We start from the raw sequence: 144179 nt of genomic DNA, 5'->3' as shown, positions 1-144179 counted from the left end.
TCCTCAACGTCTGGACTAAGAATGAGTTCTAGCCAATCAGGAGCCGACTTTACTGGCTCCTGATTGGCCAGAATTCATTCTTAGTCCAGACGTCGAGGAGGAAACATCTCTGAAGCTCTGAAAGTCCCGGAGCCCGGCAGCGTAAAGAAGAAGAAAGAAGATAAAGAAATAAGCCCTGGAAAAGAAGACAGAAGACACAAGACCATCCATGGAGGACCTGGTGAGTAGGATTTCCTTCCACAGGTCCACCATGGATTTTCTTCAGACAGGATGCCGACCCCGGAGCCGCCGACACCGGAGCCAGCGACCTACCGACGGGATCAAGATAGGTAAGTATCAGTGTGTGTGTGATGTGTGTATTAAACTTTTATTTAAAATTTGTGTCAGTGTGTTTTGTGTACTATTTTTTTAACTGTGGAACTACAAGTGCCAGCGGGCCCTTTAATGCCCAGCAGGCTGGGACTTGTGGTTCTCCAAGTCCCAGCTTGCTGGGGAGGCTTGCTGGCACTTGTAGTGCCACAGTAAAAAACAATAGTTTAATCTTTTTTTTACACTTGAATCAGCCCGATGCCCACCGCCCAGGGGCATCGGGGACACCACCAGGCTTCAGCCTGGTCAGGTAAGTCCTGGAGGGGGGGACCCCTTTATTGGGGGGGTCCCCACTCCCCCAGAGCCCCTGGCCAGGCTGACTAGTCGGTAGGGATGAATGCTTTGGCCGGGGGGACTTGCATAAAAAGTCTCCCCCCGGCTGTGGCATTACCCTGCTGGCTGGTTTTGCCTGGGGCTGGTTCTTAAAATACGGGGGACCCCTAGTCATTTTGTCCCCCGTATTTTGGGAACCAGCCCCAGAGCAGGAGCCTGGGGCTGGTTGTTAAAAATCAGGGAACCCCTATTTGTCGGGTTCCCTGATTTTTAATTACCGGCTCCAGGCTCTGTCAGCCTGGTGCTGGTTTCGGCTGTGGGGGGAACCCCACGCCGTTTTTTAATTTATTTATTTTATTTTTATACCGCAGCCTGCACGGATCTGACTGATCCGTGCAGGCTAAAACGAGAATACGACAGGAAAATGGTGTTCTATTTTTCTGCCGTATTTTCGTGGACAAAAGCAGCCGTATTTTCTATACGGCTGCTTAGTAAATCAGGAACCACCATTCTTTTGAATGGTGATTTCTGTCGTATCCTAACGATGGTGTAGACATTCGTATTTGTAAATACAAATACGAATGTTCCATCCCTAGGACTACGAATTGTTGTATTTTGGGGATAGAAAATCCCGAAAATACAAATTCGTAAAAAAAGGTGTATTTCTCCCTACGAATACACCTTTTTTCAACAGTTCCATATTAGTAAATTTCCCCCTATAAATCCAATCAGAATATATAAAATACTCACTGTTTGAAAGCAGTCATTGTGTTTTCTAGATTCTCTCCCGCACCTTAAAAAGAGATAAATACATATGTATGCTTGTGTGCACTACTTGTGATGTATACAAAACTCATATACCGGTAAGTTCTGGCAATGGAGAAAGAACAGACAGAGGGCGGTATTCAATCCCAGCCAATATTTCCGCCTGTGATATTAGCGGCACTCGCTTATTTAATGCTGCAGTTTCCAACAAAACAGATCCGACTTTAAAACAAGTCGGATCTATTTTGCCGGACACAGCCGTGGATTGACGAATTCAATGACGTTTTTTGGCAATCTGTTTTCGCCGACACGCCCTCTTTCTGACAGTCGACAGACGGGACAACGCGTTCTGTAGAGTTTCAGTCGAGCTGAGCGAAAACGGCCCGAGATTCCGACTGTTGGTGCGTTCCGACAGTTGGAATCCCAGATTAAATACCCCCTTGAAGCTTAAATGTAGCAAAAAATATCACAAATGTTTTATTATCTTAGTTTTAAAAAGTATTCACACGTAGTATGATTTTTTGTGAATCTTAATATCAAAGCTTTGCTTTTAACACAAAGGAATTAAGGAAGAGATGAATAAATGCCAATATATATATATTTATTTATAAATAAAACACCATAAAAAAAAATGTCATCAATTAAAAACAGGCAGTTCTCAAGTATGAATTTGTGAACATGACGGCAATTAGATTGTTCCTGCTTTGCAACAAACACAAAGACAATTGTTGCAGCAATCACATTACTGTGTTCATGGATATGTATTATACTGTAGGTCTGATTTGGATCGGGCGATGGGGGTTATTCTGGTTCACTCGCAAAGGCAAATTCCTTCTCAAATGGACAAAACCATGTGCACTGCAGGGGGGCAGATGTAACATGTGCAGAGATATTTACATTTGGGTGAGTTATTTTGTTTCTGTGCAGGAAAAATACTGGCTGCTTTATTTTTTACACTGCAGATCTGACTTTGAAGTAAAACCCCACCCAAATCTAATTCTCTCTGCACATCTTACATCTGCCCCACCTGCAGTGCACATGGTTTTGTTCATTTGAGAAGGAATTTGCCTTTGCGAGTGAACCAGAATAACCCCTAATGTGTATGGGGCTTTAATCTAAAGGTGCCCATACAGAATCAAACCATGTGTACATACCTTAAGCATTTTGACTATCAAATAATACTTTGGTTTACATAACATGTTGACAGTGTCTATTTCTTTTAAAGTAACCGTGTATATTTATCCTAAGTCCTAACAAGCCCCCAAATCACTCAGTTCACAGCCAATGTGATGCTAAGCTGCATGAACTGCAAGGCATACAGTTCTATGAAATATATGGTACAGTTATATATATACCATTACGTGAAGCTGGTGACAACTGCCAAACTGTAAGTACCTGCTCAGGAAGTACAGTATGAAGTACAAAGGACTATTGTGCTCACTGTACATTTAAGATCTGAGCATGCAAACGCAAACCATTTCAGTTGAAACCATTATAATGTGTTTGCCTGTCTTTGAATACTAGAAGACTCTACCAAGCTGTGTCCTACAGCTATACATTCCCCCACACAGGCTTTTCCAGCTCTGACATGAGATAGCAAAAAAGTTGCACAACACAGTAAATCAGAGCCATCTGAGGATTCTACAAAGTCATACTGAATGTGTGAAATCTGCAGACACGTGCAAGTGCTGCGCTAAGGAACAATTACTAGGAAACTACATAACTACCTAATACATTTCAAAGATGCCTTTATAAACAGACTTGAAAGCTTTCAGAAAATTTCCTGACAGGTAGCACTTTTTACTAACGTTCTATCAGGCAAGAATAAAATGTGTCCGTAGAGGCAAGACAAAATCTGTAACAAAATACAGGGGGGATTGACCAATCACCAAATAATCAGCATAAAACATCTGTGTGCACTATGGTAGCAATGGAAGGTCTGCGATTTGTCCTGAAGAAAACTTTCTCTTATGGAATTTTTAACTTGAACGTCAGTAGATTTTCTGACGGTTGGCAATACTATTCACATCAGGATGCCATTCACTACAATAACCTGAACTACCGTGTAACTAACATCCATTTCAAGAATTTAATAAAAGGTTATTAGTCTTCATATATTATCCCAGAATGCCATACTTTGCCAATCTCTATAGCAACCATTACTGTATATACAATAGCAGCCTTTGTTTAAGGAGTGTAAGCTGTTAGTAAACGGCAAAAGAATGCAGACAACTTTGTCCAAGCTTCAGGAGATCAAGGCTGAATTATTACGCTAAATCAAAGGGGATCTGCTGCAAAGATGTAATAGAATTATACAATGTAACTACACAATGCAGGGTTAGAGGTGTCGGTATTTTCCAGTGACCTGTCGCCTATTAAAGCTCAGTATCAGCCTCATTATTAGGCGGTTAGTTCAGTCATATATACTGCCAAATATTGGAAAATACTAAAGAAAGGAAAATAAAGAAAGTACAACAATTGCTGTATTTATTTTTTATTTTCATGGTAGTCGACCATACTGGCTATCCGTACTCATATAAGAAATAAGGAGCCACTTGGATGTATCAATATTCACATAAATAGACAGAGGTCTGCAAGGAACGCGTCTCTGTGTTGTGCTTGGAGTAAAGTGACCACATCAGCAGTCTCTTCACTTATGTAATGGGACACTCACCCGGTAGTTTTATTTTTGAAAAATGGATGTAACTCATAGGCTACAACGGGCGAACGCCATCTGGAGATGACATTAGCTGTGTGGGAAAAAAGTTTGGTAAATCTTACAGCTCTGCCAACCCCATAGAAACCAATAGGGGCTAAATGGGAGGGACTGTAACAGATATGGAGATATAAGGTTTGCCCAAATGAAAAGGAGACTTTTTCTGTAGCGGCGTGGTATCTAATCGCAGTGGGTTTGTGTGTTTACCGCTAGATGGCGTGGAGTTTTTTCTCAGTTGCGTATGTGTAGTGAGCGGCTTCAACTCAGTTTCATTCCTGGAAAGTTGCTTGCGCGGTTAGGCACTTACAAGGGGGGTTTAGGGTTAGGCTGCGGGGTTAGATTGAAGTGGCGGGCTATGGCAGTAAGGTTTAGGTTCTAGCTTTGGGGGGGGGGGGGGGGGGGTTAGTGTCAGGCTGTGGAGAGGAAGGGATAGTGTTAGGCTGCTGCAAGGGAGGTTTACAGTAGGGGGAGAGGGTTATCTTACTAACGGAGCCCCTGTCGGGATACTCCATATCGGGATGCTGCCGGGATATCATATGTATCCCGTCTCATGCGTACATTGGGGCTAATTCCAATATGCTCTGTGGGGATTATTCACATGTAGTTGGATTTGCTGTTTATCGGATTATCAGTACTCTGCATAGGAGCAGGGCTGGTTCTGCAGGTGTGTGAATGTAGTGGTGTGTAACTTACACACTACAGCATGCTATATGGGGGCGGCATCCATTTCTCCAAACAGAGGTGTGTTACTGCCATTTAGCTAAAAGAAGAGGCCAGGGATCTCCATGCAGGTATATTTCCTGTCCTCTGATACACAGGAGGGATCACTACAAGTACTTGTCAGTGGAGTTCTTAGTTATTGTTCTTAGCAATGTTCAGTCAAGTGATATCATCTAAAAAAAAACTTAAAACAATATAAAGTTTTACGGGTAACAATAGACTGTATTTACCAGCATTTAGTCAGTAAAGTCCAAAATACATTGGCATTTCTATAATGGGTGCAATGTGTGTGGTGCACACACCCTCCTTCCATGTTTAATTACTTACCTTTCCGGAGTCCCATGTTGGGTGCTGCAGCTGTGCCATGTTTCCGAAGACCTGCGCATGCACAGTAGACTCTGGCACAATGCCACATCCTATTGCACCATGAAAAGAAGGGGGCCCACCGTTTTCTGCACAAGGGCCCTCTCCTCTGTTAAAATGTCCCTGTTAACGGGCCTTATTCTGGTTCACTCCTTCTGGCAAATTCCTTCTCAAATGGACAAAACCATGTGCACTGCAGAGGGGCAGATGTAACATGTGCAGAGAGAATTAGATTTGGGTGAGTTATTTTGTTTCTGTGCAGGGAAAATACTGACTGCTTTATTTTTACACTGCAATATAGATACAGATGGGGCCGGGCTCATCTTTGCAGGGAATGGCGATGGCGACGCCATTCGCCATTCCCTGCTCCCGCGCCATCTGTGTGTCGGAAGGGGACGCGCGCGCACGAGGTGCGCGCGCGTCCCCTTCCGACGGTGCTGCCGTCCCCTTCCGACGGTCGCCCGGTGCCCACACCGGGCGCCCGCACCCCCCCACAGCCTCCTCTGGTCCCCCCAGCCCCCCTCGAGCGGGAGGCGGACAGTATTGCGTCCGCCTCGCCCGCCGGCCGGATACTGAGACGCACGTGCGTGGGGGACGCACGCGCGTCTCAGTCAGATGGCGCGCCGTGTTGCTGGCGGATCGCCAGCAGCATGCTGCTGGCGATTCGCCAGCAAGCATAAGGCCTGCCCTATCTGTATCAGTTTGAAGTAAAACCCCACCCAAATCTAACTCTCTCTGCACAAGTTACATTCCCCACCTGCAGTGCACATGGCTTTGTCCATCTAAGAAGGAATTTGCCAGAAGTAGTGAAACAGAATAAGGCCCAACACACTTTAATCTGAGGATAAAGATATAGGGCCAGATGCACTAAGCTTCAAAAGGGTACTTGTGTATTATCACGGCGCCCATCGCATCGCATACCATAAGGCATACGATGGTATGCGATGCGATATCGCGCGATGTTGTACAATGTCATACAATTTTAAAATTGTATGACATTGTATATGGCATACAATGCCATACAATGCGATGGGATGCGATTAAAAATTGTATAAGCACCCTAAAGGGTGCTTACAATGTTAAATGCACCCTAATGGGTGATTACAATGTTAAATGCACCCCCACGCCACCCCCCACTATAAACGTGAACCCGAAGCGTGGCGAGCGCAGCGAGCCCGCGAGGAGCAGGGGTACACGTCCTACGACATTTTCATACCCCCACTATCCACGTCGGCGTGGAGTTGATTATATAAAGTGTGGCGAGCGCAGCGAGCCACCGAGCCCGAAGCGTGGCGAGCGCAGCGAGCCCCACGAGGACACGCGCATAACTTCACACGTATACGCGTCCCCTCGCCACGCTTCGGGCTCGGTGGCTTGCTGCGCTCGCCACACTATATAAAATCAACTCCACGCCGACGTGTATAGTGGGGGTATGAAAAGGTCGTAGGACGCGTACCGCCGCCCCTCGGGTTCACGTTTATAGTGGGGGGTGGCGTAGGGGTGCATTTAACATTGTAAGCACCTATTAGGGTGCTTAAAAGCACCCATTAGGGTGCTTATACAATTTTACATCGTATACGGGGCAAAATCGCATCGCATCGCATGCAATCGGGTGTATGGCATGCGATGCGATCAAAAATCTGGTGACTAATTATCGTGGGCGCCGTGCTAGTACACAAGTACCTTCAAAAGTGATAAAATGGAGAGTGATAAACAGCCAGCCAATCAGCTCCTACCTGCCATGTGACAGACTGTGTTTAAAAAATAACAGGCAGGAGCTCACTGGTTGGTTGTTTATCACTCCCCATTTTATCATTTTTGAAGCTTGGTGCATCTGGTCCATAGTAAAATGTCCATAGCAACCAATCAGATGCTAACTTTCATTTATCCAGTACATTCGACAACAAAAGAAAGCTAGAATCCGATTGGTCCTCTTGTTCTCTTTAGAAGGTTTGATAACTCTCCCCCCATGTCTCTATGCGCCTGATTAAGAGATTAGAAAATTGGTATGGAAATGGAGATGATAACATCTATGGCTGAATTATTTATCATTTGGTGTCACCCGGCAAGGAGGCGTTTCAGTGACATCATCAATAATTTGGCTGTAAAGAGAACACTGTGTTTGCAACATGAACCTTTCGGTCATCCGGACAACGAGCATCGAATGCCTTGGTTAATGTGTCTCCTTGAGCAAGGTACCAGATTACTTGTCCTTGAAAAAAACGGAGAAGTTGCAAATAATTAATCAGCAACTCTAAGCAGGTCATGTCAGCTGATTAAACAGGAGAAAACACGAACAAGTCACAAATACCCTTCAGCTTCTACTTCTTATGGCAATTAATATTCTACGGTCGGCTATTGAGCCACGGCTCAAGTTCCACCAGGAAAAAAGTGACCAGTACATTTATATGAGCAGCCTAGAGCAAAGAAAGTCATGGTACAGTTACACGTATAATGGTATGACTACACATTATGGGGGAATAATCCCTAAATTAGTAGTTGCTCACCCAACATGTCTATATGCTAAATGCAGCGAGTTTACAAATTTGTGTTGAAGAGGGCTCAGTAAGACTTTGCGGTACTTGTGTAGTTTCACGGCGCCCAATATATCGGATGCGATATCGGGCAATATATCAGATGTGATGTCGGTGCGACCCGAAGCGATTTTTGACCTGCTCATAACCCCACTATCCACTACGCATGGAGTTGATTTTATATAGTGTGGCGAGCGCAGCGTGTCACCGAGCCCGAAGCGTAGTGAGCCCTGCGAGGGGGCGCGGATTACTGCGCTCGCCACACTATATAAAATCAACTCCATGCGTAGTGGATAGTGGGGTTATGAACAGGTCAAATATCGCTTGAAATCGCATCGATATATCGGACGATATCACATCCGATATATCGGCCGATATCGCATCCGATATATCAGGCGCCGTGAAACTACACAAGTACCGACTTTGCTGTGGCTCCAAAGTCTTGGAACTTCTATGTCATTTCTTTTATTATATGACCTCAGCAGGTACGACACCACACAGAGATCTCTTTGCTTTCAGACAGCAAATGCAGGGTCGCACCGGGAATTTTTAAACGGTTCAGTCCCGGTGTGACCCTCCATGTCATGGCAATATTTCCGGAACAAATAGTGGATATGTTGGCGCTGAACTTGTTCGTCTCCATATCCAATAAATTCTGGATATGGAAATGTAAATAAAAGAAAAAATTGTGTAAGTGACACAATGTTTTAGGCCCCCATTTATCATTGATCGCATTTACAATGCGATCTGGGGGGAATATTACCGCCCAGCATCGCATTGTAAAATGTGATCATTTCGGGCAAATGTATTACCTGCTGTGCACAGGGACAGGGCTCCGAAAGGAGCCTGTCCCTGCGATGCCTGTAGCCAGAAGCTGGGCGGTCTGCGCATGCGCGGTTATGCGCTGACCCCCCCGTGACCCCGCTGACCGCACTGCCGCTCAGGCAGTGCGATATGTTGCCATAGGCTACAATGGGCTATCGCCATATCAGAATGGCGATAGCCCAGGGGTGCGATGCCGGGCTGCCCGATGTTGATACATCGGGCAGCTTCGCATCCCCCATAGAAACCTATGGGGGATGGGTGCGGCCGGCGGCGCTGCAGGGGAGATCGCAGCAGGGATCGGAGATTCCTGCTGCGGTCCCTCTTAATACATCTCAGTGCTACTTAATATTTGCGGTTAACCCCTGAAAACTGATGTTTTCTGGGATTTAACCGCAAATATTACTTGATAAATGGGCCCCTTAATATGCAAAATAAAAGGTGATTTGATAGAGGGACCTCAGAGCTCGTAGCAAAACTCACAATGAAGTGGGAGTGACCATGGGCCTTATTCTAGTTCACTCTGACAAAATCCTTCTTAGATGGACAAAACCATGTGCACTGCAGGTGGGGCAGATGTTACTTGTGCAGAGAGAATTAGATTTACAGGATAACCCAGGTAAAAAAACCAGTTGACGATGTACCAAATTAATGGTGGTGATGATATAATTCCAAGTGCGTACCGTACTCACTATAATGACGGAGGGCTTAAAGCCTATAAAGGTTTCTTTCCTGGAAATTCAACCAGGAAACACCTCGGGTGAAAACATAAATGGGATTACCCAAGAAAAATCCGGGAATAGTGCATACTGTACTCACTAGGTGGGATGATTTTTTCAAACACGTAGCGGTTTCTTTAAATGCCGGGAGATCACTCAGTCCTATTGGTGTTGAACCCCATAAGCATGTGGATATGATAAAGAAAATGGACTGGTTTCCTTATCATACCTACATGCTTATGGGGTTCAACACCAATAGGACTGAGTGATCTCTGTGCATTTAAAGAAACCGCTACGTGTTAGAAAAAAATCACCCCACCTAGTGAGTACATCGGGGGCAGGGGCAGAGGCAGCACTTAGAGCTGGCGCTGCTCCAAGTGCTGCCTCCTCCATAGTGTGAATGGGAAACCCTTTTACATCACACTAATTACCGGGTTGAACCCGGTAATTAGCTGCGATGTGAAAGGGATAGGACTGTTTCCTTTCACTGGCAGCCGGCAGAGTGTGGAGGAAACGGACAAATTTCCCAGTATAAAAGTGCACAGTGTATGTAGCTTGACTGGACAAGAACTGTGGCCATCGAGAGGGAAATTTATCAATTCTTGAAGAGAAATAAAGTGGAACAGTTGTCCAATCAGTTTCTGCCATTTATCCAGCACAGCCTATAGCAAACTGTTGGTTTGGGAAACGTCTCCCATTGATCCCTCCAATCTGTTGGTGCATGAACTGAACATGCCCTGTATTAGATCCAATAGCTACAGTAGAATGGGCATAATCATTGTTCTCCTTTTCCTAGTGTCAGTGTGGAGTTCTGAGCAGATACCTTCAGGGAGCGGGGACAAAAGTAGAAAAAGTAAGAGATTTCTGGTGAAGGCCGTGGTGCAAAATGTTTATGGAGCCCTAAACCCACAGAGATGCACACATCCACCCACGTCCTCAATTAAATCTGCATTTACACAACCGTATTATCTCATGACCTACTTATTACAGTGGAACCTCCCCCAAAATGTATATACTGTATATAATTATCTGTCCTCTCATCATAAAAACCTATGTGGCTTACAAAATCATTTATGGCATGCTGCCATGTTGTTCAGTCTGCCTGGGCCTGCCTTCCCATAGGAAAACATCCACGGTTTTTAGCCTCCTCCAAAAAGTTGCTTCCTCATAACATCTATCTTTTAGAATTATCTTAAATCTAAGTAGCCGTAACTGCCTTGTTTGGCTTGACAATGGCTTCTTCTCTGATAGACTGCCATGTACCTGGGCCCCATACCTGCTGACATAGAATGCAATGTCTCAGCCCAATAAATTTGCTGTGCTGGGACTTAATAGCATGGCCCTAGGGAAAATGCAATGTATGGTATGAGAAATATGCAAGATAAAGTTGTATTATTCAGGGCCCCTTCTTTTTTACATATGTGCTTGCATTAATGGTTATACTGTAGGAAAAAGAGCCTTCAAAACTCTTTGCCATTACTTGCCCTCTCCAAGGCGGGTGCGTGTGGCATCAGGGCACACTGACACGGTGTGTGTGTGTAAGGGGGGTAGTCACAGATGTGTCCGTACAAATTGTGTGTGTGTGTGTGTGTGGGGGGGGGGGTGCAGCAGTTGCGTAGCTTTACACTCAGCCGCTGCGACCCAAAACATGGTGGCCCCCGGCCCCGTACTTGCCTTCACAGCTACAGTGAAGATGTTGCATCTATTCTATACGGGGAGGGACCCTGCATTTGGGGTTCTTCACAAAACTACAACTGATGCTGAATTAGGCCTTTACTAGACACAATATAAATGTAATCCTTCATTCGCACATCTTCCCATTCCAGAGTCCAGAGAAAGTGGCCAAACTGGTTTTCACTAAATTGTGCAGCAGCCCACAAAGGATGTACTGTAGCTGACAAGAGCTAGACCTACAAATACACAGGGTTTAGTTTAGTATAATCTAGTCACCACGAGCATTCACTGCTGGCCGCTGCAGCACCAGCATAAGTTTCTGTTTTCCTTATTTACAGCAAAGAAATATATACAGTTACCGGCGTCTGCAGAATTGCTAAGTGGTCGTACATAGAGCCAGCTCTGCACACTGCAATGCAGTCATTTAACTACAGTCTCTGCAATTTGCAATATACTGTATACAAACAAGAGGAAGTCATCCAAGGAAACAAAGCTTATCTTATATAACAGCATATAGGGTGTTGCATAAACAGGCCCTGCCCACCATGGGGGTTATTCAGGTTTTACATAAACATCCATTCGCAGCCTTCGGGAGAACACCCACATCATTCGATGTTCACTGACCATCGAATGATGTGGAAGGCGCACGCATATCTAAGGTTGCTCTGAGCAACCATAGATGTGCATGTGCCCTCGGAGGGAAGTGGGCAGGTGGTGATCTGGTGATGTCAGCTGCCCGCCCCCAGCGTCATCAGTCCATTAGCATGAGAATGCCCAGCGTTCTTATGGAAACGCCGGTACTCTTTACCTAGAACGGCACCCATCGCGACCATCGCGACCATCGAATGCACTTAAAATCGGGTGCGATGCGATGGCCGCGATTTCCCATAGGGACCAATGTTAAAAATCAGATTGGACGCGATTTTAGTGTTCAATGCCTCAATGCCCGCGATTTTTACATAGGAAACAATGTTAAATGGGCCACAGAGCCCAAATAGTCACCGTGAAGTCTGAAATGGCCCCCACAATTGTTAACGCCACCCCACGATCAACGTCAACCCGAAGCGTGGCGAGCGCAGCGAGCCCGCGAGGGGCGGCGGTACGCGTCTTCCGACCTTTTCATACCCCCACTATCCACGTCGGCGTGGAGTTGAGAATAGAATAGTGTGGCAAGCGCAGCGAGCCACCGAGCCCGAAGCGTGGCAAGCGCAGCGAGCCCCGCAAGGGGACGCGGATACCTTCACAGTTATACGCGTCCCCTCGCGGGCTTCCCAGGTGTCCATGGCGACGCGGACACCTGTGAAGCCCGCGAAGGGACGCGTTTACCTGTGAAGGTATCCGCGTCCCCTCGCCACGCTTCGGGCTCGGTGGCTCGCTGCGCTCGCCACACTATTCTATTCTCAACTCCACGCCGACGTGGATAGTGGGGGTATGAAAAGGTCGGAGGACGCGTACCGCCGCCCCTCGCGGGCTCGCTGCGCTCGCCACGCTTCGGGTTGACGTTGATCGTGGGGTGGCGTTAACAATTGTGGGGGCCATTTCACAGTTCAAGGGCACTATTAGGGCTCTGTGGCCCATTTAACATTGTTTCCTATGGCCAAATCGCGGGCATTGAGGCATTTAACAGTAAAATCGCGTCCAATCACCCTTTTAACATTGATCCCTATGTGAAAATCGCGGGCATCGCGTCGCACCCGTTTTTTATGTACCCGCGATGCCGGCGATGGCCGCGATTTTTTACCCCCGACGCCCGCGATTCCAATCGCGGGCGCCGTTCTAGGTAAAGAGTACCGAAACGCCCATGAAACGCTGGGAATTCCCATATCCAAATTGGCTGCCCCGCCATTCCGCCCCCACACTTGGGTGCGTTCGCCATGGATGCACACACCTGGCGCATGCACAGAAATGACCCGCCATCGATGCCCTTGCGAATATTCTGGTCCGTGCGAATGGACAAGAATAAGGGCCCATGTCACAAGACTCAGAAGGAGATGTCTTACCCTCCACAAATGTATAGGGGCACATTTATCAGACAATGGGGCAGATGTATTAAGCCTGGTGAAGTGATAAAGTGGAGATAAAGTAGAAGGAGATAACGCACCAATCAGCTATGTTTGAAAAATGACAGTTGAAAGTTGATTGGCTGGTGTGGTATCTCCTTCCACTTTATCACATCACCAGGTTTAATACATCTGCCCCAATATACCGGTATGTATTTCTCCACAAAACATTTAGTATTACCTAAATTTATTAAGTAGGGATCGCAGCAAGTATCACTGATACCTGCTGCTATACCTCCATTTTCGCCAGCAGCCACATTCCATGAAGGTTTCTATGGGGGATGCTATGCTGCAAGATTTTCCAATATTCAGAATGTGAAGCATTCCCAATATTGACTCCTGCAGCTACTGCTTTCTTCAGCTTGTGGTAGCCATTTGTAGCCTATTGGCTACAGATCATGGCTGTAGATCCAGCAAAGTTCCCCAGGAACCCTCTCCACTGGAAATGGCCTCTATGCATGGAGGTAAGCATAAATGTGCATGCGAGGCAGAGGGCGTGGTGTTACCCAGCATGCAGCATATTGCCGGAGCTCCTTACTTTCATCCAATATTCATCCAGTTTGCCTGACGCTGGTAGCTGAATTTTTGCTGACATGTAGGGAGAACCCTTATGCACAACCTGTGACCCTTTGGCGGTGGGGTGATTGCAGCAATTACTGTTAATGAATTTAAATCAAAACTGGATACATTTTTGGCCACTAATGCTGCTTTCAGACCGCATAACTGGCTTTGACCCTGTATTTGGAAACGTTTCCAAAAACGGGTCTGCCAGATAAAACCCCTTTCACACCGCAGCACTTAAACGGTATATTACCGTTTAAGTGCCGATTTTTTGACACTGGCAGACCCGTTTTTGGAAACTTTCCAAATACAGGGTCAAAGCCAGTGCAGCCTTCAGCCCTCCCCTCCGTGCAGTTCCCCCCCCCCTCGCGTGTCGACCGAGAGCATGTCGACGCCCCCCGCGCATGTCGACGCCCCCCGCGCGTGTCGACGCCCCCCCACCCCGCGTGTCGGCCCCCCCCCCCCCCCCGTGTCGACTTACCCCGTGCCGGTACCTCCGTTGTGGACTGCAGCTCAGTATGCTCGGAAAGCACTTATGAAAAAAGTGTCTTCCAGAAAATGGCTGCCCCATAGGAAACCCTGTTTAAAAAAACTGTCTTCCGTATGGGGGGCAGCCATTTTCTGAAAGACACTTTTTTCATAAGTGCTTTCCGAGCATACTGAGCTGCAGTGCCGGGAACCACAACGGAGATACCGGCACGGGGTAAGTCGACACGGGGGGGGGGGGGGGGGGGCGCCGACACGCGCGGGGGGTCGACGCGCGGGGGGGCGTCGACACGCGCGCGGGGGGTGTCGACACGCGCGGGGGGGGCTCCAGTGCTGTGAATACTTAATGAGCGCTCATTAAGTATTCACTGTGCTGAATTTAGGACCCAGCTCATTGGCTGGGTCCTAAATACCGTTTCTGAGCCGATTTTTGCGCTAAAATACCGGTTCAGAAACGGGTAGGACCCTGCATTTTAACCGGTTAGAAAAAACGGCATTTTCTAACCGGTTAAGTGGGACTGGACCTTTCAGACCGCACACATTACCGTTTTAAAACGGTAAAAAAACGGCAATTTACCGTTTTAAAAGTGCGGTCTGAAAGGGGCATTAGGGAATCCTATAGATATGACTTGCTCAAGTCAGTAGTTACAAGTTAGATAGGATCAGGGCTATTTTTCAGCAGGCTCCAGCAGGAACTGAGGCCCTTATTCTAGTTCACTCTTTCTGACAAAATATTTCTTAGATGGACAAAACCATGTACACTGCAGGGGGGCAGATTTAAAATGTGCAGAGAGAATTAGATTTGGGTGAGTCATTTGTTTCTGTGCAGGGTAAATACTGGCTGCTTTATTTTTACACTGCAATATAGCTCTCACTTTGAAGTAAAACCCCACCCAAATCTAATTCTCTCTGCACAAGTAACACCTGCCCCACCTGCAGTGCATATGGTTTTGTCCATCTAAGAAAGAGTTTGTCAGAAAGAGTGAACTAGAATAAGGGCCTCGGTTCCTGCTGGAGCCTGCTGAAAAATAGCCCTGGATAGGATGGACTAAACTAAAGTCTTTTTTCAGCCTTAATTACTATGGGGGTTATTCTGATTCACTCCTTCTGGCAAATTCCTTCTCAAATGGACAAAACCATGTGCACTGCATGTGGGGTAGATGTTACTTGTGCAGAGAGAATTAGATTTGGGTGGGGTTTTACTTCAAAGTGAGATCTATATTGCAGTGTAAAAATAAAGCAGTCAGTATTTTTCCTGCACAGAAACAAAATAACTCACCCAAATCTAATTCTCTGCACGTTACATCTGCCCCCTCTCCCATGCAGTGCACATGGTTTTGTCCATTTGAGAAGGAATTTGCCTCTGCGAGTGAATCAGAATAAGGTCCCGTGTGTGGCCGTGACCGGAGTCGCTACACAGGGGGTGCCACTGGTGGTGTGAATTGGAGGTGAAAGAGACATGCAGCCGTGGTCCCATTCAGATACCATCTTTGTGGTGTGTCAGCCTGGCCCTTTTACCCACTGCTGGGAGCTGCTGGCCACGGCTGTATCTTACAGTTATTTTGCAACTTATCCTCATCTTCCTGCCTTGGGGATGGTCTCCTTGTATTGAGTTGCTGGCACATTAGCTGCCCATACTCCCTATTCCTGCTTACCTAATACTTCTGAGAGTGATGTTGGTGTACATGGAGGGGGAAGGCCATTTCTGAGAGCCCTGTATTCCTGTTTGAATGATCTCTATGCTGTAACATACAATCTGCTTACTGACTTTGCCCAGTTCAGTCAGCCATTCAGTGTGAACTTTAGGTCACTTGATCGGCTTCACTTGAGACATCTGAGGACACTCGAGGCACTATCCTTTCCAGCTAATTGGTAAGCTCCGGTGGCGTGCTAGCCACCGCCATCTTGTCACTCATTTCAATTTTGAGTGTCACTTTAACATCAATGATGTCTGGCTTTCTACAACAAATACTCCAGACAAGTAATACCTCCACTCAGAGGCTCCTTGTTAAACTTGGAGATATGGAAGCTGAATCTTTGAGTCTTGCTAATGTGGTTTACATATCGCCTATGCCAGCACAGTTCCCGGATTTGTCCTGCCAAAAGGAGGCGTCTCCTATTACCACGACTACCATTTTGGATATTGAGGACTATTTACAGATTTGTTACACAGCTGTAGCAGCGGAATTAAAGCTTCAATACGTTCTATTTGACTGTTCCTTATACTTGTATGCACATCCTGGGATGGATGGGACAATTTTGGGACTCTCATCTTAGTACTCTGTTTCTTTATATGTAGTTTTATGTATTTCTTCCTACATATACTGGGCTAATTGAATTTGCTTACATATTCTTTCTCCTATGCTACCTTTATATTGTTATAATGCTCAAGTCAGGCTTGACCCAGGTATGGCCAATAGTTTATTTCCCCAGTCAGTCCATGTAGTTATTATGTTTATATAGTGTTCATTCTAGCACCCGCCATCTGTGAAAACCCATGCAGTTCTTCTTCCCTGTCTGGGGTGTCGCTGTCTGCTGTAGTGCTTCTTGCACAGTGTGATCTGTATATCAAAGTCAGTAACAACACCACAGCAGACAGCGACACCCCAGGCAGGTGCTAGAATGAACACTAGTTTATTTGCGTTGATGGGAGGGGGGGGGGGGCGGTTGATTAGGCTAGTATAGATTAGGGTCGGTTTTTGGGAACTAGGTATACCAAAGTTGGGGATAGGTTATACAGAGTGGGGGGTAATGGGATGGCTTTAATTTTGAGAGGCGGGGGGAGCAGTTAGGGATCCAAGTATGCCTAGGTTAGTTTTAGGTAATACTGGGTGGGGGGTATTGGGAAGAAAGAAAGGGGGGTATTAGAGAAACTTTAGAGAATTTTGATGTTTGGACAGATGATAGTGTCTTTCATTGTTGCAATATACAATTGTTATCATACCTTATTTTTAGCTTAGTTACGTTGAATGGTAGCTTTGTGTAATTGTATGCTTAGAATCCTATGACTGAGATATTGTGTATTGTTTCTATTTGTATTCTGTAATTCTGTATGTCTCTTGTTCACTATCTCGATATAATGATTATCTATCATATTTACTGTGGGTTGTTCTTCACAAAATGTAATAAAAAGTACTGAATGAAAGAATTGTGCATACGCAGCACCTCTGACAATACACTCTGCACATTGCAGGGACAAGCTCCTTTCAGAACCCCTGTCCCTGCCTGTGCTGGGTGACACATTCACATTCACCAGATATGATCGTATTCTGCAATGCCATCCTGGGTGCTTATATCGCAAATATATGAAGTGAAAAAAAGGGGAGAAATATATCAAGACAGGTTCTGATGTCCAGCAGAGTATTGGAGCCCCTCTGGTGCATAATACGGTTATTCTTTAATAAGGCGCTGAGTGACTCCTGGGTCAGACAGCGGCTGTAAGCACCAGACAGAGGAGGAGAAATACTTTGATGTGAAGTAACCATTGAAGGATTTCTCCTCAGGGGCCATATTGTTGGTACAGCATGGTATGAAAACCACAAAAAGTCAGTCAGAAACCCATGACAACCCAATCATACTTCATTTAAAACAAATTGTACAGTGTGTATGCACCTTAAGAGGACTATTGGCCAGATGTATCAAGCTTCAAAAAGTGATAAAATGGAGAGTGAAAAACAGCCAGCCAATCAGCTTCTACCTGTCATGTTGTAGGCTGGGTTTGAAAGATGACAGGTAGGAGCTGATTGGCTGGTTGTTTATCACTCTCCAGTTTATCACTTTTACATCTGGCCCTATATCTTTCTGCACTCACTTGCTGTGCTCCTGCAGTTATTTATCTGGTAATGCTCTGGAAAGGACAAAGCTCTTCTGATGTTGCTGGCCAAACAAGCAGCTGTCCACTCAGAACTGACGTAGTACAGTCTGAAGAGGAAGTAACAACAGCTGTAACCACAGAACACGCAATGGCCAATAGTAAACTATCTGGAGCAATGAACCAACTATACATCTGCAGACGCTGAACAGGAAACCTGAAGAAGAAAAAAATACACAGAGCAGGATTAGCAAGTCTCAGCCCTGCAGTCACTATAAATGTGAATATTGTTTGCGAGCAGTAGATGATTTCGCAATACAGGCTTGTTACATAGGATGGATGGGCCCAGGATCAGCCACCCATACATTCTCCTCGGTAGCTGGGTCCAGGGAAACAACACTAGCTATGTAAGAACGGGATACGGTCATTGGGCCACATGCATGATGGTCGACAAGCATTAGGTCAACATGCATTTAGGTCGTCATGACTTAAGGTCGACATGCAGGAAGGTCGACATGGTCACTAGGTCGACAGGGTCATTAGGTCGTCAGGGTCATTAGGTCAACATGTTTTTTTTTAATGCGGTGGTACGTTTCGGTGTCCATGTCGACACGACATGTGCCGACAGGTGGTATTTCATGCCCTACCATACACTAGGGCGCGGTGGGAGAATAGAATAGTGTGCCGAGTGCAGCGAGGCACCGTGCCTGAAGCTTGGCGAGCACAGTGAACCATGCGAGGGGACGCAGTGCTAGGTTTTAGTGTTTATGTTGACTGTGTTGACATTCCGTAAAAAAAAAAACATGTCGACTTTTTCTATGTCAACCTTACCCATGTCGACCTAATGACCCTGTCCACCTTACCCATGTCGACCTTATGACCCTGTCCACCTTACCCATGTTGACCTAATGGCCCTGTCGACATAAAGTCGTGTCGACCTTCCTGCATGTCGACATAAATGCATGTCGACCATAATGCTGGTGACCTAATGATCCATAACCGTAAAAACACCCATTTCAGGTTTCTCCCAAGTAATACATGACTGGTGTCCGTGAAATAATAATTAAAAAAAAATTATATTTTTCACGCACTTGTACTAAAAATATATTTTGTCCAAAACTTTTTTTTTTATGAATTTATGATTAAACGTTAAGTTTTAATTCAAAGCGTGCCCCCAAAAAAAGAGAGTACTTTTCTCTTTTTCTTGTTGCATTATATATTACTCTCAGGGGAGCACCTCCACAACATTTATTAGTGCAGAGGCACCAGATATATAAAGATAGTGGATTATCATATATTACATATATACTGTACTTTAAACTAGATGTGGTACTAGTGCACAGGTTCTCTGTCCCAATATCCCCTTGCCCATGTAGAAACTAAAAATATATTTGTCAGCTCATAGGCCCTTATCCAGATCTTATCGCAGTACAAATTTGTTTGAAAAATGGGCAAAACCATGTGCACTGCAGGTGGGGCAGATGTAACATGTGCAGAGAGAGTTAGATTTGTGTGAGTTATTTTGTTTCTGTGCAGGGTAAATACTGGCTGCTTTATTTTTACGCTGCAATTTAGATTTCAGTTTCAACACACCCCACCCAAATGTAACTCTCTCTGCACATGTTACATCTGCCCCACCTGCGGTGCACATGGTTTTGTCCATCTTCCAAACAAATTTGTACTGCGATCAGATCTGAATAAGGGCCATAGAGTATATAACCTAAACCAGCGAGTGTAGACTACAGTACCCATAGTCTTGTAGGTCATGGGAACAGATGGAACTGTGCATTGTAGCACTCTCTTGTTGCAATTCAATAGCGAGTCACATGACAATGACTTCCCATGATACAATGGCTCTTATTTGCACAAGGTTTTCTGTGTTGATAGGTCAGGGAGCGACATTTCTTGGCATGGCAGCATTTCCCATGATGCTCTGGGAAGGCTGCCCACCACTACATACACAATACAAATAGTTCTAATTTTACCTTGTTAGTTACATAAAATAACGGAATGGGATCATTCGTCAGACTGCATTTAGGTCTACAGTCATTAGGTCGACCCCACTAGGTCGACTGGCAGGAAGGTCGACCTGACTTAAGGTCGACATGGGCCAAGGTCGACATGACATAAGGTCGAATTTGCATAAAGGTCGACATGAGGAAGGTCGACTGGTCATAAGGTCGACATGGGTTTTTCACTGTTTTTTGATCCGAATGTCGACACAGTCGACATGGACACAGTTGGCAATGAGAATCGGAACCTCGCATCGTTCGCTTCGCTCGCTATGCTTCGGGCACGGTGCCTCGCTGCGCTCGGCACACTATTTTATTCTCCCACCACGCCCTAGTGGATGGTAGGGCATGAAATACCGCCTGTCGGCACATGTCGGCTCAAAAAACAGTGAAAAACCCATGTCGACCTTATGACCAGTCGACCTTCCTCATGTCGACCTTTATGCAAATTCGACCTTAAGTCATGTCGACCTTGGCCCATGTCGACCTTAAGTCAGGTCGACCTTCCTGCCAGTCGACCTAGTGGGGTCGACCTAATGACTGTAGACCTAAGTTCATTCTAATAGATGACCGCATCCCAAAATAACACCAGACTCAACATACACATTGAGCCGACATGAAAAACTCCTTTACTTGTAATTACAAGCCCTGCACTGAAACTCCCTCAGGAAGCCTATGAACAAATTCCATCAATGCACATACATATACTGTAAGCGAAGCATTGTTAAAGATATATATTGGGTATACACTTTAGAAGATATTGCCATCAATATCGTTCAGAAGCCCCTTTCTGGATGAGATTGATGCCAATATCTTCTGGTGTGTATGGGCCTTTATGCAGATGTTTTGTCCATTTTCCAGCGTTCGGGAGCAAATGGTCAATTGTAATTTGTTCCCAGAAATTTCCAGATTTGCATTCCAACCAGCCAGATTGGAAAGATAATCTTCTAGTGTGTATGGGCCTTTAAACACCCCAAGGACTGTTGGCTTACAAATGCTGCCATTACATTACAGTAAATTACCTCCAGATGATGGTATGACATAAAACAATTTAAACTACCAAAGACAAGCGGCACCTTGGAGCCAAACAATTTATCATTTTAGGTTAATGCTCCCTGGAAACAGTGTCATATTAGATAGGACGCCTTTTATTTTGTAATCTGTGTTTTGCAGTGGTCACAAGATCACCCCTATTCTTCACTTTAAGTTATAGCACCCTCTTCTGAAGGATTTATACCGTAAACTAGGACTTTCCTAGAAAAAAAAGAGACACGGGGACCCTATTTAAGGAGTTAGATAAGTTTAGAATTCAACGTAACAGCCAAAGGCCTCAATATTAACATGCAAAAGGGCCAGTCATTACAAATGGAGATAACCTTGTTCAAAATGTACATGGCATTAGCAGACAAGCACCAACTCCTATATTCTGATCACAAGGAACCCTACTCTGTCATTTACTGGTCACAGGGATTTCCTACCCTGTTATTTACTGGTTATATTGATTTCCTACTCTGCTGTTTGCTGATCAATATAATTTCCTCCTCTGTTATTTGCTGGTCACTAGGATTTGCTACTTTGCAACTTGCTGATCACAAGGGATTTCTTCTCCGCTATTTGGTGATCACAAGGGATTTCTTCTCTGCTGTTTGCTGATCACAAGGGATTTCTTCTCTGTTATTTGCTGACTACAGGGATTTTCTATCTCTGCTATTTGCTGGTCAAAAGGACTTTGTACTCTGCTATTCGCTGGACACAGGGATTTCCAACTGTGCTATCTGCTGAACACACACACACTGTAGAAAAGGTTGACACATGAAAAGGTTGACATGAGTTTTTTTTTTTTTTTTAAATGTAATTTTTTTGCACTTTTTTTTATACTTTATCATCCATGTGGACTACAACTGTGAATAGTAAAGTGTGCCGCCAGGCGTGAAACAGGATAAGCACAGCCAGCCATGCGAGGGTATGCATTACACTAATTTGGGTCCATGTTGTCAGGTGTCGTCATTAACACAAAATTTGAGAAAAATCCCATGTCGACCTTTTTCGTGCCAACATTTTGCTTCCGTCGACATTTTGACCATGACGAACTATTGCGTGTTGACCTTTTTTTTTCAATGTAGACCGAGTGCATGTGTCCACCTTTTGACTGTTGACCAATAGGGTTAGACTGTCTATCTAATTATCCACACCCTTAGTCAGTGTTACAGTGCAGTGTGACATCACCACATTGCACACCAAAGGAAGTGTATCATGACACAATCATAGTGAAATACATATACTAATAGAGGCTGACAGTACAAAGGACAACCTAAGATCAATCAAAACCAAATGAATAGCCTCATATAACAAGCCAGCCCTCTCAGGGCCACCGTACGGCTCACTGGTGACATTTAATACAAAGAAACATGACATTTACCTGAGCTGACTGCAGTTTGGCTACACAGCTCTGACACACTGTGGATGGGAGTATACTGAATGACACAGAACAGCAGTGTGGTGCCTTGCATCTGTCAAACACAATGCTGACAATAAACATACCCGGATTGCCCTCCATATTCCATATTAAACATAGTAGCTTAGATTTCTGTTTAGAATAAATCAAATGCAGCCACCTGATATAGAAACACTGGCGGAGCCTGGTCAGCCATGTATCACAGCGTTCCACTGCCGTACTTCATTTATTGCTATTACTGTTCATCTGAAGGTCAAATATTGTTATGCTTCTAATGTTCTTGTTTTGTGTCCTTTAGACATAGTTACAAATGAAGACAAACTCTGGCACTAAAATAGTTACCATTCATCCATGTAATAGGTGTATATATTATACCATGCATTATAATCTGTTACCTATCACTCCTGGCATCTGCCAGACTGCCTGACAGAGCAGATGAATCACTGTGTGCAGCTGTGTCTGGTGAGTCCCAGCACTGCCCACCTGACTCCTCCGTCCCAGGTAATTATAGCAGAGTGGGGAGACAATGACCTGGCCACAGGACCGCCAGCGAGCTGGAATCCTTGGCTCCAGCCACTTTGTACTGCCAACTTATTTAATAGCAACAAAAAAAACTTGAGTGGACCTATCGCCTACGACCAATATGTATGAGAGTAATATCTATCATTTAACAAGGGACTTGTGATACAATGTGGCATGAGGCACTTATACCTCATGATTGTATGGCCCTTATTCAGACTGATTCGGTCGGGCGCGAATTTGCACCGGGACCGATGTTTTGCGTATGCACTGTGTATAAATGTTTGCGCATATGTACGAGTGGTCTGGACCACCCGTACATTTGGGTGTGCCTTTTCCATCATTCCACGGTCGGCAACCATCGAAAGATGTGGGAAGTTCCCACTGGCATGCGAATGGTTGTTTATGTAAAACATCCGTTCATGTGCCGGACGACCGAACTCAGCGTGCAAATGGGTGACGCCGGCAAACCATTCACAAGGCGGGGGTTAGTGTGACTCGCAAGGGCCTAATTCATGCCCGAGCAAGTCAACCTGAATAAGGTCCTATATGCATGCCCGACTGGAAGTACAAATGCTAGTAGCCTTTGAAATTCTCATACCCCTTAACACTTTGATAAGGAAGCAGTGACGTTACCAGGGCAGTAGAGAGCATGGCATAGACCAGGTACTTTTCAGGGGGTGTGGCCTAATTGTGTCAGGTGTCCATGCACTAACAATAAAACACAAAATAAATAGTACTTCAAGCACTGCCCTGACCACACTGCAGCCCAGCAAATAGCAGCATGTGCTGAGTTGGGAAGAGCTGCTGCAGCTGCCAGGTAACAAATATCCTACTGGGCCCCTCAATTAGACCTGGGCCTGGGAAACATCCAGTGGCCCCCTCTCTCGACAACACTGGACGTTACTAGTCCTGGTAAATGAATAGCTTTATGCCTGTGAATACTGGTTCGGACCACAATACATTCTGTACACTAGGCTATGTTACAGCATTCATTCACCACATATGCCTGCACACTGTAGTGTAAACTATACAGCAGGCATGTCCAAACCATGGCCCAACAGCTTTTTTGAAACTACAAGACCCATCATGCCTTGCCACAGTTTTGCTATTAGGCAATGCTAAAACTATGGCAGGGCATGCTGGGATGTGTAGTTTCACAACAGCTGGAGGGCCACAGTTTGGACATGCTTGCTATACTGCATCCAAACACTGGGATTGGCTGCAAAATGTAAGTCGCCTCTTGAAGTTTTTGTTGATCATTAGAATCATGGAAGTTTCCAGAAGTGATTGTGCTACATACACACTGCAATTAGCAAATGACCCCTATTGTAACTAGAACCATGCTAGTATACACCCATTACTTAATTACTAATCACAAGAGTAAGTGCAGGTGTGCAGCATCATATAGTCATTTGTATATGCGAGGCGGCCAGGGCTGTCACATCCATCTGGGTCACATAAGTGTCATTGCGTGCTTGACGTATCGTGTACAATATGCAGTGCAGCTGTGCCCTCTATCACACTGCTTCTTAGTTCATGGCAGGCTGCAGCTGTTCTTATTTTACTTGGGAGATCAAGTGGTTTGTACAGATTTGCCAGTGATGCTAGCCTCGTGGTAGTGTGCACGTGTGGTGGTATACATAATGGATGGCCATACCAGGATATAAGCAGAACAGCATGGAACATCTCTGCGCACTTGCTGTCCGCCAACTCTATTACAAAATGCAGGCATTGTTTTACGTGGCAGTTGCACTAGTTTATAAAAACAAAAATAACATCAAAATATATTTTGTGCCCATAGATAAAATAGGTCTTGTGTAGCCATTTTCTTTAAATTATATTTTGGAGTTCTGAATAGAGGGCCTTATCCTGATTGCTTCGCTCGGACGCGATTTCGAGCAGTGTTCCGATGTTGTGCGTGTACGCATGCGCAGAACCATTTCTGCACATGTCTATACGCAGGGACCGTGCAAACTCTGAGAAGTCCGGTAGCCGAGTGCTCGCTCCTGGCCTTCCGTGCAGGGGGTGGAGAGGCGGTTGCGGCCTGATCAGGGTAATTACCATATGCGCACGCCTTGCGTTTCATGGGCGTTCCCATAAAAACACAGGACATGCGTATGGAAATGCGGTTGTGACTTGCAGGTGGGGGGCGGGCAGCTGACTTAACCGGATGTCAGCTGCCCGCCCATGTCCCTGCTTATCTTCACTCATATGTACAAGTGGTCTAGACCACTCGTGCATGGGCGAGCTCTTTCCACACCATTCAATGGTCGGCGACCATTGAATGATGGGAGAGGTTCCCACAGGCATGCGAATGGATATCCACATAAAACATCCGTTCGCATGCTGAGCGGCCGAATTCGGAGTGCCGATCCACTCACTAGGCGGGGTTTGGTACATTTACTTTGGCCCGTGCACGCGTCCAAACGAAACGATCAGAATAAGGGCCATAGTCACTGTATCACCCCGCCGGCAGATCGGTAAGTAGCCCAAAAGCTGCAATGGGCTACTGCCCTCTCAGAACAGTGGTACCGGGGCCTGAGGAGATGCTGCCCAATATATGTACATCAGACATAGAAACCTATGGGGGATGCGGATGCTGGCGGGGCAGGAGTGATCACAGTGGGTATCGGAGATACCTGCTGCCGTCCCTTCGTCTTACATGCCGACTGTACTTAATATTTTCCGCTAATATTCTAGCCGCAATATTATTAGCCACCAATTTTAAATGATAAATGGCCCCCTCAGTGCTTCGACTGCAACTGCTTAGGGAACTAACAAAATAATACAAGTTACAATTTGGTGATTTATAGTTTATATTCCTATATTCTGTAGCAGAATGGTGTTCTGTATAATAATAATAGGTTAATAACGTTAATATAAATATTTGCGCAATGCTAAATTAAATATTCGCCCACTGTCAGCAAGATTCCTTTGGAGTTCTCTTCTAGCATTACTACAGTAAAACACTGAATGCTTAATACAGTCTCGGGTGAATGGAAATCTGTTACTCAGCAGCATTAAATATGCAAACAACCTGCAGAGGGCTTCTGTGTAGTGAATTCAGCAGCTACCACACATGCCGCTCTATCTGCAATAGAGAAATGTTCACAAAAGCCACCCCAGCTACAATTGATATTCCAGGACATTACAGTAAGACATGGCCAATATGGGCCGCTGTGGAAATATAACTCACAGCATTAACTGCCCCTCCGAGTAGGCGACCTGCCAGCCAGAACCAGCGGCCATGCTGGAACTTGTAGTTCACATCACCTGTAGTGTCACAGGATGTCTACTATGTACAAATCTGATCGTGTCCTATTAAAAATGAGATTGTGCTATAATAAAGGTAGCAAAATGATGTATATATTTTCTAATGTGATCTGCAGTCATTGAGGTGTAATGAATGGAGGTGCTAAATGCGTGAAAGCAATGCATAGTGATATCTGTGATGCTGCTACTGGTGATGATGAGGATGGGAGTCCATGCAATGCTTAGCACTACGCTTCCTTACCTCCCCGGTGTGATATGTGCCTGCATCGGAACTTCTGCTGTTTCCTCTTGTGCAGGAGGCTGGGGAATTTCAGGAGCAAGGCTGAGGTGACCATGTACCCACCCAGGGTGGTCAGCATGTAGAATACCACCGACATGCTGCAGGTGCCCTCCTGGGAGGTGTGCTGCTCAGCAGGGATGCTCTGGTGATGGGGTAGCTGAGTCAGGAGGTGCTGCTGCTGCTGCTGCTGCTACTAGTAAGGCTGGCTGCTTTACTGGTGTGGCATAGCTGACTGGTATGTGATCTTGCTGGTGATTGCAGAGGGATCTCCTCCCAGTGATCCGCTGCTCTTGTTACTCTGTACAGCAGCAGTGCAGGATATTCTGTCCATAGGAGAGGACTAATCAGCCTGTATCCCTAGAAACAGAGCAGGGGATAAAGCAGAGAGGGCAGATCTTTGCAGTGCAGGGACAGGGGCACCTTGCACGGAGGTGTCATTGGGAGGCTGAAGGTGCAGCTGCAGGAGAGAGGTGTGCTTGATGTCCCTACTGCCACACGGTGGCTGCTGGGTGTGTAAGTTGGGTGCAGTGTCTGTGCTTGCGGTGTGCCCGGCAGGATGGGTGCACTGCAGCAGCAGCTTCCTTCCCTAGCCGGTTTATCTGCACTTGTCACTGCCAGGGCACTGGCGCAGGCGCACTTCCGCCTTGTCAGCACAGCACAACAAAGAGCCCGGGCACGCATGCGCAGTACCAAGGTTTCCTCCAAGTTTATAGAAGCAGAAGCTCTGCTGCGGTGGTGGAGGTGCACACAACACAGTGCAGTGATCTCTGGCTGCTGCACACTGCGAAGCCCCTGCTGTGCTCGGGGTGGACATTTTGCAAAGCTGTGCATTATTCAAAAGTTCATATAATACAATAAGAAAATTAATAAAATGTTATGAGACTTAATTTGTATCGTAATCAAATGACAGGAATGTGACCTAGCTGACCCCACATATTACAAGATGGACATATTCCATTATTTATTAGTGACCTTACAAAGCTGCGTGGAAAACAACAATTCTCCTGCCTCAGTAAAGCCACTTTTACACCAAAATCCCAAATTTGACCCGATATTTGGAACATGGTTCCAATCCGGGTCTGATACAGGATTTGGCCTGTTTACACTGCGTGCCGACCCGGAATATTCCAGAGTCAGCACCATTTACTCTGCACACGGGGCGGCTCTTGGAGACAACATCATCTCAAAGCACCGGGACCGTAAGGCTGGGGGCAAGCGCAGCACCAAGGTAAGCCCCCAGCCTTCGTTCACCCCTAGCCCCCATCCGCAAGGCGAATGGATGCAGCATACTGGCATCCATTCACCTCCTACCTAGCTCCGCTGCTGTCTGCACAGTACAGCAGACAGCAGCAGAGGCTGTGTGCACCCCCCTGCCCAACCTTCAGACTGACCGCAGGATTCTGCAGTCAGGAGGTTGGGCTCCCCCATTGGTGTAAATGGGAGCCAGGTCAGATTACCCAGCATACCTGTTTACACTGCCCCACCACCCGGGTCCTCACCAGTTTCCACCCAAGACCTGGGTAGGATTCACAGGAAAATGGACACTACTGTGTGCTGGTGGGGAATGCTACTCCTTGCACTGACCGTCTGGATTCCTTCCACCTTCATTCACCTTTATACATCATGATAATACCTGTCACATGCAGCATGACTTTACTTACTCAGTCACATGTATGGGTAGAGAGAAACTGACCCCTAGACCCAAAAGGCAATTGTGCCTATGATGCTACTGCTATGAGGAATTGCCAGCCCTTAGACCAGGGGTAGCCAACTCCAGTCCTCGAGAGCTACCAACAGTGCATGTTTTCCAGGTCTCCTCACAGAATCACAAGTGAAGTAATTAGCTCCACCTGTGGATCTTTTAAAATTTGTTAATCAGTAATAAGTGCACCTGTGTAGCTGCGAGGCGAGCTGGAAAACGTGCACTGTTGGTAGCTCTCGAGGACTGGAGTTGGCTACCACTGCCTTAGATAATACAATAATATAGCAGTTTTGTAATATGCACTTAGAAACATAGAAACATAGAATTTGACGGCAGATAAGAACCATTTGGCCCATCTAGTCTGCCCCTTTTTTTACCCTTCAGGTAATCTCAACCCTTTTTGATCCTTATTTCGTTGTAAGGATATTCGGTACTCTTTACCTAGAAGGGCGGGCATCGCATGTACTAAAAAATCGCATGCGATGCGACCGACGCGATGACCGCGATTTCCCATAGGGAACAATGTTAAATGTCCCAATTGACCCGATTTTCCATAGGGAACAATGTTAAATGTCCCAATTGACCCGATTTTCCATAGGGAACAATGTTAAATGGCCCACAGAGGCCAAATAGGCACCCTAAAGTGTGAAATGGCCCCCCCAATTGTTAACGCCACCCCACGATCAACGTCAACCCGAAGCGTGGCGAGCCCAGCGGTACGTGTCCTACGACCGCAATTTTTTTTTTCCTTCTAGGTAAAGAGTACCGGATATTCATATGCCTATCCCACATAAATCAAATTACAATAAGCTTCAGCTACAATACATTTATTTTAAGAACATCAAATATGACACACATGTATACATTAATACAGTAGATTATAAAATGGTTGTACCAGACTTTAAGGGTCCAATTCAATTATTCATTGCTCGAGGCTGCGAGATGCGGCACATATTTTACCGCCGGATTCATAGCTTTAAATGTACATTCTCATGAAGCTGCATGAAAAATGCACAAATCCAGGGTTCCCAAGCTCTCAGCCGATCAGTGCTTCTCCATTCACATCACAAGTGTCAGTTTGTTATTTTTCCATGATGCCATGTATGCTAAAAAGTAGTGTAGAGTCTAAATGGGCATGGACGTGTTATCCATATGTGGGCAGCGGCTTGAAGCTAATTTTTCAGGAGTAAGATGTGGTTATCAGTGAGTTGATGGAAGAAATATTGGGGGAGTGTCTGAGGGCTAAGTAGGTGAGAACTTTGAATTAGTAAACGAGAGTAGAGTTTAAATGGTGGAAGTAACTGGCCCAGGTAAGATACTGGATATTGGGGAGGAGATTGTGGTCTCAAGGGTGACACTCAGGATGCCGACATGGCGGACACTTATAAGGAGACGGCAGATAGCCAGGTTTTCAGAGAACAAATATAAGGTGGGATAGGAGGGAAGATCGAGTGGAATAGAATAGGACTGGTTGGAGCAATATGAAAATATCCTCAATTTTATATTCAAGTATATTCTGTCCTATTGTGCAGTGCCGTGGATACCTTGTGGCACCATATAAATGAATTAAACAATGCCATGAATGCTTATGGTGTGAAGGACATGCAGAAAGAGAGAGTTGACAGTGGCAGAGGTCCAGGAGGATGTGTATACAGAAGTGATTCCTAGATTTGGTAGAAAGTAGATAATTGATGAACTTTAATGAAGGCAGAGTGAAACTGGTAGAAAACAGGTAAAGAGTGTAGCGAGAGGTAAGACCACCATATATATGTTGTGTCCATATAGTTGTTTCATTTCCAAAACAGCTGGGGAATGGAAGGCAAATCATTGTTAATGTAACAGGTGTTCAGTGCCACCTAGTGAGCAATTTGTAGTTATATTCCTGGGTCTTACAACTTATCTCTCAGATGTGAGAATCTTGTCATATATGTAAGGTATTTACCAATTGTCTGGCCAGACCAGATATTGAACTTTTTATACCTATGCCGTAATACTAATTCACTAAAGTGCACCAATAGGACGGATTGCATGCATAACTTTACAGGACTGCTTCTTAAATTACTAATCAAATTGGAAAAGGACATACTGCAAAAATAGCGACCTGTCTGCTTCAATAATGGCGAGTCATCTTATATAGGTATTGTGCAAACTGACTAATATGGAACAATCGTATAGATTAAGGGCATATAATAATATTGGTTATAGGAATTGTTTTATGGATGTTTTTCAGTTGTGTATTATTATTACTACTGTGTATATGACTATATTTGCTTAATACTGTGTAATACTATAAATACTAATAAGTGACTAACTAAATTCCAAATCCATTGCACAGTTTTATTGTTGTTTAGTAATTACCCCACCTGCTTTCAGACAGAAATCCTCATTTTTTGAGGGTAGATGCAGAGAGCCAGCCTCAACCACTTGAGTGGTATGGCCGGAAATTTTCCGGGCTCAGCTGCGCTGCCGGAAATTTCCGGGCATACCACTAATATCAAGGTGTGCGCCATTGGTGCATCACCTGTCCGGGCACCCCCTACCTCCTCTCCCCTCCCGTCGCTCCCCCTCACCTCTCTGCTCTGGCGATCGTACGCCGGAGCTCCCCTGCCCCGCCGCCATTAGTTGCAGGGAGCAGACGGCAGGCTCTGTGATGTTCAGGGTGGCTCAGGGAGACCCGTGTGCGCTCAGGAGTTCAGGCGCCCGAGTCCTCCCGAGCTGCTGCGAACCTCCGCGAGCCTGCTACCTGTGGTCACTGCTGACTGTGACTGGCGTCTAGGGCAGTGGAGCTCCGGTGTTTGCGGAGGTGAGGGCCCTACACTCTGTGGTGGGTTTGGCTGGGGCAGGACAAATCTGCCCTGGTAGGTTTGTCCTGCCCCAGTAAAACCCACCACTCAAGGCGTTAAAGCAAAAAGGTGGTATAACAGATAGTACAGATTATTTCCTGCTAATAGGCTTTCCTCTACTCTACCCTGGCAGCATACTTCTGGGTTAAGCCCTCCTGGGTAGATATCTGGAAAGAAACCCGAAAGACCCTGCCCCTATATAAAGGACCTCCTCCCCTGGGCTCTGTGTCTTACATTTTTCAAGCTTTATAAGAAATCATACAGTAATACAATAATAACATACACTCCCCCAATACCATGGGTCTTCAAACTGTGGCCCCCCAGATGTGCTGGAACTACATGTCCCAGCATGCCCTGACAGTTTTGGCATGCTCTTATAGGAAAATATTTGGCAATGCATGTTGGAACATGTAGTTTCACAACATCTGGAGGGCCGCAGTTTGAAGACCCATGCCCAATACCCTTACTCCTCAGGGCTGGGAAAACGGCTGCCATGGTGAAGTAGAGGAAAGCCTATTAGCAGGTAATAATCTGTACTTTCCTCTATCTCCCCATGGCAGCATACTTCTGGGTATACCCTAGCAGTTACCTCACTGGGTGGGTACCAAAATCATATCATAATTGAAGGATACAGGTTACTTTCACCTTTTGCTTCTCTGTATATGCACAGTCGCTTCTTTTTTCTCTTTTTTTTTTTTTTTTAACTATTGCGCTAAGAATTTTTCTTCCTGATCTAGCATCTTCATAAGCCACCACATACACTCTGTAATGCTTGGTGAATGTATGTACTAATGACCAGCAGGCTGCATTACAGACTTCTTCCAATGATGCCGCCCTTTTTTCTGCCCAAGACGCCGCTAAGGCTCTTGTTGAATGTGGCTTAAGGTACGTACACACGGGGCAATATGATCGCTGGCAATATATTGCACAGCAATCATATTGCTCAGTGTCCCGGTTCCCACTCTCCTGGAGCTATTCGGTTTCTTCTTGAGGTATCCGCTATCGGATTCTCTTTGCCAAAGATGAAGACGGCACAGACTCCCATCGAAGAACTTTCGTCGCTTCTAGCATTAGGGTTTTGCTTCTTGCTCCCCGTTGCTTGTGTATATACGTCACGATCGATTGGTTGTCTGACCTTATCATAACCTCCTTGTTTATTAAATGACTCTGAAACTTCAGGCATGCCATCATAACTGCCCTCATTTCTCTTATATTTGAGTGGGCTTGACTCATCTCTGCATTCCATTCTCCTTGTGCTGTCCATTGCTAGCATATAGCCCCCCAGCCTGTTTTGCTGGTGTCTGTTGTCACCATAATTTGCACTCCTGCTGCATAGGCTCTTTCCTGGCTCAATCTTTCCATGCTGTTCCACCATTTGAGATCTGCTGTTGCCTCTTTTGATAAGCAAATCTTTTGCTTTGAGTTTTTTCCATCTCTGTCCCACTGTCCTAGAAAACAGTTTTGTAGAGACCGGATATGAAGTCTGGCCCATGGTATAGTGTCTAACGCAGCTGACATGAGACCGAATTTTCACATGCATTCTTCTGAACGGAAGACTTTTTCCTATAAGATTCCTTACTTCTTTGTTCAATCTTAAACGTCTGTCTTCCATTAACTTTATTAGCATGGAACTTGTGTCCAGGATAACTCCTAGATACTTTACCCTTTGTGAAGGCTTGAGGTGACTTTTCTGGTAATTTATTAACCAACCGTGCCCTTTCAGGTAATATAGAACCAGCTTTGTATGCTGAATCGCCTGTACTTCGGTTTGTGCCATAATGAGTAGATTGTCCAAATACGGTCAAATTGACACCCCCTGTAATATTGAGGTTGCCCACTAGTACTACCAATATCTTTGTAAGTTCTGGGTGACGTTGACAGGCCGAATGACAATGATGTGAATTGGTAAGTATTTCCTCTTAACCGAAATTGCAGATATTTTTGGTGTCCTGTAAATATTGGAATGTACAGGTAGGCATCTTTTAAGTCTAATTTTGTCAGATGGGCTCCTTTTTCGAAATCTGGATGAATCGATCTGATTGATTCCATTTTGAATTTTTTTTTTTACGTGAACATACGTGTTTAGCCTTCTTACATCTAGTATGGTCCTGAAACCCCCTGAGGGCTTTTTTTACAACAAAAAACCTTGACTGCCATCCTAGGTTTTCTTGTTGCTTTGAGACCTTTGTGACTACACCTTGGTCCACCATTACTTGAAAGCTGCTGAATAGGGCCTATCTTTCCTCCCAGTTCCTTGGAACAGGGGATTTTTCTATCCAACCACCCTGCAGAGTTACAAATTCTATTTTGTAACCAGAGGATATGGCCTCTAGGTCCCATTTGTCCTTGGTCAACTGGTGCCAGACTTGTTTATAATGCATTAGCCTGCCACCAACCCTTTCTCTGGCGTCATTGTGTCTGACGGAAGGCAAATCTGCCTTCTCTGCCCCTTTGGCCACGAAAAGTGGTTCTATTCCCGAACCATGGCTTCCGAAAATTTCTATCAGGTTTATAAGCCTTTGCTTCCTTATAGTCTGTTGTTGGATAATGAAGACTTTGTTGAATTGACCTCTCCTTGTGGTCTTTTCCTGCGGTAACCATACAGACTTGCTCCCAGAAATTTTCGTTATAATTTTATCCAATTGCTGGCCGAACAGGTATTTTCCTTGAAAAGGTAACAATATCAGCTTATTCTTTGACGAATTGTCAGCCGCCCATGGCTTTAGCCAGAGGGCTCTTTTTGTTACTGCCATTGTTGCGTTGGATCTAGCTGCCAAATGCACTGTCACAAGCGGAGGGTTGGATGGATTCGCGTGAGGGTCAGGAACCACACTTGAAGTAGCAGAGGTGGGGTTAAAATCGGGCAGGTTTAATAATAGACGGTTTTATGAAGGTACATTGATACTTCAAGGTACAAACAGTTCTCAAATACTTCTTTGAGCAACTAAATAAAAGGAAACTTAAGATCTTGCAACTTGCAATATAACTTGGAAAAAGTTCCGGAGGTACTAGGCGTGAAGAGACGTGAGGTTATCAGAGGTGATTTTTCACTGGAAGAAGAATGGACTGGTGGTAGAAGAGAAGGTGGCGCCTTTGAAGAACAGGAAGATCATGGAGGAATGGGATGATAGAGACGGTTGCCAGGTTACTGAAGGTCCGACCAGGGGATGGTTAACGCAGTACTGTGCTTAGGCAAATAATGGGCAGGCTGGATTGGTACACAGACACAGAAACTGAGGTGCCAGGGAACAGGGACAACACTTCCATGAACAATAGAATGATACCAAGCTGGATTGAGGGACCAAATGGAGCCAGGAGTCTAAGCTGCTGCCGGACAGAAAGACTTTTTGCACTGATGCTGGTCAGCTCTTGACAGCCTACCTAAATCCCTAGGGAGCAGCACAGTGGGGAGGGAACTACACTGGCTGGCCCAATAGCAAGGTTGCCCAGAACAGAGGTGGAAGGCCACCAATACGACCGTTGCAAGAAGGTTAGAGTTTTCTGCGCTCCTGGGTGTCCGGCAAAACGTGAGGCATGAGCCCATTTGAGAATTTGTTCACGTAATTCTTTTGGAATATGTGTTTTCCCGGGGGGGGGGTATTGGATTAGAAGTCGTATGGGCGAAGACTACCGGGTTTAGTATGGTTTGTGGTTGACTGTTTTTGTCTGAAGTTGAATCGAAGGAGAGTGCATCAGCTTTACCATTCTCTGATCCAGGACGATAGAGGATTTGGAAGTGAAAGCGCTCGAAGAAGGTTGTCCACTGCGCTTGGCAAGAGGTGAGACATTGCACATTACGGATGAATGAGAGATTCTTATGATCGGAGTAGACTGTAATTTTGTGTCGGACCCCTTCTAACAGATACCGCCATTCTTCGAAAGCAAGTTTAATGGCTAATAATTCTTGTTCGCCGATAGAGTAATTCTTCTCCGCTGGGAGGAATTTCCTGGAGAAGTAGGCACAGGGTAAAAGCTTATTGCCCTTGCCACATTGTAGAAGGATCGCTCCTATACCCTCCGATGAGGCATCGACCTCCAAAAAGAAAAGCTTGTCACAGTCTGGTTGAAGAAGGATGGGAGCTGACATAAAGGCTAATTTTAATTGCTGAAACGCTGAAATTGCCTCAGGGGGCCACTTGGATGGATCAGCTCCCTTGCGAGTGATAGCAGTGAGAGGTGCGGCTATGGATGAGAAGTTGCGGGCGAATCAACGATAATAATTGGAGAATCCTAGAAACCTCTGTATCCCTTTGAGAGTGGTAGGAGTTGTCCAGTTTTGTATGGCCTTGACCTTGGCTGGGTCCATCTCCAGACCAGACTGAGAAAGAATATGGCCAAGGAAGGGCACAGAAGATACTTCAAACACACACTTCTCTAACTTGCAGTAGAGACGGCTCTTTCGAAGATGGGACAAAACTTCTCTCATGGTCTGACAATGAGTTGCTAAATCAGAAGAGAAAATGAGGATATCGTCCAGATAAACTACGATGGAATGATAAAACATGTCTCGGAATATATCATTGACAAATTGCTGAAAGACGGCTGGAGCGTTGCAGAGTCCGAATGGCATAACAAGATACTCATAATGTCCGTCCCGAGTGTTGAACGCTGTTCCACTCATCCCCTGGTCTGATGCAAATTAAATTGTAGGCACCACACAGGTCCAACTTGGTGAAGACTACGGCTCCTTTAATCCTATCAAACAACTAGGTGATTAATGGTAATGGATACCGATTCTTGATAGTAATATCATTTTAGACCCCGGTAATCTATACAGGGCCTTAGGGATCCGTCCTTTTTTACAAAGAAAAACCCAGCACCAGCAGGCGATGTGGAAAAACATATAAATCCTTTCTCCAAGTTCTCTTGTATGTAATCCGACATTGCCTTAGTTTCTGGGATGGACAGCGGATAGATGGTAGTGTTTTACCGGTTAATAGTTCAATGAGACAGTCCCAGGGTCGATGAGGTGGAAGGACATCTGCTCCTCCTTTACTAAAGATGTCCCTGTAGGCCGTGTATTGAGGTGGTAACGAAGATTCAGACTTGTTTGGTAATGTCTGTCGGAACAGAGTTACTTGAGGAAGGCCGGAAGAAAAACAGCATGTTCCCCAGTCCTCGATTTCCATATTTTCCCAGTTGCCACGAGGATGATGTTTGGATAACCATTATAACCCGAGGACCAGTTCATGGGAGGATTTAGGAGCAACAAGAAAGTCAATCATCTCTTGGTGCAGAACACCCACTTGAAGCAGAAGAGGCATCGTTTGACAAGACACGAGCATCTGGGATTCGACTGCCATCAACTGCCGTTAGAAAAAGAGACTGGAGTAATGGCTTGGTGCTGACGGAATGTTGGGCACAAAATCCATCAGAAAGGAAGTTGCCAGCAGCTCCAGAATCCAGCAGCGCTCTCAACTGCACCCAACCACGAGGAGGAGTGAAAAGGGCGACTAGGATGGAGGAGTCGATTGAAATAGGAGAGGTGACTAACACTCCCAATCTGGCCTCTCCTCTGCCGATTAGGAGAGACCATTTCCCGGACGACGGGGACAGGACATAACCATGTGAGAGGAATCTGACTGGTCGAAGGTCGAATTCTTAAGCGATCAGACTGGCTCCTCCATCTGCCTCTCCTGGAAGCGGGGATCTACTTGGTACTGGTTTCCTAGCACGGCCACACCGATCATGATCGTGGGCATCGTTAGTAAAAATCGGGGGCATCGCGGCCATCGCATGCACTAAAAAATCGGGTGCGATGGTACCGACGCGATGCCCGCGATTTCCCATAGGGAACAATGTTAAATGCCTCAATTTACCCGCGATGCCCCCGAATTCCCATAGGAAACAATGTTAAATGCCTCAATTTACCCAAATCATCATAGGGAACAATAGTAAATGGGCCAGAAACCCCCAAAAACACCCCTGAACAGTGAAATGTCCCCCCAAAAGTAGTTTATGCCACCCCACGATCAACGTGAACCCGAAGCGTGGCGAGCGGCGGCGGTACGCGTCCTCCGACCTTTTCATACCCCCACTATCCACGTCGGCGTGGAGTTGAGAATAGAATAGTGTGGCGAGCGCAGCAAGCCCCGCGAGGGGACGCGGATACCTGTGAAGCCCGCAAAGGGACGCGTTTACCTGTGAAGGTATCCGCGTCCCCTCGCCACGCTTCGGGCTCGGTGGCTCGCTGCGCTTGCCACACTATTCTATTCTCAACTCCACGCCAACGTGGATAGTGGGGGTATGAAAAGGTCGGAGGACGCGTACCGCTGCGCTCGCCACGCTTAAGGTTCACGTTGATCGTGGGGTGGCGTAAAATACTTTTGGGGGGACATTTCACTGTTCAGGGGTGTTTTGGGGGGGTTTCTGGGCCATTTACCATTGTTCCCTATGATGATTTGGTGAAATTGAGGCATTTAACATTGTTTCCTATGGGAAATCGGGGGCATCGCGGGTAAATTGAGGCATTTAACATTGTTTCCTATGGGAAATCGGGGGCATCGCGTCTGGACCATTTAAGCCTTTTTTAGCCACCTGTGACAGACGCGATTTTGACTTTTTTCAATGCATTTCAATGGGAAAATCGGGGGCATCGCGTCGGTCGCAGACCACTAAAAATTACACCCGATGCCCGCGATTGTGGCCGTGCTAGGAAACAAGTACCATCTACTTTATTACACAACAAAATGAATTCTTCCAGTGTAGAAGGCATATCCCTCGTAGCCAACTCGTCCTACAGGCGCCCGGAGACACCGTTCAAGAAGGCAGATTGTAAAGCCTTTTCATTCCATCGCAGCACAGAAGCCAGTGTCTGGAACTGTACGACGTACTGGCTGACGGGATGGCTCCCCTGACGGATTCTCAGGATCTCCATAGCGGCAGAAGACACCGACCTGGCTCGTCGAAGATGCAACGAAATGTAGTGATGAATCCAGGATAATCTGAAAGAAGAGGGTCGGAGCGTTCCCATAAAGGGGAAACCCAGTCTAAGGCCGAACCAGTCAACAGGGATACAATATAGGCCACTTTGGAGTGGGAAAATTAAATGGCTGAAGAGTGAAGTGAACATCACATTGGTTAAAAAAAAAACGACAGGCCTTGGGTGAACCGTCAAACTTGTTTGGTGTAGGTAGATGAAGATGGGCTGATGCCACTATGCTTTGGAGCAAATCAGTCGGAAGTCCCTGAGACCCACTCAAATCCATTGGGTCAGTGCAAACGGTCACAAGCGGAGGGTTGGATGGATTCATGTGACGGTCAGAAACCACACTAGAAGTAGCAGAGGTGGGGGTAATCAGGCACGTGAAGAGACGTGAGGTTACCGGAGGTGATTTTCAACTGGAAGAATGGACTGGTGGTAGAAGAAGAGAAGGTGGCGCCTTTGAAGAACAGGAAGATGATGGAGGAATGGGATGATAGAGACTGTTGCCGGGTTAATGAAGACCCGACCAGGGGATGGCGAGGGTTAACGGAGTACTGTGCTTAGGCAAAGAATGGGCAGGCTGGATTGGTACACAGACACAGAGACTGAGGTGCCAGGGACAACACTTCCCTGAATAATAGAATGATACCAAGCTGGATTGAGGGACCAAATGGAGCCAGGAGTCTAAGCTGCTGATGGACAGAAAGACTTTTTGCACTGATGCTGGTCAGCTCTTGACAGCCTCCCTAAATCCCTAGGGAGCAGCTGCTATTGGCCGACCAGCACAGTGGGGAGGGAACTACACTGGCTGGCCCAATGGCAAGGTTGCCCAGAACAAAGATGGCAGTGCCGGCCTCCGCACGCCGCCAGAGCCCTGCATGCCGGGAGGGTCCTCCTCATCCCGCACCAGCAGCCCCCTTGCCGCCCAGGACCTGCCGCCATACAGGAGAGTCGCCGGCGAGCACAGAGGGGTAAGAGACCCGCTGCGTGCCGCCAGCGGCTCTCCTGACACACTACATCTAAAGAGGCGTCACAGAGAAATACCACCGCTATCTGTATATTCTGAACCACCTTCATCAACTCCGTTCTCTTCATTGAGTCTAACATATCAAACTCAAGGTCTTGACACCAGGATCTAAAGACTCTAGATGTATGTTATCACCATTGCTGAGGATGCCTTTATTGCAGCTCCCGATGTTACATGCGGCTTTCTTAAAGTCATCTCTATTTTTCTCTCCATAGAGTCTTTAAATACATTTGCATCCTCGAGTGGAAGAATCGTTTTCCTTGATATGCAGGCAATAGCGGCATCTACCTTGGGTGCCTACTCCCATGTTTTAACTTGTTCTGGGTCAAACGGATACATCTTTACCACCCTTAGTGTACTGACACTTTTTTATCTGGGTGAAGCCACTCCTCTTCCACCACATCTTTTAGTGTTTTGCATAATGGAAATTGCTTCACCTTTTTCTTCTTATCTCTAAATTACAGGTCTTGAAGTTTCCCCTCTTCTTGGGGGTTTTCAATATTAAGTGACAACAGGTTATCAAGTAGATCTGGGTTAAAATCTATTTCTTTCTTTTTTTTTATAAATAATTCCCCCTCTTCTGCTTCTTCCTCTGTCCTAAATGCCGGACCTGCCGCAGACTCATCTGAATCTGAAAGTACCTCCCTGTTTCTTTTTGCAGGTGCTTTTGCCAAGTCCTCTTTGGTGACAAAATAATCTGCAAGTGCTGTTTTTAACATTGCCACCAGCTCAGTCATTTGAGGCGTCCCCATCTGCTGGGACCCCTTACATTTATCACAAGTAGAACCTGAGAATTTCTCAGGTAAGTTTTTATCACATAATGAGCACTTCGCTGTATGCAGCTTCTTGTATTTAGCCTTAACTTCAGCTTTCTCCTTACTGGTCTCTGACCTATCAGAAAGCCAAAGTAGTATATAGGGAATATTCCTCTAATATATCCAAAAATATAAAAATACAAAAATACTCCAAAATATACTCCTGGCTTACCCTGACTTCATGGGCTGCTTTTTCTCATCCTGCATTATTATACCAGTAAAGCAACACTGTTTGTGCACTGCCAAAAGGAAACACCTTGGCATAAGAAACTTGAAACATATAGTAAAGAGAAAAAAAAACATTGCCCCAGCAGCAGCGCTGCTTTACAGGGCCTTACCGCAGTCTGCTGGATAAAGGGAGAGGTCTGCAGCAATCTCCAAGGTTTGCAGACCGTTTTTAAATGATGTGCGCCCGGCGATAACGTCAGATGCCGTCTGACACACAAGTGCCTGAGCCGGCGTCCAGCCTGGCACCGGACGACGCTCCTTGATGACATCAGACGCTGGCTGCCTGTTTTCCACGACACTCTCCAGTGCCGACGCCTATATCTATAATCAGACGCTGGCTTCTGTAAGTCCCACCGCCGTCTATTTCCATTGGACACATTTACCCTAACCGCGCTGGGCGGCAGGGTCCCTCAACAGACGGACACCCCAATCCGCTCTTGACAGCATGGGTCAAGGAATCTGATGCCTCATTCCCTTACTGCACTGGGCAGTGAAACAGGACTGCAGCTTTTAACAGGGTAAGCCATCCATCTACCCCGAAAAAAAAAAAAAGACACAGAGCCTTGTGGGGGCGGTTGTTATATAGGGGCAGTGTCTTTTTGTTTCCTTTCCAGATATCTACCCAGGAGAGCTTAACCCAGAAGTATGCTGCCATGGGGTGGTAGAGGAAATTTAAATTACATAAATGTTAACAAAGTTCAGGAAAGAAGTATTTTCTAAACAAAAGAAAATTCGGTACTTATGTAGAATCTGGGCGCCCGATATTTTGATTGTATGCCTTAAGTTAAGGCATACAATCAGATGCGATGCGATATCGCATCGCATACGACCATATCGCATGTGATGACCCGATTTTTCCTTAGGATTCAATGTTAAAATGGACTGAGTCCATTTTAACATGGAATTCAATGGGAAAAAGAGGTCCTTTTCATACCCCTACTATCCAAGTGGGCATGTAGTTGGATATAAACCTGTGGCGAGCGTAGCGAGCCACCGCGCCCGAAGCGTGGCGAGCGAAGCGAGCCCCGCGAGGGGACGGTATTCTGTGTCTGCTCGCCATGCTTCGGGCTCGGTGGCTCGCTACGCTCGCCACAGGTTTATATCCAACTCCATGCCCACTTGGATAGTAGGGGTATGAAAAGGACCCCTTTTCCCATTGAATTCCATGTTAAAATGAACTCCGTCCATTTTAACATTGAATCCTATGGAAAAATCGGGTCCATCGCATCGCATTCGATTTGGTCGCATGCGATGCGATGTGCCCGATCCGACCCGATTTCTAAATCGGGCGCCCAGATACTACATAAGTACAGAAAATTCCAGAACAAAACTAAGTGGCACTAACGCATTGAGATCCCAAAGAGGAGTGCCATGTGTAAATTTACCCAAAGAGTATTAGCATAGCTATTTTAAGCTCCATGCACACACTTTTCAACTTATAGAGAAAGGTGGTTTGGTAGAGGTATAAGTTCAGAGAACAATGGCCATTTAACTTTCTGTAACAGTACTTCTTTAACAGGACATGATGCACTGAACATTCGCCAACAAGAAAATATTCTGATCTTTATTTTAGCACATTATCAAGTACACAATTACAATGTCATCTCAAATCCCTATATTGATTTCGGTTTACTTTTTATACAAAATTGTACAGATAAGACAATACAATATTTTACAGGCTGTATCTAGTGAATAATTTACATAAGTTCTTTTTACAAAACAAAAAAACTGTACCTCTTAGAAACAAAACAAAAAAACATTCAAATTATGGAGCACTTGCCAAATATAATTCAGCAAAAAAATTTAAACCATGAAAACAAAAAAAAACAAAAAAAAAACACATACATAAACAATAACTACAATCTCTTTATACAGGTGTGTACTTTACAAAAGCCAATTAGATTGAATAATGTATATATATTTATAAAAAAAAAAAAAAAAAAAAAAAGGATTACATTTACATCTATACAGTCCCGTTCTTGTAATAGTAATAAAATTGAAGCTTTACGTAAGATTTTTTTAAATTTTTAAAAATAGCATTGAAATAGCGTTACCATTTAAATAAATCTGAATGTTGGGAATACCACACACTGCACTGCAGGTATCTTCCATGTGACCTCTAATTCAAAGCAGTCTTAGTAACTACTAGACATTTATTAAATACATTCCGGTAATATAGAGGAATATGAAACACTTCTTACAGTACAAATCAGTTAGAGAATTGCTTGCTCCTCTCATCTCATTCTGGCACGGTGCTAAATTTGCTTCATTTTCTCAATGGTTTTAATTTCTTCAAGTTGAAACGTAACAAGAAATTTCACGAGGCAATTTGTGCATCAAAACCTATGAATTTTAGTGTTAACTGTGCACAGAAAAAGAATAATGTCTTTATAAATATCAAGTAACAGATAATGAAGTATTTTGAGCACACTGCAGTATCATAGTATTAGTATAAAAGGTCCTTGGGTGAAAGTGCCTTAAAAAATTACAACCCCCCCCCAAAAAAAAGACATTCCTGGGAGTAAAAAAACTAAACCGAAACAAAAAAAATGAAGCGCATTTCGCATACACATAGCTCACAATAGACATTTTGTAGTTTACCGTTGCCATATTTGTTTAGCATGCGTCCACGGCTCAAAAGACATTTGGTTGATACTCAGCAAAACACGAACAAAAAGTTATAGTAAAAAAGTGCACATTTGTTTTTCTTAATAACTTAACACCCAAATTAAAATTAACGCCAAAATATCACAATTGTAAACACAACCTTTAAAACTACCATTAACACTCCATGTGCCTATTTCTTTCTTAAAAGAAGAGCAGGAAGAACATGTATGAATCACCGTCAGTAAATACTGCATGCCAGTGTTGTTCTTAAAGTAAAGGAATATATCTAAAAGCACTCTCTTACGAATAGTGGCTAAAAAAGTATTCACGGATATAATACGATATTAGGATCCATTGTACTGCACTACATACTTTCCAAGATTAACCAGATGATTTAAATAAAACCGTTAGAAGCTGTCCACATTTCCTACTTCAATGCCAAATCTATTAAATATCTCTATTTTGAAGGATGGTTCAAACTTCCCACACTGCACTGATGCATATTCCGCAACATCAAGATGCAGTCATATCTAGGAAAGTGTAAAAGGTTAATGATAAAAAATAAAAAATAAAAAATGTTTAAAAATGTTTTTTTAATATAATGTCCTTTTAATTCATTTTTTTTTTCCCCCTAAAGAAAATGCATAGCAAACATGCAAATTGCGCATGAATAACACTGACAGTAGACTGCAGCAACCCAGTATAAAGGAGGTGGCATGGTATAATAAAAAAAACTTTTGGTGAAATCTAAAGTTTGAGCTGTATTCTACATGTATTAGAGACTGAATATGAACACACACAAGCTGGTAAGATTTAAATTATTATTACAATTTTTTTTTTTTTTTGCAACATTTAGGTTTTCCTAATGAAAGGAGGATACAATAAAATGTGATATGGGTTTTATTTAAGTAATACATTTTATTTACATTTTGGGGGGGTTTGGGGGACACAAATATGGAGAGCCTGTTTGCCGTAAAGCAAATGTTATATCAGGACCAGCTAATGTGTTAAAATTCCTTATTTTTTTTATTATTTTTAAGAGGTGTTTAATTTTTGGTAAATATAGAAAACCATGCATGTGAAATCCGTGCATCCAGGGCCTGTTAAACTTTTGTCAGGATTTCTACTGTGGAATTTATAAAGTTTCACCAAGGTCATGAAAGCTACAACTGGCTTATCGCTGGGTTATATAAAATACTTTCACACACACAATTAAAAAACGATTTACATGATAAAGGCCAGTAACCCCTAACAACCAGATGAGATGTTTGCGGTAACTTTGTGAGCTGTATGAGAAACGGTTGCTATATTATGACTGGTTGGTAAGAGAACACCACTTTCCATATAGGACTCCACAGACCATCACTTTAAAATATCATGGCTCTGCCAAGCAGAAATAAAATGTTGAAGTTCATACAAAACGTACTACTCTCCATACAAAGCTTCTGTACTGTTTTATCGTCTTTCAGCAGCAAGCAAAATGCTCGTGTCAAGGATCAAATAAGCAAATTTAATAAGACAGCAGTTGATTTTCAAGGGTAGACAGATTTGAAAGAAAAGGACTAAACCATCTCCAAAAGCCTCCCCAGTGGTGCAACTTTGTTGATTTACTAAACAAAGTGCAGAACTGGAATATTTAAAAAAAAAAAAAAAAAAATTACCTTAGAGGCACATCGACGAATAAAAGAAAAACAAAAACAACAACGGACACTATCCTTTACAAGAACGGGTATACACTTTATCAGTTTTCCGATAAAGCTCATCATAGAGAAAGTCACACTAAGCTGGCCTCCTTGTGATGTTTCATTGTGTGTTGGTTCTTTTCAGAAGGCCGGCGGAAGCCTTTATTGCAGAAGTCACAGCGGTGGGGGTAGTCTTTGGTGTGGATGGAGATGACATGGCGCTTAAAACCAGAAGCGTCTGTGGTGTTGTACTCACAGTACTCGCATTGGTACACTTTCTTACCACTGTGAGTCTTCATGTGCTTTTTCAGTTCTATCTGCTGCCTGAAGCCCTTACGACAGCGTTTGCACCTAAATGGCAACTCCTTAGTGTGGACAGAAAGAATGTGTCGACTCAGCACAAACGGGTCGGCAATTTGGAACTCACAGTGCCTACACTGATGCATCTTTTTGCCACGATGCGCAGCTTCGTGTTTTTTAAGCTCGGAAGGCCGGTGGAAGCCCTTGTCGCAAAACTCGCACTTGTGGGGATAATCCTTGGTGTGCACGGAAATGATATGTCTTTTCAGGTCGCTAGAATTAGAGCTTTTGTGGTCACAATGCAGGCACTGGTGACTTTTGCTCTCCTGGTGCAGGAAAGCGTGAGCCTGCAGATCTTTCGAGTCTGCAAATGTCTGGAGGCATATGTCACACTTAAATGGAATCTCATTGCCGTGCTTTGTCTTAACGTGGGTTTTCAAATTGGAGGAGTCGGCTGACTTATAGTCACAATACTGGCAGACATAAGGCTTCTCCCCGGTGTGAGTGCGCATGTGCTTCTTCAGCTCAGACGGGTGACGGAAACCTTTTCCGCATTCCACACAGATGTGCGGAAAGCTCTTGCTGTGAACCGCCAGGAGATGCCGGTTAAGTAACCCCTGCTCGGCTGTCTCGTAATCGCAGAATTTACACTTGTGCATTTTGTTGCCCGCCTTCTCCTTGTGCGACAGCTTGTGGGCAAACAACGCGTTAGCGTGCAGAAATACTTTGCCGCACTCGTCACAATCCAATTCCTTCTCAGTCTTAATGACAGCAGCAGTCAGCTTGTGACTCTCCAGGTGGTTGTGCAAACTCACTTTCTTGTTGGTGGTGTAATCACAGTCTGTGCAACGATACTTCTTGCGTGCCAGGTGCTCTGGGTGGTTCTTCATGTGCCTCTTCAGGAAGCCTCGAGACTTGAACTTCTTGCCGCAGATCATACATGGATATACAGTAAGCGGATGGCCATCGGGACCAATAATTATGGCTATTAACAGAACACAAAGATAAACTTTAGACAAATGACAGTAGTTCAAACTTCATAAAACTACAAAATAAAGCAATTTAACTCATGGGCATGTATATTCTAGTTGGTATCTTTGTAAGTTTCATAAGCTGGCTCTTACACAGGACCTTCTCCTGGGCTTTATTTACAATAAAGTTGTGCACTGCTGGGGAAACAAAAGGCAATGACAATATAAAAGTAAAAGCATAATAATAATAGAAGAAAAAATGAATGTAACCAATTCATGGCTTACCCCACACTAATGGGGCGATTACAGGGCATCTTCCAAGTGATCTCACTAGAACGCTTAGAAAATACCCCAACATGGGTCCGTGTGTAGGGTCCATAGCAATAGAGATGCACGTCGTAATCGCCTGGTGATTGACATCCACCATGCTGGATAAATCTAGTGATCGCCAGGCAGGGCCAGTGTTCTCAGCAGAGAACACTGGCCCTGACAGTTCGCTCAGCACACAGAGCTGACACATTGCTGTGTGCTGAGCAATCATGCTGAGCGTTCTGAGTAATCTAGCACCACTCTGAACGCTCAGCACAGCTCCTCATGTGTAAAGCCCAGGCACGTTTTCACATCTCAGGGTAGTTTTACTATAGCTGCTAAAGGAGAAGTGGGAGTGCTGCCCATGGCCACCAATCAGATTAGTTATAATTACAATGCACTAGAACAATGTGAGTGGAAATATGATTGGCTGAAATGAGTTCCACATGAGCAGACCCTGCTTTTGCTACAGATAATTCTATATGGCCATAACAGGAGAATGATTTGCATTATTAAATGTTAGTGTATTGCTTTATCCTGTACTATACAATGGCAAGGTAGAAAACATCCAAGGTCAGAATGTCCAGATTCAATATGTTGATGTGAATGAGGTCAACACGTCAAATGTTGGCCATGCAGATTTGCATCAGACAATGGGCCTAAATCAAACCTGATCACTGAACAAATCTGTTCTCAAAATGGGCAAAACCATGCTGCACTGCAGGTGGGGCAGGTGTAACATGTGCAGCAAGAGTTAGATTTGGGTGGGGTGTGTTCAAACTGAAATCTAAATTGCAGTGTAAAAATAAAGCAGCCAGTATTTACCTTGCACGGAAACAAAATAACTCACCCATATGTAACTCTCTCTGCACATGTTACATCTGCCCCACCTGCAGTGCAGCATGATTTTGTCCATTTTCAGAACAAAATTTGTCCCATGATCAGGTTTGAATTAGGCCCAATGTCCCTAACACTATGAAACCAGCTGTCTACAGTTTATTGTTGACATTATGAAATAAAATTAAAGTTATAAGGTAAAACAATTATTTTAAAAGTGGCAAAACCATTTGGGTGAAAACTCCTATGCGACCCAATAAACATTTGAATCGTCCACTCTCTCATTGAACAGAAAAAAGGGCGATATTTACAAAGTGGCAGCTGCTTCTAGTCCGGTTTCATGAGAACATTGAAAGCGGCACCCACACTAATTGGAAAGCCCTGTGTGCTTTACACTAAGGGGCCGATTCTGGATCACACACAGGAGCTGGATTCGGCCCCTGCCCCGATGGTCGGGGTTTGTGCATGCGCATTTGCAAACCGTGACTGAGCGGCCGTGGCGACTTACTCGTTGGGTCGTTCGCAGTGGGGAGGGAGGAAAGGGGACGGGGGTTGGCGCTAGCCCATGGGAACACCCAGCGTTTTATGGGTGTCCCCATGAAAACGCTAAGCATTTCCATGGGTACGCGGCAGGTCCGATACCTGCCAGGGGCTGGCGGTTGGCATCACATGATGTCAGCCACCCGCCCTGTCTTCGTCCCGGCACCTGCAATTAAAAAAGTCACTTAAGATTGACTTTTATTTGCGAATGCAGGAGAAATCATTCGATAGTCAGCGACCATCGAATGACTACTCCTGCAGGGGCGGCACGCGAGGGGAAACAGTGGTGGGTGTATTTGGCGGGGTGGCTTCTCTGGCGCTCGGTATGCTTACCGATTCAGGCCCTTTAATGTAAGCACCGCTTTGAATTCTTCACCTAAAAGCGTTTGCTTTGGAAACAGTCCGACGTTAGCAAGCATGGAATGTCTGCTGTAAGTCCAATACACAAGCATAATACACACCTGTTTGGTACTGCCTGTTCTCTCCCCTTCTCTTTTTCTTTGGTCTCTGCTTCGCTAGCCTGTCCAGTCCATCAGACTCATCTATGTGCAAAAGAGCGCTAGCAGTTCCATTCCTGTGCTCCGCTCCCTCCAGGTTGTTACTCATGTTATTGCCTGCAACATGCAAATCACAGTAAGGGTTATCTGTTATAGCTTATTATACAATGACAGCATCAAATAAATCAGGTTACATGAACAGCAATCCCCAAGGGTGATTAAACTTAGCCGCTGCTTCTCTAATGATCCTATTCCTATTATCTGGATACTGGGCACATCGGAGGCCGGGTTCCATTGATTGGCAAAACTACGTATGACTTCTTTAAATTAAATATTATGCATCAATGATCCAGATGTTTAAAAAAAAAAAAAAAAAAAAAAGACATTTAGTGACCATTCTGCTTGTTTAGCTTTAGTAGAAATTGACTATACTGATAAAGGAACCATTCGGTTTCCCACGCAGGGGACATGTGAAATGCGGCTACATATATGAACTGTCCACTTTGCTAAACGTTGTGGATTATTAGATCGACAATGCCTACAGATCGTTAATAGGTTGACATTGTCAAAAGGTCGACACATGAAAAGGTCGACAATAATTTTTGCCACTTTTTTTGTGTCAATGTCGACACCTGTCAACATGGACCCCCAGTTACTGTAACAAGTACCCTCACCATGCTCCGCGTCTGGTGCCTCCGCTTAGCATACATATTACCATTCTCAATAGCAGCCCATGTAGATGGGCAAGTATAAAAAAGGCACAAAAAAAAAAAAATGGCATTAATTGTGAAAAACTCGCATTGAACTTGTTGAGTTTTTGCATGTCTATCTAGACACTGTGGGGGAAATTTACTAAGATGTGTATTCTACTTCAAATGTGACGTGGCTATGGGCAACCAATCAGAATCGACTTCTTATTTATTTAGTACCCTCTAGAAAATAGTAGACAGGATCTGATTGGTTGCCCATAGCAACATAACTTGTAAAGTAGAATACAGATCTTAGTAAATTTCCCCTGGTGAATCTGGAACCATTTGCTACAATACTGTGTCTATTGTAGGAGAACTGAATCAGGTTTAGTATATTCAATGTATTATTGATCACTACTCCTACTAATGACCCAGTTTATAGTGTTACTTCCTTTTCATGGTTATGTTTTTACACAAAAATCTTTATTTACTTCCCCCAGAACCCTAATGAGATTTTGGCATTAAAAGATTTTTCTGGTTATCACGTTAGAGGTATACTACACTGTACTTGTATAAAATTTGTATATATCGATTTCATAATTATTTTAATCAATGAATCTTTAATTACTAGTAATATTTAGTTACATTAGCAGGCTAATGACGTTTATCCCTAAAACATTTTTTTTATAGAAGTAAATATATTCCAGAAACTCGACACACATAAGCTCCACTGCAACAAATAGCTAAGAACATGCTTACAGCAGATAGCATAAGTTATAGGAGCATTTTTGATAGATTTCTTTACCATAAGCTGCAGCCCAGGCCACTGGCATAAAGGTCTTGCTTAGTTCGGCATCATCCAGCTGATGTTCATGCGTTACTGAGGCATCCTCCTCTCCAACAATCACCTCCATATACACTTCGTCAGCAATCTCCGCCACATCTTAACAAAACAAACAAAAAGCAAACATTATTATTTGTTAAATAAAGCCTACACCATTAGATCATTTCACAATCTAAATCATTTCCTCAATAATATTGGCAAATATATTATATACGTAAAACAAAAACAAAAAACATAGCATTACATTTTATTTATAAAGCAGCATAACCAATTGGAACGTATGCCCCTTACACACAGTTCGATTCAGTTTCACTTTCGATGTGGACTATATAGTACAAACTGAAGTGAAAGTGACCCTGAAGTTGGCCGCATTTGATCCTGATGCGCAGCCACGAAAGCAGAAATAAGACTGTGCAGGCAAGTCTATTCCTGCTCTGATCTACTAGATCGAAAGCAGTGCCTTGCCGCACAATGCAGCATCGCTCCCTCCCTGTGCACCGTCCCTTCCCCCTGGCCAATACGGCATCCCGCCGGCTGTCTATGTCGAATCGATATAAATGGCCGCCAGGTTGGCCCATGTGTACACCCCATTAGAGACAAGTGCCACCCTGAATAATTTGTCATGTGTAGAATGATTTTATATCAAGCCCACTTGGGCTTGTCTGTTTACCAGTATCACAAAAATGGAATCTTTCATTAACTGTTCTGGGGAATAGTGGGTGATAGTTCCAAGGCACCAACATGGTGCAGATTTAAAAAGACTATGGACCCCTTGTTTGAGCAGAGTCCCTCAATCTTGTGGTTCAGAGATCTGACGTTGACATTGTGTTGTCTCAAGGGGTCTACCAGCTGATGAAAGTCCACACACGGAGGGACCAGTCCCCAGGGTAAAGAGTTTGTCTGTTGTTCTCCACCCCAAAAGATCAAAACTGCTGCAATGGTGGGAACATTTTGCTCCACCCACCACATGATTCTGAGTTCTTCATCATGGTTAGTACACTCTGGATACTCTCTGGGTGATGGATGTAAATTCCGGCCATGGTGACTGTCGTGAAGATGGATCTTCCTTGAAAAACTTGGCAACCTCCACAAACAGCAATGAAAACTCCTCTGAGCACTCCACATGTTTAGCAGAATAGGTACTTTCCTAGCACGGGATGCAGTTAATTTCCCGGCGGTCGGAATCCTGGCGTTCAAAATCCCAACGCTGGAATCCCAACCGCTGAAATCCTGAAACTTTCTCCCTCTAGAGGGAGAATAAATTAGCGTGCCAAGTGCAGCGAGTCCGCAAGGGGGGGGGGGGGGGGGTGTGTGCGTTCCACGTCCCCCCCTTGTCGGGATTTCGGCGGTCGGGATTCCAGCGTCGAGATTTTGAATGCCGGGATTCCATACCGAATCCCCTAGCACGGCGCCCACGATTTTAATCTTATGCCATTGTATCGATCGCATTGCATGCGACGCGATCAGACCCGATTTTCAATTGTACAGCCACCCTGATATGGGTGATTAATATGTGAAATGCACCCCCATTGAAGCGTGGCGAGCCCACGAGGGGCGGCGGTAAGCGTCCTCCGACCTTTTCATACCCCCACTAGCCACGTCGGCGTAGAGTTGATTTTATATATTGTGGCGAGCGTAGCGAGCCCCGCGGATTACTTCACATGTATTCCGCGTCCGCTCGCCACACTATCTAAAATCAACTCCACGCCGTCGTGGATAGTGGGGGTATGAAAAAGGTCGGAGGACGCTTACCGCCACCCCTCGTGGGCTCGCCATGTTTCGGGTTGGCGTTGATAGTGGGGGTGGCGTTAACAATGGGGGTGTATTTAACATAGTAATCACCCATCAGGGTGCCTGTACAATTAAAATCGGGTCTGATCGCATTGCATGCCATTGTAATGGCATGCGATGCGACGCAATATTAAAATTGTACACTGCGGGTCTTACGACCTGAAAATCGGGTCCCATCGCATACCTTAATTAGTGGTATGCGATGGCATACGATGGGCGCCGTGCTAGGAAACAATTACCGCAGAATATTTGACTCTTCTGGAGTCCAAAGGTTATGCACCCATGAAGAGCAACAGCCCCAACCAACAGACTCATGTCTGTTGCTATTTGTCTATTCCCAGATAGAGAACAGGCACCCCCAGTTGACACCCCTGCCTGAAGAACATCTTGTTCAAGTGCTGGTGAGACCATTTCCATTTCAAAATCTGTTACATCTGGATGCAACTATGCAAACTGCAACACCTTGAAAGTGGGTACAATCAATGTCTTCATGCAAAAATGGTCCAACATTTATCTAAGCTGGAGACTTCACCAGTCATTATAGCGAGAGGGTCTTGATGTCTAGTAAGGACACCAGATGTTAAAAACAAAGAAAATCAGTTAGGAAGGGACCAGTTTTCGTTTCAATAAAATACAAATACAGCCACCAATATCCAAAATTGAGGCTGTCTCCTGAACATGATTTTGCAGAAAGGCCAGAGAAATGATCTTGAGCAGCATATTATCCAAACAATGGAGAACAGTTGCCCCATTGGTTTAAAGAAGAACAGCCATAATAGTTTTGGACCTCTTTTGACCTGTGATCTGTCAAATCCCAAATCTTCAAAACTCTTGATCAGGTCTTTCCTCATTAGGACGTTGAGATTTCAGGTTCAGAATAGGTTGAAATGAACTATCCAGATTCTGGACCAGAGAGATACTCGAGTAAAAAAAAAAAAAAGATTTCTACAGCTTTAGCACTGGATTGAGAACTTGTGCAAAAAGAAGGTAGTGAATGACTTCCCTCAAAACAAAACTTTTTGTTCCATCTTAAAGAAAAGTAAAAGGGTGTATGGATGTGAACTTTGGATCTATAAGTATTATTGACTTAAGATGCTTGTAAAGTGGATACCAGGCATCTGTGGTGGAACTGAACTGCTGGGCCCAGTGGTTCAGTTACAGTTGCCTTGTATCATCATAAGAGGCATCATATGGGGGAAAAAAAAGAAGACCCTGCCCATGAAACTGAATGCATGTCAGAGGACTTGGTAGCTTGCAGAAGAAGGTTGAAGAAGACTCTGAACAGATTGTGCCAGGGGCCCTAAGACAAACCAGCTTGGCACGTGCTGACAAAGTGAAAGTCAAAGGGGTTGGTTGGAGACTCCAGGTTGAGCAATGCCACGTAACTTCAATGGAGGATTGTGCAGCAAGTTCTTCAATAGCCCTTATCTGTCTGTACACATGAAAGTGCGGCCACAAGTCCACCACCTCACATAAAGTGCAGAGGGCATCCACCCTGAACTGCACAAGCAACAATTTGAAGGATCTCACTATCCTTCCTACAGAGTCCTGGACATGCTCCCCTTATCAAACAGAGGAATGGGAGGGGAGCTATAGGAGATACTACTCAGAGAGAGGGATGGATTGCAGAAAAACCTATCATCCCAGATTGATGGTGCAAATGGGGAGGCAAAGAAGCAGATGCTGCTGGCTGCTCCCAGTTATGGGCGCAGCATCTCATATCACAGGCTTGCCAAATGGAAAGTTACACCAGAAAGGAAGTTCCAAATCATTAGGACTTTCCTATAGGCCCAAGCACCGTGGGATGGCTCCATAAACCACTACAAAAAATTTCAACTTTTTCAGGTTTATTTTGAATGTGTGTGCGTGCGTGTGTGTAATAAATAAATAAAATATGTACTTTACCATTTAGTTATAAAAACCTGCAGTATATCACTATAACACTACAGACATTCTACTTTTACAGCAATTGTTTGTTTGATTGTGAACTATTATTTTACTTCCAAAATGAATGTGCCTGTTTTTTTAGATCCATCCAGTAGGGGATGCCTGTGATTATGGGAATACAAGAAACTGGGAAAGTGTGGCATTCAGTATGCAGCGACTAAGGTTCCATTCAGTACTGTGCAGAAATTGGGTACAGGATCATTCAGGTCGGTTTCTTTCTGCTTCCTTCTCTCTGGAGTCCTGGCCTATCCTGCTTTAGTGTATAGTGAAGTGCATTCACCTGTTGCATGGTCAGGAGACACTGCTACAATGTAAAGCCCATGTCTGACTACAGAAGAAGTAATGTGTCTAACAAAGGTCCAAGTAAAACCTAAAATGCAAGAAATGTTGCGTCTAGAGGTTAGCTTGGGGGGCATGGGTCATTGGGTCGACCAATTTAGGTCAACATGCAATGGGTCAACCGCTGAAGGTCGACACCTGAAATAGGTCTAGATGGCTAAAGTCAACAGGGTTGGGAAGTCTACATAAGCACTTTGTCATCAATGGCAAGTTCGACATGAGTTTTTAAAGGTTTTTGAGCCGAATGTCGACAAAACCGCACCCCTTCCCATGGCTCGCTGTGCTCAGCCCACTATTCTATTCTCCCTCCATTCCCTTTTGAAGGCATGAAATACCACCTCTCGGCACACGTCGGCTCAATAATTAAAAAAAAAAACGTGAAAAACTCATGTTGACCCTTTGACTGTCGACCTAATGCTTGTGCCAACCGTTTAACCCTGTCGGCCTTAGCCATGTTGACCTATTTCATGGGGTCGACCGTCAGTGGTCGACCCAATGCATGTTAACCTTTATAAGGTCAACCTAATGATCGCATCCCAGGTTGGGACTGACCCAAATCGTTGTCTTCGTTCTGAGAATCATTCACAGTCATGTAAACCATTTTTTCTCGAGGAAGACGTCCTCCGGTGTGTGGATCGAGAAGTTCGTCTCCATGGTCATTCTCAGACTCACTTTCCACGATATCTACTGTGCCACCTGACAAATAAAGAGCATGGGATCAGCGCAACCACACTTTCTTTTACTATTGCCGTGCACAAGGAATAGTAAGCAGAGCAAGAACCTAAATTATATTGCCTTTTAGGTCTTCTTCAAAAGGCAAAATATATCTGTGTGAAACAGCCATAGGGGAAATTATTATACGCTTAATAGGAAACAAGGAATGAAAACGGACAAAGACCTTTCTAACAGAAGACAGAATTTCAACTTGTTTATCTATTGAAAGATTTGTTGATTAAAGTAGTGGAGCAGTATCCCAAGCTAAACAGTCTTGGGTAACAAAAACAAAAGCAGACAGTAAGAGGGACAATTTTATTTTTTTTCAAATTAGAAAAAAAAAAAAAAACAACTAAGTATCTTCAAGGCATTTGCTTAGATTGTATTGGCTACTTTTTCGCAGTAAGAAACCCTTTGCATCTTGACTTCAGTGACCATCTACATAATATAGGTGTGATGGACTTGTTATCAGTTGGCATGTTGACCATGCAGATTTCCATTGCAGAGATACATATGCCCTAGGCATGCCATATAAAATACCATTAACAAAAAAACAAAAAAAATCCGTCTACATTGTATTGTCAACTAATTACAAATGTTGAAATTAAAACCAAGTCATCATTACGAACCAATATAACATCATATGCATTGCTAATATGAAAAAAGGTTATCAAAAACACTTTCTTACCTAAGTCTTCTTCTCCTGGGTCAGCCTTGAAGATGTAAACCTTGATGACTTCTGGACATGATCCATCCAACTTGCCAGATTCCCCATCAACCTCACCTCCCATTGCTATTTCCTCGGCACACTCTCCATCCATCTTCTCGGCGTCATCTACTGAAGAGAACAAACAATAAATAAAAGAAACTGGCAGTTTTTGGCCAGTAGTTCCTACTCCCTATTGCATTCAGCTATCTACATGATTGCAATACCCTTAATGCCACTAATAAAGTAGACAAACTGCTACATTACACAAAATGCATTACAAGTCAATTCAACATTGCAGAGAAGAAAACAATCAGCAACTAATAACACCACATTTCCTATCGGTGTATAATTTTACCTAGGTCAAATAATGCCAGCCCCTTATTGGTTGCAGTAGATTTATACTTTGTTTTTCTACTATGTTTTAAATTACTCTTGCAGTGGACATTCATAGGTAGATAAAATGACACTGCAGAAATCACAGACAGACACTGAGATCTCACAGTATATTGGCCGTGATATTGGTGCTCTGCCCATGGGGAGGAGACATTTCAGGAGCAATATTTGTCGTTCAGCCTGGCAGGGCATACAATGCCCGATGTGGTCAACATGACACTCAAAATATTAAAATCGGACAGTCATGCTGGATGATCCCACATGTTCGAGTGATCAATATTGCCGGACTGGTCGCTCCCATACAAGCTGCAATTATATGGATGATCTGCTGATATTGGTCAGATCAGACAGATAATTGTAGCATGTATTACCAGCATTAGTAAAAAGAAAGGTGGTTCGAGTGCAACAGTTACCTAACAGTAAGAAACTCGCCAGCTACAATTTAACATTAAAATCCATCCTAATATATGATCTTTTTACATTTATTTAAAAAAGAAGAAAAACAGAAGAGCCCCGTCCTATGTACATTCTCTATGAACAGTAATCCATCAGACATTCGCAAATTTTGAATTAGTCACATATAAACATGAATGTCACATGGAATAAAGGTGGTCACCAATGCCTGAAATCCACTGCTTCAAATAACCCCTTCAGTGGCAATCCCGAGAATTTTCTGGGCTGTGCGTCAGTGCCCAGTCTGGCAAGCCCGTAAAATTCTCGGGATTGCCACTGTTTACAGCCGGGCAGCGCTGCTGAGTTCAATCACTGAACTCAGGCAGTTTCAGCGCTGCCCGGCTCCCTCCCCTCTGCGACGCCTCCTCCTCCCCTCCAGGTTTTGTATTGAAATCCCCGGCGCCGGCTTATGACAAGCCAGCTGCCGGGGACAGGTATGCAGTGCGGGGGCACAGGTCCGGGCAGCCGCTGATTGACAGTGCAGCGGCGCTGCCCAGACCAAGGGAGGCAGTGGTGCTCCCCATAAAAAACTCGCCCAGTGGGGAGCGCTCCAAAAAAAAAAAAAAAAAAACACCACTGAAGGGGTTAAAGGGCAGTAACAAGGCGGAAGGGTCGAGCTTAGTAAGTTCAAGAATTATACTTATTTGTGTATTCTAGGACATTATACCAGTAGGAGACCACAGGTAAAAATGTATTCATTAGAACACTGAACAAAAGAAAGGGTTAAACTGTTGAGCAAGCTCATGCAAATTAATATTTGTTTCATTATTTATCTGCTACAGGCCCAAACGTGTACTTTTTTAGATGTCTCTCTGTATGCAGTGGTATTAACAGTGTCTGGAGGCATCGCAGCTGCACAAGTAGGGTGTTTTTTTTTTTTCAATGCTCAGATTATTTTATTGTAGAAGTTTTAAAACTTGTTCATCTGGTTTTCAAAATAAAAACACAGCCCTCACTTACAGCATGTAAAAAGCACAGCGATATCCAACCAGAAGCCATTAATATCACAATGGAAGCACATGAAGGCGTGTATATATACACATGTAAATGTCACTCAGTACATCTGTGACCATTTATAGACAAGAGGCTGCAGGGTAGGATTTCTGTGCAGAAACAATGACTTATAATGGAACTCACTGTTTATGTGATATTTTAGCAGTTTATACATCTAAGAACATCAAATCTTTATTACACAGATATAGGGACTGATTTAATTCCATGCGATGTACATGCTGAGCATTATGGGATGCTAGGCTAAGCATATATCAAACTATTTCATTTATCTATACCCATGACAACAGGCAGTATATGACAAGTTCTCCTATGCTTAGCCACTGGGTGCAAAGGAAATGTGTGTTGATTAAACTTACATGAAATCATGAGGTAGTCGTCACAGTTAACTTCTTCCCCATCGGGACCTTCCACTTGAATTCCATTGGCATCAATCACTGCCTCTGAGGCGCAGTCTGCCACCAAGACCTCCTCTGAAATCATGTCTTCACCAAGCTCGTCCTCTGCGATCTCCTCTCCTACTACATGTTCTGAATGGACAACGCTCTCAGCATCCGGAACGGACAGCGCACCTTGCACTAAATCAGAGTCCAAGACACTCTCAGGGACATCGCAATTGGATAACATATCTTCTTCCAGTTCCTGTTCCTCTGCATCTGGGCCAAGCTCATCCTCTAGCACCTGCTCTGGAATTATGACAGTCTCCGATACCCGTGTCCCTTCCAAGATGTCGGAGCACTGCACATCCTCTATCACCACATCTTCAATTACATCCTGAATCACCACAGAGTCGGCATCATCTGGAAAGCCTTGGACAGCCATGCCTCCATCTCCCACAAAGACTGTCTCTTGGATCTCCACTATGATTTCATTACCATTAAGATGTGGGGCGCCTGACAAAGGGAGAGAGGAGACAGTAGATTTTATGATTTTGGACAAGTATTTTTATATTACTGAATACACAACGATAATAGAACTCTTATTTTTGTCTTTAATCCGTTTTTTTCAGCATTCACCTAAAACGTATAAAAACAAAATCTATGCAATTCTCTACCACGGCATTTTTATTTTATGTTGGCAATGTACCATGTCCAAAGTGCAGGACATTTTGCGCCTAATTCAGTACCGCTAGCTAAGCAGCGGTCGTTTGCTGTGGATGAAAGGTGCATACACACCGAGCGATTTTCGCCCATCTAAGCGATATTCCCGCAGCGGGATGCTGATGCGGGAGCGCCAGGCCGTACACACTGGGCGGCTTTTAAAAGCAGCTAAAAATTGCCCAGTGTGTATAAGTCTTAAGGGGCCTATACATGGGGAGATGAGCATTCGAAGTGATGCTAGATCGGTAGCACACAGTGTTGAACAGCGCTGTGCCACTCAGCAATCTGTCAGGGCCAGTGTTCTCCGTGGCCCTGACACCGGCGATTATAGCTTTCTCCAGCATGCTGGATATTATTTGACGGGGTGATAGCGAGGTGCAAGGCCGCGCATCTCTATCGGAAAGATGTAGGGGCATTTTGTAACCGATCTTGTGAGAAATCGTTAAGAAAATGCCCGGGAACCATTACATGTGTAGGCCCCCTTAAGTTTTCTGAGCATTTGCCATGCGAGTAATCCATGTAATGATATATACTGTAAGCAGCGATCCAACCGCCACCATGTACATCTGCAAGTACCTGAAGTATGGAAAAATGCATGCGGCTCTGTTTGCAGTGCAAGCTCCACTACATCCTCTTCCATGACTCTGAACAATCATTAGCTGGTCTTTCTGAAAGAAAAAAAAGAAAATTCTGTCAAATCACCTTGATATTTGAAATGAAAGCAAGCATTACAGTTAAGCCAATTTTCAATTATTATTATTATTATTAAAGTCTTACACCCACATATCACACTTGCCATAGGAAACCTGTAGTGAAGCAGAGTTGATGAAAGGCCATACTTAAATAGACAATCTGACAAAAGCAAGGAAATAGAAACACAATTGCAGTAGAGAAAAATACTTCTCGTCCCCGCACTCATTTAATAAACAAATGTACAGAAGTGAAATTAAGAGTTTTATTAAGATAGACGCAAATGTGATATTTTTTTTATTTTTTTACGTGCGATAGTGTAACAATGCATTTACAAGATCATTTTGATATCTCTACCAAGAATAAAAAACTATGTTCATGTGGCGGTTTGCTGCCGGGCATCCATTTACCATAGTGCCGAGAGAAAACTTGCCGGTGGGCATGTACCGTACGCTTCTGTTTTTTTTATTTTGTTTTATAGTTACTAACTTTTACATATTTGTAGTATTATTAAGCTCAAGCAGGAAATATTTTGGCTATTGTAGCAATGTCTCTCTGGAGAGGAAAATATTACCATCTGGAGAGTATTAGCTCCTCGCTGTTACCTGTGCACCTAGGGATGCGCCATAGTTCAACCTCATGCTATAGGAATGGGGATAACCATTAGAAGCCGCAATCACAGACAATGCAGATTCTGATTGGTCCTCCAATCCACCAATATCTTCACAATATGGTTCCTCTTCAGATGGTAATGTACTCTTTTATTTGTGAAAAGTCGAATCTGCATTTTAGAAATACTGGATTGTCAAATTCACGTACGTTTTTGCCGATCCACTGAATTTTTGTTGTAATCTATTCAGACAGTCGGAAAAAGACCCGATATTGAATACGTTAACTGTCAATTCCTAATCTTGTAAAAAAAAAAAAAAAGTCAATATTTCCGCCGGGCGAAAATATTAGCCGGGATTGAATACCATTTAGTGTCACAGACTGCTCCAATACAACTATTCAATCTAAAAAGATACTTAACTATAGAAACAGCTTGGTAGGCTTAACTGTTTATCACAATTTGCAAACTGAATAGAAAAGGATAATTGCAAAATGACAAATTATACCCCTTTCAGACAGAAAAAAAAGACCCGGGAATTTCCCTGCTCTTGCCATGTTGACCCGGGTCAACACGGGTCTAAAGCCCAGGGACTTCGACCCAGGTATTTACCTGGGTTTTTCCCATGTCAGACACGTGTTTGCAGCTGTGTGAAAGGGTCCGACCCGTGTTTTTCTCCCGACTATTAAAAAAATCATGTTGATTGGCTGTGCAGCATGGCACTGCGCGATTGGCTGATCTTTTCAGCTTCCCTGATTGGCTGAGCGGGCGTGGCAGTGGCGTGCAGCGCAACACTGGACAAAATCAGGGCTCTCCTCCAGTGCAAATACCTGCGTTGAGTGGAAGCCCTCTCCACCAAAAATTGTGCCTTCCTCCTCCTGGCATAACACTGTGCCAGGTAGCACAGTGTAAGCATCTGCATAATGCTCTGATTTGCTGTAAGCAGCAAAACACACAGAGCACTCATGACCTCCAGGTTCTGCAACTTGTCAGCCATGTTTAATGCAATGCAGTGAGCAGACACCTCCCACTTTTCATGATCTCATCTCTGTGTGCCTTTAAAACTGTCCTTTTCTTATGACACACAGAGTTTTGCAGGAAAAATCTGGCTTCTGTGTGAAAGGGGTCGACACGGGAAATACCCGGGTTTTTGCTCCTGTGTGAAAGGGGGTCAGCCCCTTGCTGCCTAGTTGTACCAGAGTTTTTGTATCCGGGAAATACCTGGGTTTTTGGGATTTTTCTGTCTGAAAGGGGTATAAACTATTGCTTACAAAGGGGATACAGTTATAATCCCGGCGGTAGGAATGTAGGGTTAGATTTATGCATGACGGTGGCGGTTTAAGGTTAGGTTGCCGTTTTAAATTTAGAAAAAAATAAATAAACGAGATTTAAACCCCGAACTCCAAATATCCATATATGCAATATGAGTTGAAACTTTGGGGTAAATGCAGTTATAATCCCAGCACCGGAAACCTAACCTGTGCCAAAATTCTGACATGGATTACTATGCCAACACCAGAATCCCAACAGAAAACATCCCAAACATAAGTATGCCAGGGCGGGTTAAGGTTAGGCTGAGAATAGGGGGGGGAATTTAGGGTTAGGCTGTAGGGTGGTGGTGGTAGGGGTTAGGCTTATGCACTTACAAGGGGGTGTAATGGTGCAAGCAGGGAGGGAAAGGGGAGGGAAAGGGGAGAGATGCTTAAGGTATTTACAAAGCCTGTCGGGATGCTGTTGTCTGTCTTAGCCTCTGGCATCCCCACCGCCAGGATGGCGCATGTATCCCATTTTAAGAAATTGTTTATATTTTAAGAAATTGTTGTATATAACAGTTGTTAGCAAGTTGTAATACCTTTGGGGTGAATTCAATTAGCAGCAGGACTTACCACATGCTCTTAAGCTGTGTACACACGGTGCAATATGATTGCTAGCAATATATTGGCAGGAATCATATTGCTCAGTGTCTCCTTTTCATCAGCAATGAAAAGGAGACACTGCTACTGTCAGGGGGCGGGGGGGGAGCAGCAGCGTCTGCTTGCTGCTATCACGCGGTGGGGGGGGGGGGGGGGGGGGGGGGGGGGGGAGGAGACCCGAACGGAGGGAGCAGCAGCAGCAGACGCTGCTGCTATCACGCGGCGGGGAGGAGAGAGACCCGAACGGAGGAGGGAGGGACGCGAAGGGAGGAGGGAGCAGCGGCAGAAGGGAATCCTTCTGCCGCTGATTTCCGCTGACCTCCTGCTCAGCACCGGTGGAAGCCGCTGGTCGCAGGAGCATGCTCCTGCGACCATTAGGGAGTGCACACGGGAGCGCGCAGCTGGCAATATATTGCCAGCAGCACTCCAAATCACTGGCAATATGGTCGCTCAGCGACCATATTCCCAGCGATTTCAGCCAATATTGCCCCCCGTGTGTACCCACCTTTAGCTCTCGAGATAAGTGCCCGGAGTTAATTATACTTTGTGGTAAATCCCACCATTAATACATGATAGAGCATCTGGATAAGTGCCTATGAAATTACCATGAGCAGATTATCTGTGGTAAACCCAGAGGGAACATTGAAGGTTTACCATGGACAGTTATTGAATAGCTCATGGCTCATAGTCCAGGAGTTAAAGGACCACAGTAAAGAGGTGTACACATGTTGAAATTTTGGCATATTGACTAGTCAAAATCTCCTAGGTTAGCCAAAATTTCTGTTTTTCTCCTGATTAGATACCGACGCTAATGGGACCTACACACGTAGCGATTTTGTGCCATTTTCGAAGCAATCTGACATTATTTGTCTAGATCGCTGAGAAAATTACCCTACATCGCTCCATGTGAAGGGGCGATAGCAATGCACAGCGCGTCGCTATCAACGGGCGATGTAGACCACGTATGTTCAATCTAGTCAAATCGCCAGTGTTCTCACTGTGCAGCGCTGTGGGCTGAGCAATCTACATTGCTCAGATTGCTGGCGCACATTGCCCTGTGTGTAGGCCCCATTAGTCAGTATCGCCTAGCATAGACAGACTGTGCAGGCAAGGCGATTTTGACTAGATCAGGGCTGGGCAACACCGGCCCTCCAGATGTTGATGAACTACACATCCCAGCATGCCTTGCATCAGTTTCAGCATGGCCACATAGCAAAACTAATGCAAAGCATCCTGGGATGTGTAGTTCATTAACATCTGGAGGGCCGGTGTTGCCCAGCCCTGGACTAGATCATAGACTATCATTAGTTAGACGAAATCGCTTAGTCAAAATCTCCAGTGCATCTAGCCAAAATTACTTAGTCAAAATTGGCCATTAGCCAATCTCATGTGTGTACTGGACTTTAGTTGTGCAGATAATTGAATTCCCCATTGGAAAACAAATAGAAACTTATTAGCAAGGGCTGAGAAAGTTTTATCTTATTTTCTATAGAGATAAGAAGTAGAAGCCAAAACCTCTGTATTGTCTTCTCTATTTAAACAGTCTATAAATCTTATTAAATATACTTGTTTGAGACTCTAAAAAGGTAAATACTGGTTACTGGACTGAAGTAGCTTATAATCTAGGGTCTGGTATATTAAATCGACATTTAGAATGTCAACATGAGTGACGACAGTCAACATGTCGTGGACAATGGGATTTTACATCCACTTTGAATGAAAAAGGCTTATCCTAACATAAGCATTCACGATGTCAACAAATGGCTGCGGAGGCTTTGGTCATTCCATTCCGCCCTGGGCTAAAAGTCTGTACAATATTCCCCTACTGAACGAACGGCATTCTTGTCTTGAGCACAAATGAGTTTTAGACCAGCGCAGTTTATGAGGATCATCATACAATAGGCACAAAGCTTAGAAAGAAACTCTACAGCAAGTACTTAGCCACACAGGATTCAAGCAGAATGTGTGCAGGTCAGCCAGTAATGAGTGTATATTAAAATGTATATATTTTATGTATACACAATTGTAGCATAGCCACAATATCAGAAATTGTCCTGCATGCTTTATATTTTAAGAATGCAGCTTTTGCAGTTCCTTCAATAGTTGCTGAGTATATGCAATAATGTGGCCTCAAGCTTGGCATACACTAGGGCAATTTCTGCTCTGGCAATCCCTCCTTGAGCTGCCCAGGACTCATGCGGTCCTTTTGCATGTGATATTTCACTTATGATCCCAGCCAAGCCTGCCCAGCTTGAAAGCAATCCAACAGATTGCTTCGGCAGCCGGTGCTAATCGCATAGGACCGCGCACCGCATCAGACCTGCGGTCAGTCACATGCAATTTGGAAGCTTTTCTTCATGCGATTGATCCTTGCAATTGCATGCAAAAATGCCCAAATTGCATGTGACCCACCATAATGTATTGGGGGGGGGGGGGGGGCTTTACTCACTGTAATATAGGATTTCTTGTGGAGTTGGCTATATCGTGTAAATCGAACTAAACTGTCTGAATAAGGTTTCTTAAGTTACATTTTACGGTCAAGGCCAAGTGGAATACAGGCAATGAATTAAAATGCTCACTCAGTACCTCTGGTACTGGGTGAGCATAGTCCAGGTACTATGTGCAGCAGACCTGCATAGCAGGAAATTCTGCCAGACAGTCCCTTCTAGTAGTCTCAGGTGTGGCTGAAGGCTTTTGGGGCAGCGATGGGCAGGTACCACAGGTAATAAATCATGGAACATCACTCCAGCCAGCATCACATGTTTTCCTTTGCACCCCATAGAGGTTTAAGGGAAAACCAGCAATGACGACACAATTGTATGTACCCAATATATATGCCCCCAAGCTTCGTGGCACTTCCTGTTGAATTGAATTCCCCCCATAGGGCTTCTCTGCTCGATGTACAGGGAGACCATTACAAAAGGCACTGCGGTAAAATGTGGCCATGGAGTCTAAAACTTGTTGCAGGTATTTCGGGTTCGACTGCGCAAAAGATTGTTCTGTAAGCTGGAGGAAGCTTTTAGAACATCAGTCACTTTTCTCATCTTACTCAATTAAATAAATTCCTTTTTAGGTTATTAAAGTGTACCAAAACCTCATAATCCCAGATCCGTGTGAGTTATACTAAGCTGAATCTGGAGCTCCTACAATGAACAGCCAGCAACGCGCCCCTCACATGGGGCCGGATGTGCTAAGCTTGGAAAGTGTTAAAATTAAACCACCAGCCAATCAGCTCCTAACTGCCAGGTTACAGACTGGGTTTGAAAATCTTACAGTAAGAAGCTGATTGGCTGGTGGTTTATCACTCTCAATTTTACCCCTTCTCAAGGCTTAGAACATCTCGCCCATTAGGTTTTACCAGCATGAGCTGCTTTGTTCCAGCTACAAATGAATAACACTTTCAGATACATATTGCAGCAACATTACCTATATCTAGTTATACAACAGGAAATTGTCTATAGCATAAACAGGGTATTTAAATAGTCTGACGATTACAGATAGGCAGGTTATGTGTGAGTACAGGACTTTATTAGGTACTTGTGTATTATAGCGGCGCCCCCGATTTCCATCGCGCAATTTTTTAATCGCATCGCATGCCATGCACCGGATGGCATGCGATGCGACGCGATTTTTTCCCCCTTTACGATGAAAGATTGTATAAGCACCCTAAAGGGTGCTTTTGAGCACCGTAATGGGTGCTTACAATGTTAAATGCACCCCCACGCCACCCCCCCCCCACTATAAACGTGAACCCGAAGCATGGCGAGCGCAGCGAGCCCACGAGGGGCGGCGGTGCGCGTCCTCCGACCTTTTCATACCCCCACTATCCACGTCGGCGTGGAGTTGAGAATAGAAAGTGTGGCAAGCGCAGCGAGCCACCGAGCCCGAAGCGTGACGAGCGAAGCGAGCCCCGCGGATACCTTCACAGGTATCGGAGTCCCCTCGCGGCCTTCACAGGTATCCGCGTGCGCTCGCCACACTTTCTATTCTGAACTCCACGCCGACGTGGTTAGTGGGGGTATGAAAAGGTCGGAGGACGCGTACCGCCACCCCTCGCGGGCTCGCCACGCTTCGGGTTCACGTTTATAGTGGGGGGGTGGCAGGGGTGCATTTAACATTGTAAGCACCCATTAGGGTGCTTGTACAATGTTTAATCGCATCGCATTGCATTGTATGCCATATACAATGTCATACAATTTTAAAATTGTATGGCATTGTACAATATCGCGCGATATCGCTTCGCATACCATCGTATGCCTTATGGTATGCGATGCGATGGGAGCCGCCAAAATACACAAGTACCCTTTATTACTTCTATTGGGTCAATTCAATCAGATGGGATCTCAAGCTGGCCATACATTCTAACCCAGGGCTGGGCAACACCGGCCCTCCAGATGTTGATGAACTACACATCCCAGCATGCCTTGCATCAGTTGTAGCATGACCACATAGCAAAACTAATGCAAAGCATCCTGGGATGTGTAGTTCACTAACATCTGGAGGGCCGGTGTTGCCCAGCCCTGTTCTAACCTCATATGATGCAGGTCGTATGATCGATTGAAAAAGCGATCATATGTGCTACAAAACACATATGATCTGCTTACGATCGCAAGTTGTATGCAAGTGCAGCATGTATGATCAGCTGAGCGACCTATCGACCCGCGTTATCGCACCACTATACCTCACGGTGTGCACACAATCGATCGCAGGACCCGACTAAATCCTTTGTTCGGGCCTGATGTGGTTCTAATGTATGGCCAGCTTTACAGTGATGTATGGGAAGACATACAGTGCTCACAGGAACAGATGTGTCCTCATACATTATTACTGCAGTCATGACAAACAGCCCCTCAACACCTGCCCACCTAGTCTTCAATTAGTCACTGTAATGCATACTGCTTTCGTTAATATTTTAACATGAATAACTGTACTTACTATACTATCCCTTCACACTGGGACACTTATGAATTACACAGGTTCTGTGGCTGGCTGCCTTCAAAGCTGCATTTCACCGAGTTTTAATCATGCACAGAACCTGTGTAATCCATGAGCATCCTGGTCTAAATGGTCTAATAATACAATTGAACATTTCAGCCTTTAGGTGCTCCCTGCATATGTATTTTATCAAGAACCATTTATATTTTATATCAGAAAGCCTAAAGTAATATATATGTATATTTAGCATTGGAAAATAAATGGCATGGCGTCACTGTCCACAACATTTACATTATGCTACAAAAAGCTTAGGATTGATGCTGATGGTGCAGATAACTGTACTAGCTGTCATGTATGTATTTCTAGCTGGCAAATGTAAGAGGGAAACAATAAAATAGCCAGTTCTTATGGTCTCATAAATCATGTCCATTGAGTAAATATTTGTATTAATACAGAGACATTCATTTTTTGCAGTCAAAAATAGAAAACCTCTATAATATATAATGCATAATAAGACATTACTAAATCTAAATGCAACATAAACAGGACTAGATAAGCCATTTTATAGGAGTTGCTGTACTAAAGGACCGTCCAACAGTTCACATTTTCCAGGTCACCCTGCAGGTGCACTCATTATTCACTGACACATTTTAAAAGATCCACAGGTGGGGCAAATTACTTCACTTGTGATTCTGCGTGTAGTCCTGGAAAACGTGAACTATTGAAAGGTCCTAAGGACCAAGGTTGAGAACCAATGCACTACACTGAGGTATTGCTTGCAGCCTAACATGCCATACCACAACAAGGGCTGTGGCTCACCAGCGGCTGGGACTGCATACGATACATCATATGCGGTCCTTTTGCACACAATGTACCATATGAAATCCCAGTCACGGCTGCAGGATACAACGGATCATTGTAGCAGCAATGAAAATATCCAGTCCCAATGCAGATGGAACTGCGCATCGTACTGAAATCAGAGCTGAAGGTGCCCAAACACGCACGATCCTGGCGGTGCGATCTGTGCTTTGAGGTACGCTCTCCCGGGGCACCTCATCGGCACAGTACAAAAAGTATGTGCTGCACATACTTTTTGTACTTGCTTTTCATCGCATTGCACGCACAACGCATGCAATGCGATGCTATTTTAGCCCAGAACGCACGCCGGGATCGGTGCGTGTATGGGCACCTTAACACACATACGATATGGCACTTTTCATTAGATTTATCAGCCTGATGGGTCGACTCGAAATTGTGTGGAAAAAAAGGGCCACATCGCACCAGTTAAAACTTAAAGTATCAATGAACTCATACATGTTGCGTAAACTAAAAAATAGTTAAGAGCTGATAGTAAAAGATTATCTCTCTCCAGGATTTAGTACGTCTGCCCCATTCACTGATACAAGTAGCGAAGTGTGTACCAGTGTATGTGACTGTGAGGGATGGGGAGGGTGAAGCAGCAGGCAGCTAGCCCCATTTATCAGGGAGGGTGTGATCAGAGACGCCGGCCACTCCTAAATAAAGCCGGAGCAGCGAGCCTGCATGTATACACATTCACTGCTTTCTTGTCTGTCCCTTCCCCCTCAGTGATTCAAGATGGCGGAGGAATCCCCTCCTCCTCCCTGATCTGCAGCATGTGGGCTGCCGCCATCTTTGTTCCCGTGCTATCTAAAATGCAACGATAGATAAACACTACACAGCCCCATAATGCTACAAATCCGGGGGTTATCCGGATGTGGCCGGCCGCCTATGACCGTACCCAGCCCCACAGAGCCCTGTATCCCCGGATAAGCCCGGCCATAGGCGGCGGGCAGGCAAAGGGACGGTGCTGCAGTCACCCCGCCGCCGCCCCCCTTCCCTCACCCCCCATTAGGGCCTAGCTGCGGCCTCCTCTGAGGCCTGGAAGGGCGAGCGGTCGCACGGAGGCCTAGAAGCGGGCCGTACCAGGCCGCGGCCTGCCTCCCGGCGTGCCCGCAGAGGGGATCGTGTGCGAGGCAGGGCGGCTATGTGCTCGGCGAGCCGCCACCGGTTTCCCCGCCGTCCATTAGCGAGGAGGCAGCCGGGCGGAGGCTCCGAAGCCCCGGCCTGGTAGCGCCCCGCTGGCCGCGCTCGTTTCCCGCCCAGGCCCCTGCTCTGTCCCCGGCCCAGGCCTTACCTGTATGCGTCGTCGTGGTTCCCCGATGACTCCGGGACCGGGGGGCACCCTCTCCGTTAGGCCTGTCCGCGATGGCTGATTCGAAGGGAGGGGGGAAGGCATAGAGCGAGTGCGAGAGGCAGAAAGGGAGGGGCCGAGCGCGATGGCTGAGAGAGAGAGGGGGGAAGGAGGGAGAGGAGGAAAGAGCGGGCAGCTCTCCTGGCCGGGGCCGCCGTCAGCAACACACGTCACTGCCGCAGAGCCTCAGGAAAATGCGGAAGGGGGAGGCCGCATCCGAGGCAGGCTGCTGGTTGTCAACGAGAGAGCCAAGGCCAGGCCAGGGCCCCAGCGCGGGAGTAGGGTTACCCCGGGGGCGGAGGGGGAACTGAGCTCTCCCTGCAGCCACGGGCTGTCCCTGACACAACAAAGCCCTGTACATGTCATAGATTCACATTATGTGCGAGATTATTCACAGAATATGCATGTGTTACATGTGGGATAATTCACAGGGCATGTATGTGCTACAGGGGGATTATTCACAGGACATACATGTGTTCTAGGTGGGGTTATTCACAGAACATGCATGTGTAACGAGAGATTATTTATACGACATGCATGTACTATATGGGGCTTTTTTTTTTACAGGACGTGCATGTTACAGGGGATTATTCACGGAGCATGAGGGGTTAATTACAGGACATACATGTGTTCTAGGTGGGGTTATTCACAGAACATGCATGTGCTATAGGTGGGATTCACTTGTCACGTATTGCATGTTGTATTAGTCACATGTTACACATATGTGGTGTCCTCTGTTCCCAGACAATAACTGTTGTAGGTGGTATTGTGTTCATACATCATACTGTATCATGTCATTTTTTTTCTAGAACATACGATATTGCATTGGTTGGTAGGAGCATCTATTCCCAAACTATATGTGGCATCATCTATTCTATTCCCAGAGTAAGGGGTCAATGCTAGTAGTCACAACAATGATATTGTGGGTGCAAATAATTACAGTAGCATGAACTTGCACAAAAGTCTTTGCTGCACCATAGAGCAGTCAGCTATTTTGTGCAAATTGGGACTGAAAACAGCCCGCAAAGGTTGTGAGATCAGGTGCTGTTGCTGGTGTTAAACTGCTGTTGCAAGGTCACAATGCACACTCCACACCTAATAGAACTGATATAGGTGGTATCTATTCCCAGACAATAACTGTATAGATATGGTCATTATTATTATGAACAGTTTCTTATATAGCGCAGACATATTCCGCAGCGCATTGAGTGGTCATCTCTTCCTAAATAATACCTGTGTTGTAATTGTTATCATTTATCACCAGATGATAACTGTATAGGTGGTACTATATCATAGGTGGTATCATCAGTGACAGAACTATACCTTTTGCTCAACCCAGCAATAAAAAATGCCACACATCGTAATACCCATTACACTTTATGCCAAACACAGTTATAACCCTGACACCCTTTTATATCCAACACACAATGATGCCCCTCAGTAAGTTTCTTAATTACTTTTAGATTACCTGCACTGTCAGGGGTCTCACGCTTGCCATCAGGGGTTTCCTGCTCTGGGTTTTATGTCAGGGGTTTCATGCTCACTGGGTTTATTGGCAGAAGATGCAGCTTTTTGCATCTTCTCCAGGCATTTCCTGGAAATGCAATTCATTCTGTGTTTCCTTTACACACTAGAGTTCCAGTAGGGCCTGAAGCATATTTTGCCGGCAGCAGCGGCCAAATTTGGACGGACATTTTCAGCAGGACGGCTAGACCACATAGAATCTGCATAAACACTGGCAATAGGTGCCGCTTGGCTCGCCAGCCAGTAGAAACGGCTCTGCTGCTCACTATAAATGGAAGGGAGCATCAGCACTGGTGCTTACAAGGCACTGCGGGGGGCTAATGCTGCACCTCTGGATATCATCTATTCCCAGGTAATAACTGTATAGGTGGCATCATCTATTCCCAAAACATAACTGTTATAATTGGTTTCTATGCCGAGATAACTGTATAGGTATAATCTATTCCCAGACCATAGCTGCATACCTACCAACTGGGAGGAGGAGAGATGCTGGTGTGCAGCAGTTGCGTCCGAAAATTTTGGGGCATGACCTAGTGTGAAGGGAGTGTGGCAACACTCTCGGTTTCACCGCTGTACAGGCATGAATATTCATGTGTTATCGGTGGTATCATCTATTACCAGACCTTAACTGTGTTATAGGTGATTCATATTTTCCCAGACAATAACTGTCCGGTTCTCTTGTCCAGTAGAATCCAGTATGGACCTGTGAAAAAAAAAAAATGATACTCACCTACTCAAGTGTAGATCGGTCCTCTTTGGGCAATGTGGTCAATCCACAGGTTAAAAAAAAAAAAAAAAAAAGAGTACCCAAACCATACGAACTGAGGAGCCACATGTGTGTACATGAGAACAAAAGAAATCCCACTGACAGTCAATGGGACTCCTCAGATCATCAGGGCCGAGCTCCACAGGAGCCTATTAGGCTGTTCGTGTCTCCATAGATGCCCATGTTAAGTGTTTACAATGTGCTTTTATGGCAGTTCTCACCATAGACTCCCAATTACGGTTAAAATGTCTAGGTCAACCACTAATGGTCGATATTGACTAGGTTGACACCTTGAAATGATAGACATACCCAATGTTGACATTTATATGTCTACTTTAGATGGCATGTAGTGGCTGCTGGCCGCTTTTAGCAGGACAGTCCTATTTTTCTCAGTCTGTCCCACTTATATACCTTCCAATTTCATCTGAAGTCATATTCAGATTTTAAAAAGGGGCCAGGCCAGTGTTATGAAAGAGAGTCCATTTATTTTGATGCAAATGACTGAATCCATACTTTAATATTTACATTCTATTGGGCTGTTTGAATGTTGAATGCAAATCTATTTTGCAGACGTAGCTTGATGTTTTGCAGCACTGCATGCTTTGTAGCCAGTGCACACACCTCAAAATACAACACAGGAAAGTCCCATCTGACACAAGTGTAGATGCAACAATAGAAGCAAACAGGTAATTCAGAGATACGCAATACACTGATGGGGTGTAGGCAGGATTCTATACTGAGTTGTCCATATGCAAAGATCTACCTGATGTCAGGCACATTTCTTGCACCAAGTAGAGGAAAGTTGCATATATGAGCTGATGAAATAATGCTATAGGTGCCTTCATTTACATCTCCTTCATTTTGAATTTCATTTAAATATCTCACTCTACGTTTGTGGGCGGCAACACAGAACCTGAGCACAGCCTGTTAGCAATATCCCTGTGTCCAGCACCAGAAGATGCAAACCTTTGCACTCACCTATAGATGTCACTATCGTCCATTCCTTAAAGATAGGACCATGATGTCACAAAACATGCACAAATCTAGGCAAGGTTGCAGAGAGAATGGTTAATGGTTTGGTATTAATTCTAGTAGAAACTTGTACAAATCATCTGGACAAAGGAATTCATATTTTATGTGAGATAGTAGCATTAATATTTGTGATAATAATGTATCAAGCAGCTCCCTTGGTTAAGATCAGTATGAGGTTTCTAGCATCTTGAAGTGACTCAAGTAGAACTTTCCGTACTTGTTTCCTAGCACGGCGCCCACTAAGCAAATAGCTTAGTGGGCTATTCTGCGTAGGAAAATTGCATTGCGTACCGTGTATAGTGCTGTGCGATGCGATGTCCATGTTAACTGCACAGGAGTGCTTATACAACAAATGCGTTGCGATGCGATATTTTATTGTACAAGCACCCATGCAATGAGATGTGATGGGTGCTTACTATGAGATGGGATGCATTGTTGTTTTGCGTCACCCCAAGTATCCACGCTACCCCGAAGAGCGGCGAGAGCAGCGGAATGCGTCCTCCAACCTTTTCATACCCCTACTATCCACGTCGGCGTGGAGTTGATTATATATAGTGTGGCGAGCGCAGCGAGGCGATGTGGAATACATGTAAAGCATTCCGTGTCCACTCGGGGCTCGCCACACTATATAAAATCCACTCCACGCCGACGTGGATAGTGGGGGTATGAAAAGGTTGGAGGACGCGTTCTGCCGCCGCTCGCCACACTTCGGGCTGGCGTGGATAGTGGGGGTGTTTTAGGAACACATTCACACCAGCCATATCATACATCTGAGACAGTAATGACGACATGTGTTAACAAAGAACTGTAGATACTATTGATAATGATTAGATAAGAATTCATCGATTAAAACACTGAATCATTATAAAAGATAATAATTTAAACAGTCCTCTTTAGGAAGTAGGGTCAGTGCGAAGAGGGCTTTCAAAAGGGTTCTCCGCACCCAATGTTTGCCTCCAAATACATTTTTGAAGGAACGACTGCAACGTGGCGTGCCGTACCCCTCTGACGCTTGCGCCCCACATGCGCTCGATATTTTGCGTATGCGCACCTGTTGAAGGATCTACAAAATTGTATCTATGGTTCACTTGGGCATGGTAATACCCTGCACGTTGCAGTTCCTCTGTGGTGTAACCCCTCCAACAGTCACTATAAATAGTGGTGCCTGCCTCGATGTTGTCCACAATCACCGCCATCAATGTGGCAGCATCTCTCCGAGGCACCATACGCAGAAAGCACTGGCCTGTCTCACGGCAGATACAGCCAAAAACCCACTGCTGTGGGAGCATGCGGCCAACATATTTCCTGCGGACAAACATGCTTTCGTTGACCTCGACGATCTTCCCGGGCCCGCCAATATGGTGCTGCGGCTGCGCCATGGGGTCACACGTGCAGGCCTCTCTCATCCATCTGTTATATAAGACGGCAAGTACCGAACTTTCTGCAGATTATGTCAATGTAGTTTTTTTTTTTTTTTTTACTTTTGCTTGGAGGCCCCATCTAAAATATAATGTAATTTAGGTTTTGCTACCTAAAGCTCGGGGCCTATTAGCTTGGTCTGTAGCCTGCATGCTGTCATATTACTGACAGTCAAAATACAGACCTCTATTGGGCAACAGTTAAAATACCAACACGTTTAAAATACTGACATGCGTTATGCCGGTTGTAATGTCGACACATCAAAATGCCAACATTTGAAATGTCGACATGTTAAAAAGTCGCCACGAGTTTTTTCATTTTAAACCATCTTGTACTTACTTCACGATCCAAGTGGATATAGTGTTAGATTTAGAAAGTGCCGAGTCGAAGCATGCAAGGAGAAATCAGAACCCAATATCTATTTTTAACTATTTGTTCAATTTTTTTCAACATCAGCCCGCCACCCACAGCCCAGGGGTGGCGGGGACAGCCCTGGGCTGGGGCTCCTTTATAGAGGAAGTCTCGACTCTCCCAGGGCTAACCAGCCATGTTGCTCATGCTTTGGCCAGGCAACCTTATGTAAAAAGTGTACCCTGGCTGTGGCATGACACCGCTAGCTGTTTGAACCTGGTTCTGTTTTCCGAAAATTTGGGGGACTCCTACTTCTTTTTCCCACATATTTTGGGAACCAGGACCAATGGCCCTGGTGCTGGTTATATAAATACAAGGGGAACCAATTAACCCCCTGTAGTCAAGAATGGCTCAATCAGCTCGGTGCTGGTTATACTCACCTTTTTTTTTTATTATTTTTCTATTTTTTTTTACACTGAGAAGCATAACACGGATCTGACTGATCCGTGGGATGCTTCAGCCTCGTTCATATTTGGCTGCCAAGAAACTCGACAGCCAAATACGAATCACTTCATCATCAGAAAATACGAAACAGGAGAATCCGGCAGTTTAGGAATTTAGCTGTAATCTTCGTATTTTTGGCTGATCCAGGTCGTACCCAGGGCCAGATTATAATGGAAGCACAAGGGGTCAGTGCCCCTGGGCCCCTCTCTAGCTAGGGGCCCCCTGTGGTTGGCATGTATTTTTTTTTTAAGCTAAAGGTTTTGTGCATGGCAGTGGGGTAGTGCTGCAGCTTCACCTATCTGCCAATGTGACAATGATTAATGGCGCTGAGGATCGGGAGCCAAGGCAAACTGACTGCACAAGTGTGCTGTGCATTACTGGGAGTTGACACTTTGCACCAGAGGGCAGAGGCTGAGAGGTTTGTGCTGAGCTCTGATTGGTGAAGCTCATTACATGCTTCTCAGGCCCATGGAGAACAGCAGCTTAGTCATGGGAGGTTTTTAATCAGAGGCAGCACTAGGACTGTGTAAGGTGCAGAGGGACAAACACAGGCTTTTCATGTGGTAAGTATGTGTGTATGTATGTATGTATGTATGTGTGTGTGTATATATATATATATATATATATCCCCTGCAGTTACCCATTGACCAAGTTTATTCTGTGTTTTGACAGTGTAATATTCTCCCATGCAGTTTGCAGCCAGTAATGACAAGTGCAAGGGGGCCCCCCTGTCTAAAGTACCCCGGGCCCCCCGAAGACTTAATTTGGCACTGGTCGTACCCAGTGTCAAACGCAGGATTTTCAGAAGGGGGTTTCCAGAGGGGCGTAGCAAAGCCAGGTCAGTTATAGTATTATAGATTGACCAAATGTATATAAATAATAATAAGTATATATAGTGGAGTGGGCTTACTATTCATAATTTCCTGGTGGGAGGACAGCTTGCTTGACTGCAGATATCTCCAGTTCCCGAAACTAGAGGATCCCACCTACCAAATGGTATTGGGGACTAGGGGATCAGAGTTCAGGAGGCAGAGCAATCTTCCAATGAGTATATAAAACTACATACCAGGTGTGTGGAGCTGGAGCAGTAACCAGCTGCTGGAAGGCTGATATCTCTGGTTCTGGGAACAGTAGAGACAAGCTACAAAGGGGGAGAGTCCCAGCTTTTGGAATATAGCCTCAGAAAAACTCTCCGTCAGACAAAACCTGAAATATCTGACTGGGAGAAGCAATTAACAGGCTTGGATGGGGACCACTGCTTTGAAGTCAGATATCTCCGGTTCCCAAGGGCCGATTTTTAAAATTCTTGTACCGATGGAAAGAGGGGACCCTCAGCTTTCAGCCTAGGGCCCTTAGACTCCTAGGGGGGTTTCTGGGTACTCAGAACCCCCCTGCATGCGCTACTGGTACCCATTCGTAAATGGGATCATCCGTAATTGGCCTTCTTAGTAAATTTCCGCCAATAGAGGGTACATAAATAGGCTAGAAATGAAAAGAGCATGGAGTCCAGTTCATCAGTTTTTGATGGGTATGTAGAATATTTTCTGACAACAGAATGGACGTGGTCTTCAGAAATCATAATGGGGGCACAAACAGCTAAGAAATGATGGAAGGAACATTCAGTCTGCAGGCAAAGAGAATGTAGAGGCAGATTATATGAGAGACGGAAAACAGTCTCTAAATCAGGAAGCCTTCCAGCTGCCACTACATATACAGTAAACCAATCAGTATACAGAGGTACCAAGATTCTTCACTCACACAACAGCTGGAGAACAGAAAAGCAGGGGACGGATTGGCTATAGAAAGTTTAGGGAAGATTCCCGGTCGGCCGATGCACTCATAAGGCCACATGTCAGCTAGTTTTTGTGTTTTTTTCCTAAGATGTAACAATTCCATTATGCCCCCTCCTGTCTCCCACACAAACAACCATAGCATTTCACTGAGCAGAGTACCTGACACTGCAAATACTCATCCATACCTCCCAACAGTCCCGATTACAGCGGGACAGTCCCGATTATATTCAGCAGACAGCAGCGGAGGAGGTGAATGGATGCCGGTGTGAGGCATCCATTCACCTCCAGGACGATGGCTGGAGGGGTGCACGGGGGCTGGGGGCAGCCCAGCAGCTTACCTTGGTGCTGGGCTGTCCCCAGCACGGCGATCAGTGGTCCCGGCGGGGATCACCGCGGGCCTGGCGCTTGGAGATGATGTCATTACATTTCTCTAAAATGTGCAATGTACAGAACGCTTTAAAGAGCCGCATCCCGCTGTAAGCTCCTCTTCTCCTTCTGACACCCTCCGTGTACTCCCTGGCTAGCAGCTGTACATGTACCAGAGACAGGGTATCTTCTACTCTAGTAAGCCAGTACTAGTACATTTATCAAACCATATTTGCAGCTAAATCCCTGAAAACACACGTTTTCGGGGTTTAGCAGCAAACATTAAGTATCCCCTAAATGTATCAAAGGGGAACCGCAGCAGGAATCTCCGATCCCTGCTGCGATCCCCCTTTCAGCGCCGCCGGCCGCATCCCCATAGGTTTCTATGGGGGATGCGCAGCTGCCCGATGTATCAACATCGGGCAGCCCGGCTTCGCACCCCTGGGCTACCGCCATTCTGAGATGGCGATAGCCCATTGTAGTCTATGCCTACATATCGCACTGCCCCGCTCAGATGAGAGGGGTCAGCGGGGGTCTGACCCCCTGGCTTCCGGGTTAGGGCTTCGCAGGGGCGGGCTCCTTTCGGAGCCCTGTCCCTGCGCCCTCAAAATTGATAAATTGCCCCTATATGATCAATACCCCAGGACACCACCTCACAAAGGATTATTCCCTGTATTTGTCATTGTACAAGTATATAGGTAGGCATGAGGGAAATGGTTGTATTTAATAGGTGAGTAGACACTTTTATTTTTATATCATAGGGACCCCCTCCTCCCTCCCGAAACTGGCAATGAAAAGGGGTCTTCAAGAGGGAGGCCTGATTTGTACAGTGAGCCACAGAATGTCAGACTCCACCTCCCCCTACTGCCGTATCCGGCGGCATGTATGCCTGAAATGCTGAGGGCCTATTGGGGAGATATTCAAGGGGAGGGGCTACAGGCTAATTGTAGTAGTAGTACAGAGACCGGTAGCCCCACAGGAAGGGACCCTGAGATATATAAGGGGGCAAACCCAACTTATTCAATTATCTACTGTGTTTACCACGCAGGGCTATTCAATTATTACTCAATTTCCCCTGTGTGTAAAACCATAGATTCTACGGGCTAATACTGCGGAGAACAATCTATGTTAAGTGCACCACCTAGGTCAGGGTTAGAGAACCTTTGGCCCCAGCTGTTGTTGGACTACACATCCCAGCATTCCCTGCAACAGTTTTATCATGGCCAAATAGCAAATTGTAGCAGGGCATGCTGGGATGTGTAGTCCAACAACAGCTGGAGGGCCAAAGGTTCCCCATCTCTGACCTACGACTTTGCTCTGTTTCTGGACTTCCCTCTTAACGAATGATTGCTATTACCTGTTCTAAACAGGTAAATGGGTAAGAAAGGTGTTTCCACACAGGTAATAACAATCAAACATTAAGAGGGAAGTCCAGAAACAGAGCATTGTGTCCCTACTGGAAAGGGTCATGTTGGGAGGTATGGTACACTAACTCAAACCATAAATAACTGTCTTTTTTACACAAACCGAGTCGCCGATCCGCCCAAAGGATCCGTATCCTTCAACAGACCGTCCCGGGAGGACCCGGATCCGCTCAGTGACCCGTTTTGCCCAACTCTAGTCTATTCCCGCAGGCTGGGGGCATGGCTAGAGGCTCACAGAGCCTCTGGGTCATGCCCCCATAGCGGCAAAATGGGGGCGTGGCCTCGCAGGAGAGCCGCGCGTATAGGCCACGCCCCTCGAAATTTCCAATGCGCCTACGGCGCGCACAGCTATGTCCCGCCTCCAGCTCAGGCAAAGTTGGGAGGTATGCTCAACTAATGCGGGCATCCATCTATATCAATTGTGACAGGACAGGGACAGGAGTGAGTGCAGTCAGAGGGTTTAACATTTACTGGGGTGTTTCTGGGCTCCACTGGGGAAGGGGTGATATTTGGGGGAATTATGGTTAATGAGTTGATTGTTTGGGGCCTGTGCCCAGTGGGGGGGGAGGGGTATTACCTGAAATGTGAAGGTTTGTCAGGTCTGGCCGCCAATAGCTTCCACACAGGGGTAGTGTTGTTTTATTCCCACCTATTTTGGTGTCGGTCATGCACACATTTGTTTTTGCGCCACCCATCTGATGCCACATCTACAATTTTTTTCAGGGCCATTTCTAGCACCCAATCGGCCCCTGACAGAAAGCATGCACATGTAACAATATGCAGAGCCGAACGTGCGGGTGGGTGATCAGAATCAGAGCCAATGTCTCATATGATGCACAGGAGTTCACGTTACGTGTGTGTATATTATACAATATTGTACTCAACTGAACTAAAGTGTTACAATTGTGTATAATATTGCATGTGCACGGGCCTTAAGGTATAAGCACGGAATCTTTTTCAAAAGTGAAATAATATCCATGTCAGATCGTTTATGGCCCTATAGAACTTTTACTTGGATCTTAAAGCACCTACAGAAGCTACGTTTGAACCAGTCTGATGTTTCTCTAAAGTGGATGATGATATAAGCAACATTTCTAGTTGCCATAAGTTCTGTGAATGGCAGTTACAAGTACTATACGCCAGAGAGACATTTTGAACATATTTGAAGGTAAAGTGGTTCTGAGAATCAATTTCCTGCATGAGATTGCATCAGTTATTAAAGTCAGCCAGAATATCGTCTTACCATCATATTATTCCACAACTAGTGAAACAAAGGCGAAAAAGTAATATATATGTTTATCTAGGACACAGGTTCTTAGGAATACAGAAAAGCTATTTGTGATTCTGACCGGATTTCAGAGAACATGCTCCTTTCAATCTCCCATACACATACACATGGATTGCAGATGTACAGTATCCTCCCATACCTTGTCTTTTGCAGATGACACTTAATGGGAAAATAGTTGCAGCTGCTCACGTCAGAAGCTTACTCTACCCAGATTTGCGATTAAGGCTGGGTATACACTATGCCGACGGATCCTCTCATGGAGTACCTGACTCGGTAAGTATTTACCATTACCAATCAGCCAGATATATTAGTATCGGCTGTATATATCGACATATATGGTGTACCAAGCCTTAATCGTACACATACCATTTCCCAGTGGTTAGTGTGCCCTAACAAAGTCACTTGTCATTTTAGCTGTGAAAATGTGATGCAACTTTTAAGTATTAAAAAAAACAACAACCACGGCACAGCTGAGACGGAAGGTTATTTGGCGCACTTACAGCAATAGCACAGTCACAATGTTTACATTCTTAGGAGGGAATGCAATAATTGTATTGCCAGCAGCCATCAGATGGAGCAAAATCAAGTTGTTCAATTGTTGCTCCATTGAAGAGGACGGCTGCCAGTGCCTGCACTACTGCTCGCACTTGTAACCCGATGGTTTACCCAGTGGTGCAAGTAGAAAAAATGTCTTAGTGGTACTGTGCTGTGCGCCTAAGGCGCACGCTGAAAATGGGCGTGGTCATATGCCACAAGGGGGAGTGGCTACATGACAAAACTTTATGCCCCCAGTGCCAGATATGCCCCCCCACAGTGCGAAGTATGCCCCCAATGCCAGATATGCCCACAGTGCCACACATATGCCCCCACAGTGCGAAGTATGCCCCCAATGCCAGATATGCCCCTACAGTGTCACACCTATGCCCCCACAGTGCGAAGTATGCCCCCAATGCCAGATATGCCCCCACAGTGCCACACATATGCCCCCACAGTGTGAAGTATGCCCCCAATGCCAGATATGCCCCCACAGTGCGAAGTATGCCCCCAATGCCAGATATGCCCCCACAGTGCCACACATATGCCCACACAGTGCCAGAAGCCACAAGTTACTCACCCTTCTCCTTCTTCACTGTGTCCGGGCCGCCAGCCAATCATACCTCGCGGGCTGGCTCCCGATTGGCTGCCAGCCCGTGAGCTATGTTTGGCTGAGAGCCCAGTCACAGTGATTACAGGGAGGGGAAGGAGAGATGCGCTTCCCTTCTCATCGGCGCCACTGCGGTGAGGATTCAGCTGTGGCAGGGCGGCGGAGGCCACGCCCCCCACCACTTAGATATGCGCGCATTAGACACTTTCCAGGGCATTTGTTATGGCGGTACGGGGTACCGGCACAATATGTTTTACCGGTACGCCGTACCACCCCGTACCGCCATACTTACAGCCCTGGGTTTACCCACTATGCGTGGCTAAACCAGACCAAAATGAGTGTGATAGGCGCAATAAAAAGCAACAATTATATAAGTGGCAATAAACCACGGAATTACCCTCATAATGTTAACGTTTTTACATTGAACACGTTGGCATCAATGTTTCTGAGCAAAGTGGAAGACATCTGTAATTACACATGCATACAAGAATCAGCTGTATTGGCCAGGTATACTTGCGTATACTAGGAATTTGATTTGGATTGCTGTGCAACAGCCGTTTAGGTAACAGTTAAACCGTGACAATACAGCTATACATAACACATACAGGTATAAACTCGATGTGCCCTGGGGATTGTAGATGCAGGGAACACCTACCCACCAAGCTGCATAGTGCCTAGGCAGCCAACAGCAGCACCACTGGTCATTGCAACAGCCAGGTAGGTAACAGTTAAGCAGAGACAGTACAGTTTTAGGTTGCAATGCAGTGTGCGAGACAGGGGAGACACAGGGGTACATATGGTTGAGTGGCACAGTTCCTAGGCAGCCATTTGCAGCGCCATCTTGATCATGCTGCTGAAAGGCAGCAGTAATAATATTAATTTATGTAGTACTTTTCTTCCATAGCTGGCACACCCTGCTAGCTTGTTGCTGGCAGAGTGTGCAACCAGTGAAGGTACAGCATACAGGCTTTGCAAACAGTGGTTGTGGAGGTACATGGTACAAATCATGGTAAAGAAACAGTAAAGAAACAGTAAAGAAACAGTAAACAAAAAAGTAATACATAGCTTTCATCAGCTTAGAGGCTGAGAGAGATGGTAATTGGTGAAAAATAGAAATAAAATGATGCAATGTGCAGGTGTAAGTCCAAATCTTGTGTGTAAGTCCAAATCCAGTCAAACTCATGCTTCAGCTGACATGCTTGCGATGCAGGCAAGCCTTGAGCAGGCTTCCAAATATTTCCGATTTTAAAGGAACGTTTGGGTCAGCTGGTGCAGGGGGAGGGGATGGTATGGTGTTTGAATAAATTGCTCAGCAAGCTAATTAATAGTGGGGGAGGTTGCAGGCTCCAAGTAATGACCATTAACTGACAAATACTACTCCGGTGATGGCAACTTCTGGGGCAAAGATACAGCTGCAGGAAGGACATCATTGCAAACCATCTGTAATTAACAGTTGGATATTTTACTCCGTCGGGGCAGGATTCTGAGTTGCATGCATAAGTGAATGAGTATGGTTGGTGCCCATGCAGGAGTGCATGCAGATGCCGCCCCTTGTCTATATCCAAGCTGCCGAATGTGCAAGGACTAATATGTATACTAATATTAATAGGTGTGTCCACTGAGCTGATTTGTGCCGATTGCGACAAATCGGACCGTCAGATTGGCCCAGTTTGATGTCCCGTCAGGTGCGATACACGGTCCTGTGCGCATCTGACATGAGTTGGTTGTCGTTCCTGCTAGCCGTCTGAATACCCGAGCTGGAACCTCCCTCCCGACAGGGACGCATGCGATCCATCACAACAAATTGTGGTGGATCGTATGCGTCCGTGCCGCCAAGGAAGATCCCGAGCAGCTCCCAGGGTATCGGGTGGCTGTACACTGCTGCGAGACATCGCAGCAGCATATGGCCACCTTTAGGTATCACAATAAGACGTACCATGGAAACTTGCAGCAGCCCTATGGCAGGTACAGGTTCTCCATCTGCCATGCCATAGCCTAATATGCCTGCAGCTGGTCATGGCCTCCTGTGAAAGCAGCCACTTGCATTGCAAAGCCCCAGGCACGCCCATAATACACCCACTGAACAGCCCATCTTTACCTCCACCTCCCATTATTTACCAAAAACTTTCGGTCCTTGTGTATTATCTGGGTGCCCGATATATGGCATCGCATGCCACTAATTAAGACATGTGAAGCGATGCAACGGTACCAGATTTTCCCTTGAAATGATCGGGAGGTGCTAATAAAATACAAATCACATCGCATTGTATGGCATGCGATGTGATTTAACACATCCCGCCCATTCGTTGCCACAGCGCCGCATTGGGGGCCCATGGCATGATCGTTGAAATTGATGAAACTCTTTGTCAGACGACAGGCTAATGTGGGCCGAGTACTCCCACAGCAGTGGGTGTTCGGCGGAGTCTGTAGAGAAACGGGTGAATGCTTCATGATGCTTCCACACTTATGGCGGCAATCTGTGACAATATAGAGCCCGGCACGAGCATCTTCAGTGATTGCTGGCGTGCGTACAGCACAGAGGCAGGCTGGATACGCTCACGCGCGCGTGAACCACAAATATAACTTTATAGACCCGCAATGTGGAGCGCACACTCAATATATAGAGCGACTGTGGGATGCGCTAAATGGCGTAACAAGCGCCAGCGTGGCACAGCTCAGCAGAACCTGGACAGCTATATGCAGGAATTCGTATGGTGGAAATGCCTAGCAGGTGACACCCCGTTCCCATGCATGTTACATGCATTAACTCTGCTACCTAAATGAAATTGACTCTTGATGATTTTTAATTATAATAATTGTTAGATTTCATCGTTATCTTTCTTATTGTTATTTTTGAATTATATTTATTGTTCTATGTAATAATTATCTTTGTATATAATCATTGTCTTTATTGTTCATATCTAATAATTTTCTTCTATAAATTAAGTTATTCGTTCACTCCTGTTATCATTACTGTGTCAGATGAATGATATTGGTGTTGTGAATGTGTCCACAAGGCCCACAACCAGCCCACTATCAACGCCAACCCGAAGTGTGCAAGCCCACGAGGGGCGGCGGTTACGCATCCTCCGACTCTTTCATACCCCCACTATCCACATGAAAAGGTCGGAGGATGCGTACCGCTGCACTCGCCACGCTTCGGGTTGGCGTTGATAGTGGGGTGGCGTTAATGGGGGGCCATTTAACATAGTAATTAACCATCAGGGTGGGTGTACAATCTGGGGTCTGGGGGGGGGGGGGGGGGGGGGGGGCATTTAACATAGGAATCAGGCATGCCTGTACAATTAAAAATCAGGTCCAATCGCATGGAATGCGATTTTTGGTTGTACAATGAAAATATCGGTTGCCCAGATAATACACAAGTACCCAACTTTCTTGCACCTAATCACTACAGCACGTTTATGCATACACTGTAACACATGCATGATAGGCGCTTTCAGACCATACATACATTGGGTGTGGTATAGGGTACCGACAGTCAGGATCCCGACTGCCCGGACTCAGACAGCATGGTGAGCACAACAAAGCCCCTTGCGGGCTCGCCAGGCTGCGGGCACGGTGACGAGCTACACTCGCCACCTATTCTATTCTCCCTACATGGCATGGGTCTTCAAACTGTGGCCCTCCAGATGTTGTGAAACTACAAATCCCAGCATGCCTTGCCACAGTATTGCTATAAGGGAGTATTAAAACCGTGGCAATGCATGCTGGGATTTATAGTTTCACAACATCTGGAGGGCCACAGTTTGAAGACCCATGCTCTATGGGGATCATGAACCCCCACAAGGGAGAATAGCTTAGTTTTGACAGTCGGGTTCCTGACGCCGGGTAAATGACTGTTGTTCCTGCAGGATAATGTGGCTTTCCCTATTAGATTGCTGGCTACTTCCCATTGTAGGGCTGCCATAGAGTAATGAAGGGGAAATCATCACTTATGAATAATTCCTTTTGTTCTAACTGCAGCTGGCAGAATAGATCCCCAAGCCAGGTTGTTTCAATGTGCAGATTGTTCAGATAGAGCTTTGGAACCACTTGATACTATGGAGGAGCCGGGATTACTTACCAGTTTCAAAACCACCATTTAGAAATCGGCACTTACCCACTGTAAGAGCTGTTATAGAGGACAGTTTTTAAAAGCAATAATTGCCAAGTTATATTTGCACTTTTATTCTCGCATTTCCCCGAATCATCTGTGCAGAGGCAAACCATGCTTTGGAACTTCACACACAGGAAAAACACTGAGGGAAAGGCGCTTGTTTCCAGACTAGTACCCTTTATATGTGTTGAGTTTGTATGGTTTCTCCACATTTGAATGATTTCCCCTGTGTACATCCAGTTCAAAAACACACACTAGTAATTGACTTAAATAAAATACTCTACCCCAGGGGTAGCCAACTCCCAGTCCTAGTGAGCCATCAACAGGTTACGGTTTCCCAGACATATCTGGAGCACAGGTGTAGTCATTTCTCTGGGACACATCTTAAAAGATCGACAGGTGGAGCCAATTACTTGTGAATCTGTGAGACCGGGAAAACTTCAGCCATTGGTACCTCTCGAGGACTGGAATTGGCTACCTCTGCTCTAGCCAGTATATGTCCCTACACATCCTAGCACACTGGTTATCAAACTCGGTTCTCAGGACCCCACACAGTTTACGGTTTTCAGGTCAGTCGACAGGTGCACTCATTACCGACTGACACAGGTGGAGAAAATAATTTCACTTATGACCTGCAAAACATGCACTGTGTGGGGTCCTGAAGACCGACTTTGAGAACCATGTCCTGTTACAATTTTATCATGCCATTGGCAGGCTCTGGCGCCACGCTGCAAGAGGTGTACAAAAACTTAGCTACAAAACAGTAATGCTTGTGAGTTCTATAAACAGTGACCTCAAAGGGATGTTAACATCTCAAATCACAATGCCTTACGATGTGCAGCTAGACAATCATCTAGATTCAATTATACCATAACCCAAATGTCCTGGATTTACGATCTGAAGTTAGTAGAACCCAGCTCAGGGAACTACCAGTCCCATGGATCATATATGAAAGCACAACACCAGGGTACCCTAGAAAACAGAAGCCTATAAATACAAAATAAAAAACACAATCACATATCTTTTACTCAACTCACTGCTGCCTTCTGCAGCTATAAATATATACTTTCTTGGGAGTGTAAAAATTTGCTGCTTCTATGCAGCTGCTTAAATATTTATCAAGGTAATGGACTATCATGAAGACAGAGGCAGGAAAAAAATAGTGACTGGATAGTAACTTACACAAATATAATGCTATGTGTCAAACTTCCTTCTATTTTGCATGCATCCCAGCTGTACAACACTGCACCCGTTACGTCATTACTCTGCAAGCATCCTGGCTGTACAGTGCTGTGCCCAGTTACTTCTATACTCTGCATGCAACCCAGCTGTACAGCGCTGTGCCCAGTTACTGCTATACTCTGCATGCAACCCAGCTGTACAGCGCTGTGCCCAGTTACTTCTATACTCTGCATGCAACCCAGCTGTCCAGCGCAGCATCCAGTTACTGCTATACTCTGCATGCAACCCAGCTGTCCAGCGCTGCGCCCAGTTACTTCTATACTCTGCATGCAACCCAGCTGTACAGCGCTGCGCCCAGTTACTGCTATACTCTGCATGCAACCCAGCTGTCCAGCGCTGCACCCAGTTAGTGCTATACTCTGCATGCAACCCAGCTGTCCAGCCCTGCACCCAGTTACTGCTATACTCTGCATGCAACCCAGCTGTCCAGCGCTGCACCCAGTTACTGCTATACTCTGCATGCAACCCAGCCGTCCAGCCCTGCACCCAGTTACTGCTATACTCTGCATGCAACCCAGCTGCACCCAGTTACTTCTATACTCTGCACGCAACCCAGCTGTCCTGCGCTGCGCCGTTACTGCTATACTCTGCATGCAACCCAGCTGTCCAGCGCTGCACCGTTACTGCTATACTCTGCATGCAACACAGCTGTCCAGCCCTGCACCCAGTTACTGCTATACTCTGCATGCAACCCAGCTGTCCAGCGCTGCACCCAGTTACTGCTATACTCTGCATGCAACCCAGCTGTCCAGCCCTGCGCCCAGTTACTGCTATACTCTGCATGCAACCCAGCTGTACAGCGCTGCGCCATTACTTCTATACTCTGCATGCAACCCAGCTGTACAGCGCTGCGCCGTTACTGCTATACTCTGCATGCAACCCAGCTGTACAGCGCTGCACCCAGTTACTGCTATACTCTGCATGCAACCCAGCTGTCCAGCCCTGCACCCAGTTACTGCTATACTCTGCATGCAACCCAGCTAGCCAGCGCTGCACCCAGTTACTGCTATACTCTGCATGCAACCCAGGTGTCCAGCCCTGCACCCAGTTACTGCTATACTCTGCATGCAACCCAGGTGTCCAGCCCTGCACCCAGTTACTGCTATACTCTGCATGCAACCCAGCTGTCCAGCACTGCACCCAGTTACTGCTATACTCTGCATGCAACCCAGCTGTCCAGCGCTGCACCCAGTTACTGCTATACTCTGCATGCAACCCAGCTGTCCAGCCCTGCGCCCAGTTACTGCTATACTCTGCATGCAACCCAGCTGTACAGCGCTGCGCCGTTACTTCTATACTCTGCATGCAACCCAGCTGTACAGCGCTGCGCCGTTACTGCTATACTCTGCATGCAACCCAGCTGTACAGCGCTGCACCCAGTTACTGCTATACTCTGCATGCAACCCAGCTGTCCAGCCCTGCACCCAGTTACTGCTATACTCTGCATGCAACCCAGCTGTCCAGCGCTGCACCCAGTTACTGCTATACTCTGCATGCAACCCAGGTGTCCAGCCCTGCACCCAGTTACTGCTATACTCTGCATGCAACCTAGCTGTCCAGCACTGCACCCAGTTACTGCTATACTCTGCATGCAACCCAGCTGTCCTGCGCTGCGCCCAGTTACTGCTATACTCTGCATGCAACCCAGCTGCACCCAGTTACTTCTATACTCTGCATGCAACCCAGCTGTCCTGCGCTGCGCCCAGTTACCTCAACAACAACAAAAAAAAGAAACAGTTGGTCTTTTAAATTTTATTCTGTTGACTCATTCATTGGTGACAATTCCTTAAGACTGGGGTCTCTTCAGAAAGAATGCAGAATACGGTATTATACTTTATAACAAAAGCATAGAATTTGGTGGATTACAGAGCAGAAGGTCTCCGGACAGCATCAAATGTTCATTTTGCGCTGCAAAACTGCTCAATTATAAATTAGAAATTGGGGGCTACAAATGAACTTCTGGTGTACAAAGTTGTTATCCTGGTAGATAGCGTTCTCTCCGTAAGTATATGATCGGTATTTTTGAATTACTGTTAAAACATTTTAGCAGCATTGGTGGTGCATGTTTCTGCTGTTTAGTCATCATCTACAGTCGGCTTTATGGTCACGCCTCTTCTTATCTGACCCCAGCCAATCAAACTGCAACGAAAGAAGCATCATTTTACACACATCTGTACATTATATACACACACATACATTGCTAAGTGTGCGGACCTGCCTTACCCCTGCTTGCCACCGTGTCTGTGGCAGGCACTCACAGATCTACTTGTCTGCCATCTCAGTGCTCCACTGGCTAATGAAAAATGGCCATCACAAAATGTCCGCCCCCTTACAGCAGACCGTTTTGAGGATGTCTCAAAATGACTCCTCTAGCATCCCCTAAAATGGTCTGCTGTTAGAGGCAGCCCTTTTGTGAGGGTCATTTTTCATTAGCAGCAGGATCCAGGAGGAGCGCTGGGACCACAGACCCGGTGATGGCAAGTGGAGGGGTAAGGCAGGGTTGGGGGGAGGGAGGGGTTTAACTATACGGTCACAAATGTTAAAGGGTTTTATGCAGTAGCACACTGTAGTTTTTGTTATGTTGGCTGGATTAATAAAGCAGTTCTTGGCCAATGTAAAATGCAGTTATAACACAACTAGGCATTGAGACATAGTAGGTGTATTGTATTGGTTAAAGAGCATATACATGAATCCTATACCTACAGCCTTGATGGCGAACCTTGACACTCCAGCTGTTGAACTACACACCCCAGCATGCTCTGCTTGTTTTGCTATTTGGCCATGCTAAAGCTGATGCAGAGCATGCTGGGATGTGTAGTTCAACAACAGCTGGAGTATCAAGGTTGGCCATCAAGAACCTACAGTCTAACCGGAGAGCAGATTGGACAGACGTGAGGCAGAACTGGTGGTAAATGGCCGTTCATTTAAAACATTCTATTCACAGTACTAAATGTTAACTACAAGTCTTAATATCTTAAAAGCATAACAAGTCCTTTCAGGTGCCCCTCAAATCACTGCCAGCCTAAGAGCCATCACGCCGCTGCCCACTGTGTGCTGCCCGAATGGAGCTCAGCTCTTACCGTGGTAGCTGAAGTTCCTAGGGCTGGCGTTGCAGGACAAATATTAGGGAGTGTGTATCAAGGGGATGCGGTTAATTTGCCGGCGGTCGGGATCCCGGCGGTCGGAATCCCGACACTGGAATCCCGACCGCCGAAATCCCGAAACTTTCTCCCTCAGTGGGTGTCCACGACACCCATAGAGGGAGAATAAAATAGCGTGCCGAGCGTAGCGAGGCACCGGGCCCGCTGCGTGGCGAGCGCAGCGAGCCCGCAAGGGGGGGCGATCCATGTCCCCCCCTTGTCGGGATTTCGGCGGTCGGGATTCCAGTGTCGGGATTCCGACCGCCGGGATCCCGACCGCCGGCAAATCGTATCGGATCCGTATCAAGCAGTGAAAAGACTGAAGAGGACATCTAGACAAGTTGCCTAGAATCATACTTCATAGCATGGGTCTTCAAACTGTGGCCCTCCAGATGTTGTGAAACTACATGTTCCAATATGCATTGCCACATTTTTTCCTATAAGAGCATGCCAAAACTGTCGGGGCATGCTGGGACATGTAGTTCCACAACATCTGGAGGGCCACAGTTTGAAGACCCATGCTTTATAGAATGTACCTGATAAATGCTACCTCAAGGGAGATAATCAATCCCTGCCTCGTTTTTGGTCCACTCGCCAGTTTATTAGGAGAAGGAATTCAATGTTCCTCCAGTTGAGCAGCAAAAGGGGGGGAGGGGGCGTGTCGGCGAAAATGGCCCTGGATTGTAGAGATCCGGCCGGGAACTCGACAATCCACGACCATTTCCGGCAAAACAGACTACAGTGGTTTTAAAGTCAGGTCCGTTCTGTCGAGCGACCTCTTCAATGCTGTCGGAAATGACCGCATTGAATAGGCGCCTGCCGCTATTTCCCCTGTCAGAAATAGGGTCAGGGGTTAAATACCACCACCAAAGCCGATTGGTTGCCATGAGCACATATCTAAAACTCTAAAACGCTTACCGCCAATGCTTCTCAACTCTCCGACTGAGCGCTATTTTCTCGCCTACTTCCGTGCACACTGGGTTTGTGAGCACAATTTTTCCTAAATCAGCTTTCACGGCACTGACGCGACCTCCGGTGGACAAGGACCCAATGTTGACCATCAAAACCTCATTCTTGGACAATTTTTGCACCTGAAAGACAAATCAAAATCATAGCTTTACACAAAGTACATGGATGTTAAATACTCATATTATGAGATTTCCATTTTGCCCTCACCTTTGCTGCCTTCTTGTCTCCTTCTGTGCGGACTCCGAGAAGACGGCGTAGGAGGAAGTAAGAGATCTCCAGCTCGGTGAATATTTCCGGCAGAGCGCCAACTGCACCTAGAACCTGCCCAACCATACGATCAGCACGACACAGCGTTGGGTCAATCTTGGTACCAACCCCTTCATAGATAAAAAAATAATAATTCCATTTCAGAATTACATACGGGCTAGAATATTAATATTTCCTGTTAATATTTTCGGTACTTGTGTATTTGCCTAATTTACAAACGTACAGCACTGTAGGAAATTCGCATCGCATGCAATTTTGCTGTGCAATGTGATGCGATGCGATTTGCCTTAGTTAATTTTTAGTGCACCCCTGCCCGCGGATCGCATGCCATTTGCGGTGCGATGCGATTTTTCATTGTATAAGCACCCATGCAATGAGATGTGATGGTACCGAATTTTAAAAGCACCCATGCACACCCCCACTATCAACGTCACCCCAAAGCGTGGCAAGCACAGCTAGCCCCACGAGGGGACGCGGTAACATGACCTTTTCATACCCCCACTATCCATGTCGGCATGGAGATGACATTATAAAGTGTGGAGAGTGCAGCGAGCCACCGAGCCTGAAACGTGGCGAGCGCAGCAATGGGACGCGCAATACATGTAAAGTTATCCGCTAGGCTCGCCACGTTTCGGGCTCGGTGGCTCAACACACTTTATAAAAAACTCCACGCCGCCGTGGATAGTGGGGGTATGAAAAGGTCAGGAGGACGCATAACCGTGTCCACTCGCCACGCTTCAGGGTGACGTGGATAGTGGGGGTGTGCTAAATCCCATTGCATCACATTGAAATGTACACTGGGGGTGTTTTCCTAAATCGCATGCGATTTTGCGTGTGATGCGATTGGCGGTCAGGGTGCAATGAATAAATTAACTAGTGAGACCACATCGCATGGCACGAAAACAAGTACCATATTTTCAGTTGAAAAAAAATAAATAAAAAATAGGATTAGACATACACAAAACAATAAATAAAAAAAAAATAAAAAAGGACTATACAGACATCAATATATATGCTGCTGATGGGACATACTAAGGGCTAATGCGGTAGCTTACCAATAAGACCTCCCGGAGCAGCGTACTGTAGGTCATTGTGCTCAGCAAAGAGGGAAACTATTTTGGAGAAGATTGGCTTGCACATGAGTTTTCCTTCACTGTCCTTGGAAACAATGCCAGGACGCACCTCTATTTCCTGCCCCACCTGCAGAACATAACATGAAAGCCCTCTTAGGACAACTTAATCAATTGTAAAAGCCGACAACCGAATGGATGGGAGAAGGTTTATCATACTAGGGCATAGTATTTTTGAAAGTTACATCTTGATATAGATTGCAAACAATGCCCTCGTAACATAAAAAGGGGACCACTTAATATCTAGCCAACCTAGCAAACTATGCAGATACGCCCTTGTCATTCTATTAAAACAATGTTTTGGAAACTGTACAAGTTGGTCATGGTAGGTCCATAATGCACAGTACATCTGCCTACTCAGTGTGGTGTGATGAGAAAACAGAAAGCCTCTGACCTTTCTGACTGGCCTGAATCGGGCATTGGGCCCAATTCAGACAGGCTGCAAATTTCGCAGATGGACAAAACCGTGCTGCACTGCAGGTGGGTCAGATGTAAGATTTGTGCGGAGAGTTAGATTTGTGTGAGGTGTATTCAAACTAATCTAAATTGCAGTGTAATAATGCAGCCAGCATTTACCCTGTACAGAAACAAAATAACTCACCCAAATCTAACTCTCTGCACATATTACATCTGCCCCATCTGCAGTGCACATAATGCAGTTTTGTTAACAAGTCTGAATCAGGCCCACTGTGCCAAGTCTGATAAACAAATGCTCAGACAAGGGGGGTTATTCTAGTTCACTGACAAAATCCTACTTCGATAGACAAAACCATGTGCACTGCAGGTGGGGCAGATGTAACTTGTGCAGAGAGAATTAGATTTGGGTGGGGTTTTACTTCAAAGTGAGATCTATATTGTGATGTAAAAATAATGCAGTCAGTATTTATCCTGCACAGAAAGAAAATAACTTATCCAAATCTAATTCTCTCTGCACATGTTACATCTGCCCCCCTGCAGTGCACATGGTTTTGTCCATCTAAGAAGGATTTTGTCAGAAAGAGTGAACTAGAATAACCCCCAATGTGAACACAATAGTGTAATTCCTGTGGGTCACAGATACCCTACCATTCACCTCCACACATGCAGAACGCACAAGGGTTTCGGTCTTGGGTCCATACCTTTAATACACCTTTTAGAATACTGCCACCAGCTACGCCCCCTTTTAGATCATCAACTTCACATCCTGGTTTGTTGACATCAAACGATCGGATAACTGTAAGAACATAAAAAGTGACGTTTTCTGCCAGTTACGGAGACATAAGTAACCAGTTTACCAAATACTTAGCTGATGCTACATCCTCCCATGTCCCACCGATGTGGTTACAGAGATAAACTCTAACCATTCTGTATAGTATGACTCTTTTTCCAATATTTGGAATGAGGCTTCCCTGTAAACATGCAGTGTACTAAACACTCACTTTCCAAACCTCACAGCATTTGAATTTCTATTGGCAGATAAACAGGAGGAATTCAATTGTTTATCCAGGTGGCTGTTACTGCCAGGCGCCAGACGGAGCAATTTAATTCTTGGTCCGGTGGGAGCAAAACAGCTGCCGGCTCTGGTATCTCTGCTCATTCAAATAGCACTTTACAGTCGCACCTATAATTTAAGTTTATGCAACTAAACCTGGCACTGCAGAGTGACCAGCGCAATAGAATAACCCCGCACTCCAAAAAGAGCCAATACAATAGAATAGAGCTTTATACAGGATATCAGGCGCACAACAACAATTGATAAACTAACAGTATAACCTAGTTTAATTATAAAAATGACAGTTTTTAAAGAAAGTTACATTTATCTAGACAGGAGGATGGCGCCGCACTTACCAATAAGCCTTGGCTCCGAAGCAAAGTCTCGTAGAGGCACTGGGATTTTCTTTACAATATACTCACAGACAACCTCAATGTTGTATTTAAGCTGAGCAGAGATCGGAATGATCGGAGCCCCCTCAGCAACGGTACCTATTAAAGCAACACACAGAAACTCTTACAAACGTGATAAAATTCAAAACATACCCAACTTATATCTAGTTACTACAATAAATCAGCCCTAGAAAACATGTAGCAGTGTGTGCAGTCTGTGCGTAGCACAGGACTTAGGGGGGGTACACACCAGAACGATTAGGGCTCAATTCCATCAATCTGGATCCAATTCCGACCGATTGGATGCAGATTGTATGTAGATTGGGCATGTTTAGGTCCAATTCCGATCCGATTCCAATCCGATGCGCGTCCCCGCTGTCGTTTGGTCATTTTACAGATCCTACCTGCTGCAGTGAGGATCTGTAAAAGATCCATTCAACTGGATAAAGACTCAGATCGGATTGGGATCAGATTGGATGCAGATCGTTAGCAGATTGTGTGCTCCAACAGATCGTGCGACCATCACACAATCTGCTAACAATCTACTAACAATCAGGATCGTTCTGGTGTGTACCAGGCCTTACACGGTGGCTGCGATAGAAGCAGGCTGTTTGGGGCCGGCGCGGGTGTCAAGGAACTTCCCTTCAAACACCTGGGCACGCCTGCGTTTTCCCTGACACTCACAGGAAACGTCTGGTTACCACCACCCCTAGGAGCGGTGTCAGGCACGTCACAGCCGGCTGACTGGTAAGTGCTAATCTACTTATAATAGTCACAGATCAACAGATCTGTTGTCCTAGTTCAGTGATAGCTAACCTTGACTCTCCATCTGTTGTTGAACTACATATCCCAGCATGCCCTGCTACAGTTTTACTATTCGGCCATGCTAAACCTGATACAGGGCATGCTGGGATGTGTAGTTCAACAGCAGCTGGAGTGTTTTGGTTTGTAACCAGCATAAAAGGTCTCCCCACAGAATACATTGTTCTTAAAGGAAACCGAATAGAAATCTTACCTTGTACAAATGCGAGGATCTGCTCGTATTGCTCCTTAGCCTGACTTTCTTTAACCAAATCAATCTTATTTTGTAAAATAAGGATGTGTTTTAGTTTCATGATTTCTATAGCAGCCAAATGCTCAGATGTCTGGGGCTGCGGACAGGATTCATTGCCAGCTGGAAAACAGGATGAAAACAATACAATTACACAATAGTAGAGAACAGACGGAAGGCAGCCAGACCTCAGACAATGCAGTTTCAGAGGTTTGGCCATAGTCCGTATTTAAAAGTTGAATCTTTACATGGCAATGCCCTATAGAGACCTGTGCGCTTAACACTCTGATCCCTCCAAGCATCCGCTGCGGTGTACGCATCACTCGGCACATTTGCATCCTATTGCAAATGACAGCTCTTACCCGACAGACCTGCTCTGCATGCATATGGTGTTAGTAAATAGCCAATATGCATGGGTGCCGGACGGGGTCCCGACTGTCAAAACACAGACAGCCGGGTTCCTGACGGCCACCCGCTATTTTCCCTCGTGGGGTTCCACCACCCCCATAGAGGGAGAATAGAATAAGTGGCTCGCATAGCGTGGCGAGCCCGCAAGGGGCTTAGTTGCGCTCACCATGCTGTCTGGGTCTGGCCAGTTGGGATCCCAACATTGGGATAATGACTGTCGGGATCCCAACTGTCGGACCCCTATACCACACCCATGCATGAGGTGAGTGGCGTTGCAGAATGCAATTACCGACACATCCCTGCAATTACATGGTCCCTAACAAATGTATGTTCCACATGAAGTGTTAGTTGCGCTTCATCAGTGTTTTACATTACCCAACACAGGGAAAGTGGAGAAGCTAGATGGTTCCGGTTGATAGATCTACAGAGTCTAGATAGAGTGTCAATAGGTCTACCCCAAAAGGTCGACACATGTCAAGATAAGTTTTTATGATTTTATTTTTATTTTTTAAATCGGCTTCTTCTGACTGCACCATCCATGTCAGCATAGAGAGAGCATATAATAGAACGAAGTATGGTGAGCGAAGGGAGCCATGTGAGGGTATAGGTTATACCAGCGGCCCCAAACTATTTTGCTCTGGGACCTCAAAGACAATAAAAATAATGACAGGACCCCAGCAAGTTACTGCAGAAGGTCATCACATCACACGTATAGTCAGCAGACAGCACATACATGGCAGCATTGTGGAGGCACAAAATGATGGGAGGAGTCTAAAATAACAGACAATTCAAAAGATCTTTCAGACTCCTTGAATCACTGACAGATTAGAAAACTCATCAGCCTGATGGTCAGCAACATGTAGTCACGACCCCATGCTGAGAAGGTTGGGACCACCTTTGGGGTCAGGACCCACAGTTTGAGAACCGCTGGTTTATACTAATTGGGTGTCCATGTTGAGATTGACACCAAAAACTCATGTAGCCCTAATTTGTCTACCTTTTTTCATGTCGACCTATTGACTATTAAAATAATAAAAAAGGCGAGGAAGGAAAGATGAGATCTGCAGGTGCTCTGGAACCCTATTATCTGCTTGCTCTGCAGTATTATACGCATTTGTTTTGATTTTCTTAATGAGCTTTTATTTATATTCCTTCCCCCAATAGGTATGCTCAGTTCAGTGAGCGATGTTGCTCCAATTTGGATTGGTCCAAACTTCCCCTTGACCCATTGTCACAAACAATGTCCCATTGACCAGAAGTCACAAACTCACCTATTAACAACAAGGCGGCATCCATAACAGCTGCACCGTTCAGCATAGTTGCCATCAAAATATCGTGGCCTGGGCAATCCACAAAGGACACGTGCCTGTCACAAAAGAGGAGAGGAACAGAAAAATTAAGTATCTGACCATTTGCAATCACTGATTTAGCTATTACTGAATTGGCAAATGACCATGGGCTCATAATGAGGTTTCAGACGGCTCAATTTTCTCTGAAGGCTGACTTTCCCCTGATAATTTCCAATGTATACTATAAAGGGGAAGCGCGACAGCATCCACAGGAGCCCTAAGTCTGCCCTATGTCTTAGGCAGAACATACAGGCTGTCAGGTGCACAAGCTCACGTGGTGAAACGCATTCTGACTGTAGATGCCGCTCCCCGCTGTAGTGGGACATGAATACTCCAGACTGACTTTCCCTGGCAAACACACTAATCACCGTATCTTCTTTCTGTGTATGTACCCCCACCCCAGCAGCTTATCCGGTCCCTGCAATACATCGGCATCAGGGACCGCCTAACACTGCTCACGGGGACAGGAATCCACACACCCCACAAAGCGATTTCCCTGCTCATCTCTCTCCACCAACAGAAGACAGGTGGAATCAGAATGGGCAGTGGAGACTTAGGGCCTAATTCAGACTCAATCAGTCCCTTGGGAACATTTCATTGCCTGCGTGAGGCGGGCAGCTGATGACACATGACGTCAGCGCCCACTACAAATCCTGCTATCTCCGTCGGAAAATAAAATCATTATTTGTCTTTGAAAAACCATTGAGCGACCATTAAATGATTTTTCCCTTGTGCGTCCGCATGTGAGGAGGGATGGGTAAGCGCACATCCCCTCGCTGCCTGCGTAACGCCAACACTCCACTTGTGTCTTGCGCAATAAATTAAAAGGCTCCTGTACATTATTTCCTCATTACGACTGTACCACAACACCGCAAGCTGCATAAAATGCCAATGTTGCTTCATTGTTCATGAAAGAAAAGCCTTCTGCATTAATGTAACCAGCACTTGCACATCAGTTACAAATGGAATTCCACTACACATCGGTTGTGTGCTCACTTATACAGGTTACCTTTATCTACCCTTTCATAGAACTGTGCTTTTTTTGTGGTAGGATGGCCTAGGCCCTAGTGTGTAGAGCTGTGTAATATGGTCACCCTTCTCATAAGTCTCCATCTAAGGTCCCTAAAATTCCCTTCTCTACCAGAAGCACAAACCCTGCATATACTTTTTGTGCCAATACTGTGGATATATATCATTTAACTCAGACTTTACATCCAATTACTGCCAATCTGACTTCAGCAATCTGAATATATTCCAGCTCTCAGTAAGACACAGAACAGCACAACCTCAGCAAACCCTAATTATAGCCAAGATACAATAAGGTGTTTAGAGTACCATCTGCCTTCGCCTTTCATCAACAGTACACCTTGGTTGGATCTCTCTTCTCCTTTATATAGTAATCTCACAAGGGACCTACACACAGAGTGATATGCTAGATTGCTCAGCACACAGCGATGTGTCAGCGCTGAGCGATCTGTCAGGACCAGTGTTCTCCGGTGAGATCGCTTAGAAAATGCCCCTAAATCGCTACGTGTGTAGGCCCCATTAATACCGGATAACAATTAGGCAACATAAGTGCAGTCACAGGAAATAAAAGAACAAACATCAGCTCTTTACCTGACCAATTTAAAATGGCCCTTGACTTCTGGCATGTCTGCAGGAAACTCATCGGGAGTGCTGCTGCCACAGGAGCGATAGCATTCGGGCCGGGAACAGCTAGGGTCGTCGAGTTTGTAGATCTGCAATGCAGTAATGCTCAGTAACAAAATCCAAGCCACAAAGTAATTATACCAATCTCACATCAGGAGGGGTGCAAGAAGAAATCCACTACTCAGAGTTAAGGCCCCCATACATTAGTCCTCCTGCATCTCCCCGGGAGGGGGACACATGATTAGGCACTTGATGTGCCATGTTTTGCAAATGATACATTGCATGCGATGTATCATTTGCAACTCCCGGGGAGCTGCAAGGTGGAATGAGCAGGGGGGCAGCGGAAATCGAGGTGGCGGTCGGGGGACGCTGCGAGGCGGCTGGGGGGGGGGGGGGGGGGAGGGAGTCGCTGTCACAGAGGCGGCAGTAACATAGAGCCGGGCAGGGGGAGCCGGGAGCTGTCCGTACTGAAAAAAAAAAAAAGCCCATACATGTAGAAGTTTATCAATGAAATATTTAATTTGGAATTCAATTCAATTTTTTGAATATTATGCATATTATGCACCAAACATGAATACCATATGAACAATGAACCCACCTTGGCATTGGCATAACCAAGCTTGATGGTAATATTCCTCTCCAGTTCATTCTTAAACCGGACAGTGTGTACACCAGAAATGGCTTTTACTACAGTGGATTTACCATGGGCTACATGACCGATGGTACCTGTAAAAGACAAAACCCATACATTTAGCGACATCGCAAAGGCAAGGCAGCAGATAAGGATATGATAAATCATATTCTATAAATAGGAGAGACATACACAAACTGGCTAGAAACCCGCAGCTGGTCTTCTAGTGTTTCTATTAAGGACCACAGGCAACCAAAGGAAGACTGAGAAGATCTCTCGTCAGAAAAAAGGTTCAGGGGGGTATTCAATCTCCCGCAGCCATCTCCCCACTGGGGCAGGAATTGACTAGCTCCCGGCCGCAGCTCGCCGATTCCTGGACACTTTCTCGTCCCGCGGCAGACGGGACATTGAATCCCACCTGCGGTTTCTCAGCCGATTAGACACCGATCATAGGGTCCGATTCAGCCCTGGCGATCATGCGCACGAGGGAGGGAAATCAATTCAATGGTGAGTGAAGTTCCACCTCTTCACACGGCTGCGGACCGCCTCTCAAATGAGGAGGGTGCTAATTGATCACATGGCTTAATATGCCCCATAGTAATTTCCTTTCAGTGAGCCTCACTGGCCTGGGACAGTAAAACATGGTGGTATAAGTCACTTTATGAATATCTGAGACCTTACAGCCTCTCCACATAGACAATCAGGTGAGACGGAGGGAGACGGTCCATTTGTCTAGGATTGTGCTCCAAATCCAACTCTCCGAAGATTGTATAACTGTGAGCCCGGGGGACAGTCTCATGGAGGTGCGGGGATAGTGGACGCTACAAGGCAGGAGTCCACTGCGCCGCACTGATAATGGCCGCGGGATCTTAAAAGCAGGAGTCGGGGAGGGAGAAATCCAGAGGGCTGAAGTGGCAGTACAGCCCTGCTGCAGAAGATCATACTCCATTTGTGCGAGTTGAAAAACCATGGTGGCAGCACGGTTACTCATAATCCAATCCCCCGACATAAGATCCCGCGATTAGAAGACCAATCCAGAAGCCGGGTGAGACTGTAATCATCTTATTACCCTTCCTATCCCCTTGCCCAATAAGGAGGCTTTTTGAGAGTATTTTTTTGAATGCACAAGTAGTCTATACGGGAATAACATCAGCATATGCGATTATTCGGCAGTGCAGTTCAGTTACCCCCAAAAGGAAGGTCTGGTAGCCCTCCTTTCTCAGGATAAAACTGTGGATATAAGGAAATATTTTTTGTGACTGTTTGTATGGTTTTTTTTATTGACTTTTATTTGGAAAATATCTTTTGTCTGGAAAAATTTTCACGTTATTTTTAAGTAAATCAAGTCCCGGCACCCTAATCTGAAACATAGAAGGCAGAGATCGCCGAGCTCCCCGCTGCGACTTCTGGGTCTCATCCACCACTGCCTGGAGGCCTGCTGCTTCCTCCAAGCACCACAACCTCCTCCTCCTCATTCAGTCACCGCCGCAATGACCAGGTACCCTTTCTGTGTCGCAGGAGCCCCCGGACCCTTCAGCGATCGCTTGGAAGGCCACCACACTGCAGAGATGTGCAGGGTCTTCTGAGCGATTGCTTTCAATTTACCAGCAGGGCTGTTATGTATCGCAGCATACATATCCCTGTGTGGGCTACATACACAGCGATGGTCAGCCACTTTGAGTGATTTACTAAAATTCTGTCAAATCGCTCAGAAAGTGGCTGAAAATCGCTCTGTGTGTAGGGCCCATTACTAATAAGTAGCAATTAACAGAAACATTCTCTATTTTTTTTTTTTTAAGGTGTGCAATGTGACTTATTGTTTTCATCACTGGACAGTGAATTTCATACATGTTTTATTAAAGTTATATGTTGAGTTAGAATTCTGGACTTTATTTGGCACAGTTTTATTGTTTTTTTGCTTCTTTATTGTTGATTTAAAAGGGATAGGCAATTCCCTTTTTCAGAACACCTGCAGAAATCCTTAGGTGAATTGCGTGGGCTCGGAGCCGAGGGCCGGATTTTATTTCTGTGTACTTTGGTGAATCCCTTCAGAAAAGTTCGATACATGGTATTCAGTCTTCCCTTCTACAGAAATTTAGTGCCGTGCTTACTAATATTACCTATGTTAATTGTCGCTTGTCTGCTGATAATTTCTCTGGAAAGGGGCGTCAGTTTGGAAACATCCTGTAAATAGAAAAAAAAAAAATGAATACAATTTTGTATATATATATGTCAACTAAACCTCAAGTGCAGCACACTTCCAAGGACAAGTGCATATATGCGCGCGCACACACACACACACACACACACACACACACACACACACACACACACACACACACCCCCCCCACTGAACCCAAAGAAGTGTACACATCTGCGGACAAGTGCCCACCCACCACTAAACACAGAGGACAGCTCACTGTGCATATACACATACCCCACTAAACCCAAAGGGCCATAAAATTACAAATGAGTGCGCGCGCAGACACTAAACCCAAAGGGCTGCATACATGAGGACAAGTGCATATATAAACAAAACAGACACATACATTTTTTTTTTTATCCGATCCTTTGTGCCATTAATCACATGCACACCAGCTCCTCTTCCTACACAAATACCCTGTGATAAACATTCGGTTACCCCATGTGACAGATGTGTATCTAAAGCCAATATACACTTAATCAGAAGAGACCTTTAGCTTACATTTTTATACTCTCCTGGCTGCTCAAACCATTTTAATGTATAGTTCTTCATCCGTAATTCCAAATATATATTTTTAAAGTTTAGCTCAGACAGCTAAACCATACAGCAGCTACATATTGTGGACCAATTCATGTCTAGCGGATCACAGAGGTATTATTTTCAGACCCACACACGTGGTCAAAAAAGTATTTCAGAGAAAACAACGGGGATGGGTGGGGTGGGGGGCAATATTCACAATTCAACTGACTGCATTGGGCCCACAGCATTTAACACAGAACCTGCACCTTATGGTGACTGCTGCCCAATAAGCAAACATAATACACAATGCAACCTTATTACTTTCGACTATAGACTCATTCAAGATATTGCCCATGCTGCGCCCTAGCTCAGGAATTATATCCCCATCCCAGGGCTCGACAAATCCTGGTCGCCAGGGCGACCAGATTCTGCTTCCTGGCGACCAGACCAGGGAGGTCGCAGAATCTGGTTTTGGGCCAGCATTGACCTCCCTCCTAACAGAGCAGCAGTGCGGGCAGCATTGCCGGACTCCCTCTCCTAATAGAGCTGAGCAGTAGAAGAACCAGCAGCGGCAGCAGCCCAACCCCCCTCCTAACAGAGCAGCAGCAGCACACCGCGGCCAGCAATGCCCGACCTCCCCTACCCTCCCTCTCCTAACAGACAGCAGCAGCAACGCGGGCAGCATTGGCCACCCTAACAGAGCAGCAGCGCACCGCGCCCAGCGTTGCCCGACTACCCCTTTCCCTCCCCAGCCAAGCGGCGTCTGGCACCGGGGAGCAGGGGATAAAGAGACCAGCAGCGGCCAGGAAGCAGGTGCTGAGCAGCGACCAGGATACCCGCTGATGTTGGTGAGCCCCCCCCCCCCCCCATATTGACTAACTCTTCCCCTGTCACTTCACGCCCATCATCTCACTCCCTCTTGCCCCTTATCACCGGGCCTCCAGAACCTCACCCTCTCTACCGCCCCCTGTTTCCTCCCCCCTCTCAAGTAACCCCCATCACCTCACCCTCCTTATTGCTCCCTTGTTGCCTCACCCCCACTAACCTAACACCCTGTCACCTCTCCCTCCATGACCTTACTTATTCGCCCCCTGGCACATCACACCCTCTTGCATGGTCACCTCACCCCCATCACCTTCCCCCTCTCATCTCTTCCCCACCCCGTCACATCCCCCACATCGCACCGTGTAGGGGAAACGTAAAATTGTCAAGCCCTGCCCTATCCGATTCTCTGCAAAACTTCAATCAAGCTTCATCACACCTAGCCATCTCTTATCCTAACCCTCTGTGTCCCGTGCTTACTGTCTACTCCAGGGGCCCTCAAACTATTTTGCTCTGGGACCCCATCAGACAGACAGACAGTCTGCTCCTTTTCCCATGAGCAGGGCATTCTTCTGTCATATGCTTTGGCGGATTCAGTATTGAATCCCGGCGGTCGGGATCCCGACAGCCGAAATGCCGACAAGGGGGGGGGGACGTGGATCGCCCCCCCCCCTTGCGGGCTCCCCCCCTTGCGGGATCGCCACGCAGCGGGCCCGGTGCCTCGTTACGCTCGGCACACTAATTTATTCTCCCTCCAGGGGTGTCGTGGACACCCACGGAGGGAGAATATGTCAGCATTCCGGCGGTCGGGATTCTGAACGCCGGGATCCCGGGATTGTAACTGCATCCCGCTTTGGCTTCCGATACTTATACTGTCATCTACTCCTCGGGCATCTGTAACAGGGTCAGAATTTGCTGGTGGTGCAGGAAGCCAGACGATCTCTGACATTTTTTTCTAAAAGTGGTTATCATTTACAAGGAAAAAGCAGGTTGGTTGCCGCTTTAAAAAAAAACAAAACACAACATCTGTGATCAGCCAGCATCCCGCACCCCCGGCAAACTCCAACCCTGTAACATTCTCCAATTCTCCCTGCAATGGCACCAAAACATTGGATTGAGCGACCCTGCTGCATGAGTGCTATGAAGCCTGTCACAACAGTGTTTACAAAGCATGTACCAGTCATCCTACTCTGGCAACATACTGTGTCAAGGATAATATGTAAGGCAATAACACTTCAAAGAGAAAACAACTTAAGCAAAATATATACAAGTCAAATATATAAGTCAAAATCAAGCTGTAGTCAGCAGTCAGAGATAAACAGCTGCCATTCCCAGTGGCATTAACCAAATACACTGTGTGCAGCGGCTAAGTAAAAAAATGCCCTGGCTGGGCAATAGCAATGCCATGCATTGCTAATGGGATTCTGGAGGACCTTCACGCACTGCCATACATAACCAGATCTTTGTTGCCAGACAAGTCCATTTTCAGGTATGTACCCAGCATAACCCTAATTAACGAACTTTAAAAGATCAAACTACATTGGTACAAATGGTTCTTTATCTTCCATCAATTTATAGGTTTCTATATTAAACGTTGTGACATGTTTTGATCACAACACACAGTGACTGTGCAAAGTGACAGGACCACTTACATAGCGCAGCATTTTCTGGACAAAGTGATAAAACAAACTGGGTAGTAACAAACAGACAGAGGTAGGAGGGCCCTGCTCACAAGCTTAAAATATATCCAATTTATCTACAGGCATCATGGGGCAGGTTTAGTTGAAACTATGTTGTAGCTAATGTGCGTTTTTCAGCCCATGGCGGTAGCAGATTTCTGCTTGTATCATTATAGGCTGATCGTATATATGAGCTGGTGGTAGTTAACACATAGCTGCCATTACCACTGGCTACGGTGCTTAAATGACTCTTACTCAAAGCGATCAATTAAAAGAGATTCATTGTTCCTGTGCTACCTCCTGGGTCCTTAGGGCCTATTACTGTAGTTGGGCAAGTAGTGCATACTCAGACCAGAAGCATTCACCATCTCACCACACTCACAAGCAAGCCATCGTTAACAATATTGTGTACACACTCAGACAAGAGTGTAAATATATTGCACAGAATAGCCCTTCTGAGAGATTTTTCACATTATCGTCTAGTGCAATGGTTCAAAACCTGGGGTACTCTACCCCTGGCGGTACCCTGAAGACCAGTTGGGGCTATGTGAAAATTCTATTGCTAATGGCGCAAGAAGTCTCCCATTGCCACGGTGGCGAACCAAGTTGCGTCACTTCCGGTTCTGTTGGCAGCATCATCAGCGTCTGTTTTTTCCTGTCCAGCAATCCACTGGGAGCTATGTGCGCTGCCCTCAGATATCAGCGTTCATCTGCCCTGCGCTGACATGGGTGGAGGAAGCAGCTGCATTAACCCTAAAGGGAACCCTGGAGACAGTACTCAGCCAGCTGCCAGATACAGAGGCACCCGATTCCTGATCGCACACTGCTCGAGGAGGGGATACTCGAATGAAAAGCATAATCAAGGGATACGAGAGTGAAAAATAGGTTGGGAACCACTGGTCTAGTGTGTATGAGGGTCTTTAAGCATCCTGCGGCTTCCAGAAAAGACAAGAGGATGTGCATCTATGCTATGTGCATTGTACAGACGTCATAGGTGACAGTTAGCTGCCTACTGCTAAACTAGGAGTAGGTTTACGGAAGCAGCTCAGAAATTAAGAGGTAATATTGCTCATAGTAACCAAATTCTATCATTTTCTTGGATGCCATATAGAAATGATAGAATCTGATTGGATGCTACGGGAAATATAATATTTTTAGAAGCTATTTAGTAAGTTTAACCTGGCGAGGTCAATGTAGGTTCCAGGCACAAAGACGTAGCACAATATGTATGCAGCATTTCCCCCCTCCAATAGGGCTGAAGGCCTCATGTATAAGCATAGAGACCATAGCCCTGGGATGTACAGCAGCTACAGCTAGCGCCCTGCAGAGAGGTGACACTAGTATACATATACTGCAGGGGGTCTTAGTGACTGCCAGGGAGGGGAACAGCACAGAGATCCCGGCATAAGACAGCCCTGTACCGCAGCCAGGACCAGGGGATACAGAGCGGCCTGCGCTCCGGCCAGCACACGAGGCAGAGTGGGAGCCCAGGCACCGCCACAGGTCCCTACTGCGAGCCCTACACTCCCCTCTCACATCTCTCTCACCGCCCAAGCCGCTCTCCCGCAGCTCAGTCTGCCAGCCAGGCCGCCTACAGTAACGGTCACTCACCAAAGTAGTCAAATCCTGCCTGGAGAGATGCGGCTGTCCAAGAGTGACTCCTGACTCGTCGCCCGCCATTTTGGTGAAGAGGAAGTCTCCGACACACGGCAGCCAGTCCCAGGATGCACCTCACATCCACTTCCGGTACACGCTGCGTCTCACACCTCGACTTCGCCCTGTCTCGCTGCCAACGCTAAGCACGTGATTGGCCCACAGCCGGTGATACTACGGCTGGGGCGTGGCCAGGCAAGTCGCGCACCCTTTCACTGCCGTGGGGGAATGTGCGGGTCAGGCAGTCACTCACTCACTGCTCAATTGATTCAACCCCGTGCCTCAGCCGGCGTATTGCGAGCGGAGTGTGCGGAATAATTGGAACCGGAAGTGGTTGTTACTAGGGAATGTGTGTGGAACATGCGCTTTCTTTTCTGAGGCCAGACTTCAGCTGATGCAATAGGGGGGGGAGTGAGAGAGAGGTTCCTGTGAGACAGATTATATACTACAGGCAGCGTCAGCAGCAGATCTGACAACAAATATGCACGTACAGTATAATTATATATAACACATACACATGTTTCGAGCTTTAATGCTCAACTTCAGGCTTTTTCACCCCATGACCAGAGAAAGGCTTGATTAACCCTTGCAGCAGAATAGATTGTATTTTCCCTGCACGTGACCCGATTTCATGTGTTTTTTATGCAGCACGGTACTTGTGTACTAGCACAGCGCCCATCGCATCGCAGACCATAAGGCATGCGATGCGATTTTACGCGATGGCAGGCGATGTTATACAATTTTAAATTGTATACCATCGCATTGTATGCCATTCTATCGCATATACAATGGTATGCGATTTTAAATTGTATAAGCACCCTAATGGGTTTTTCCATGTTAAAAGTAGCCCCTATAAGTTAATTAAACGTGATGGGTGCTTAGTATGTTAAAAGCACCCCCAACGGCACCCCCACTATCAATGCCAACCCGAAGCGTGGCGAGCCTGAGAGGGACGGCGGTACGCGTCCTACGACCTTTTCATACCCTCACTATCCACGTCGGAGTGGAGTTGATTTTATATAGTGTAGCGAGTCACCCATACCTCCCAACTTCGGAAGCTCAGCAGGCGGGACGCTGCTGCTGCGCGGCGAAATTTTCGGGGGTGTGGCCTAATTTGGGGGCGTGGCCTACACTCGTGGCTCTCCCGTGAGGCCACGCCCCATTTTGCCGCTATAGGGGCATGACCCAGAGGCTTTGTGAGCCTCTAGCCATGCCCCCAGCCTGCGGGAATAGACGCTGTGCGCATGCGCACAGCGTTTATTCCCCGCTGCTTAGCAGCTGACAGGGGGGACTCCCAACAGGCCCCCCACACCGCGGGACACTGCCGCCCGCGGGTGGGACAGCGGGACAGGCCCTGACAATCGGGACTGTCCCGATAAAATCGGGACTGTTGGGAGGTATGAGTCACCGAGCCCGAAGCATGGTGAGCGGACGCGGAATACATGTAAAGTAATACGCGTCCGCTCGCCAGATGTAACGTGCAGAGAGATTTGTGTGAGTTATTTTGTTTCTGTGCAGGGTAAATACTGGCTGCATTATTTTTACACTGCAATTTAGATTTCAGTTTCAACACACCCCACCCAAATATAACTCTCTCTGCCCCACCTACAGTGCACATGTTTTTTCCCATTTTCCAAACAAATTTGTACTGCAATCAGATCTGAATAAGGGCCACAGTCCAGAATACTCATCAGCAGAATCATTGTATGTGAATATGAGAGGTTTCAGAATATCCAGCAGAGACAATGCTAACAACATTATGAGCACTCCGGCCATCCCACAGTATTTTAACGTGGAGGGACAGCGATCCAGCAATCCAGATAGAGTCTCGAAAAGAAGCCCGTTTCCATTGCATACATGCTTTATATGAGTTGCAAGATTATCATAGGTACAGTGGACCAATCACCAGCTTGGAACATATCAAGGGTGCATAAGATGACAGGTGTACTCGCATACCAAGCAGAATTTGTAGGAGACACAGGAATACAATAATTAAGGAGAACAGTTTCATTTTGTCCTCCCCATGTGCAGGAGTAGAGAAAACGGAAGGAGATTCCATCTGCGTGCCCTTTGGGTGCACAGGATTTAGGGAAGTATAACATACAGATACAACAGGTGTAACCCCGTCATCACCATCTGCACAGGCACAGAGGGGTTACATTTTCCAGTCGCAACTCAAGTTTAAAAAGGATTCTTTGAGTTGAGGCTTGTATAAAGTCAAGGAGATGAGCGATAGCCATGGTCATGAGAGAGATAAAATAAAAAGTCCAAAGTGTATAGGATGAAAGTAATGTGTAACAATGTTCAGCACTGTGCTGATAAATTCTACCTTGATGTATAGATTATATACACGGCAGTAGGGACACAGACCGCAAAGTAGCAGGAATGAGCTTGTGTGACTCCCTGCTCCAGATATGCCACGCGCTCCTTACAGAAACGCTGGCCAGGAGAATCCAAGATGGCCACGGGCTCCGCTCGGCCACCAAGGCTGTCAGTTGATTGTCAGCGGACGGCGGGGATGTTCAGTCCGGTCCAGCAGCCAGTGCAGGCAAGCATCGAAAACCGTCCAGTAACTCTGCCGGCAGAAAGCAGGGGAGCACACTTGCGCAGCATAGCATCTGGCAGTAGCTGATGTTGCGGGCCGGAGCACCACGACGAAGGGCCCACCACCAAGAGTACAGCGCAGCAAACGGAGACAGACACGAGGAGAACTCCACTGGACCACCACCGGGTATGCAGGAGAGGTTCTCAAACCGTTCTAGTCTGGTTTTAGAGGTAACCCCGCCACAAAAGGAGGTTAAATCAGGTTAGGCGGGAGAGCCAGCAAGCACGTGTTTTCCTCAGTCACTCCAGGCCACGCCCTCCACAAGCTCTTCTTTTAATGTGAGTAGATGCTGTGCATGTGTGTATGCCATCTATTCACGCTGCAACAGAACAGTATAGGGCAGGTTGTTTTAGCAGGGTGCTGCTAAAGGGGCAGACGGGGTTATTCAAGTTCCTTCGGTCCTCCGTGCATTCACATGGAGGACCGATGTTGCGCGTCTGCACATGCGCAGGCGCGTTTGTGCAGATGTAGGGTGCGTGCACCCACGGGGAACTTTCGGTTCACCAGGTGCACACACCCATGACGGCATGAGAGGGGGGGGGGGGGGGGCAGAGAAGGGCGGGGGATGCCGGGCTGCTCCATTACCATATGGGAATGCCCAGCGTTCCATGGACGTTCTCATGGTAATGAGGCGGGCGGGGGGCTGGCAGCTGACATCACCGGATGTCAGCTGCCCGCCCATATCCGTGCCAGCATGGCATGCACGCATATGTAAGTGACTTAAAAGTCACTTTTATATGCGTGTACCTTCCACATCTTTCAATGGTCGCCGATGGCGGGTGGGCGTTCATTCGCCAGGTGGGTTTTGGTGGATTTGCAAGGCTGAAAATTTGCAGCCCTGCGAATCAACCAGAATAACCCCCACAATGCATTGCGCCCTTAAAAAAAAAAAAAAAAAGTAGTGTGTGACGCCTTGCTTAAACAGGTATAGTATGAGTTTCTGACAGTGATCGTTTCTCCGACATCAGAATCCCGACTGTCAGGAGCCAGACAGGGGGACGAGCACTTGCCACCTATTCTCCTTCTATGGGGCTACTGGACCCCACGAGGGTAAATATCTGTGATTCCGACGTCTTATAAACAACCGCTGGGAAGTCACCCGGCACCCGCTGTAGCAGCCTAGCGTGAACACGAGTATATTTATTGGGTCATGCCTTGTCTAATCACGTCTTCCTGACATTCTCCCAACTAACCCATGTACAGGGGCCCAAATGTGTACCTTAAGAATTGTTTGAGCAATTGCACGATATGTGCAGAATAAAATGATGTCTGCATCTACAGTTGATAAGAAAACAGATTATCATTTTTATAAAACAACCAATGTCATTTGAAAAAAAACCCAGCAATCATGAATGACAGGAAAACATTCAGCTATAGAAAATGTTTCATTATTACAAATGCTGACTTTAAAATAATACTACAGAATGAAGCATGAATATACAATATTGCACTCTCTTGTGATGTGCGCATGTCACTCTTCTCCGTGCTGCCGTCCTGGTAAGACCTGTAGAATGGTGCTGGCGGTTTACAAGCCGGAGCTCTGACCATTTCTACTTTGCACCGTGGCATTAAAATGGCGTTTTCCATCTAAATACAGCATCGATTCTGCATCAAAAGGAAAACAAAAACATGTATACATCAATAAAATAAATTATACGCAAAGACAGCATGCATTTTGTTCTGAATATTGGACACAATTCAGACCTGATCGCTGATGAGCAAATTGACAGATCGAGGGATTATCGAATGACTTTGTCACATTTGCACAGACTGGAAAAATCATTTGAATGTTCATAAGTCGCGGGTGGAGAAGATAATAACGAACCATTCGCAGATCACTCGCAGTTTAACACGGGGCAGGTTTTCTTTCTGTCTGGGTGGCGGCTATCTACTCGCAGCCACCTACAACTTTGCAGATGAGCAATCAACTCTGAATTAGATCCATTGGTGCAAATAAGGGAAAAGTTCTGTAGAGCAGGGCTACTCAATCACAGTCCTAAAGGCACACAAAAGCTGGGTACACACCTAAAGATTTATCTGTCCAATCTATCTGGTGAGATAAAAAAATCTGGAAATGTATGGGAGCAATCAAACATTCGGTTCTAAAAGCTGGAAAAATGGACAAAAATGATTGGTTAAATCCATTTGATTTAACAAATTTCGGTACTTGTGTACAATCACGGCTCCCACGATGTGCATCGTACAGGGAAAAATCGCATGAGATCGCATGCGATCTGATGCGATGCGATGTCATTTTTCACAGAAATTATGGACATGAGTTGAAATCATGTAAAATGCACCCCAAATGACATTTTTCACACTGTACCACCCCCACTATCAACGCCAACCCGAAGCGTGGCGAGCCCGCGAGGGGCGGCGGTACGCGTCCTACGACCTTTTCATACCCCCACTATCCACGTCGGCGTGGAGTTGAGAATAGAAAGTGTGGCGAGCCTCGCGAGGGGACACGGATACCCGTGAAGCCCGCGAGGGGACACGGATACCCGTGAAGCCCGCGAGGGGACACATACCCGTGAAGCCCGCGAGGGGACACGGATACCTGTGAAGGTATCCGTGTGCGCTCGCCACGCTTCGGGCTCGGTGGCTCGCCACACTTTCTATTCTCAACTCCACGCCGACGTGGATAGTGGGGGTATGAAAAGGTCGTAGGACGCGTACCGCCGCCGCTCGCCACGCTTCGGGTTGGCGTTGATAGTGGGGGTGGTACAGTGTGAAAAATGAAATTTGGGGTGCATTTTACATGATTTCAACTCATGTCCATAATTTCAGTGAAAAATGACATCTTATCGCATGCGATGCGATTTTTACCAAAAATGCATAAAACCACGGTAAAATCGCATCGCATGCCACTACATATGGCATGCGATGGGAGCCGTGAAAGTACACAAGTACCCAAATTTCTGCAATGCGTCGCAATGACCATTGTCTGTTTTCCAGTATTTGGGAGCAAATGTTTGGTTGTCATATTCTCCCATACATTACCATAAATCTTTAGGTGTGTACCCAGCTTACCGGTCCTGGATTTAGTGATAGCCAAGTTTGAACACAAATGGATAAATTAAAATAACTGAGGTAAGGTATGGCTAGCCTTTAAGGCCCCCATACATTAGGCCGACTTGTCCTAGGGACAAGTCGGAACCAATTTACCTGCGAGCCGCCCGGCAGCTCCCCGGGAGGCTCACATACAATTTGGCACTTGATGTGCCATTTTTTACATGGGATAAATCGCATGCGATTTATCCCATGTAAAAAAAACCCCGGGGAGCTGCAGGGCGGTAAGGAGTAGTGGGGGCGGGCAGCGGCGGCCAGCGGTGGTGGGGGCGGGTGCGGTGAGCGCTGCTGACCTGGCCGGGCAGTGTACTTACACATAGCAGCAGCGGGGACGGGCAGCGCAGTGGCGGCTATTATATTTTTAAAATACTTGTCAAATGACCGGTCTCTCTCTGATTGGCCGGAGAGCTCTCAGCCAATCAGAGAGCGGCCGGTCATTTGACAAGTATTTTAAAAATATAATAGCCGCCACTGCGCTGCCCGTCCCCGCTGCTGCTATGTGTAAGTACACTGCCCGGCCAGGTCAGCAGCGCTCACCCCACCCGCCTCCCGCCCCCACCACCGCTGGCCGCCGCCGCTGCCCGCCCCCACCACCGCCCGGCCAGGTCAGTCAGCAGCACTCGCCGGTGCTCAGGGACCTGCTGCCCGCCCCACTGCTCCCCCGGTGTCTGCATGCATATGCCTGTCAGGTGGCAGGCATATGCATACAGGGAGGTCGGACGTGATCGTATGTACAGACCGTCCGACCTCCCTGATCCGGTCCGATGCGCACGGGACCGCGCATCGGATCGGATCAGATATCACACACCTACGATTTTGGGCCGATTTCACCCGATTATCGGCACAAAGTGCCGAAATCGGATGAAATCGTCCCAAAATCGCATAGTGTATGGGGGCCTTTAAAGCTGGACTATTAGTGTGGCCATATCTTAAGGAAGTTACAAGTGAGCCTCTGCACTAGGGGATGTTATGACTGATGGTGTATTGATGATGGAGAGATCTGATCCACCAGTGCACTTGAGCAAAGCTAAGATAGGAGAAGTGGGTGTCACAGAGCTTGCTCCGTCCATCACACAGAGGCGCACAAATTAAAAGCATAAGCGGTCATTTACATATATTTGATCCTACGTAATCCCAGCCGCAGGTGAATGGCATGCACCTCTGAATTGGGCCCTAAGTGTTTAGTGTGTTTGAATCTATCGATTAATATTTACTTACAGAAAGCCAGCATATTGGGCCCGATTCAGACCTGATCACATGGCCGCTTATTCGCACACTGGATGATTATCGATAGACTGCCCTCCTGCTATTTTTTAAATTCACAGGCTGTTCCCAAGACGATTGCCAGGAAGTAGGCGTCTGGAGGTGGTAACCGGCCAATTCATAGGAGTGCCCAAGCACCCAAGGGCGGGTGAGTGAGGTCAGCAACAGGCCGGATATGCCTTTATTCATCGCAGCAGCTGATTGAGCCTGCAAGGAGTTTTGCCCAGTAGAAATATCATTCGATGGTGAGCCACTAACAGAGGGTTTTGAACATATTTGCTCATCGGTGATGTCTTAGCACGGCGTACAAATTAATTTGCATGGTGGTATTTCACTACAACAGGGCAGTGTTTACCTGATTGCTGAGCATTCGCGGCTGTGGGATCAGGTCTGAATTACCCCATTGTGCTTTATATTAACGTAACAGATATATACCCCTATCACACTGCAAATGCCGGATTGCACTTGGGATGTGGACATAGGAGCAACCTGGCGGCAATAAGCTGGGTCGTTGACATCAGATGGGGCGGCCCTGAGGCAGCACTTGGAGCGGGCGCTGTCTCTAGGGTACCCATTCACAATGCACAGCAACCCGGGTCAGAGCTGTGTTGTGACCATGGTTGAAATGCCGGGTTGCTCAACCCGGCAAATTGGTCAATGGTGCTTTCACACCACAGATCAGCCCAGGCTGACACGGCAATAACCCGGGTTGCTTTGATGGTCTGAAAGGGGTATAAATGATTTTTTTTTTAAATGGTGTTGATGGGGCGGGGGGGTTGAAGTATTTAGGTTGTCTATTTATATCTCTATTGATTCCAAAATGACTGTGTACACTCGTGTACTCACCTCCGTATGTCTTTGGAACAAGTTGCGGCACTTCTTTATCCGACATGTATGTAAAGTGGAAAATGTTGGTTGTGTGATGCTCTCTGGTGATTGGATCTGACACTTCGCTGTGCACTCTGATCTGCATGTAATTATTCTCTGTGTAACACATCTACACAAAACAGGGAGCAAGACAGAAGCTGGTTATGACAGCACTGGATGACATGCAGATGTCTATAGGTACCAGCTTTATAATGGGAAGTGCAATTTCCCTTCGCTTCAATCATAGTAGATATTTATTATCTAACCAACTCAACCTTAATATCTGTACATTTAGATGCCTTCTTCAAAATACACTATTGCATTTATTAATAGGTCATAGAATTGGATGGCAGATCAGAATCACTTGTCCACCTATGTAAATACACCCATAAAAAGGTTCAATTTCATTTTTGGGGGGAGCTGATTAACCTACCAGTATATTTTTGGACTGTGGAATTAAACCCACACAAGCACAGGGAGACCAGTGGCGTATCTATGCTGTGGCAGCCCCCACGGCAGCTTGGGGGAGCTAGCGCCTGCAGGGCCCTGGGTGTAATTAAAGAGTCAAAGCTGCTGCTGCAGCAAGGAGCCCCAGGTCAGCGGTGTGCGTCGGGCTCGGCGGCTGGGCTGTGCTCCCATAGCACACAGAGTCTATTGCCTCCCAGATCCCCTGCAGCTGCCTGCTAGAGCTACATTTAGCTTCCCCGTCTCTGAAGGCTGCCCAGGCCAGCCATTTCAAATGGGGCCATGGCTCGTGAGCTCTGATTGGTTAACGAATTGGTGCCGCATTTGAAATGGCCGGGCAGCCGCGGAGATGCAGAAGCTAAATGTATCACGCAGCTGCAGGGACTCTGGCAAGCAGTGGCAGGCTGCCATGTGCCCCCCTTTCCATTAGATTTATGTCTAGTAACACTGGGGTAGATTTACGAAGTGGCGTTGATGTGTAAATGCGCTATCCCCATGCGCTGAAGCAGGGGATAGTGCATCGCCTAATCTATGAAACCTGCGTTGCCGGTGTCCTAACGGCGGCGATGGGAGGGCGGGGACATAGCGCAAGTACTAATACAAGTACGGCGCTTAGCGGTCAAACCTGATTTACGATTCGCCGCTATCCTCCTCCCGGCGGCTAAGCGCTGCTGTCTGCTACGCCAGTCAGATCTGGCGTTGTTCACTTCGTTTTTAACTTTTTTTTTTTCAATCCAAACAAGCTTTATTGGTCATAATGTTTTGGTCAGTCCGGCAGCAGCCGTGTCAGTTTCCTCGGCAGCACTACTCTTCACTGTCTCCTGTCATTGCAAGGTGTGTTGCCGGGGTTAAAGGGTTATGGTCATATTTATGTGTTTGTGTTTAATCTAATTTTCGTGTTGTATTATTTTTTTTGTGGGGAATTTGTTTAATGTATATTACGGTGCACATACATATCTATATTATTGTTTATTTTAGAGTTTATTGTTTTTGTGTATGTAGGTGACGCGCGCGCACCACTGACTTCCCCCCCGTCTGCCTTTGTAAACCGCGCATGCGCCGGATACCAACGCGAGACCAAGATATCCGGCGCATGCGCAGAAGACGCCGCCGGACGCCTGCGCGTCATTCGTTATGGGACGGAGCGTATCCCCGGCAGGAGGGGATAACGCACTTCCATAACGTGCGGCCAGACAATAATAAATACGGGCGAAAGGCAGGTTCTCTTCACCACGATAAAGTGGTGAAGCGAACCTGCGCCCTTAAGGAACGATACAGGACTATTAATAAATCTACCCCACTATGTCTGCGTGTGGCCGGGAAGGATCACCTGACAGCCGGGATGTATCTTCTTCCTGCCTCCCCAGCTGTCAGTGTCAGGCAGTGGCTCAGTCACTGCTGTGACCAGCCGCATAGGAGAGCTCTGAGAGGGGGCAGGGCTAATGGGGCTTAGCAGGGCTCCATGAGGGTCGACCATTAGTGGGGCTCCATGAGGGGGGGGGGGGATCACGCTAACGCTGAGCTCCGATCAGGGAGCTCAGCATTCAGTCAGCAAATGGGAACAGACAGTGGAGCAGTGGCACGCTGGTCGTCAGAGCAAAGAGCAGAAATGCAGCAGCAAACACTTCCTGGATGTCAGGCTGCGCGCCACTGTGCAGGGGAGCAAGCTGCTGTCAAGGAACATCCACAGAACCGGGGTCCAGTTTAAAAAACAGGTAATCTTTCTGGCTATGGGGAGAGATGGGGCTACGAGGTGGACACAAGGGGGCTTGGACAACAGCCTGGGGAAATCGGTCAATTTGCTCTCCAGCATGCTATATATATATATATATATATATATATATACACACACACACACACACACACACACCTGTATATAGACACTCATGTGTATATACTGAATATATATATACACAGATAACAGTAGGAGCCGGCACCCAGAGACTGACACGCTGAACTTCATAAGGTGAAAACGGTGATGTTTATTCCATCAAAAATCTACGTTTCGGGGACCGTGTCCCCTTCATCAGGATAACAGTGTAATGAAAATGTGCACGTATAAGTACATCCATCTTAGTAAGTGGATGTACTTATACGTGCACATTTTCATTACACTGTTATCCTGATGAAGGGGACACGGTCCCCGAAACGTAGATTTTTGATGGAATAAACGAAGTTCAGCGTGTCAGTCTCTGGGTGCCGGCTCCTACTGTTATCTGTATATTGGGGATGATCTCCCTTGTTCCAGGCATATATATATATATATATATATATATATATATATATATATATATATATATAATATATTAGCGATGTGCAGACAAATTTAGTGGGCACAGCGTGAGATGGGACCCAACAAGTGGAGCGGCCTTGCCCTTTCGTGAGCCCCCACCCGCAGACTAGCGCAGCAGTTGCAGTTTTGCAAAGTTTGAACTGCATCTGAGAATTAAACCCTTTATCAGGTATCTGTGTTTTTAATAGTTATATCTATAAAGAGGCCAAATGTTTTGGTTTGAGTGTGAATTAATGTGTTACCCTATTATTTGTTTCTTTATAGTGTAAGAGGGGGGGGGGGGGGGGCACCAAAGCTTTTTTGGCAGGGGGGAGCAAAATTTATAGTTACACCACTGAGGGAGACTATACAAACTCCACACAGTTAAGGCACTAAGGTCATGGAAACCGAACACATGACCTCAGTACTGCGAGCCAGTAATGCTAACCGTTACACTAGCAGTACTGCCCGTCTCTAATTACTGAAGAAGCTGACTGCACTTGCAGCAGGACTGGTCATGTAATATCGGAGTTTATGGAACTGAAATATTTAATGGTCACAGTTTATTTATTTTTTTAAACCATATGCATTTTACATTTCACCTTTCTCAAACAATACAAACGCTCAAAACAATTGATACACAGCAAACTACATTCAACCGTTACAGTGTCAACAGTTTTGATTGGTTACAACAATGTGACTTAGTTTGTATAACATCTAAATAAATGCAAGATCAGTTCACAGCAGTATAGACAACAGATATAAAAACACAAACTTCACATAGACGACCGCTTGTTCCATCTAACATCAGTCTGCTCCCTAATTCTTAGCGCAGACTACATTACAGAATTAACCCGAGATCGGTTAATGAAATACATTTATTTGTCGATACATATTTTGCAGATGAAAATGCATCAGGCTGCCATCTAGGACTGTAATACCTAGATCATACCGAGAGAAGCCCCTACCTGAGAGGACAGGAACAGTAAGGATCCAAGCTCCACTGGTCTCTGAAACATGATGTCATCCACAGCTACGACATATGGTCTAGAACCCCTGGAAGACAAAGATCATTGTATTATACATATGTAGAGGAAGTTTAAGTGACTGTATTTTACCCGATTTCATAGGAGGGACACTGCAGTCACTGGAATCGGAAATGAAACAGGATAGCAACTGCAAACAGCACATAGAGAAGATAGCTACATTTGCTATGCTGCCCACCCGCTGTCACCCTAACTAACCAGGAGGATACCTGCTTGTTCCGGAACTGCAGTGACCATTTCCATCCCTGGACGCTGGGACGTGTGAGCCACTTTGCCTGGGCTTTATGCTGTTTTAAAGGTCTTCTTTTGTGAGTGCAGTTTATTAAATTAATTATATTTAATCTGCACTATTGCTTGTCTCTTGGTCTCCCACTTTAAAAAAGGGGAGTTTATTATTATTTTCAGATCCTTGACATAGGACTGGACTGGATTTATCTTATGGGACTTTTGATCCTGATTAAAAGGATAGTATTTTTTCAATTATTCCTGTGTGATTTTATATGGCCACCTTTTAAAGCTCTGGTGGAATTGTATTTCTTTGTATTCCGTTGTAACTGGAAATCAATAGTTTAATAGCACTTAAAATGTTGGTAGACCATACCGCTTTCTGTGAAATAAGTATTAACATAAGATTTGAAAAACTTTTTAACGTACGGACAAAGGAAAAGGTAACAGACATCTGGTGTAAACTGTGGTACTTTACTTGTGTACATGTAATGGTGCTACTTTGTGTGTGGATCTGCATATGCCTTCTGCTTCGTCCCCAGGTAATGAGACAAATTAACATGCCCTATTATGTAGTTCTTGCAGGTGCTGTTGTCTGCCTTTGAATAGCAAATCCCCAAACTAGTCCTCAAGAATGAATACCCGCCATCTCTACCCAATCATTCCAGAGTCCATAAACCGTCTGGACTTGAGCCTTGCTTTTGGAAAGCATTTTTTTTCTCCAATGTACTAAGAAGTTCCCTGACGTGTAGGAAGCAAAAGACAGGAACCTGGTCTACGCATACAGGACATTCCCAGTGTCTCTATCATAGTACATACATCTACTGGAAATAATCTGCCCATGTGAACACGGATAACTCACCCATAGGAACATGCAGTAGCCCATCCCAATTCATAAGCTTTCCTCATTAGAAAGCCTCCAAAGATTCTGTTGAAGATATTCCTTTGCTTAAGACAAGAAGAGGAACAGTGAAAACACACACACACACACACACACAGAAAACTGTTCAATGTATATGGAGTATAAAGCAAAGCAATCTCTGGGTGTAAATTTGTTCCAACGCTACAGTACATGCCTGCATACTCTGCCAGAACTTCTGGGAGACTCCCCAGTTTGGGGGTGTTCTCCCAGCTCCAGGAGAGTGGCTAACCTATCCAAACCCAGTATAGCAGAGGGGACCATATGCAACGTTCAGCACCATGCCACGTGGACCCTCCTGGATATCACAGAGGCAGGCAGCCAAAGTAAGCACATATGTTGCAGGAGTATAATAAAACAAGCTAAATATATGACAGAAGTGGTCTATTGATTTTCTTTTAATGTAAATGACAGAATTTAATGGTAGTCATTTACGGTTTGCAAACATACAGATATCTGCAGGTGATCCTAGTTTTCTGCACAGTAATATGTGAACACTGCTATGTCCATCAGGCAGGCACTGCTACGCAGCTACACAGGGGCGGAATCAGAAAAAAATAAAAAGGGGGCACTAGGAGAGGGGAAGAGGGGATTTGTATTTTGCGTTCTTTGTGCGCACGCCCCTGGAAATGGGCGTAGTCTCAAAGGGAAAACTATCTATAGGACAGGGAGAAGGCGATGCCTTGGTGAGGCAGAGGGTGACAGGAGAGAGGTTGACAGGTTGAGCTAATGCCTTGGTCTCCCTCCCCCCTGAATCTTCCTATGCATCCACAGGGGCCCACAGACATGGCTGTGCAGTCTGTACTAGCCTCTACCCCCTCTCGGGTCTCTGTCTGAATGGTTTCTCGCGGTACCAAAAAGGTCAGAAGCCACTGTGGTAAGTGATAACAGAGCAGCAAATGGGTAATACCTGTGGGTGACAGATCTCCAAGCCTTTGAGTTTGGCATCTTCCATCCACACTGAATTGAAAGGCAAAACGAGGCTTCTGAAGCTCACTGTCCTGTATGAAAACAGTACAAGAAAAGATCTGTAAAGAAATCTGGGAAATATAAAATATTACATAACGTTCCTTCTAGTCTTTTACAGTGGGGTTCCGCGACCTGCCCTTACGAAGACACCACCATAAGAACAGGACGTTGCGCCCCGCTGATCTTATGCTGACTTCTATTAGGGAAGGGTGGGTGGGCGTGAGGATGAGCACACTCTCCACTGGGTGTAAAGGTGACATGCAAGTATTTGAAAAACTATGTGTCGAGACCAGGGTTGAAATGCCAGGTTGCTCAATACGGGAATTTTGACAGTGGACTTTTCACACTGCACCTTGACCTGGGTTGGGGACGCAAGGACACGGCAATATCCCAGGTCGAGAGTGTTGTCTGAAAGCGGTATGAGTGAGCCGATATCCAGTCTTTTCTTGACTGCGCCTCATAACCTTACCTGCTTATTCGCATGTTTAAATGTAACCAATTTTTGGATCCTATTTATGACTTCTATGTTTTATAAATGTAATAGTCAGCATACACAATTAAATCATTTTACTTTACTTGTTTGTTTTTTCTCTTGATTTTGTTCTAAATCAAGTGGTGGGTTATTGTGTAAACTATAAATATTTAGATATAAATGAATAGAAAAAAAAACACAGATTTCATATTTCATAAATTATGATCGCTCAGCAAGATCACTCAGCAAACAGTGCCAGCGATGTGTGCTGAGCGATCTGTCAGGTCCAGTGTCCTCCGGTGAGAACAATGACCCTTAATTGGAGATTAAGTAGATTCATCCAACATGCTGGATATTAATCTCCAGGTGATAGCGACACGCGGAGCACTTCTAAACAATCTAGTGAGATCGCTTAGAAAATGCCCTGAAATTGCCCCATGTGTAGGCCCCCATAAGATCTCTGCACGTTACATTTGCCCCAACATTGTTTTGTCCATTTGCTTGCTATTTTTGCTTCACTTACAAAACATGAATCAGGCCCTTTGTTCCATATAAGTGCACTTCACACAATCTTTTAGGGGCAAATTGACAAGGAACATCACAGCCATTATAAGTGCTGACGGGGAACCAGATACTTCCTCCATATAAAACATTTCCTCCATAAACTGGAACATCAGATGCTCAATGGTCACTTTGACCTCTCTATAATCCTATTCTGTCTCAGAATGAGCGACAGCCTAAAGGCCCCCATACACTAGGGCGACTTGTCCTTAGGACAAGTCGCCCCCGACTTCCCCCTGAGCTTCCCCGGCTGCTCCCCGGGGGAGCTTGATTAGATTGGCACTTGATGTGCCATTTTTTACATGTGATAAATCGTCTCGATTTATCACATGTAGAAAACCCGGGGAGCAGGGGGGGGGGAAAGGGGGGCTGGTGGGGGGGGGGGGGGGGGGGCTGGTGGGAGCAGGGGGGCTGGGGACGCTGCGGGGGACACGACTGTGTCCCCCGCTGCTGGGGACGCTGCGGGGGACAGCGTCTGTGCGGCGAGGCGGTAGAGGGAGCAGGGGGGGCTGGGGACGCTGCGGGGGACACGTCTGTGTCCCCCTCTGCTGGGGACGCTGCGGGGGACAGCGTCTGTGCGGCGAGGCGGTAGAGGGAGCAGGGGGGGGCTGGGGACGCTGCGGGGGACACTCATCTCTTTAAATACTCTAAAATGGAGGTTTTTCTGCCCCCACCTGCTCCAAACCTAAACTGGATGAGATTAACATTTATAAACAGAGGTTCTCTTGCCCTGGTCTTTCTAAAGTCAAATAAGCAGGTTTGGTATTTATGGCATTATTTGCCTGTCATGTATGACCTCACACATACCTTGTATCTAATGTGTTGAGAAACATGTCGTGAACAATCTTCCTTTCCTCCGCTGTTGGAGCCATTTTCAGTAAGGATGCCGTGCTGAATTCAACTCTCCTCAGTTTGTTCACTGGGGAAAATACAAAACAGTTATAACTAGGGATGGCCATCGACCATCGATGATTCAAAATCATTAATGGTTTATGTTGAATACTTGAACCAGATGAATTCCCTACATCGATGGCAAAGGAGAACCGATTTTTTTCCCCCCAAGGTGCCGGGACACTGAACATAGCTCCGCCCCCAACACCCGTAAGACCCCCCCCAGCTCTGATTGGCCCGTGTGCCATTTAGTCAAAGATTATGGATAACCCTTGACAGCTAAAACTATCGATGGTTATCCATCAGATAGTTTACAACTATAGATGGCGGGTTGTAGAATCACCATCGATGGCCATCCCTAGTTATAATTGTAGAGTAGAAAAACGATGAGAATGGGGATGGAAGGGGGGGGGGGGTTGGGGGAGGGAATACAAACACCAGAAAGCTGGTAGAGGAAAAAGGATTAAACTCTAAACGGCTCCTAGAGAGCACGAAAGTGAAGACAACTTCTATGTCTAGGAATACAGGTACCAGGAATCTGTGTCAGCTTGTGAGACATTCTGCACAATCTCCATATTATTATTGTTTATTTATATGGCACCTCAAGTGTTCCATAACGTCCAGCAATACATAAATCTATACATATACATATACAAATCCATACATATACAAATGTAAAATAATACCATAGCTCATTAATATCGGGAAAACTGCCTACAATCATGTGACTTCTGTAGAGAACATTAGCATAATCAGATACTAAACCAGCAAACAGAAAACCACATACACTCTCCTTGCTTGAACAGTTCTTCCTCTTCTGTTCCATCAGGAATTAATGGATTAACAAATGCTGGCCTGAGGGAGGTAATAGAAAAGGGTAGATGAGAGATGACCTCTGGTAGTCATAGCAAACATCTAGAAAAGTAGGCAATCCTATGAATACTTGTTAATCTTGGCCAAACTAGATTGTGGTAATTACATACATTAAAGGTCAAAAGGTGAAATATGTATTAAACAAATGCTTACACATTATTTTTGCTACTTCTTTAAAGGGACCCCAGTGGCTTCTTTATTAGAGCTTACATACAGTAAACTGTAATACTCCTATTACACCGCCGCAAAAACCTGGGTTTTTCCCTTGTGGACCCATGTCAGCGGCAGTGTAAAAGGGGTTAACCCGTGGCCCTTTACATGGGACTTCTACCCACGTCCTGACCAGGGTAGAACACAGGCAGGACCTGGGTAGAGGGCAGTGTAAATGGGTATGCCGGGACATCTGACCTGGCTCCCGTTAAGAGCAATGGGGGAAGCCCAACCTCCAGACCGCAGCGTATTGGGCACACACAGCCTCCACTGCTGTACTCTGCAGACCACAGCGCAGGCAGGGAGGAGGTAAATGGATGCCTGTGTGCAGCATCCATTCACCTCGCAGACGGGGGGCTGGTGCACAGGGGCTGGGGGCAGCCCAGCAGCTTACCTTGGTGCTGGGCTTGCCCCCAGCGCAACGATCGGCGGTCCCGGCACTTGGAGATGATGTCATCTCCAAGCGCCGACCCAGTTTACACTGCGGGTAGGCACCACAGTGTAAACGGTGCAAATCCCAGATCCGACCTGGCCTGGATCCATGTTCCAAATACCGGGTTGGATCCGGGATTTGGGTGTAAAACGAGTATTAATCGTCACATTGCAGTGTTCATTCTAGCAGCCTGCACCTGTCAAAACCTGCACAGTTCCTCTGATTCAGAAAGTGAGAAATTTGGTAAGAAATCTCCTGGTTTTTTAAAGCGGCAATCATTTACACTGCAAAATCAAACTGGTTTTGTAGTGTAAATAATTGCCGCTTTTAAAAATACCTGGAGATTTCTTACCCAGTCTCTCACTTTCTGAATCACTCATAAAATTTCCCCCTCTGTGTTGATTTTTCTAGCACAATGTGGTCTCTATATCCGTACTGAAAAACAGACCAAACTGTGCTAAAAGTATCACAGCAGAGTGACACCCAGGGCAGGAAACAGCAACTGCAGGGTTCTAGAATAAACAGTATATCATTTACAACAATATCAAGAAGTGCCATAACAGATTTACTCTGTATTTATAGCTATATCTATATAGCAGCATACACTTAAAGGGTGTAGACACTGAGATTTTGGCAGGAAATTTTGACCAGATAGAAGGTTAGGCAAAATCTCCCAGTGTTTCTCCTGCTTAGATGCTGATGCTAAGTCAGTATCACCTAACATGGATTGTGCAGGCAAGGCAATTTTGACTGGAACATAAGGGGTGTACACATGGGCTGTTGCTGGGAGATTTTGACTAAGCGATTTTGCTTAGTCAAAATCTCCCAGTCGAGGGTGCTGGACGGGGTCCCGACAGGCATTCACCCGACGTCGGGATCCTGACTGTCAAAACACCGACAGCCGGGTTCCCGATGGCCACCCGCTATTTTCCCTCGTGGGGGTCCACGACCCTCATAGAGGGAAAATAGAATAGGTGGCTCGCCTAGCATAGCGAGCCACCGTGCCCACAGCGTGGCGAGCGCAGCGAGCCCGCAAGGGGCTCAGTTGCGCTCACCATGCTGTCTGGGTCCGGCCAGTCGGTATCCCGATGTTGAGATAATGACTGTCGGGATCCCGACTGTCGGACCCCTATACCACACCCCCAGTCGCTGCCGGTATAAGCCAGCAGCAGCCCACGTGTACAGCCGATAGACACTGCAGTGTCTAGCAAGAATATTCTTGCCTGCATTGTCTATTCGGCTGGGCAAAAGTGATGCTGCGGGGCCGACCATTGCTATCGCCCGATGTGTACAAGCGGGGTGAAGCAGGGACACAGTCTAAAGCGATTTTGACAATGTAGTATCGCCGTGTGTGTACACAGCTATAGACTATCATTAGTTAGACAAAATCGCTTAGTGAAAATTTCCAGTGAATCTAGCCAAAATCGCTTAGTCAAAATTGTCCATTAGCCAATATCTCACTGTGTGAACGGGGCTTTACAGGCTGGGCAAAGATCAACTCCAGCTACTGTCTGATTTGTCTACTACAAAGATTTTTTGGTAATTAGACTAGACCAGGAAGCTTTCATCCTTCCACACCACGCTGGAGCGATTCCAGGCTGTCCAGGTGCAAACAAACACAGAGAAGATCTTTATTGTTAGCACCGTAAACCCCTTTCACATCCTTAAGCCGGGTCAGACCCTGGATCTTGATCCTGGGTCCGACGCTTTCACATTAAACCCAGGTCTTCCATTATACAGAGGCGACCTGGGTATAACCCTTCTAATAAACCTGGGTCAAATGACAAGGGTTATAAGCTTTGGTGCACCACACCTCAACCCCGGTGGACACATCAGCAAACCAGCAATAACCTGGATCCAAGGTGGTGTGAAAGGGGTACAAGATGCCAAGTAGGCTGAATAATGGGGTTCAATGGATTCTTTCCAATTCTAAATGATCATAGAACTTTATGGGCTTCAGGTTGGCAACTGTAATAATTTTCTCTATATACTGGCGATATGCTCTTCTCACACTAATACCAGAGGGAGACAATGCTGACAAGTATGTGTGATTTGTGTATTATAAGTAACCAGTGCATTCACCTCTTATTCTCTGGATCTCTGGCCACCATAACGAATGTTGCATCGAGCACTGGGCTATAAACACCATCATGGAGCTATAATAACAAAGGAATAGGAGACAGAACAGATACAACAGCTGGTCATCACACATCATAAATGGCAAGCCTTGTGTGAGGAATTGTTCCCCGACAAGGATGAGGGGTATATTTACTAAGCCTTGGAGAGAGATTTAGGGCTAGATTTATTATAGCGGCACTACGCGGCTATAACAGTTCCTGCTTCGCCTCATCTTGTACTAACATCTTGTCTGCTGCAGCAGGGGAACGCTAACTCCCCCCTCCAGGGATGTCCCCTCCTGGAGACAGTGCATCAGTTAATACTGATGCGCTGTCTCCTTCCCCCTGGCTGGCTGACTGCGCATGCGCGAGATCTTGCTACTCACGCGAGATCCCCAGCGCAGCTCAGAGCCAGCAGCAGGGACAGCGCTGTCCCTGCTGTGGGCATAGGGCATCGCCGCCTGCAGCTGTCGGAGTCCATAGCTGCAGGTGGCGGAACGGTCAGCGATGCTGACCGTTCATAAATTGGGCAGGAGGACAGTACGAAATATCGTAGCTGCACTATGCCTCCTGCTCCACAGCGCCGCATGCTAGACACCCTCGGCGGGTGTCATAGATCAGAGGAAGGGCTATCCCCTGCTTTAGCGCATGGGGATAGCGCATATGCCCCCTGACCACTTCATAAGTCTACCCCTTAGTACCTACCAATCAGTTCTAGACTGCCATGTTACAGGCTGTATGGAGAAATGATGGTGAACAGCTGACTGGCTGGTATCTTCTCTGAACTACGTGCGTGGAGCCTATACAGACCTTTAGATTGAAGAAGTAAAAGCGATAACCTTACTATAGACAATGTAGGAGTTATTCGTATAGGCATCATGAAGTAGCTAGAAGGGCAGGGATCTGTCATCAGGCTAAACAAGACACATACAGGAAAACCTCAAGTGGCACCGTGCAATGGGGGTTACTCCGATTCACTCAGAAAGGCACAATCACTCTCTAATGGACAAAACCTTATGCACTGCAGGTGGGGCTGATGTAACATGTGCAGAGAGTTAGATTTGGGTGGGGGGTGTACTTTAAACTGATATCTATATTGCAGTGTAAAAATAAAGCAGCCAGTATTTACCCTGCACAGAAACAATAAACACCCAAATCTAACGCTCTCTGCACATGTTGCATCAGCCCCACCTGCAGTGCACATGGTTTTATCCACTAGAGAGAGTGATTGTACCTTTCCGAGTGAACCAGAATAACCCCCGATATCCTGGCCGTGAGTAGGAGTCATACAGATGACAGTAATAAGGTAAAACAGTCAATAGGTCATATGATGACAATGGAAATGGTTGACATACCTTAGGTGGACATGGTCAAACGTTCAACACAAGCAAAATGTCGACATGAAAAAGGTCAACATGAGTGTTACAAGTTTTTTTGGTGTCTATGTTGTCATGGATAACGTATAAGTGTAATATGTGCGCTTGCTACACTCGGCACATTATTATTTATTTATTAACAGTTTCTTATATAGCGCACACATATTCTGCAGCGCTGTACAGAGAATATTTGAACAATCGCATCAGTCCCTGCCCCAGTGGAGCTTACAATCTATTTTCCCTACCACATGTATATGCACACACAGACATTCCAGGGAGGAAACCGGAGTACCCAGAGGAAACGCACTCAAGCACGGGGAGAATATACAAACTCCGCACAGTAAGGGCCATGGTGGGAATCAAACCCATGACCTCAGTGCTGTGAGGCAGTAATGCTATAACCATTACACCATCCGTACTGCCTAACTCTAGGTCCACTTGGATAGTAAAAGATGAAATTTCCATGTTCCATGTTTCCATGTTGAGCTATTCCCTGTGTTGACCATATGACCATGTCGTCCTAAGGTCTGTCAACCAATACCGGTAGACCTATTGACGGTCGACTTTATTACTGTCGACTGCATTCTGTAAGGTGAGCTTGCATGAAAGCAAGCAAAAGGTAATGGGCCAGATGTATCAAGCTTCAAAAAGCGATAAAGTGGAGAGTGATAAACAGCCAGCCAATCTGATCCCAACTGTCATTTTTCAAATCCAGCCTGTAATATAGTAGTTATGAGCTGATTGGCTGGTAGTTTATCACTCTCCACTGTATCACTTTTTGAAGCTTAATACATCTGGCCCATAAAGTGGCGAGCTCTATAAAGCAGGGGACAAACTAGGTTAGTAATGGGAAGTTCTCTCTGATCATGTACCTCCAATGGGGAGGTGTGCAACTTATATACCCTCTGTCATGTTGGGGTCAATTCACTAAGATGGGAGTTCTATTGCAGATGGGATGTTACCCATAGCAACCAATGAAATTCTATTATCTTCTAACTGCAAGACAGACATGTTAGTTAAACTCGAGTATGATCATTTACATGTTACATACCTGTAACATGTGCATTTTAACTTCCATGGATGTTTTCCCAACCCAGGACACATGGCCTGTCAGCTTTATGTCACAGTCGGGATAAATGATCTTTTTCCGGAAATCTGGAAGACACAAATGCTTATTCACTAAAGAGGGAAAGGCCTAGGTGGCTTCACTGTGCAGAGACCCCTGTGCCGCTCACTTTACAGCGTGGTCATAAGGACAACGCCGTCATGGCACTCCTATGTGGCTCACATATGGCCTTATTCTAGTTCACTCTGACAAAATCCTTCTTAGATGGACAAAACCATGTGCACTGCAGGTGGGGCAGATGTTAGTTGTGCAGAGAGAGTTAGATTCGGGTGGGGTTATACTTCAAAGTGAGATCTATATTGCAGTGTAAAAATAAAGCAGCCAGTATTTACCCTGCACAGAAACAAAATAACTCACCCAAATCTAACTCTCTCTCTGCACATTTTACATCTGCCCCCCTGCAGTGCACATGGTTTTGCCCATCTAAGAAGGATTTTGTCTGAAAGCGTGAACTAGAATAAGGCCCAATGTGACAGTGCGGCCAAACGCTATTCATCTTTGCAAAGCCCCTGTTGTCTTTGGGAATGTATCATCCACATTGCTGGATAGAACATAACTGGTCAAGAAACATTAGATTACAGGGAAATGTAGGTAACCAAAGCACAGAATGCCTGATACAGGATATGGGAATACTTATTTCCCACCATTAATGTGTGCCACCAACCTCTGTCCCCCCAAAACATCCATCAGAATCTCATCTCCCTTCAGTGTCCAATACACACATTAAGAAACAGAAAAAGAAGGAACGGAACAGACACAACTCACCAATCTTGTCCACCAAGGCAGTGACTATGGACAGAGGGGAGGTGTGACGAGATTCAGCCTTTGTGTGAGTGTAACAGATGAGAACTGGCATAGAAAGGGTAAAAAACCATTCAGTTGGAAATTGCAATTAAGATGACTGTACATGAGATTTTATGATGGGGGTTTCTCAGACCTGATCGCTGCTCTGCTAAATTGCAGAGCCCTGCGGTAAGGTATGCGCCACCCCGCCAGAGTGAAATCTTCCCCTGGTGCAAGCTTGCAAATTGCTTAGCATGGCTTGTGAGAAATAGCCAGATTGATGATTTTCTGCAAGTCCATTGGCAAGCCGTGCACCATGGAACGATTCTTCCAGTATGTGCAGCCGGCTGCGATAGAAGAAGTCAGATCAGGGCCAGAGTTGACTTTACACGCCTTCCCCTCAAACGCCTGCGTTTTCCCTGACACTCTGACAAAACGGCCGGATACCACCCCCAAATGCCGGCTTCCAGTCAATCAACTTGCATAGAGCCAGCGATCAAAAAAAGGTAGAAGGATTTTATCGCAGGATGGCTTCGTGCATGTGTACTATTGGCCATGCGCATGCGCAGCTTACTGATAATCGCCTGGCCTTCCAATTTGCAGCCGTGCCACCAGGTCCGAATAACCCCCTTTGTCCGGCTATCTTTCCTTTGCAGTACAAGCTCGGGATATGATGTTCTGCAGGAAAATTAGCATGCCCAAAAACAAAATACCTTGAAGTGTTTGTACAAGCTTTTAATGCAACTATGTTATGGAGGATTGGATCTGCAGGCAGCCTGGCCCTATACGCTTGTCCAGGCAGCAGGCTGTACAAAGGATTCACAATTTCAACAAGGTTGCAAAAAAATTGCTCACTCTGCACAGAACGCCATTATGACAGCGACATCTATGGGAATAGATCCAAATTGGAAAGGTTACTGCAGATGACAGCAGCTCACTTAGACCACTGAACTCGACCTGATTTACTCTACAAATAATGGTCTGGCGAATAGACTGGGCAGAACTTTCAGACAATATTGGAAATGACTGGCCACTAAATTCTGCAACGAGAACGTGGTTGTATTAAAAGGTATGATTAAATATTGTACCTCCCAAGCTGTCCAGATCTTCAAGGATTCTACCAAACCTACAAAAAACATAGCAACATTTACATAAGAGAATCGAGACAATTTTCCAACAGGTTAACAACAACCTAATAACATGTAATCATTGGTTACCGGACATTATTGTATACATTCAGGTATTTTTCCCGCAGCTCAGGCTCGGTACCAAGCGGCAACATGACCTCTATGTAACTGTCCTTCATCCTGCGTGGGGGGAGATCTTGTTGCTTGCTGGCTAACAGGGTCTGTAGCGTCTTCCTATCCTCCATGGCTTGAACATGATCTCTATCAAAAAGCAGAAGTTTTTAATAACAACATATCATAAATATCCTACTTTACCGAGGGCATCTGAGGGACATTGGGGGAGAGGGTTCTGATGGCATCTGGGAGGCATGGGGAAAAGGTTCAATGGCATCTGGGAGGCATGGGGAGAGGGTTCCGATGACATCTAGGAGGCATGAGGAAATGGTTCAATGGCATCTGCTAGGCATGGGCAAGGGGTCTGATGGCACAAGAGCGACATATGGAGGGGATCTAATCTAATCGAGAACATATTGTTAAGGTGCATCCCAACGCACAGTTCAATGTGCTGCACATACTATAACTAGCTTCGGATCGCAACACACACAAATCGCATGCGATGCGATATAGCCCAAAATGCATGCGATAATCTGGACTAAGTAACAATATATATTTTTTATATATTTATAATATATTTTTGGTCTCAGTAACATAGTTTGGCCACAGCAGAGGTCTTACTACATTGATGGACTATACCTCCAGTTTGTAGAGGCTCCAACTATCTCCCTCAGTTTATTCCGCACTGAAATGAGAATCAGACAGACATTGTTACTGGCTAAAACAAATAATGTGCAGAGGTCAGCAAATCTGATAGACACGCAAACGAGGAAAAGAGGAGCAAGAGAAGCAGCGTAACCCTTTACCAAGCAACATCTCCCAATCTATCTGAAAAAAAAAAAGCAATAGAGAACTTTTTGTATTCTAAAGTAAAAAATAAACTGGAAATATTGGAGATATGGTTTAAAACGGTCTGAGTTGTATTTTATGCAATATTAGAAATAAGAATTGTTAAAAAGGTCACCTTAACGATGTGAGCCCTGATCTCAACATCATCAAGTCTGTCTAAAGGCAACCATACACTAGGCGGTTTGGGCACGATTTCACCCATTCCGGTATAGAAATGGGGGTAAATCTACCCAATTCGCAAGTGCATGACATTCAAACAGATCCGCTGTGCGGTCCCATGCACATCGGATCGGAGGACAGATGGGCAGTCGTCAGCGGCACATCACGGGTGCTAAGCACCAGCGATGTATCACATCTGATACGGTGCAGTGGTGAGAATTTAAAAATCCTATTCGAAAGACCGGCGGCCGCTGATTGGCCGAGAGCTCTCTCAGCCAATCAACGGCCGCCCAGTTTTTTTTTTAAATAAGATTTTTCAATTCTGCTGCCCCCAACTGCAGCTCATGCAATGGATCGCATCAGATTCATCACATGTAAAAAAAAAAAATGGCACATCAAGTGCCAAATATTCGTGAGCTTACTAAGGGAAAGCTCAGGGGAAATCTGGGCCAACTTGTCCTTAGGATTTGAGCAAGCCTACATCCACAGATCTGTGCTTAGTTCTTCAAGATGTTTGGAACAACCTTCCTGCCTAGATCCTTCAAAACTTAGAAGATGCTGTTTTGAGTTCAAAGATTGGCACACTAAATATTGATTAGATTTATTTTCTGTTCATTTACTTTACATTTTGTTCATTGATAAAAAAAACTATTATTAACACCTCTATTTTTTAAAGCATTCTTACTCCGGGCTTAAAGTGGTCATGCAGAGGTGGGGGGACTCATTTATCTATGCCACCTAATTACCCCCCTTCCCTACCCCCATTAGGCAGAGACAGAGCCAGGGATAGTGTTTTGGCATCCCCCTGCAAACTAGAATGCTATTCTGTGAGAATTACTGTGTAAGGCCAATGTGGAGGTAAAAATGTTCCACTTCACCATGAGAGGTGGTGGAACTCAGTTCCACTCTGCCCGTTCCCCCTCACTTTAACCCCTGTTCTTACATGGCGGCATGTTTCCATACCTGCCTATAACTTTTATACAGTACGGATAAACATAATAGAATTCAACGGCGGATAAGAACTTTTTGGCCCATCTAGTCTGCACGTATCCATTTATCATCATTTTATAGGTGACGTTCCCTTCAGCTTAGGGGGCAGACGCTTGATATTTTACAGTAAGTCTGATATTTCCAAGTAACTAAAAAATATTTCCACTGTCTTACTTAGTAAATATGTAGTGTTCAGAAGCACCAGATCAGAGAGTGACACTCCAATCAGGACACAGGAACTGCACGGGCTGTGACAAGTGCTGGGTGTTATACCCAGCACCTGTCACAGCCCGTGCAGTTCCTATGTCCTGATTGGAGTGTCACTCTGATCTGGTGCTTCTAGTATACTTTGGTCTGTATCTTAGTGCTGAACTACAGACAAGATTGCTCTGGTGCCTCTATCACAATTTAGTCTGTATCTCAGCACTAAGATAAAAACCAGAGTATACTAGAAGCACCAGATCAGAGAGTGACACCCCAGGCAGGTTTCAGGAACTTCACAGGTTGTGACCAATGCAGAGGGCGAGAATGAAGACTAAATATACATAAATAAATATAAAAAAAACAATGAAAGGTCATGCTCATCGATTATTCCAGTGGATTTCATCCGTGATCTTTAAGGCACCCCAAAATTCCAGGTTTAAAGGTACAGTCATGCTTAAGCACAGATGGTATAACCAAGTTGAGCGAGGTAATAATTAAGTCACCTGTGCTTAAGCATGATATCCCATAAACCTGATCTGTGGGGTTACTTTGAGGACCATGATTGGAAGCCCCATTGGTCAATGGAGTCTCAGGTGATCCCCAACCACTAATGTATGCAAGTAAGCAGCAGCAGCAACAATAGTACCTCCAACCACTTATGAATCAGGCCCACACTGGCAGTGCCAAGCCACCCTATCTGCTCAGAATAGATACAGAAGTAAACAGCACATAAAGCACCAATCAGCACAAAAGCAGACATCACAGCATGGAAATAGTATGGAAACAGCGATTATTCCTGGCAGCCAATTCAGAGCACATGCACCAATGCATTTTGCTTTCTGGTTCTGTTTTGGAAACACCTGATTGGTACGACTGTCAGTTCATTTACATATTATATATAAACTCATTCATGAAGGCAAATAGCCTACATCACCTAGTGTGTACAGGTGATTTGCACACTCACATGCGATTTGGCAAGAAACTTTTTGTATGCTAATAAAGGACGGAACAATATATCATTCCACTGTGTATTCAATTGCGTAGTCATGTATACCGGCAATCAGGATCAAGGAAAATTGACCCTGAAAGCAGCAAGATTGCCGGTCATGCCAGTTTGTACCTGGCTGACAAATGATTCTGAATAATGACTATTATCTTTATAATATTAACATGTTCAAAATGCTGATATTATGCAAGTCTACATTATGAACAGATTAGGCTTGGGCTGTGGTGAATATCACATAATATTGTCGACATTCCGATGACAGGTTGAGCACATTGAAATTATGTCAGGTTCAATGAATGTTGACATAACAGTCAACTTTTTAACCCGGATGACATTCAGACCATGTTGACATGATGTTATGCCAGTATACCACACCCGGATTAAATGTCAGTGATGAATGTTCTAGGAGTCATTTACAGGTAACATATGTCCTGCATTCCAGTTATCAGGAAGTCAGAGGCGAAACCTACCCCTGTGGTGATCTGTATGAAGGGATGTACTGAGCACACGCGGTATAATACATTTGAGGATAGAATAGGTACAACGGAGAACAATAAATGATCTGCTTTCCTCCATTCCTGATATTCATCCACTTATGCAGCAGGCACACGTCTGACTAACTTCCGAGTCTCCACAGAGATCAATGGCCTCTACGTGGGCGTTTAACGCTCCTCTGTTCACCCATCAGAACCAGGACAAAGTAGAGACTGATTTGAAAATGTACATGTGTTTGTGGCCTAGGATGGGATATGATCAGTAAGCCGGTATTGGGACTAGAGTATTATTCACTTCTGGTAAATGATCAGATTTATTATCGAGCAATACATTCCTCTTCGTGGTTCCATAAGTTGCAGCAGCGCTCCTACGCACGTTTGATTTGATAGCTATAGAAATCCCAGTGTGAGTGATCAGGACTATGACAGTGTAACACTTATCCTAATGTGTCTCATGATCCAGAGCAAAATGCACAGGAGAGGGTGAAAGCAATGTAATGGGCTACAAACGTGCTTTAAGTTACCACACACCATTATTGACATGGACAGATGTGCACCCTGTAAGGAAAGATAGATTTTATACAAACACGGTTAAAAAAAAGGCTACACAAACATTATACATCACATCAAGAAACTTGTAATGTCCAATGGATCCATGAAGGCGCTGATGTAGAGTGAGCAATATGCCGGTTTATGTCATTTGTGTGACTTTGGGGTAAATGTATGAAGCGCGGAGAGTGGTATCTATCAAGTAGAACCGTTATGTGCACTAATACCGCTTCTCCCCCATGTAAGAAGGAGCCCGGTGTGCGGTAAATGACAGGTGCTGTTATATTAATGATAGCAGGCCGAATGTATGAACAGTCAGAATCGCTGCTGGTTTTGGCTTAGCCAGCAGCAGGCTGGCAAAGCCCTATCTCAACTGTGGGGACAGCGCTGTCCCTGCGGTTGGCTCTGGGCTGTGCTGGAGATCTCGCATGAGTAGCGAGATCCCGCACATGCCCAGTCCAGCCGGCCGGGGGAAAGGAGACGGTGCATCAGTGTAAACTGATGCGCTGTCTCCAGGAGCGGACATCGCCAGAGGGTGGAGTTAGCGCTCCCCCGCTTCAACAGATCTTGATGTCCCTTCCTGCTCCGCCTCGTTAATGAGGTGAAGCAGGAAGTATTATAGCGGCGTGCTATGCGCCGCTATAATACATCTGCCCCACTATGTGCAAGGTGATATTGCACCAGCCAATCAGCTACAGTATGTAAATTGATAGTTAGCACGCAGCTGATTGGCTGGTGCATTATCACCATGCACATAATGTTTTTTTTTTTTTTATGGGGATAGATAGTTAGATACCACTTCTCCAAGCTTCATACATTTACCCCTCTGCTCCATACATTCAAAGAAAATTGGCTACACTCATTTGTTGCAGTGCATATTACTCCTCGATAGGTGGGAAGTGGGTTTCTCTAACATAGGCAGTGTACATTATGGTACGATAACAATAGAGTTAGTGTATTGGGATATGGAGGAGGGCTTTATGTTGTTTAGCTGGTTGTGAGAGTGAATAAATTCTTTCGTATTAAGTCTTTGTCATTTGTTTGTGTCAGCTGTTGGCTTATGGCCAGGTTCAGAAAGGCCATGTGGTTTTAAGGGTAGTTGTGTTGTTTCCCTGGGGTGCAGCCCATGCCCTGGAGATATCTAGGGGTGGATATGAGTTTGGCAACACCAGACCAGGTGGGTCCTTTGCCTCAAGATGATAACGATGGGGGAGGAGTTGACCTCATCTGCTTGTTATGTTGTCACCAAATGGGTTGGGCAGATGGCATTTGCCCTTCTGCAGGTTTTTGTCCCCATAAGGGGTTGGGCAGATGGCCTTTTCCCTTGCAAGTGGTTGTCCCCATAAGTGGTTGAGCAGATGTCTTTTCCCCTTGCGAGTTGTTGTCCTCGTAATGGGTTGGGCAGATGGCCTTTCCCCTTGCAAGATGTTGTCCCCGTAAGGGGTTGGGCAGATGGCCTTTCCATTTGCGATCTGTTTGGTGGGGATGGGGTGAGGTGGCTTCATCTTTGCAAATTTGTGGGCAGTTGGCCCGTTTGGTTTTTGTTATGTTATCAATGTATTGCGTTAGCTAGCGGCTACGCCAATCTTCCTCCACCATCATACCCAATTTTAAGTTAAAATCTTAAATCCCCTCAAATAAAAAAGCTGACCTTTTCACGCCAATTGTCCCAGTCATTATTTCTTATACATATATTGAGCTGGTGAGGATGAAGTGTGGTGGGCATCAGCTGAGAGAGAGTTTATGCTCCCATGATACGAATAATGTAATCACATGCTATCATTTTTCAAGATTGTTAAACAAAACTTGTTTTTGTCGTACACAAGACAGGGAGTCGTTTATGTTGTACTAGAGGTCTTTGCAGTTATACTGATGCATGATATCGCAATTGTCTTTCCCATATAAAGTAGGGGCTTAACATGGCCAGAACTGGGATGCAAGTGTAACTAATGCATGTTCTGCTGCAGCCAGACTGTCACTGACAAGGGTGCATCTTGACATTGTTGCCACTTTGCACCTGGTAAGAATTTTGTCTTTTTTTCCAATTAAGCCTACAATTTATGGGCACAATTATGGCCAACTCTGCATCAGCCTCAAAATGATAACAATATGTTTCCATGCTTGCTGCCCAATGCCAACCAGTGATAACCTGATGTTCTCTCTTTCCAAAAGTACATTGCTGCCAGCGGCTTCAGGACTGCCTAGAAACCCAGGTCTCTTTCCCTCAGAACATGACTTTTATCCAAGCTTAGTCACATCTACAAGGGTTAAGGCACCATATGAAAGTTCGGTCACAGCAGGAGACCTAGGCGTTCCTGCTTTCATTGAAATCCAAAAGGGCATTTGAGAGCACCACCTTTTTACTAGACAGCTGGAGCTAGGGTTGCCACCTCATCCCTTTAATCCTGGAGACATATTAATTACACAGGTTCTGTGGCTGATTAAAAAAACACAGTTGGAATGAAGTCTGATGGCTGTTTAAAAAAAAAAAAAAAACTGTTGAAATTGAGTCTTGAAGTGAGCCAGCCACAGAACCTGTGTGATTAATATGTCTCCAGGATTAAAGGGATGAGGTGGTAACCCTAGCTGGAGCAGAGGGGTTGGTTATGGACAACCATTGGACTACATGCTGGCTAGATGGCGTGCATACTTATAGTTCAAAGTAACTTTCGAATGCCTATAGACAGCATAAATTTAAATTAAATCTCTCAAACCGCTATAAAACAAATCTACTACATATAAAATTGTAAGCTTAAGAAATCATTAAAAAGCAGTATCAAGAACAGAATTTGGTAGCAGATGAGGATATTATTCAGTAACTGGACCTCAGATTGATCCACATATTTTCCTATAGCCTAATAAGGAAACTTAAAGTAACTTTAAAACTACCCGAGTACAGATGAAGGCATCTTACTGAGGATTCATCCTGGGCCTCATTTAGGGTGGAACTCTATAAACCAGAGAATATAAGATGACGTCTGATTCCACGCCTGCTAGTGCTTTGTGATAGAACAACATGCGTGGGTGTGACGACGTGCAGCACCTGTAATTTAATACATGCAAAAATAATGGAACACAAAAACAGCTACTTAGCACTGCAGGCATTATCACTTTTGTCTGGCAGAACACTGTGTTATCTGTGCTATAATTGTATGTTCTCACAAGTACATTCTCCAGCCTTGTGCGGGAATAAGGAACATAACTGTAGGCATAATCATCTATTACATCATCCAGATGACATAACATGGCTTCAGCTACACCCGGGCCTTGCTGTATCATCCCAGTGATACAGACTAGATGGAAGTGCATCATTATTTAGATTAATTAGGGCCAGCTTAATGTCTGCCTATCACAAAGTTAAAGGTGTAGATGAGGAAGTCATCCTTGTTGTACTTTACTTAATACAGGCAGTGGCTGTGGAACTTCTAAGATGCCACATCCACATTTTCACTTGAGGGGCTGGAAAGTGGGTGGCAGTGTGGGTTTGAGAAGGGGGCGAGGACACTCTTGAAGTTTTGCCTAGAGCAGGCATGTCTACACTATGGCCCTCCAGTTGTTGCGAAACTACAAGTTCCATCATGCCTTGCCACACATTTGCTATTAGGGAATGCTAAAACTATGGCAAGGCATGCTGGGATGTGCAGTTTTACAGCTAGAGGGCCACAGTTTGGACATGCCTGGCCTAGGGTATTGGGAAGCCTTACACCAGTCTTGGTGCCACTACATTATTAACACCCAAAAAACTGTGCCATAATAAATGTTATATAGGGGTTGTGATGAGGTGTGCGTTATCTCACACAAAATAATTCCTAATGTTTCATAGTTTACAAAGCACAAAACCTTTACACCAGCCCCTGGACTGCTTGTGTAATAGTGAATCTAGTTGGAGAGTTATCAAACCTTTTAAAGAGGGAAAGTAAAGTTATTGCCCACAGCAACCAATCTTTTATCTAGTATAACTAATAAAACTGATGTAACTGGTTGCAGTGTACAACACCTTGGGCCAGATGCACTAAGCTTCAAAACTGAGAGTGATAAAAAACCAGCCAATCAGCTCCTTCCTGACATTTGTAAAACCCAACCTGTGACATGGCAGGTAGAACCTGATTGATTGGTTGGTTGTTTAGCACTCTCCATTTTATCACTTTTGAAGCTTAGTGCATCTGGTACCTTGTCTGTTGATCTTTAGAATTGTACATCTGCCACAAAGTCTGTAAACTGCACAGTAACAGGGACGGATGTGAATGAGAATTCTCTGTAATGCGAGGCGTAATAAGTTGGCACTGTATAAATAGAGGTTAGTGATAGAGCCTACCCACCTACACTAAGCTCTCTAGACCAAATGTAAATAGAATACAGATATAGAAACATTTGCATATTTGAAAAGGTTAGAACTGATGTTAGAAGAAAAGAAAAAAAAAACCCTTACTGATTCCTGTACTCATCAATCCAGGTATCAAAAGGAAGCCACTGCCAAATATCCTATCATTGGTGCCTTTCTTCTTTTTTTTCAGGCTCAGTGTGACAACTCTTTACACACTTCACTATCAGTAGCTCCCTTATACAGAGTATAAGTAGTTTCACTATCAGTAGCTCCTTTATACAATCTCTTCCTATTATAAATTGCTCAAAACATCTATAGTGGTCTACACATGGGGAGATCGCTCAGAAAGATCACTCAGCACACAGCACTGCACAGGGCTGTGTGTGCTGAGCTATCTGTCAGGGCTAGTGTACTCCGGTGAGAATACTGTCCCTGACCGGCGATGGAATAGATTTATTTGCCATGCTGGATATTAATCTCCAGGTGATAGCAATGTGCAGGGACACGGATCGCTATGCCCCTACACACGGAGCGTAGGGGCATTTTCTAAGCGATCTAGTAAGATCAAATGAAAGGTCCTGAAATCAACCTAAGTGTAGGCCCCATAAGGAATACTTCTCTTTAAGGACAGGTCTGGCCCAATGGTTGGAACATTTCCCTTCCTTATCTACTGATGACCTCCTTCATATGATACTGTACTGTATCAATACCTTCCTGATAGCCAAATTTACAGAGCAATATCTTCATATTGTCCTGCGCATACTACAGAGCAATATCTTCATATTGTCCTGCGCATACATCTCTCCATCTAGGGGATTCCTTATGGGTTTACGGGTGAGCCGCGCTTGCCACTAATGTAACAAAAACTTCAGCAGAGCCTTAGGACTTCCTTTGGTCTCGCCCTTTTGTTAAATGATTTTTTTTTTGCAAAGTTTTGGGGTTTTACTATTAGTAAGATATGCCCCGCTTACTCCGGAGAGGGCAATTTTGGGTCTCCAGGAATCAGAATTTCAAGAACATTGAGTTGCTCTTACCAATTGCAACTGCTGCCCATAAAAATGCTATGGATACAGAAAAACTTGCCAACTCTTCAAATGGTAAAAGAGGAACGCTGTTTAATTTTTCATATGGATTGGTTGGAGGTATCACTTCGTGCAAAAGAAAATTTTGCTACCTGAGAGTTTCATGGAGGTTCTTCCCATCTACGGTATATTAAAGAAGCAATGTGTACATTTGTATATTAATAGATCTAGTTTCTGTTATTTTCTCTTCTGCTGTTATTTGTGCTCATATACTGTTATTTCAGAAGTTTAGATTGATGTATTGTCACATAATGAAGCTTCAATAAAAGATAAAAAAGAAAAAAAAAGGAAAGAAGGAAAAAATTGTTAACTTACTCCCTCTAAAAAATCTCTTCTAGAATCAAAGAAGAACAAAAGTAATATAATTTTTTTAATTGTGAAAACTGTCAGAAATTCCACAAGATTCCAGTTAGCAGCTTTGGCATGTTATCACATGATTACACCCAAATGTCACACTTTGGGCCTTATTCTAGTTCACTCTTAGAGGCAAATTCCTTCTTACAGTAGCTGGACAAAACCATGTGCACTGCAGGGGGCAGATCTAACATGTGCATAGACAATTAGATTTGGGTGATGTTTTTCTTCAAAGTGATATCTATATTGCAGTGTAAAAATAAAGCAGCCAGTATTTACCCTGCACAGAAACAAAATAACTCACCCAAAACTAAATCTCTCTGCACATGTTACATCTGCCCCCCTGCAGTGCACATGGTTTTGTCCAGTTAAAAAGGAATTTGCCTCTAAGAGTGAACTAGAATAAGGCCCTTTATCCTACATTTACCTTCCGTCATGTCTGGTAGTGGGCCCTTAGAGTGCATTGTGCTGGCTGACATCAGAGATCTACTGAGAAACCGTGACATCTGACTGGTCACACCAAGTCTGGAAAACAAATAAAAAGACCAAGAGTGAGACAGCATAAGAAAATGACTGGCTTGTGAGAGTAGACATCAGGACAGGAGGTTATACTCGGGGAGGGGTGGGTTACAAACCATGCTGCACTGCAGGTGGGGCAGATGTAACATGTATAGAGAGAGTTAGACTTGGGTGAGTTATTTTGTTTCTGTGCAGGGTAAATATTGGCTGCTTTATTCTTACACTGCAATTTAGATTTCAGTTTGAACACACCCCACCCAAATCTAATGCTCTATGGGGCACATTTATTATTGGACTGCATATGCAATGCAATCTGGGCACCATTTACCATCCAGGATAGCATTGTAATATTCAATTATTTTGGGTGAATGTATCATCCTGAAGATGCAGAAACAGGGGATTGTGGGGTGCTGGGGGGCTGCGCTGTCCCCCTGGCTGACCCCGCTGACTGCCCTGCCGGTAGTGTGATCTGTATCTCATAGGCTACAATGGGACCCACTGCGATTCTCCCCGATGTTGTTACATCGGCCAGCTTCACATACCCAATAGTAACCTATGGGCGATGCGACTGGGGCAATGGCAATTCCTGCTGCAGTCCCACCTACATACATTCTGGGGATACTAAACATTTGCATCTAACCCCCAAAAATGGGTGTTTTTCGGGGAATTATTGGCAAATAGTATATGATAAATGGACCCCCATGCATTTTATATTTTCCCCACTAGCAGTGCAGCATGGCTTTGTCCATCTGCAAAAATTGCATCCTTGCGATCAGGTCTGAATTAGGCCCTATGGCCTAGGGATGCAGTACACTAATTCGGGTACCTTGCTCAAACCTACAATTTGACACACACAAAAAAAAAAAAAGGGTCAACCTTTTTTTGCATGTCTACCTAGACACTTGAACCAAACACCAGAAGTGTAATCCTGTCCACCACCCCATAACTGAACCTTAGGATGACAGATAAGCACAATTTGCTTAACTGACTACATTTCGTATCTTCAATGCAAAGATGATGCCAGTTTCTGACTGAAAAAGTTTGGGAATCACTGAGCTACCGGATTATGAGACAGAGGCAAAATGGAAAGCAGGAAGATCCGTAATGTGGTAATAGATTAACTGGAAAGCAATAGCTAAATGCTGAAGGTTTACTTTTGTTTGAATTGTATTCATGTAAATTGTCATTCTCTTCATTAAGATGCATGATATTGGAGGTAGATGTGGGATACTGAGCATAGGTAGGATGTCCCACAAAGTGGCACAGTCACACATGTATACTGTATATGCAAACAGCATTCAGGCGTAAGTACTGTCAGAGACTCACAGTCACACATTCCTGTGCAACCCAACCACAGAGCAAGCAAGCACAGTACACGCCCTGCACAAAAACTGACTATATGCCATCATCCCTGCCCTTCCTGTTCCTCAGTGCTCCCACTACCCTATTGTCACCATTACCAGCTATGGCTAATGGTATAAAAACTTCTACATAGTCTTCACTGTATGTTATTGCACAAACTGCACAAAACATGTAATAGCAGCTGCCTCCTGGGCTTCAATACTCCACTTAGGGCTGTGGCATAACTGGCAAGACATATACATGGCAGCATGCTATGCAATATATGTATATATATATATATATAGACTGTACAGTACTTCTACCTGAACGTGAGCAGCATATTGCGCTATATGGTGTCACACAGTGACGGAGCTGAGCCAGCCTCTTCTGCAGCACAGTATATACTCTGTCTCTGTAATACACAACAGCAGCAGCAAGTTACTGTCAGGACACACCCACGTGTTCCCTGCCAATCTAGGCCGGTCCTCCAACACCATAGATATGCTGGGGCAGAGCGTCTGAATGCGAAATGTCATTGTTGTGAGAGGGGGGGAACCATGGTTGTTTTAACCCCGTCACGACCATACCTGGGATTCACCTCTGCTAATAGCATTAAACATTATATGCTAGTAGAGATAGTATTATTGTATGCATCCCAACACTGTAAAAAAAAAAATAACAAAAATTGTGACATAACTTTATCAGGCTGTGGGTTCTCTATACATGATTAGAACACTGGAACTGATTAAGTTGCTCTCATTATGCATTAAATACATCCCAATATATATTTTTTATGTAAAAATGATGTCCCTGTTAGCAAAATGACAACACTAGAGTGGGACACTCATGCACAATAACTCTTATATTGTATCTTACAAATATGTCTAGTCCATACTTGCCTACTTTTGAAAACTAGTTTCAGGGAGAATATAGTTGGTAGTAGAATTTTACACAGCGCCCCATTGAGGGGGCGTGTCATACTCCACCCAAAGGGCGTGTCTATTTCCATATATGGAGAGATTGTGAAAAGAAATTGTAAACATGGCACCTAGAACAGGGTTGCCGACCCTCCCGGAATTTCCGGGAGTCTCCCGAAAATCGGGTACCCCCTCCCGGCCCCCCGGAAGGGTGGGCAACCCTCCCGGATTCAGGGAGACCCCCGCCGACCCCCGGATCGCGGCATTAAAATGCCACAATCCTCCGGTCTCAGAGGAGGGGGCGGAGCTAAAACGGCACAATCGCGTCATTTTAGCCCCGCCCCCTCCACGGAGATATGCGAATTTGATGCTTTAATAGCATGGGGCGGGGCTTAGTGATGTCACTCGTAAGCCCCGCCCCCTGAGCGGCTTCTGAAACTCTCCTCTCCGGGCTTCTCCCGGAGAGGAGAATCTTATAGTCGGTAACCCTGACCTAGAAGCGTGGGTGTGTACTGCTACATCTGAGAGGAATATTTTAAAATGACTTATATACAAATGTAGATGAGCCCCAAAGCAGTTAGTTTATACTTGGTGAAGTGCTGGGAAATGGTGCTGATTGCTGATGATTCAATGTAATTGTATCTAGCTCTCATTCCTTTTTCCCCCCAAAATGCTACAGTGTAATGTGGACTAAGTAAAATGAGGGAGATTGCTAGACTAATGAGGGAGAGAGGGAGATTGCTGCTATATCAGGGAGTCTCCTGCAGAATGCAGGAGGGTAGGCAACTATGGTATAGTCCCAGGGACTAACATGGTCATTAGGTCGACAACTAAAAGATAGACAGTCAATAAGACTATTCGTTGACAGGCCATAAGTCAACACATAAAAAGGTCAACATTGTGAAAAGGTCGATGCGTGCAATATGTCGATATGGGAAATTTCGACATGAAAAACGACGACATGAGTTTTTCCCTTTTTTATTTTTCCCCATGTGGTTTTTCATACTTTACTATCCAAGTGGACATAGACTAATGCAGCCCACACACGCACCGATTCCAGCGTGCGTTGTGGGCTTAACTAGCACACACAGCATCGCATCGTATGCCTTGTGCATACGATGTGCATGCGATGCGATGCTGTGCTAGAAAAAGCTAGTACAAAAAGTATGTGCAGCACATACGTTTTGTACTGTACGATGAGGTGCCGCGGGAGCGCGCACCCCATCGTACAGCATCGCACCGCCGGCATCGGCGCGTGTGTGGGCTGCATTAGATCAGTGTGTAGCTAACCCTAGCCCTCGAGAGCTACCAACAGTGCACATTTTCCAGACAACCTAGCTGCTGCACAGCTGTAATCATTAATCACTGACACATTTTAAAAGATACACAGATGGAGCTAATTAGCTCACTTGTGATTCTGGCCCTTATTCTGATCGGTGCGGCCGGAGCCGATTATGCGGCCAGGACCGTGCGTGCGAAACCCCGCCTTCCATACGGATCGCCAACTCCGTCCGTATGCGGTAAGAAGCTGTCCGAACGGACCGCACGTGTATTTTTTACGGAATACGCCTCCTCCATCTAAGGGAACCTCCCCCATCATTCGATGGTCGCAGACCATCGAATGCAGGACCGAGTGCTCCACCAGCACCCGCAACCTCAGACCACACTGACATTTTTCCGTGCAAAAGCAGGGATCTGGGCGGGCAGCTGACATCCGGCGATGTCATATGTCCGCCCCCTACACGTGCATCACGGCCGCATTACCATACGTACGCCCAGCGTTTTCATGGGAACTCCCATGAAACGCGGGGCGTATACATATGGTAATGAGCCCAAATAGCCCTTCATGCCCCTCTCCACCCCCTGTTCGGAGTGTTCACATATCATGCGGAATTTGGCCGTACGCCCCGCTCGCACATGCGCAGAGACGCCTCTGCACATGCGCAGACACAAAACATCGGCGAGCCGAACGCACGCGGATATATCCGCACCGATCAGAATAAGGGCCTCTGTGAGGAGACCTGCAAAACATGCACTGTTGGTAGCTCTCGAGGACTAGGGTTGGCTACCCCAGACTTAGATTATAATAGTGTGCCGAGCACAGCGAGGCACCGTGCCTGAAGCATGGCGAGGGAGCTTGGGACGCGGTACACGTCAATCTTTCAACCATGTCGCCCTAAGGCATGTCGACCTTTTCCTGTGTCGACATATGGCCTGTCAACCAATATTGGTTGACCTATTGACTGTCGACATTCTTACTGTCTTACTGTCAACCCTATGACCCATACGCCTCAGCCTTCCTTTCTATGACACAGATGTATTCCCCAAGTTGTGTCAGGGCTAATCATATTGACGCGGTCAACCAGCACGTTGTACGGGCCCGATTTCTAATGGGTAGCAGTATTTTTCTGCAGAAAAGTGGGGTCCCTTGCCGGAGGCTGCAGGCTAACAATGCTTTGATCAATACATGAACTAAATCTCCACTGTTTATTATTGTCAGTTAATATCGTGAGTGCAAAGCCCCTGTGATTTCTGTTTAATCAATGTGGTCACAAACCATTCCCACGGATTACCAATGCTGCAGGCGCATTTCTGCGCATGTGCAGACGTAGGGTGCGTGCACCCACGGCAAACTTTCGGTTCGCCGGGTGCACACACCCATGGCAGCGTGCGGGGAGGCGGAGATGGGCGGCGGGTGCCGGGCTGCTCCATTACCATATGGAAACGCCCAGCGTTCCATGGGCGTTCCCATGAGAACGCTGGGCGTTCTCATGGTAATGAGGCAGTGACGCAGGTGCTGGGGGCGGGTAGCTGACATCACCGGATGTCAGCTGCCCGGCTGTATCCGCGCCAGCGTATACGCATATGTAAGTAACTTAAAAGTCACTTATATATATGCGTGCACGCTAAACATCATTTAATGGGCGGCGACCATCGAAAGATGTGAGCGGTTACCCGAGGCATGCGAATGGATGTTTATGCAAAACATCCATTCGCAGCCTGTGCGGGTGAAGCCGCACTTCAAGGGGGCGGCGGGTGGGCGTTCATTCACCGGGCGGGGTTTGGTGGACTTGCATGGCTGTGAATTCGCAGCCTTGTGAATCAACCAGAATAACCCCCATAGAAACCTGGAATTTGACGGCAGATAAAAACCACTTGGCCCATCTAGTCTGCCCCTTTTTAAACATGTTACCTCAAACCATTTTTTATCCTTATTTCTTTGTAAGGATATCTGGGCAGTACGGACGGTGTAATG

The 144179-nt window shown here is 45.6% G+C and overlaps 4 protein-coding genes across 8 annotated transcripts in view; all 4 read right to left on the bottom strand.

Moving 5' to 3' along the window:
- The window catches only part of GDPD1 (glycerophosphodiester phosphodiesterase domain containing 1), an 84514-nt gene extending 57482 nt beyond the window's left edge, over window positions 1–27032 (bottom strand). The window contains exons 1-2 of the mRNA XM_083172011.1: window positions 26377–27032; window positions 1393–1435 (exon numbers count right to left, since the gene is read on the bottom strand). Of these exons, the coding sequence (XP_083028137.1) occupies window positions 1393–1435; window positions 26377–26512 (179 nt within the window). The 5' untranslated portion in view covers window positions 26513–27032. The remainder of the gene's footprint in view (window positions 1–1392; window positions 1436–26376) is intronic.
- Window positions 27033–41497: 14465 nt separating this feature from the next.
- ZFX (zinc finger protein X-linked) lies at window positions 41498–68312 on the bottom strand. Of its 4 annotated transcripts, none has more exons than XM_083172007.1 (8): window positions 67989–68309; window positions 58265–58356; window positions 56948–57481; window positions 54711–54860; window positions 53861–54004; window positions 49193–49330; window positions 47663–47815; window positions 41498–45529 (listed from the first exon to the last, which is right to left on the bottom strand). In XM_083172007.1, the coding sequence occupies exons 2-8, from the start codon at window positions 58326–58328 to the stop codon at window positions 44337–44339; spliced, it is 2376 nt and encodes a 791-aa protein (XP_083028133.1). In that variant the 5' UTR covers window positions 58329–58356; window positions 67989–68309; the 3' UTR covers window positions 41498–44336. The 4 variants fall into 4 exon arrangements, with proteins under 4 accessions (XP_083028133.1, XP_083028134.1, XP_083028135.1 ...); XM_083172008.1 differs by having other exon boundaries at window positions 54711–54857; window positions 67989–68308; XM_083172010.1 differs by lacking the exon at window positions 41498–45529 and adding an exon at window positions 45561–45713 and having other exon boundaries at window positions 67989–68312.
- An 18440-nt stretch (window positions 68313–86752) lies between these two features.
- Window positions 86753–104469, bottom strand: EIF2S3 (eukaryotic translation initiation factor 2 subunit gamma). The gene is made up of 12 exons (XM_083172006.1): window positions 104308–104469; window positions 99594–99657; window positions 97441–97568; window positions 96810–96931; window positions 95115–95209; window positions 93400–93558; window positions 92349–92483; window positions 91640–91734; window positions 90447–90591; window positions 89332–89501; window positions 89074–89246; window positions 86753–87154 (listed from the first exon to the last, which is right to left on the bottom strand). Exons 1-12 carry the CDS (start codon window positions 104374–104376, stop codon window positions 87091–87093), a joined length of 1419 nt encoding a protein of 472 aa, XP_083028132.1. The 5' UTR covers window positions 104377–104469; the 3' UTR covers window positions 86753–87090.
- A 3851-nt stretch (window positions 104470–108320) lies between these two features.
- On the bottom strand, window positions 108321–140484 carry ACOT9 (acyl-CoA thioesterase 9). 2 transcript variants are annotated; one of them, XM_083172004.1, is made up of 16 exons: window positions 140330–140484; window positions 138574–138671; window positions 132369–132395; window positions 128775–128820; window positions 128112–128282; window positions 127983–128020; window positions 126877–126960; window positions 126037–126140; window positions 123575–123648; window positions 120764–120831; window positions 119893–120004; window positions 117994–118084; window positions 117027–117112; window positions 115862–115949; window positions 112136–112286; window positions 108321–108559 (listed from the first exon to the last, which is right to left on the bottom strand). In XM_083172004.1, exons 1-16 carry the CDS (start codon window positions 140344–140346, stop codon window positions 108480–108482), a joined length of 1335 nt encoding a protein of 444 aa, XP_083028130.1. In that variant the 5' UTR covers window positions 140347–140484; the 3' UTR covers window positions 108321–108479. The 2 variants fall into 2 exon arrangements, with proteins under 2 accessions (XP_083028130.1, XP_083028131.1); XM_083172005.1 differs by lacking the exon at window positions 132369–132395.
- Between the last annotated feature and the right edge of the window lie 3695 nt (window positions 140485–144179).

The sequence above is a fragment of the Crinia signifera genome, chromosome 2 (assembly GCF_055691185.1).
Source record: "Crinia signifera chromosome 2, ASM5569118v1, whole genome shotgun sequence".
NCBI lineage: Eukaryota > Metazoa > Chordata > Amphibia > Anura > Myobatrachidae > Crinia > Crinia signifera.
Note: the sequence above shows the minus strand (reverse complement) of the source record. Positions and strands in the feature narration are given on the sequence as shown.

Excerpts from the sequence above, each read along its gene's own strand:
- ZFX (XM_083172007.1), bottom strand. The coding sequence starts at position 58,328 with ATGGAAGAGGATGTAGTGGAGCTTGCACTGCAAACAGAGCCGCATGCA. Across the intron at positions 57,482-58,264 it reads TGCATTTTTCCATACTTCAG|GCGCCCCACATCTTAATGGT; the intron begins GTACTTGCAGAT and ends TCCCTTTGTCAG. Across the intron at positions 54,005-54,710 it reads CCCAGGAGAAGAAGACTTAG|GTGGCACAGTAGATATCGTG; the intron begins GTAAGAAAGTGT and ends TTTATTTGTCAG.
- EIF2S3 (XM_083172006.1), bottom strand. The coding sequence starts at position 104,376 with ATGGCGGGCGACGAGTCAGGAGTCACTCTTGGACAGCCGCATCTCTCC. Across the intron at positions 99,658-104,307 it reads GGCAGGATTTGACTACTTTG|GATGTTTCCAAACTGACGCC; the intron begins GTGAGTGACCGT and ends TTCTATTTACAG. Across the intron at positions 87,155-89,073 it reads AGAGTTGAGAAGCATTGGCG|TTTGATTGGCTGGGGTCAGA; the intron begins GTAAGCGTTTTA and ends CTTTCGTTGCAG.
- ACOT9 (XM_083172004.1), bottom strand. Across the intron at positions 120,832-123,574 it reads AGAGATCCAGAGAATAAGAG|GCCAGCATTTGTTAATCCAT; the intron begins GTGAATGCACTG and ends TACCTCCCTCAG. Across the intron at positions 120,005-120,763 it reads ACTGTTCAAGCAAGGAGAGT|TGAACAAACTGAGGAGAGTT; the intron begins GTATGTGGTTTT and ends TATTTTCCCCAG.